This window comes from Typopeltis vanoorti, chromosome 6 (assembly GCF_054136105.1).
Source record: "Typopeltis vanoorti isolate ZY-2024b chromosome 6, IOZ_Tvanoo_1.0, whole genome shotgun sequence".
Classification (NCBI taxonomy): Eukaryota; Metazoa; Arthropoda; class Arachnida; order Uropygi; family Thelyphonidae; genus Typopeltis; species Typopeltis vanoorti.
In genome coordinates, this window is record NC_143554.1 from 45,390,491 (window position 1) to 45,507,793 (window position 117,303).

Sequence of the window (117,303 nt, forward strand, 5' to 3'; positions counted from 1 at the left end):
GAGATTCGGCCTCAAACTGTACTGATGCGTAGCAGTACCGTCTTCCCTATTAATTCGTTTTTATGTTGTTTGCACTGAGAATATTTTATGGCTTTATTAGAACTGATTTTTTTTCGTTGACGTTTCTACTGCAGTTACATAAAGTCTGTTGCAATAAATAGCCAACTCACGTTTTTTTATTTAAATTACCATTCCCCTAACTGCATGATCTCATTTAAAATGTCACGTAAAAAGCGTGGAAGTTTACCTGCTGCAATTACGGATTATTTTTTTTCTACTTAGGCGTTATTGCTGCTGTTATGGTAGCGACCGAATTTACATTCTCAATTAAATAAAGCCGATGGTTTCGAAAGACCTAGGTTCCAATCCCGTCTAGAACGCGATGAACATCGAGCGAATAAAATCTTCCACCATCTTGTTGTCTACAGATTCGAATCTCACATTGTTGAAACATTAAATGATTTTAATTATTGTTTCTTACAAATAAGCTAAATTTAAGAAAAAGCGTTTCATTACATATTTTTAATAAAATCGGAATACCGAATAATATTATCTTGTGCTCGGATAATGTAATAAGTTCACATTAAACATCGAAGCAAATTTTTTGTTGTTTTTTCTCATGTAGCATCCAATAAGAATTTTGTACATTTAATAAAATATGTGACTGCTTATTGTCGAGCATATAAAGCCCCGCCTTAGGAAAAGGAGAGGGAAAGAGCATTGAGTTATGTAACAGATTTTGCTGGTTTCGAGCGACAGATTTATTTACAAAAGACTTCATGGTTAGCTTCTTTTGTACACGAAAGAAAACGAAGTATCAACAGAAAATACAGTTTCCGTTTAAAAGCAAAACGAACATTTTAACCAGAATCGGTGGAACCTCTTTCTCAAGCAAAACATAATCCGAATCAAAAATCCAGAAATGCAAGTAATTTCAGGAAGCCATCTCTTACAACCTCGAGGTTTTCCTTTTAAAGTTCGTTACCTTCTTTAAAGGACGACATCCCCACAGAATATCTGCAAAACGACCATCATCATTTGGAGGAAATCGTTTGGTTTCTTCTTCGTAAGTGCTTCGTGATCTGCTGCTGCGGAGGAAAAAGATTTTTGCGGAAGTACAGGCTCCATCCCTGACTAAGATACTGATCTAAATTTGGGAAAACTTCCTCCATATATTATATATTTTTTTTTATTTCAAACGGAATTATAAACACGTTATTATCACTCTTACGAGCCTCAAGGTAAGCTGTTTAACAGCCAAAAATAGAACGCGATTGTTCCGTTTTACTGTGAGCGGCACATTCATTCAAAGAGATCCGATTGCGGAAATGTAGCCGATTATTCTTGTTAACTGAGAAAATCAAGAAACGTTTGTTATTCTGTAGCAGACGATCCTCTCTAAATTTGTTTCGAAATACCGATAATAAAGCTCCGATTTTAGATGACATGGCAGAAAGGAAAATATAATTTATACGCCTGCGGAGAGATGATTACTTAAGGCAGCATGTGAAGGAGGGGATTAGGGGTGGGAGGGTATTGGATCTAGTCATAGGATCGGAAGAGCTTTCCATAACCAAAGTGACAACATTACCAAACTGGTGAAAGTGATCAAGACCACGTGGTCTTGAATTGGGAGATTGTAAAACATGAGGAATATTCTATTAAGAAACGGTGTTTTGTGGAACTACAAGGCAGGTGATTATCACAAGCTCCGGAAGAAGCTTCAATCTCTGCCATGAAAAAAAAAAAAAGTAGTGCATGGGATATACAGTAGTTAAGGGTCATCTAGAGCAGTGCTTCCCAAACCTATGGCTGTAAAGGCCACATTGGAAAAATTAAAATATTTCACGGCCCCCATCGAAAAATAAAATCTTAATACAGACATATTAATATAATATTTATTGTATCTATATTCAATACAAAACATACACAGCGCATATTGTAAAAATAAAATGCAAATATTACATTTTTAGCATCTTGCATATATATTTGACATGGCACACACTTCATCTTAAAATATTTAAAATTTTTTTTCATTATTCCACTGCTCCCCAGGGGGGGACGCGGCCCACAGTTTGGGAAGCGCTGATCTAGAGGAAGTGGGTAGGAGTAGATGGATGAGTAATATCGTTAAGCACAAGCTACAGAAGAAGAAAATGCTGTTAAGGGTATATAAGGAGAAAGGTGACCAGCAAACTCAGGAACAGTACAAGGCTCAGGCAAGAAAGGCAAAATCAGATTATGAGAAGAATTTAGCCAAGCAGGCTAAAGGAAATCCCAAAGAGCTCTTTCATTATGTGGCAAGTAAGAGGAAGAATGACTATGGAAGATTAACCTTAATGAGTGATGATGGTCACGAGGAGACAGAAGCAGACAAAATAGTTGAGTCACTGAATGACCACTTTGCAAGGGTATATCATCCTAGTGAGGTTACTGCTTTAACTTATGTGACAGACACTAATGAGGGAACAGATGGATGTTAGGATAATACAGAATCTCAAAGTAAATACAGCTGAGAGATTAGACAGGATATCAGCTAGGGCTTTGCGAGAATGTGCAAGGGAACTGGCAATGGCTTTGACTAGGCTCTTTAATTTAAGTTTCAGCTCTGGTAGAGAGTGGTGAATGAGAGTTCCAAGGGAGTGGAAAGAGGACAAAATAATTCCCTTGCATAAGGGAGGTTCTAAGACTGCAGTAGTAAATTATAAACCAATTACTATCTCAGGCGTGGTGGTAAAAGCACTAGAAAATTGGTAAAAAAGAGAATTCGGTCATGCCTTAGTAATTTACTCAATTTTTTTATACTAGAGTAACAGCAGAGTTAGATAAAGGAAATGGCTACATGATGAGTTTGCTGGATTTTGCAAAGCCATTTGAGAATACAACATGGAACTCTGTTATGCAAATTAGAACAAATGGGAATTGTTCTAATTTGCATTAGAACAAATTAGAATTTGTGGATGCTGGCCAGAGATCAAAAAGTGGTGTATGGAGGAGCAGAATGGAGGCGAAAACAGGTGACTAGTGTTGTGCCGCAAGGTGCAGTGCCGGGACCATTTCTGTTTAATTCGTACATGAATGATAAAGGAATTATTCAGTTGTTTGCTGATGATGCAAAATTAGGTAGAGTGTAATAGTTAATATTTCAGAACTGCTGTCTGCACAGTTGCAAAATGAAAATGAACCCTCTCAGTGGAATAGACTACAAACTGCTATCATAACATCTGCTAAAAACCACATAAATAAACAAGAAGAAAGAAAGGAAAAAACCATGGATAACTCAAGAGGTAATCAACCTTATCGACGAAAGAAGAACATGGAAAAGAGGAGCAAATGAAGAAGAAAGGTTAAGATAAAAGAATCAAATAGTTATGTAAAAGATCGAAAGAAAACTGGATTAATAGGGCAGTGCACTGAGATAGAATTACAAAATAAGAACAAAACCAGAGAAGCATTCCTGAAAATGAAAGAACTTAATGGAAAAACAAAAAGGACACGGTCTAATAACATCAAGAACAAAGATGGAAACATACTCATTGATAAGGAAAAGATAAATGGAAGATGGGTGGAGTACTTATCAGATCTCTATGATGATGATAATGGTAACATGTTAGATGATTCACGACACCTTAAGTTAAACGTAACAACAGATACCACTCTACCCCACAAGAAAGGAGGTAGAACACACAATCAAGAATCTTCCTAATAATAAATCCCATTGGTGTGATAATATTCCGGCTGAGCTGTTGAAAGCTTTGACTGGCAATAACTATTTAGTGGAATCCATTCAGACATCTATAAAACAATACAATTACCTGAAGTTTTTACAGCATCTACCTGCATACCAATTCCAAAGAAAAATAATGCGCAGAACTGTGAGCCTAATACCCCATGCATCTAAAATTATTTTAACCATCGTTAACAAACAAATTGAAAGAGCCATAAGCGGTGAATTGAGTGAACAACAGAAAGGCTTCAGAAGAGGAATGGGAACCATTAATGCTATCCTGGAACTAAAGATACCAATAGAAAGATCACTTGAAAGAAATAGGAACATTTACATATGCTTCATAGACTTTCAGAAGACTTTTGACCGGGTAAAACATAATAAAATGTTCAATAAATTAGACATAGAAGATCATGTACGTAAGGTTATAAAAATGATTTACACCAAACAGAAAATGCAGTTGTTTAACTGTAAGACTTCTGTAGTGAAAATAAAAAGAGGAGTTAGACAAGGTTGTATCCTTTCACCAAATCTGTTTAATATCTATAGTGAGACAGTGATGGAAAAGATTGAAAAACAAAAAACAAGAATTAGTATCAATGGTATAAAATACAACAATCTTAGATATGCTGATGATACCATTCTAATAGCATAAAACAGAAACAAATTAATCAAATTACTGCAGCTACTAATTGAAGACGGTAAAGAATTTGGATTAGACATTAATGCAAAGAAAACCAAATTTATGAAAATCTCAAAAGAAAGCAGATCCGAGCAGGTGCGAATGCTGGTCTTGAAATTCAGGGAGTGAGAGGAATGAGTGAAGTCTGATTATCGGAATAATGAATTACAGTACTGACCATTTAAAACTATATATTTAGAAATTTATGTACATTTAATCATACAAATACAACATTTATTTTACAAATGATATTCTATATTTTTCAATTTAGCTACTTGAATACAAATTCTACCCTACGGTTCTTCTTTATGAACTAATCAATAACATCGTCATAAAAAGTTGGTTGTAACTTAATTTTCCCAAGCAACACGCACACTTGTAAAGGCTGGCTGAAACTCACTGGCTAGAGCTGCGTATGGCCTGTGGTTTAAGCAACAGAGTGAGACGACGTGAAATGGCTATGCGCGCGCATGAAATCACAGTGCTGCAGCGAGGACTTGGAAGCTCCTACAACCGAGCAAGCCAAGGTAGCTTTGACTAGACGAGCAAGCATCGGCCTTCGATACACAACGCAAAGCTCAATTATTGCCGCGCAAGCTTAAGACGTCTTCTGTCTACAAAAATAAAAGCCTAAATGGAATGCTTATAAATGCAGGTATTTATTAACAAATAAATAGTACTTCTTTCTCAATTAATGAGCTTCCGTAGCAAGCATGGAGAATTCGCCACTGGATCCGAGCCAGAAATATTCATAAACAATATGAAAATTGAACATACAACAGAATACAAATATTTAGGCACCTACTTTACTGCAGATGGAAAGCAAGATAAAGAAATAAAAATAAGAACAGCCAAGCTAAAGATGCATTCTGGAAAAATAAAGATCTGCTCAGAAGTTCTGTGAGTATCGAGACAAAGAAAAGAATGATAAGAACATTCGTGCGGCCAATTTTCACATATGGAAGTGAGATCTGGATATTCAAGAAGAGAGTAAGGCAAAAGATAATGGCCTTTGAAATGTGGTGCTATAGGAGAGCTCTGAAAATCCCATGGACAGAACCTGTGACAAATACAGATGTCCTACAGAGAATGAGAACACAGAGATCTTTATTACAGGAAATGATCCAGAGAAAGATGAGATTGGCAGGACATGTACTGAGAGGTTCAGCAGGACAGAGGATACTAACAGTTTTAGAAGGAAAAATTATGGGAAAAGAATCACGAGGCAAAAAACGAAGGCCATAGCTTGAAGATATAAGATCATGGACAGGATTACGTGGCTATGCAGAAACAAAAAGGAAAGCCACCAACAGAGAGAACTGGAAGGACATGGTGCTGCACCCTCTCACTGAGGAAGCTACACGAAGAATAGTTAATCAAAGCGATTTGGAGAGCTTGCAGGGCGATTTAAATAGGCTGTCAATATGGGCAAAAGTTAATGGGTATCAGTTTAATGTCGAGAAATGCAAAGTTATGCATTTTGGGATAAAAAGATTACAAAGATTACAATCACACTGATTGACACTGTACTCTAAAAAAATAGATGAAGCTAGAGATTTAGGGGTGGTGGTGGTAGACAGAGAGTTTAGAAGACATATTGCTAAGGTTGCCCATAAGATTACTTGGCTATTGAAGAATACATTAACAAGAAAAGGTAAAGAAGTTGTTATTCTTCTTTATAAGGCCTTGATACTCCTACATCTGGATTACTTTGCTAAAGTATGTTTCTTGGGGATGAGGAAGCAATGGAAAGGATTCAGAGGCGAGTGACCAAGATGGTGAGTGGCCTGTGGAATCTTCCCCATGAGGATAGATTGAATGTGTGTGGATTGTAGAAGTTGGTTTACAGGAGAAAAAGTGAAGGTATGATAGAAACATTTGAGTTGCTGAAAGGGATTTATAGGATTGATGCAGGGGAAATGTTTTAGCACTTGGCTGGAAGGGGGGGGAGAACAAGGGGTCATCGGTGGAAGTTGATAAAAGGTGTGTTCAGTAGGGATTTGAGGACTAAATTTTTTGTTTGGAGAGTGATGAACGAGTGGAATGGTTTGCCAGAATTCAGCTGTGAGTGATTTATCTGTTAGTGGATTCAAGGAGAGGTATGATAGATTATGTGGATCGATCGAGTCTCCCGCGATGAGGCTTCGTACTGCATGGAGGTGCCCGTATAATAATAAATAATGACTCCCGACCACGCAAGTATAGGTCATCAGTATGGTGGGTGGGCCTGGTTTTTTTTTTTTTTTTTTCTGTTTCATACGATGTTTGTTTTTAACTCTTAACCCTTCCAAGTTTCATCAAGCGACTTCTACAAATAATATTAATTACTTTCTATAACTAATTATATGCGTATTTAAACTACTCTTCTAACAAATTTAGTGCATACAAATAATGGTGGCCTGTGCCTTTTCTTTGCCGAAATGTAATGCTACAGCGTTGCGGTTATATTATCCATGATATTAATAAAACTTAAGAGTTAAGATTACAATTTCGTTTTTCACAGCAATTTTAATATGCGTTTTTCAAGCTACTTGAGGCCTCCAACAGGCGAACTAGTATCACACCGTTCGATGAAATTCATGCACTTGAAGACGATCACAAACATCCATGCACACTGCGGGATTCCAACCCACAGCACCTTGGTTGGAAAGCTGCCAGCAAAATACAATGCATTAAATTTTTTTTTTTTTTTTTTTTTAATATATTAATTGCTATTTATTTAATACTGCTGTTTTTCTGTTATATAATCTACCTTTATATAAAATTAAATTGAACACTAACAGAAAGACATCGGAAATACTATAAAATTGATATCAATAACACAAAATTTGCATTTCTAAAGCTTATGACTCAGAATTTTATAAATTAAATTGTTTAATTGTTAAAATAAACTTTTTAAGGCGAATTCTATTCACAATCCTAAATTGAGAATTAGCGCACTTCATGCGAGATGTAAACGTCTTTTATTTATTCAGTAGTTTACTATTAAAGATATAGTAATAAATAAAAGGTGAGTATATTTGAAAATCTGCTTAGCTCTTTGACAGCTATTATTTCATAAGTATTTTTGAAGCACTTATTTATTATTTTAATATCTATATGATATATAATGTCCTCTAACCATTTCATAGGAATTACACTGCTAGTAAGCCTATTTTGCTAATAATAAATCGTGTCTTACAAGTTCCTGCTTTAAATGAGTTCATCTTTGGTGGTTCTTTAATATAACAAAATACCGAGTGAAGCACTAATTAATAGCCTTCCCGTACGTGCCAATGATTCATCAACACAGCCTTACACACCGAAGAAGACGGGCGAAACTCGGTAATACTAAAAGTTCCACACCTTAATCAAGACGTGAGAACAACACTGTAGGGAAGGTGCGCGTTACAGAAGAGCGTCCTATTAACTCGCACGTAATATAAAAAGAGGAAGTAAGAAGACGGAATTCAATTTAAAATAATACCACGTCCAGAGCGAATCCCAGCGGGCTGTGATAGGCGACATCTGACCGAGCGCTTCAAGTCGAGAAGTGCTGAGTGATGTTGAACATTGGCGCTCGGTGGCAGCCGATGATGAATTGGTTTTAATGGCAGTCGGGTGAGAGCGGACCTTTATTTCGCTTTGTTTGTGTGGCGTCCTTTTCATATTTGTGTTCAGTATTACGCGGATGTTTCGTTTGACAGGTGTCATTATTCACCGAGTATGCGAACATTTATTTCTTAATTTGTAAATAAATTCACTACTGACCTGTTCCGTCGGTCTACCGGACAACTTGAAATATTTGGAGAAAAAAAAAAAGACATTAAGAAAGACAGAAAGTAATGAAAAGGCTTCAAATATAGTAGTACTTATACTACAGTAGTGGGTGAGCAAGGGTTACGTACGAGGTTATTGACTGTTTGTGGTTTCTTCGAAATGCTGTTGACTGCTCCACAGGATAAAGGTAGAAAGAACGAAAGAAAAAGATCAGTAATTCATAAGTAATCACAAGAAGATTACTGAAGTAGAGCAGAGAGAGAGATAGTAAAAGAGGAGCATCGAGATACTCCAGCATCTGCGGAGACGTGAGGATTAAAAGTCATCCACTTTGACGACAATGGTCAACAACGGAAACTCGACATGTACTCAATTGCGGAAGATCCATTAGCTCTGTATTTAAAGCCCGGGTATTCCCATGAAGTCACCCAGGAGTGCGACTTTACTGTTAGGATATACGGAAATCAAGATCTGAGGAAAGACTTCAAAAACATGCAACGAATGAATAATACAGTAATGGAATGCCCTGAAGACCAAACAGGAACTAATGGTATAAAAATATCAGCATTACTGGCTCTGTTTACTTTATCCCATCCAAGACGACCACATTACCATCGTCTCCAACGTGCAACGTTTCATTATTTATTTACTGTTCCTGATAAAGTTGCATTCAGTATACTGTTAGAGGAATGTTATTCTTAGAAATAAATATATGGTATTAAAAAAAAAATTTTTTTTCTCTAAAAAGTAAAGACACAAAGCAACAGACTCCTTAAAATGAGTCTGTTGTTTTGTATAATTAATTGTACATTGGCGCACGCAGTTCTCATTTTTTTTTAAACAATAGTGACGCAGTGGCAAGCTCCGCCCTACTGTAAAGGTAACTTTTTTTTTACACACACAGTTTGTGGAAGAAGAGTGCAGAGAGAGTCCTAGTTTTTTTAATCCTGTAATTCAAAGATACGAAAAACAAGTTTATCGCAAACATTTGCAAGATAACGAATCCTGGGGAAATAGGCTAGAAAGAATCGTAACACTAGTCACCATTGTAAGGGACCTCGTTATGTCATTGTATTATGCTAATAAGTGAACTTATTTAGCAGTACTGAGACGCTACTTCATAACGTGCATTTGTAAGAGCCTCGTCCAAGCAAATTAGATCCCTATTAAATTTTTCCATATGTTCGAGTTGATAGAGAGAACCCCGCTCACAAATTCACATCTTTAACTTAAGATCCCACTCTATGGGGGTAAGGGATTCTTCTCTTCATTCCTAAAAACATTCTTCTTATAAATCATTGAGTTAACGACTACCCATTAATCTTATTTTTTGTCTCCTATTTTATAATCTTGGTTCATTAGAACCTTAATATGGGATAATTTTTTTTTTTTTTTTTGCTGGAATAGTCAGCGCACGTGTTGAACACGCATGCATCCTGTCCTCCTTCCTTGTGATATATTAGTACCGCATTTCGTAACGGTCAACTTGGAAGCGTATCCTTAGTAGTTCGTATCTGAACTAATCCGACGAGCTTATGCGAGAACCGTATATTAATCACAGTAAAGTCACTACGGCTTGTTCTTATCACCACGTGCAAAACAAAATTTTCGCTTTATTCTTCGTTCCTTGAATTTGTAGAAAGAAACCCTTCCGCATTCCATGATAGTAGAGACTCTGTCTGTCTGCCCATATGAAGGATTAAGTCCAATCAATTTTTCATAATTGTTGATTTTATTTCTCTTGAAGTTGAATCATGTGACCAACCGAAGGTCATATTGTTGCTGCAAATATAATCTCCTAATTTATAACAGACGTTACCTGTGATTAATGTAATTGTCACGGCGTAAAAATTTTGTTTATAATGGATGACCGTGGAATTAAAAAAACTGGCATCCACACAATGGAACGACACTTATATTGTTTGACACGTTACGTCACAATACTCAGTATTCATTATTGTCCAGGAAAACTATACATACCACAGATTCCCATACAAAGAAATCAAATATCCTTGACCGGTTGAAAGCGAGCGTTTCAATCGTTTGCACTACCCTTTGACCTGTGCGGTCTTGACAGAAACTTCACCATATCTTTAATTGACCCTCAGGTATCTCACAGGTCACTTAGCATCGGCATAAGGGTCTGTAATATTTAGCTAAAGAATCATTTCCTGTCGCCTGACAATGACAATGGAAGTGCATGGCGCCTACATTCAAACCTTAATTGTCCGAGTGTCTGGCTCTCACACTAAAGTTTTGAGGGAGGTGGGGAGGAGTAGCGTGGGGTTCTCAGGTTCGTTAAAGCCAGAGAGGCAATACGGCAGGTGATCGTTATAGCTTTGCCAGACTCAAATTTTTCAAACAGTTGCAAAGTTTAAATCTTTCGTTTTTTTGCTTCTTCTCACGGTCTAGCACACCACACAGCGTGGGCGACATCTGCCGGGCTAAATTACAGGCCAGATGGTTCGCGGTAGCTCTTTCTTTTGGGGTGTAGGCGGAGGAGGTCGGGGAGACAGTCCTACCTGTCCTAGCCGGATGAAAGCTTAAAAGAAGTCTGCAATTTAAAAAAGCTTACAGTTCTCCGTTATTACCTGCTATGACCTTGAAAGAATGGCTGAGAAATGGCGTGCACAGTCGAGGAAAGACAAAGGTTTTAGGGGAATGACACTATAAATAACTGTAAAGGAACATTCGCGTTCTTAATGTTCACTTCCTTTAAAGCATTAAGAATACAATCAGCGCTTCTAAAGAACAATAAAAGAGTCATAAAATAACTAAGTACGCAAAGAGAACGAAATACTAACATAATTTTGCTTACTTAAAAAAAAAAAAAAAAAATCTGCCCGTCTGCTGTTCTATTAACAATGTGTCGCATCAGGTTTGCTACTATCAGTTTCACGTGAGCCAGCACGTTTAAGAGTATCGGTGTCCACGTCTCCATTGTTATCATGCGCTGAATACTTATGAGCATCTACGCAAGTTATGTTTCCGCTCTGCCGTGGGAAATTTTTCATTTGGACATTGTTTTTTTTTCTCCTGTTTTACCCCGAAATATTATTTTTTCTTTCTTCATGAACAACAATAGATGGCAGTAGTACGTCGTAATTTCTCTCTCTTATCTGTTCATGACACTCAAGTAGAAAGGAGTACAAGTGAATGGGATTTGTTGAAAATAACAAGGAAATGATGCTTCCGGTCATATTTTATAGCAAATAGAAGAACAAACCTTTTCTCTCGAAAACTCTCTATACATAAACATCATTCTTTCATTGCAATACATACGCCATGTCCCTTTTATGGCCTGTTGCCCACAAGAGAAATATCTTTCGGCGTATCGTTATAAACATCTACAGAAGCCATCGGGACGTGACATCTTAGATTCGGTGTGGCTACTTTAAATTACACTACTCAGGTGTTCACTTGACGCAAACTAACCAGCAAGAAACCGGTTGTAAATTACAAGTTTTTTCGGCAATATCATAGCAAGTGTAGCGAAAAGGGAAAGATAATTGTCTATTTTTTGTCGCTGTTGACTTAATAAATTATTTACCTCTTACCCAACCGCAACCATTTTGCAAAAGTGTGACTTACATTTTCCTAGAGGCTAATGGATGAACGAAAGTGACTCCTCTTATAGCACGAATCTCTTAGCAACATCCAACTGTCCTCTTCATAAAAAACTTTAATTAAGTAAAAGCAGAAAATAAAACTGCAGTGTTGATGGACTCTGACCTTGTAGCGCATGGATGAACACCGATGGCCGTCAGCGAAGCAATGAAGACAATGAGAGCACATCTGGGGGTAATGTGAGACGCACGAAGAAGGACATGGCAGACATCTAAGAAACGACAATAATTAACGCCGTATAATTATAATTGGAGTCACGTGAGTGAACACGGTACAAACTTTAACCTCCGTTGTGCACTTCGTTACGAGGCCATGTGAGATGCACGAGCGGTCTTGAATCAGAGCACGTGATTCCCCCCCCCCTCTCTTTCTTAGTCCATTAAACGACCACGTATTTTAAGTGATGCCGTTGCGCGCGCGCTTGTTATCCTTCCCCCTTTGCTAGTCACTTAAAGGTACACTTTAATGTAGAAAGATATTCCCAAGCTCAGAGAAAGCGATGGAGGGAAATGAAATTAAAAGGAGAGAAAGTTATTATCATCATTACCTGGCTCCTCCATGGAGTTGCGGTACTCATCTTGGGAGGTCAGATCACAATTCTTCCTAAGAAATATATTTCTGTCTGTTCATTGCGTGTGATCTTGAGGCCTGTTTGTCTATTTTGCGAAGTTTTTTTTTTTGTGAGTGAACGGAACTTATTTTGGCGTGACTCCAAACCCAAGGATGATATCCATCGGTCCTTCTGCCTGCGCTATTAAAAGCAATCAGTTAACAATTAAATAAAATATATTTTACAGTAAATACACCTACAGACATAAAATGTAAACCCCCCCCCCCACTCCAGATTCGGCGACAGGCCGGTTGAGATTGCTTAAAGTCGCAGCAGACCCTCCACCTGGAGGATAAAAGCGCTAGGAAGAAGATATCTCACAGAAAATGTAGAAATTGGGTTAAAGCATATGCTATTATAATATTTAAGAATACGCTGCGACTCCGGTCTTTTGAGTTATTATAAATGGTCATCCTTCTCCTCTAGAAACAGTCTTGTTATTCGATCCATTCTTAACAACAATTATAATAATCTATTGTTGATATCTGAGATTGAAGAGTTACAGGAAATTAAATTTAAAAAAAAAAAATCTAAATATCCTTACGATAAGGAATGAAAATTGTTTTAAGAAACTCTGCTACATGCACTTTCATACAGTTATTACTTTAGTTACTCTGCATGGGAAAGAGAGAGAGAGATTAAGAGACGATATTATAATATTTAAGTTAAAAAAGAAATCAATCGCTAAAGTATTTAAGAAAATTATCGTATGTCTAAAAGCTAACTCATTTAAATAATGAAATAAACAGATCACCAAATCTGCCTGCCTGCCTGGTTGGCCGAGTGATTAATATATGAGTTCTCCAACCAACATGCTGCGGGTTCGAATCCCGTTTTGGGCATGAATGGAAGTTTGTGTTTGTCTTTACTGTCTGACCACAGATACTAGAACCCTGGCTGGCAGATTGCCAAGAAGAGTCAACTCATGTTGAAGAGAAGAAAGGAATAAGGCGATGTACAAATTCGTTACCAACACGCGAAATCACGTGCATAAACGTGAAATTTTCCAACTATTGTACAAGCAAAATAGTTACCACTTTAAAAACTCGAATTTTCTTAAAAGAAATGATAATTTTCCGGCGTATAATAATAAATACTCATCACACGAAACGCATTGACTACCCTATTATCGGAATGGATTCGCGGCCGTCTGCCATGCTTAGAAGTGTCGAAGGTTTTCGCATCTGTGGTCGGACAGTAGTTGGCAGATGAATTTCATCACCCGGTGTGAGACCATCGCGTCGCTTATTGGGGGCCTAAAGGGGGTTTGAGGAAATACCATGTTTGGTCTCTAGAGCTGGGTTTCTGAACTATGTAAAAAGGGATAAAAAAAAAAATAGAAAGACAAAAAATCATTAAAAATAAGAAATAAAAACCTTAGCTCATCCACAGTACTAATGTACTATGTTTTCACCATTTTGTGGATGGAGTCATAAACACATGGTATACGCATAACGTACCAACCCCAATTCAGCTAAAAAAATTAGAAGAGTTTTTTTTTAACCTTTCGATTTTTGTTTTTGAAACGTTTATGCTTCGCATCACTTATTGGATTCCAATTCATTTCTAGGATGATTTTTTGATCCAAATAAGTTAGCGTCAGAATTACTTTACACAGTTACTTTTTCCTTAAAAAGAGACAACCCTCCTGTAGGAATACACGAATACTTGATCTAATGCACTTTTCGTTTAAAACAAAGCGACGGAACTGAGCTCTGCCCTGACATACATGTTCATATCATCTGAGCAGACTTTCAGGTTTGTCAACATTCGCGCGAGTTATTAGTTCGCGATCCTTGAGATTCTGAATGTTGATGACGTGTTACAGTCGAGGTGAAAGACAATGAGCTTCATTTGCAGTTTTTCTGAACTATATTTGAACGCATTAATCCAAGACCCGTTTGCTGCTGCACGATCGCATTTGTTCACTTCGTAATGCTAAAGTCATTTCATCTAATGTCGACCTAGATTGGATTTCATTTCCATTTTTCATCGAAACTATTCGACTCTGATCTGCGTGCCTGTCACTACTGAGATGGAGGCCACCTCGTGACAAACGCCATAACACGGAAACCCTGGCACACACGCACGCACACACACATTCCAATAATAAGAGCTTTCTCGTGTTGCAAAACTGTGCCATTTGAAGCCTCGGGCATTCAAGTGTAGCCACACAAATCGACATGAACTTGGGAGGGATTCTGAACGAACGACAAGAGAATTGGGGGGGGGGGAGAGATGAAATTGTCCCTGCGCGACACTTCAATACAATTTACACTTCCCAGCATAGCTACCATCTCAGACTACTTGAATTGCTAATATGAATCACTTAACAGAATCTCAGCCACCCTCATCGTCTTCGGGGGTTATAAGATGGGGATAGTTAATTGTTTTTGTGGTGAGGAGGAGAGGGGGAAGTTGACTTAAGGAGAATGACCTAGCGGAAGGCAACGAAACTGACGTTTTAATAAACAACCAGCACTCTGGACCGTTTTCTTTGATCCGATATTTGACTGTCTTATTTCATCCTTTCCTTCAATGTCCGCGAATATGTTTCATCACGTTCTTATTAGCAGATAAGAAAAACCATAAAAAAGCACGCGGTACTAATAACTCCCTTCAAGTGTCATTTATCATGATTTAAGATGACCGATGTGTTTTGTGTTTGTCAGCACCTAGTTCATGACCTCACAAAAACTAAACGGCTTACGATCGATGCCATTGGAAAAGATCTGGTCTCCAGTGTCGGATATGTGGCCCATGAAGTAATAAAACCGTCTTCATCCGCTACTGTTTTGCTAGAAGTGTCAAAGTTTTTCGGAATAGATGGAGACAAGTGTAGATTTATTTACTTAAAAAAAAAGAAAGAAATATGACCTGTTCTTGAAAACTCAATGCACAATAATAACTGGTGGTTACAAATTCTGAAGGCCCACAACCTACCAAGTATCTCTGATTTTCGTAACCATAATTAGATGGTTACGAAATAGAATAAGTTTGAGAATAAATTCTGCATAATTTCCTATTTTACACTGGGAAGACGTGTTTCGATCCCGCGTGTGTATTGAGAGATGATTGTAATATTTTATTCAATTCAAAAATTGTAAAATGCTAAAAAAACATTATATATCGTCTAAAAGTTGCCTATTGTAATATTATGATAATGAGATCTCTCGTGGCATTATTCAATAGTAAATAAATATAATTATGTCAAAGAAACGAGATCACACTTTGATCAAAATCGTCAATGATGGTCCTACTGCAAAATAATTCCGGTAATCGAAAAGTAAATATTCGCAAAAATTGGAGTAACAAATAGTGAAGAAATAGAGCCAAGATACTATCTTGTAGACAAACCAGTTTTTCTAGCATTTTCCCTTGTAAAGGATAACAAACGCAACGGAAACATGCACTTAGAATACCAGGTGTACTAATAGGGTTAGGAAAAAAGAGGTGAATTATAAGGTCCGCAACGATTTGGAACATGGAAGAGGTCATACGATGCAAAAACCAAAAGCCGATAAGGACAGAGACAATTAACTAGGAATTAATAAACCAGCCTGCATAACAGTCCCTAGCAGCGCGTGACTAGCGAATAGGTTTTAACAGATTGCATGGGTAGGACCATACTTTCCTGTCTGGACCACCCGGATTTCGACACGTCAAGTCTTTTGCTCCCCTACCCCCTATTAATAAACAAGTCTGTCTTAAGTTTAGAGCTTCATCGCAACCACGAATATTCCAGTATTTGATAGAATTTATGAGGTCATTACAAGGTTGCACAGGCAGCGCCCCCCCCTTCCCCCTATGCGCTGATATTTTGGAAATGAATGCTTGTGCTGATCCTGAATGCATTGATTTCGTTTGCATTCACGATCAGGTTCAAGCGCCAAATTTCATCAGCATTTTTGCTATTGGAAACAAGGGAGTGCTAATCACGTGATCTAATGTAAAATATAACAGGAAGAAAAATCCAATAAGTATGGGAAGACTCTGAAGTATGGTGAAAAAGCTTAGAAAGAATACTGTAAAAGGAATCAAAGATGACAAAGGTGACATGAAAAGTGAAGGTAAAGATATCCTCAATGTTCGGAGTAATTACTATGAAAGACTGTTAAAACGAAACAAGAAGTGGAAACACAAAGAATGGTGGTAGAAAGTACTCAACTGGAATTCAATCAGAAATATACTGAAGTAAAAAATGCCATCAAAACCCTGAAATGTGAAAAAGCAGGCTGGAGTGGATGATTCGAACAGGAATGCTTAAGTATGGAGGTCTAAACGTTTTAGAGTGGATGCATTGCATGATTCAGAGGGTCTGGACAGAAGGTCGAATTCGCAATGATTGGAGTAGAGCTCTCATAGTACCCATCCATAAAAAAAAAATAAAACTAAATGCGAGAATTACAGAGGAATTTCTCTATTAAGTGTCCCAGGTAAGATTTATGCACGCATGCTTGAAAAGAGTTTGAGAAAGATGGTTGAAGAACTTGGAGAGGAACAAGCTGGGTACAAACGCAATAGAAGTTGTCTAGGTCAGATTTTCATTTTAAGACAAATAGCTGAGAAATCGTGGGAATATGGCAAGGATCTGTATTTAAGTTTTGTTAAGTTCAGATCTGAAAATGGCATATGACAAGGTGCCAAGAAAAACGCTACAGTTACATGGTGTAAATGGGAAATTAGATCGAACAGTCAGTCAATATTTAAATTGTCAGACAGCAGTTAGAACTGGAGGAAGTACAGGAAGATGTTTTGATGTAAAATTAGGGGTAGGACAAGAATGCACATCTCCACTCTTATTCATCATCTATATGGATCACATTATGAAAGAAAGGGGACATCAGGCCTGATATTATAATTGGAGATGTCAAACTTAGCATGTTTGCTTTATGCAGATGATGGCATCTTCCTAAACACATCTAGTGCAAGTCTTCAGGATTCACTAACTAAAATGAATAACAGCTGTAACGAATTTAACATGAAAATCAGCCATAAAAAGATCAAAACTATGAAAATAGGAAGGAGCATAGAAAACTTCAGCTGCATTCTGAATGGAGATCCTGTAGAACAAGTAAAATATTTCAGCTATTTCAGCACAGTTTTTAGTGAAGATAGTAGGTTAAATCGGGAAATACACAACAGAATAAGCAAAGATGGTATGGTGGGTAGCCAGCTGAATAAATGTATATGGAATAAGAGAGAAATTAGCCAAATTACCAAACTAATAGTATACAAGACAGTGTTGAAACCAGCTTTAAGTTATGGATCTGAGAGTTAGGTTAGAAATAAAGCACCTGATCAAAGACTAGAGACCACAGATCTGAGAATTCTGAGAAAAATTAGGGAAGTGAACCGATGGAAGAATATTAATATTAGTGGAAACATTAAAAACGAAATATCAGGAAGGAACTTGTTCTTGCATGCTAACAATGTCATGAAGTATACAAGACAATATATATACTTTCTGCAATATCCATAAATTATATAAGACAATATATTACATATCAATTCAGGCGTGTCCAGTCGAATCATTTTCTAGCAAACCGGTCCTAGTGGAAGTCCTGATTGTCAATCAAATATCGTAATGAATATTATCTACAAGAACTTCATAACCTTTTTTTTGGGTGAGATTCACAAATAATTGGATATATTAATACATAAATTATTAGAATCTTCGGAATAAGTTAATATCCCAGGATTCAATATACAATTGTCTATATATAGGACGTTACTAATATCATATACAGGAATAATTTCTCTACAGTTATGTCGCCTCATCTGAATTGTAATCAGACACGCTCTTTAGTTGTTACTGTAAAATAAATACAACTGTTTCACAAATTATACCAACATCCGCCCTCAATTTCCTCGCATTTTGCACACCGGAGAGCATAGCTGATACAACAAAGTAACTAAGGCATTCTAAATGCCTGGCCATGCTCAGTGTCACAATGTAGACAGAGGGTTGAGTTTACCCGACTATCAGACAGGTGTTATTGCACACACCTCGATCTTTGGAAGTTTATAATACCACCTAATCTGGAATTAAGACTAACAGCAAATGCAAAAAAATTCTACGTAGTAGAATTTCCAAGTGGACGTTGATACTGTAAGAAGTTGCCATAATTTGGTTTCAGAAATTGGGTGGGCAAAGGTTAAGTACGGAGTTCTCAAAAGTTGGAATGTTATTTAAGGGACAGAAGAGTTTGGATGTTATTTGAGGGTCAAACCAACTTGTTCCACTTCACTACAGAAACAACGGCATATCGATAGAGGACAAGTACTTGTGTGTCCATTTATCCATTTCTGGCCCGTGGAACAAACACAACTCCGTGCCTTTGCTTTATTCACCTGCTAAAGTATTAAATTCCTTTATTAGCGTACTTCAAGCATTCAGAAAAAAATCTAGAAATTATATCAGTTATTTCTTACCGGATGTTACTGATTTTTTTTAATTTTTTTATCAGTGCAAATTTAACTATTTTTAAAGACAACAGACGTGAGTAAATAGGACATTTACTCAAAACGCGCCGAATTAAAAGAATAAATTGATTCATAAGAAATAAATCAAAAGCGTAATTCAGTTTTGTCCGCTGGCGAAATCTTAGCATCCCCGAGTGATATAAATATCACATCTTGTATGGCTATTTCCTTTTTTGAGAAGGCACTTGCCAAAACGACAAATATTTTCTCAATATAAATTAAAACTTTGATTAACAATCGAAAAATTAATTTATTCTCAAAGAAATAATATGATTGCGAAGTATCTTAAAAAAACATATTTCAACTGACGATCACGACCTTTTTTTTTCAGATCACATCGATTGATTTTTCTGTTCTGCGTAAATGCACACTAACGAACGCACAGTTTTGAACAATGCCAAAAGGTTGAATTTATTTTTTGTCTAAAATATGTATTAACATTAGAAAGTGCCAGGTTATTCTATACCACAAGCTTTACTTCTGTCGAAATGGAGGCATAATAAATGACACCAAATCATGCCTGAATATCATCGAGTTAGAATTGGTTAAAAGTACAGCGAGTATGTGACTAACCGATTATACTGGTATTTGAAAGAATCCTACCGGACTTGCCGGTGATTTAGCCAACAGTGCAGTCTTGTATCCTTAACAAGAGAACGCGAGGGTTCAACTAACTGCCCTATATTTGACCGAAGTGTATTGACCGCATAATGACCAATCGAGTCCTGTCCATTTGTCTACTGACACCAACTTTACACTCGCAGACAATCCACTGAACTAATTTCCAAAGCCTGATTTTGGAATTACTTTAAATCGCATTTTATGAATATAAAATGCGATTTAAAGTAATTCTACCTTCGCTTTCGTGCGTTTCAGTTTGCGTTTGCTGTTGGTTTCAATGCTTCGCATTTGCCCTCATCTTGAAGGCTTATTCTAGTGTAGAGTTTTGATTCTTTGTATTATTTCTAATGTCATTCGTTTCTCCTTTACTAATGCTTCAGAACTGTGTCCATTCGATTTCAAGGTTTTAAGTTCTCCCGGGTTGGCCTCCTAGAAAAATAATAACAATAATAAAATGTCATTTCCCTTTTCTCCCTCCGTGTTGTTTGCCTACCGTCACCACACGGATAGGGAAGCTGTATGTTCGGCACCAGCTTTCCTTCGCGATCAGAGGGGTCTCTCAGCACCGTCCACGCTTAATGAGAGTTTTATGATTCCAAAATACACCCCGCACTTGCCTAATTGTAAGCTGCGTGGTTATGCTGATCTCCGTCAGGCAGACGGAGCGATCTTAACCGAGGTTGACGCAAAACGGAAGTATTATCACCTGGCCTGTGCAAGTCAGACAGCAAGCTGCCTCCGTATTTCTCTCTTTCTTTAGAGTTCAAAGCAAGAATGTGGTTCTTGTCATTCGACAAATGGCAGTCTTCGAAATATTTTTTTTTTTTTGACAGATTTCGCCTGCTTTCATTAAAGTTAACCCAGAACTGTTACATTAAAATTACTTTGATCAGATTTAGTTTGCATTATATGTTATATTACATAAAAAAAAAAGAAAGAAACGGACTTTATTTAATGAAAGTAAGACAGTACACCAACACTTTTTATCGGACCACAGTAAGATTCAAATCCTGCTGCAGCGAATGATATTCAATAGTCTTCAGATGAATTTCCAGCACAATTTCTCAGTTTTGGAGGCGCGAATTATCTGGTTTAGCTGTCAGTTTAATAATTCAAAATAACTGAACAGGAAAATGAAAAACGTGATAGCATATTCTCGACCAAAAAAAAAAAAAAAAGGCGTAATCTCGCCTTAACGAGCAATAAAAGCGACAGGTGGCGTGCGAGTATCAGAAGACAGGTAGGACGACACCATCGACTACAGGGTTTAAATAAGGATGACTGAAGCAGTGCAACCAAACCGGATAATATCTATAAACGTTCACCTTATCTTGCGGTTTCCGAAGAAATACTCTCAATATATATTTTTTTTTATTGTAATCTTAACGTACTGTTTATATGCCCCGTAAAAAACCAGAACTCAAAATATTATACCGCTCATAACTTTCACTATTTACTTGCATGCAACACAAAATTCATTCTAAGTGTTTTGTCCAGTGATGGACTTGCAAAATTTAATACACGAATTCCACACCTAACGTTAATCAATCCTCAATAATAGTTTCAATGCATGCTTGAGCTATTGTCATATCCTACCATTCAAATGGACAGCAATACAACGGAGTTTTTGCAAAATTCTGAACTTACACAAACTGTTTTGTTTGCAATTTAAGTATACTTGTCCAGTTTCAGCCAAAATATTAATCCGTTGAAATATATTAGAAAAAATCCTCAGTGGTAAATTTCATCAAAATCTGTCCATCCACGATAGCAATTCTAGTAAATGCTTAAACATTGTTATGAACTGTCAACCAAATAAAGCAGTCGACAACTCGAAATATGTTGATGCAACACACGAAAAGTATCGTGGCAAATACGATTACACCAGTGGCGTAGCTAGAGCTTTTGCCGCCCCTCTCAATACACACCAAAAATACTACAAAAAGTCAAAACGACGTAGGGAAAGAAATTAAAACACTGTTTGTTTATTTTAGTTGTAAGTATAGTTGTCGAAAACTAACTATTAATTAAGTAATAAAATTACTAAGTTAACATAAATAGAATAATCGTCAAAACATAAAATTGTCCGTGAAAAGTGCCGTCCGGGTAGGACCGCTACGCTGCTGGATTACACATTTTAGATGTGGATCTCAAGTGATGTCAGCTCTTCACTTGTTTTGTCAGTGCAAATTGTCGGTTAAAGGAAATCCCATAGCAGTGGTCTGCTATGGACAAAACCAATACGTTTTGTTTCTTGAAGAATTATACTCTACGAAACAAAACTTATTTGGTATACATTTAACGTAATATTTGTAAAAATTTGTAACGTAAAATTTGTAGAAAGAACGTTTTTGTTGCCGAAATGAAGCTTTTTAGCTCTTTATATTTAAACAACTTAATGGGTGCACCAGTTTGGAAACTCGTATAGCAGAGTATAAAGTTCTTTTCGCTATACACTTTGGTATTAACTTGGTCTAGCTACTCACTGATGAAGCCTCAAAAAAGGCTGAAACCGGTCTGGGTAGTGACCTCACCACCATAATGTAATAACAGCATACATTTCCTAGGAAATGTGTTTTTACATTATGGTAAATACCTAAGAATAGTGATCAGAACTACCGACTTTGCTGCGAGTTTTCCGGTATTGCACTACGTGCCTGGGCCACTTGCATTTAGCGGACGCTTAGTGATCGCCGATACTTTATAGTTTACTATACTATATTCGGCAAGAAACTCTCTGATTCCAATCTTTGAGTTTCTTATTCGGTTTTAAAACAATGTGGGATTTAATATCCCCTTAATTTAAATAAACTAATCAAACATTTATTGTTCAAGAAACCAATTTTTATAAATTTCTTGGTATTTACATACGTCAGGCTAACAGTATATAATCGACAACCGTACTAAACGGATTCCAGTTATTTGCCGAACTGTTTCTTTCAAGACTCAATCGAATTTGCATTTCCAAGAACTCAGTTGTAGGGATGAAAGCGATCTTTAAATATTCCCGCTCATCTAAATTACATTTTCTTCTTTTTAGTTAAAAGTTTCGAGGCGATCTAAAGTAACACCTGCGACATCCAATTTAAGAAGATCCACTGCACGAGCCTAAAGACCCCCTCTGAGCAGCTGTTTGTTCAGATTTCCACGGAATTAAAATAATGCTCGACACTGTACTGCTTACTGGCGGAATACGATCATACATTCATTCCAGTTCTATTGTTTTTTTCTTTTTAAACACTGTCGACGGTCTGCCATGTAAGTAATTCGTTATTAAAGTTAATTTTGGGGGCCGAAAAAAGGGCCTTCGTACTAAAAACATTTCACTCTGAAACCATCCCATTTTAGTTTCGTCTAATTTCATTTCTGTTAAATCCCATAGGAATTGGCACTTAGGGCTGGTCTGCAAATTACATGAAGTGGGGTAAGTGCATTTTTTCTGAAAACACAGTGGGGTCGCGCGGATATTACTTTAAAAAAAATTCAAAAATTAAAATCAAGGGTACAACACCAAGGCAACTCGAAGCAAAGGTGGAGCAAGCTCCCTCACTATCCTTGATATTTTCTCATAATGTAAAACACAGCCCCTAGGAGATGTAATACTGTAATTACATTATGAGGAGAGGTCACTACCCAGACCGGTTTCAACCTTTTTTGAGGTCTCACCAGTGAGTAGCTAGACCTGAATGATATCAAAGTTTGGCATTTCATCTTAGTTATAATATATAGGCACACCTTTATGGCATTCGTATAGTGAAGGTATGCATGTTCTTTTCATTTAAACTTTGATATCATCCAGGTCTACCTACTCACTGATGAGACCTCAAAAAAGGTTGAAACCGGTCTGGGTAGTGACCTCTCCTCATAATGTAATTACAGTATTACATCTCCTAGGGGCTGTGTTTTACATTATGAGAAAATATCAAGGATAGTGAGGGATCTTGCTCCACCTTTGCTTCGAGTTGCCTTTGGTGTTGTACTACCAGGTGGTCACTTACGCTTGGATTCGCCGATAGTTCTTCGGCATGAAACTCATAGATCGTAGTTTTCGATCACTGGCTGTAAAACAACAAGGGATTTTTATCGCCTTAATTTTAATTAAGGTCGCCAGAAAAATAGCCGTTTGGCTTTTCAAATTCAAAAATTATTTCTTATAATCATATTGTAATACAGTGAATGACACTTAAACAATCGCCAAAGCAATGTTATGGCTGTAAGAAAAAAATATATATTGTAAAATTGCATTTTTAAAGTTTGAAGGCAAAAAAAATGCTTCTGGAATTTTTATTAGCCGGTGTGAGACTACCAACCTGATTGTTGCAGGATTAAATTCAATGTTTGCTTCCGAGAACAGGGCGAGTTCAGATCAAAAATCAAGTTAAATAGCAATGACTATTTGTTTGTTTCATCAAATGAGGCTTTCTTAAAATTATCCTGCAACTATTTAAAAAGAGGATAATTGTCCTTCCAAAAGAAACATTTGCGGAAACTTACATTCACCGCATAATTGGCTGTCATTCAACTGGTTGAGATATGCGAATTACGCCGGTCGGGATTGTGCAATAAAAACATCCATCATCTGCATCTAATTATGTTGTTTAACGGCAGACAACCCAAACCCGACAACACTGGAATCAAAGCCTTAGTAGACCCCACCCCCAGTGTCCAAATTTATCTTGACAAGCCGGTACGACACCGCATACTTCACAGGTGTAGCGGAAGTGACGGCAGCAGTTAAGATGTATCCGAAGTCATCCAAATGGATGTAATCATCAATTATTTCCCCTTTGTTGCTTATTAATGTAACTCTTCGCCTAAAAGAACACACACACTTAACAAAATAATTACTACGTTAGGACGAGATGGCTCAATGCAGGAGGGACAAGAACAGGGGGGGAAAAGATCGCAACAATAAAACGACAATTAAATAAATGGCTTTAGGCTCAGTTGGCGACACATTATTACCCTGTCGCTAATGAACATCGCCAGCGTTTATCAGCCGACTGTGACGTCTACGACGATATGACAATTGCATTCGCTATTGTCATTTCTCTGGTCTCATCGTTCTAATTGGTTGACCAAATGTTTCCCAATTAAACCCTTTCCGACCTCTGATCGGCAGAGCAAACGGGATTCATGCAAGAATTCACAAGATTTAGTTCTTAAATCTAAGTGAGTTTGTGTTTCTTAGGCTTACGCACTTTATAATGAAGTTTATTATCACACAATAATAAACGAAGCAAATACTCAGAATATATTTAAGAATATCTTTGGTGTCGATTCGTGAAACTAGAAATAAGTATTATTCAGGCTTAAAAACAGTTATATGATGGAAATATTAAATGTTTTCAGTAATGAAACTATTTTAGAGATCAACATCGTATTTAGATCATATTATAGGTCAAGGTTTTACGTGAAAAAAAAATTGTAAACTTCATCAGAAAAGATAACAAAAAAGGCTGAATTTTATTGTTGGAAAGAACTTTTCACGAGATTTTTCTGCGCGGCAAAAAGGAAGCTGTCACGCGCGCCCATTGTTACAAGGAGAACCAATCCCTGTAACTCTTGCTATAGCGTTTGCTTGTCATTGTGAACAGACCGTGTTCATTTCCCGGTTCTTAAACCAACAAATTACCTTTCGTTCTGCATGAATCTGTCCAATTATATCCGCTACAAACTGAAGCTGGCCACTTTGCAATCGCGTGGCCGCCTCCGTGTCTGCAGTCCGAGCTACCTAACAATAAACGGTTATCGTTGTATGTCATCTATGGAGACATGGTGTCTGTAATAAATTAACTAAACAAAGGATTCTTCATCTGAGGCCGACGTGGTCGCTGTGTGTCCTTCTTGAAAATCCGCTAAAAACTACTGTTCTATTCACGTGCTTCTGTAAACGTCATTAAAAACACGAGACAACCTTGTTAGTTGCACTTCATGCACCGAAACCATACACAACCAACCACGATGCTGCTTTTTTTTTTCCTTTTGAAACAATGCGAGACACAATTATACCGACTTATAATCGCTAGCAAAGTCGAACTGTTTCATTAACGCAAAATGGACTCACGGTCACTTTAATCCGCGTTGGAAGCGGCAGCCTATTCAAGTATTGTCATAAATAGCCTATCCGATTGAAACTTCTTTTTTCTTCTTCTTTCCCTTTGTGCCAGTTTATCTGATAAAGCCCCTGGGGTATACTAATGATGATTAGAATTCTAAGTTTACGGCCGGATATCCTTCATCGCCCATCTAATCAGCGCGTTTCTGCCACTAACTTATCCTATCTTGCTTATTATTATTATTATTTTAAATCAGTATTCCTTATACTTTAGGTGTCTCAAGTAGTAGCTTCGATGATGCTAATACTTGAGACACCTAAAGTATAAGGAATACTGATTTATAGGTGCAGTCCTGTCCTACCCCTTTCTCGAACTTAATACTATTAATGTTGGCCTTCGAGGGCGCAGTATTGCCTTTCAAATACTTAAATGCGCAATGAATTTAATTTCGTAGCCATACTAGAAGGGACGTTTGCATTTGACGACAAACAGATTACATATTCAATATTTATATTCGCATTCAAAACCACAGTTGCCTTTTTTGCATGCTTTAAATAAACTTTTCGGCCAACTCCAAAAATGTTTATGTTTCTGGGCATTTTCTTGCCAGTTTTCTTCTCCACTACACTTTCAGATGAGGGTGGTAAGTCTCATGAACTGAAATTCGCCACATCCATTCCTGAATAAACTGGTTTCGTGATGTAGACGTCGGAACAGGATTTTTGCTCTGAAAAAAAGAGCTAAAATTTCATTCCTTCAAGCTCCTGTTTGCTCTGAGAGCTAACCAACTCCAACAATATGATGACGCTGAGTCATTGTTGAGAATAATCATGACAGTACATTTTGCATCCTTCATTTCCTCCCAATGTCGGATTCTTCTCTTGCAAAATAACCGAAGACAGAAATGGGCACGTGCGGATGTTTGCCTAGAAAATTGCAACGTTATTTATTCCTTTCCAAACTAGGAGACGAAAAAACTTTTAAACGCTTTGGTGACTAAATAGACAAGAAATACACGCAGTTACAACTTCACACAAATCTCTGAATTCCCGATTTTGAAATTTAAAAAAAAAAAAAAAATATCCCGCTATTCTGTGTATCAATATTTGTACCAGCAGTCAACTAAGTGAAATCTAAATGACAATCCCGGAGGGAAAAGGGTAGTCAGGTTACATGTTTACCGAAATCTTCACGGTAAAATTCCCCACGATAAAAGCATAAAATATGTTACGCCACGGCCATAAATAACATCTAATCTCCGTGCAGTGGCCTCCAAAAACTATCATACAAAAAATTGCGAAAAAAAAAAATTATTTATTTTTGATTTTCGCCATTCTGTGTAGGCATTTATGTTGCACGTGGTATCGAACCAACCCGTTTTTTTCTTCTCGTTCTTACTTGCCCAGTTTGGGAGGTAAACTTCCCATCAGTCGTTTCCTGACAAAGATGTACCCGGCCGTTCACTAGCCCGTCAGTTCCGTGAGAAAGAGACCGAAAACCACGTACGGCAGCTCCCAGCACATAAACCAGTCGGTGATTTATGGGGAGTCGCTTTCCACTGGCCTGAACAAAGCTGCGTGATACTTGGCAATGACAGTGAGCGGAGAAGTTGGACGGACGTCGGGTAACTTACATGAAAAGGGAGAACAGGTAGTGCCGTCACAGGTGGGTGGTTACGGATGTTTACCGCAGTAATTATCTAAGATTTCCAATATGGAAGGTTATTGTACAGCGCCTTTTGAGAGTACAATTGAAGGAAGACGCACTTCCACCTGTTCGGAAGGACTTGAGGGAGAGCAGATCGCTCTGGGGTCGTTTTGAATAATTTCTTTAGGGTTGAAAAATGTTCCTCTCTCTCTTAATAAAAAGAACTTGTGCTACTGAACGGTTCCTTGCTTTAAAAAAAGTTCCCCCGAAAGAAGAGGAATGTTTGTGCATTCCTCTTACTTTCAGAGGAACTTCCAGAGGTTGTAAAATTTAGCTCTTCAGAAAGATTGCATTTCCGGTTTGTCGTTCATATTTCGCATTTTTCTTCACAAACTTGGGCAGCACAGGATTTTCACTTTCGTGAATTAAAAGGTAAACAAACTAAAATCCTCGGGCGTATACAAACTGTTTTAAGCTGGTGCAATTCGTCTAACCAGTTTATTAACAGCTGCGTGCTGTGACCAGTGTGTGTCAATCGGAATGGAAATGTCCCTTTAGCAATCTACCCAATTCTGTATCTGCGGTAAATCTCTATTGCTGAAATGGGCACATGTGAGGAAACATCCAGGTGGGTAGACGAAACTACCAATTACGACGACATTCGAAGAATCTTCGGACAACTTCTCTTCACCTGTATTCGTCAAGGATATAAACAGCCTACGGCGCCTCTCGGAAGGACCAACCGAGAAAGCACAATTCGATCAAATTGCGTTGTCAATGTTCATGTTTATAAGGAATGCAATGTACTTCCCCTCTGCAGTTGCTCTGTACTAACCCGGATGTTTTTTTTTTTTTTTTTTCCAGACCAGTTAGGCTTATCGTATGCGCTGCATTCCTTCTTGCAACAGCTGATTAAACAACCGAACCTTCCCATCGGAGAAAAATTGCCTCGTCATCTTTCCACTCTGTGGCTTCACATCTCTGTTACACTCCGTGACAGCCTTTCTTTCTACGGCACGCGCCTGGCCGGACGGAAGGGGGAAGCTGTTTACTTTTACCCACCGCTGACCACACTGAGGTCTGGTCGTCCCGGCGCCGTGTACGATAGGAACAGACGCCACTTTCCACAAAGCCACTTCACTAGAGAAACGGATGGTGCACGTGGTGAGGGGGGGAGGGAGAATAAAGTCAGTAAAACAATGTGTGCAACTGCGTAGTATTGGCAATATTGATTCTCTCGTGACCTGTTTCGGCGAAGGGAGCCGTGCGGAAGTGGCAAGACGGGGGTGCGTTAAAAGCGTCGCCAACAAAACGCACCGCTTGTACAACATCGGCGGGGGGCTGACCGCAAAACTGTGGCGACCCCGTTTCTTTTTACACTCGCTATCTCCGTTGCGGCTGCTATCTCGCCAGTGGGAGGTCGAACCAAAGTGGGTTTCGGTTTAATCAGGGTACGTAAAAGCTTCGTGGAGTCGTGGCAGCGACTTCCATTAACGTGAAATGACCTTATCCGAATGTATTATCGCGAGTGTATCCTTCGTAAACAGCCGATCCCAACAGAAATCTTAAGGGTTATATTCAACTCTTGCAGTTTGGTATGCGCGTGAATATGCCAATCCCGACATTGAAAAGTTGCGCATGTGCAGTGCTCTCGAATCGTAATTTAATCAAATGAGATTATTTTCCGAATAAACGGAAGTTTATATGCACTGATTTTTGTTTATAAAAACAATTATGAAATGGGCATAACCCATGCAGGGAGTCGCACGCAAGTCTCCACCCTACAACTTAAAGTCAAGTTCGCTAACGGCAAAGATCGCTTCTATGCACACAATTACATCGACGACTAACCTTTTAAACCAAGGACACACACTTGATCTGCAAGGTTCTGCACCATGACGCAAGAATATAATTCATAATTACTCATCTAGCTCAGCACCGGAAGTTATCAATTAGCTCTGCGATAATACACCCATCACAATCTGACTGCTTCCAGACACGTGAAATGGCCTGCCCATCGCGGTAATAGTCTGCACTAACGTTAAAAATGCGAGCTAGAAAGAATTAAAATATGACCGTAGACGGATATGTTTTGAGGAGTCGATAAGTAATGTAAATTGGCAACAGTAAAGAATCTGTTGTCAAATACAACAGAATATTCACCTAGAGTAGCTCCTAACCAGGGCCGGCCTTCTCTATAAGGGACCCAAGTGCAAGAAATCTTTTGGGGTCCTAAAATATTTTTCAAAGGTAAAAATTAAAGGATTCGAAATGAACGTATTGTAAAACCTCTTACTTGCAAATGATTTGGGCATAGGAAAGCAAAAAAAAAAAAAAAAAAACATTCGAAATATAACAGGTTAGCATAACGTTTACTGAACACAAAACAAAAGTATTAAATAATTAAAATAAATAAATATTTAACAAACAAAAGTAACCTGGCTCACCAACTGGAGCACAAAAAGTATTTACAATTAATTATTGTTTAAAGTAATAAAAAAATAAATAGGTTTACTATTTAGGAGCCTAGTTTTACTAACACGTATATTGTTTAATATGTATTTATTTAAATATGCGATTTTTTTTTGCTATGTCACTAATCATTTCCGAAAAATTACAATTTTTGGCAATTTCCTTTTCGATGCTTAATATAGCAAGTGCAGTGAAGCGTTCTTCGCACATACTTGACCGAAGATAATTCTTTATCAATTTTAATTTGCTAAAAGAACGCTCTGCACTTGCTATAGTAACGTAAAGAAAATTTTCAATACAGTTAGCACATTTGGAAATAGTTCGTTATAACTATTATTTAATATATATCGCAAATGTCTTGCGCGTTATTTACATTTTTTTGGTCCAAGATCAATTTCCTGGATTAAGTCTTCATTTACATCCTTACTATAATATTTTACAAAATCCCTTGAGCGGTTTTCTAGTTCATTTTTTTCTAATGTTTTTATATCAGTGATTAATTCAAAATAAGAAATAACATTGGGTATATTTTTAAATCTCTCATCTATTTGTACAATAACAGCATCAGTCACAATGTTGAAAAAGTGACATCTAAATTCCTCTACCGGGTTTAGTAAAACTTCATCTTCTGCTAGTTCAGAAAATAATCTTTTTCCTTTTTCGAATTATTTTTTCAAGGAAGTCTTAGGAAATATTCAAGTTTCGTGCTATCATTTTTGCGTCGTCTAAAAATGTGTTAAATTTTGATCTTAAATTTTGGATTTCATTTTTAATTTTATCCATTAAATTAAAAGCAGAGTCAAGAACAATTGTTTTTGCTTGAAATAGTTTGTCGATACTATTAATTTTTGACAATATTGTAAACCACACCAATAAGCTTAAAATAAATGGCATTTCTTGTAATGAATCTAGTAGACTTTTAGCTTCGGATTCTGCTGTGTTATCGTTAATCGCACCAATAAATTCTTCTAAGGCATTATAAGTTTGTTCAAGCTGTGTATACACTGCTCTGATTGCGTCTATTTTGGCTTCCCATCGACGAGTATCACATAATGGTTTAAGCGTAATATTTAAATACTTTTGTATAATTTCCCACCTTTTTGTAGATGCAGGAAATACGTAGTATAAACGCTGCAATATTCCGAATTTTTTTTTTTTTTTAGTTTTTGTGATACTGCTTCCAGTATATACCACTGGAAGCAGTATCACAAATTAAAAGAATGTGATAAGCAAGGTACATAAATTGCATGAGGGTTTAAACTAATTATTCTAGATTGTACGCCTTCATATTGCTACTGTTATCGTATGCTTGCCCTCTGCAATTCGTAATATCTAAATCAAGCTCACCTATTCTTTTTCGAATTTGCTAGTCCTTCACCAGTCACATCAGTTACTTCAATAAATCTTATGACTCATTTATAATTACTTTTTTGTCTACAAAATTTCCATATCTAATAATTATTGAAGCTTGTTTCTTGTGAGAAATATCAGGAGTACAATCCATTTGGATACTCTAATATATGGCTGCTTTTATATTCTTTAATTTTATTAAGGACTTCATTACCTAATGCAGCAATAATTTCCTCTTGAAATCTATGCGCCAAATGATGCACAATTCTTCTTTCGTATTTTTAATTCTGTTTACATGATCCATTAGCACAGGCTAATGGCACTAGCTAATGAATCGCATGTCCCTTCCCCCCAAAACTACGCTATTTAGCCGCAAACAAAATCATATGCTGCACTGGCAAACACTAAAAACTAGATGTGCGGGAGTCTGTCCCACCAGCTCAACAATAAAAATCAACAGAAAGTGTTAAAATTCGTAAACGTGTTAAAGCTAGGAAATATATAGTGAATATTGTTATGGCACTTTCAGATATCGAATTTGGTTGAAGAGAATTCGCATTTCAATTCAAAAATTGTCTGCTGACTTTTATCTTCGACTCGCGCGATCTTTTGTTAATACCACACCAATCATATGCACATATCTTTACTGGCCTAGTACCATGGCTGTCTGTTCATTAGTCATTCGTGAAGGAGTGTTCATTAAGTATCTCAAGTCTTGCAAATTACTGCTAATTTTTGCTTGAAATAATGGGAAAGCAGATGGTGCTATTTGGGTAGAATGCACACAAGGAAACTGCTCTCTAAGCAGGAAATAGGAATTGCAATATATGCGGGGATTTTACGAAAAAAACTGAAAACTTTAGTTTCCGAAAATAAATGTAAAGGAAATTCGCTTTTATATCTAATAAGTTAAACATATTAATTGACAATAAATACTTCCAATCCATATTTTAATGACTTAATTTAATAAAATCCAAATACACTTTAGAAAACGGACGCGTTCTTTACGAAACATGAAAAGATATATCAAATGATGGTCAAGGAGTCACGCTACGTCTGGATGCCTGACGAATCATGCAACAACTGAACTGGACAAAACTTGTACATCAGTATATCGCAGAGTTATATCGATGGCTTGGAAATAGGATGTTTGCTTCTAATTTTTTTGTTACTTATTATTATGAAACAGTTGGTAGAGTTGTACTTAATAAAATTGTATTATATTAAGTTAAAATATACAAGTCAGCCAAGATGTTTGAAATGTATTTATTTATTTAATTATTTTTTAAGATGCGCCCTGGGTTGCGTGCCGGAAAAAAGTCATTGGCGTGCCACGTCTGGCAGGTATGTTAAGGGTTGTCCACCCCCTACTCTAGACTAACCATATATAAAGAATATAATAAATATTTTTTTCAACGGTTTCGATAACGAGCTAAATGATATAAATATGTAACAGATTAGGAAAAAAAAATGTTGAATCAGGCATTTTAACATTTTAGGGTAAAAACGAAATCATATTTGTTAATTTTTATACACTGCATAAACGCATCAAAAGGGGTAAGCAAAAACCCTAATATAATAGAGAAACAAAGAGATATTATTATTATTATTATTATTATTACCGGGGGCCCTAAAATCCTGTCGATGAAATCCATTTAGTTATAAGCAAAATTAGAAGAAGAAAAAAAAATAAAAATAAAAAATACGTTTCCGCAAATGTGTACCGACTGTGCCCACTCGATCGTGGGGCCCGGGTGCATCGCATCCACGAGATGGCCGGTCCTGCTCCTAACAATAACTGGTTGCTAATATCGACAATTTAGCAAACGATCACTATTATATCTCTGTATAACATAATGAAACAATTGACTGAGATATGACGTTGTGCTTCCATGGCAACAGTAGGTTTACTTACGCACACCAGGTGGCAGAGTAGATAATATTCAATAAATAATATCACGGAATATTTTATTATTTGTGGCTAATTTAAAAAAAAAAAAGTTAAAAAAAGACACGTGAGTTAGGGGACATGCAAATCTACTGTTTTGTCTTTCGTGCTCACCTTGACTACCGGACCATGACAGCTGCTGGCGATATAAAGCAGTTTTTGATAAACACTAAAAGATGAAATCTCAATATTTATATTCGCCAACTGTTTTTCATTTAATCAGCGCGATCTTATCAGTGATGGCGTCTTCATTATACTGCGAAGATCGTGCAATTAGGACGAGATATCTTTTGCTGAATTTGCACGTCTTTATTCCAATTTGCATTGGAAAGAAAAGACGTCAGTGCTCATGATTTTTTTTTTAATATGTGAACCACAAGACTTACAGAACATCAGGTGCCGGGTGTGGGTAAGGAGAGGGGAGTAGAAATTTGATGATTTTTTTTTTTTTTTTTTTTTTTAATAGTGAAGGTCTTTGCGGGAAACACTGAGGGACGCTAAAGGAATGAAAGAGAAGGAGTTGTAATTATTGCACTTTCTTCTTAAGCATACTTTCCTTGCTCACAAATCCAATTCTATTTTAATCTTCAACTCGTATCAGTAAATTGTAAAACCGCTCATTATTAACCACAGATTAGCCAACGTTTCATTTTCAAATATTAAAAAGGCTATTTCTGAATACAATCAATCACTTTACGCAAATATTGATAGTAAAGGGACGCAGAAAAACTATTATAATATTGACCGATTCCATCAACCCAGACTCGCAGCCCATTCGAGCCAATAGTAAATAAGGTAATTTGATATTAAATTAAAAAAAAAGTTTAATGTGATGACATTATTTACGCAAGCAAAAATAAGTAATCTTTAGTGTAGTTTTTATTTATTTATTTAGTCTTATGGTCTTTTAATTACTATATTTCTAATATTTAATACTAAATACTTTTTTTTTTTTTGTAGGATTTTGCAAATGATGGAAATGTAGCAATTTTTGATTGTAGCAAACGAGAGAAGAACATCCAGAAGGTCTCTTCACCTAAAGATGAGGTGTAGGGCTGTCACTTTTCTCGCGAACGGAAAAATGACGTGAAAACATACGCTGATGATAATTGGAAATCCGGATATGAAATATACACTTTCGAGGTGAGACCCTGCCCCCATCTTTTTCTTTCTTTCTTTATTTATTTATTTTCGTTTATTATTTTGCTCAAAGCCAGAAATTTAAAACCTTTATATGAAACAACTTTGTTTTATTATCCCAACAGCCGATGTTTTTTTTTAAATATCAAATGACTTATTTGCTGTTTCTTCATTACTGCCAAGTTTAATTATGGCATTCTCAACTGTTGAATACGTATTAGAAAGAGCGAACAGAGTCCAGTCGTGAAACCGACCCATTTAATGTAGTTTGTCGACGTACTGAAGCATCATTCTACCGAAAATAATCATGGACAATAAAAGTGGTAATTAAAAAATCAAATAAATATTTAGAAATATATACCCTCTGTCCAAAAAGAAACCAAACTTTTCTAAAATAGAAGAACCTAGTGGCGCCACCTGTTGTATCTTTTTGTTGTCGAAAGAGGCAACCTTCATTAGTGTTGTGTCAACTGTTTATGACATTTGTTTCATTAAAAGCCGAGTTGTAGTGCCAAGAGTGACAGTGTGTTTTGACGAACGGTCGGAAAACGAGTTTCAAACAGAGAGCTGCGATTGACTTTTGTGTTAAACTTGGTTCAAAGTTTTTTAAAAGTTGTTAAAAGTTTTACCGAAACGCATCAAATGCTTCAAAAAGTAGGGTGACGAATGCTTATCCCGTACTCAAGTTTATGAGTGGTTTAAGCGATTTTAAAGTAGTCGTGAGACGCTTGAGGACAAGGAAAAGCCGGGCCGTCCAAAAATTGGACTGAGCAAAGTTAACATCCAAAAATTGCGTGATTTCATCAAAAAAAAACCTGAAAATTTCAGTGAGATGAATTGGGAATTTCAAAATCAACTGTGCACAACATTTTGACCCAGAGTTTGGGCCTTCATAAATTGAATTCGCGATTTGTTCCACACAAGTTAACCGACCACCAAAAAATGTATTGAATTGAACACTGCAAGGACCTCATTAAAACCGCTCGTAAGGACTCAAACGTCCTTGAAACGATCGTTAATGGTGACGAAACTTGTTTTGAGTATGAGCCTGAAACAACGCGCCAGAGTGCTGAGTGGAGACCACCAGAAGAGGAGCATCCGGAAAAAAGTCGCTTGGAGAAGTCAAAAGTAAAGACAATGCTGGTTTGTTTCTACGATTCCAAGGGAATTATCCACAAAGAATTCGTTCCGCCAGGCAAAACCGTCAATGGCGAGTTTTATCTCGAAGTTTTGAAGCGATTGATAGCGAGAATTCGTCGCGTACGGCATTAATATCGTGACGACCGACCGTTCGTCAAAACACTCTTGGCACTTAACGCTTCTAATGAAACAAATGTCATAAACAGTTGACACAACACTAATGAAGGTTACCGCTTTCGACAACAATTAGATACAACAGGTGGCGCCACTGGTGCCTTTTATTTTAGAAAAGTTCGGTTTCTTTTTGGACAGAGGGTGTATTTTCCTGGATATATAATAATAACAACAATAATCGTTTCAGTCTATTGACTGATTCAGTTAAATATTTCTATAGCGAACGAACCAAATTAGTATGTTTCAAAACCGGCGAGGTTGTTAGTGGTTAGATGTATGGTATTCATTATTTCCAAAACAGAAGGGGAAAAAAAAGAATTAAACAAGCAATATTTTGGATTCCTTGATTGCACAAAAACTATTTTAATAATTTCATTTATTTCGTGTGGGGGTTCCCCCTTACTTCCTAATGGGAGATTAATGTCTTTTATGACTGTAGATCCGTGTATGTTCACGGGGTCGGTTTGTCTGTTCTGGGGAACCAAAAACCCGAGTTTTCGGGTGAAAAACCGCCACCTCCATGCCATATACAGGGTGTTCGGGATAAATTTGACATATTTATAATTAATTATATTTTTCCGTAAGTTACATGTATTAACACACACTTCTCTTCATTTAAAAGTTTGGACCCTTCTTCATTCATATACAAGATGTCAGAAAGGATGGATAGCTGGAACCCACCTGAATCATGGAAGAGAATAACTTGTATCATGATGATTCGTGCCCGCCATCAAAATAAGGATATTACGACTGCTGCCCAATGCTCCCTGAATACAGTAAAAACAATCAGGCATGAACTAGAGACTTGCAATGGTGACTACGAGGATGTAGCAAGAAGAAAGATCCCTAGCAGACGATCTGATTGCGTTCGTACAGCAGAATTCCTCGCAAATCTGCAGGAACAGGTGTTGAAGAACCCTGGCATTGGAATTCGGGCTTTGTTCGTGGAGTTGCTAACTGTAGTCAAGCCCTGGATAACAAGGGTAGCCAATGGTAGGCCGTATGTATGGCAGCAGGATTCGGCCCCTTGCCACACCTCTGGGAAAAGTCAAAAATGGTTGTCTGAAAATTTCTACGACTTCACTAGTCCAAATGTTTGGCCTCCAAACTCCCCAGACCTTAACCCCATGGATTATTTTGTATGGGGCGCAGTTGAAAAAGACACCAATCGCACTTCCAGTAATACAAGAGCCCAGTTAATGGATAAAATTAAAACAGTTTTTGCGGCCCTTCCCAGGGAGACTGTAGCATCAGCTTGTTCGAGGTTCCGAAGCAGAATTGAAGCTGTGATCGATGCTAATGGTGGTTATTTTGAGTAAATCTTGTTGATAGTATTGTAATTAACTCTGCCTGTAATGTTTTTTTGTCAATTCATTAAATTTAATAGATACAAAGAAGATTTTCTTTTTCCTTACGAAACTGTCAAATTTATCCCGAACACCCTGTATATATATATATATATATATACAGAAACCCATAATACTGTATATATTATTAACCCAAATACGTAACATTTCCAGAAATCCGATCCTTCTTTTTTTTTTCGATTTTTGAAGTCGGCTTCTTTCGATTTCAGCTCAGCAATGATGAACTGAATATTTCCTTCGATGTCAATCAAAACGCAGGACCAGGATGCACGTGTTACACTCCATTAAGCCGAAACTCAGTTGATATCCTGAATTTGCGACAATTACTGCATTTTCACAATTTGGTAATTCTTAATCGCACTGAAAATTTCTGAAAAGACCACGTGCATTCAAAAGAGACAGCTGAAGCAATTGGATTCACGCTAATTTAAAGTGGAATGTAACGTGTTAACTGCATTGAACGATGGTGCTGCAGGTGTGTTTACGAACTACAATCACGAGTGAAGTCCCCAAGATATTATACGATAAGATAGTGCATAATCGAATGTCTGCGTTTCTGAACCTTTTCCGAAGAGAATGTAAGAATGATTAAGTCTTTGTTTCGGTTTAAATTCATGTGCGATTATTTCAGCAGAGTAGTATACCAGGCACTCTGAACCAGATCAAGATAAGGAATCGTGACGTGATTGGTTGTTCATTTGATGACGTCATGAGTTTGGAATGTTAGAAATTTCCCTGGGACATGAGTTCTTGTGTTTTGGTTCGCGTATGGAATTATGGGTGATGGTAGAGATAAGGATTCGTGTTGTGATTGGTGGGGCACTCTGATCAAGATAAGATAAGGAATCGTGTCGTGGGTGTGTGTTGTTTTCAGATTTAGAAAAGTAACGTTATTTGTAAATAAGTGACGTTGTTGTTTTGAATGGAAAGGAAGATATATTAGTGGATAAGGAATCGTGTCGTGATTGGTGGGACACTTCTGACCAGATCAAGATACCATAAGGAATCGTGACATGAATGTTTTAATTTAATTATATGCTATGTCACTCAAACATAGTTTTTTTTTTTTTATTCTATAGATGGCTGTACTAATTTTCCAATACATTTTGGGGTATTTCTTTGCTGTTAAAGGGTGGGAATTCTTAGAGAAATTCGTGATCTCGGCAGTGTTTCGAGCTTTTCTGAATATAATTATATACTGGTGTCCCTCATACACACACTTTTTTTCCCCATAGCTCATCCGTATTTTCTTCAATATTCATATTCTAATTCAAGTTCATCCGAATATTTTGATTTGTCTAAATTAAGATCTTAAAGTTCAATAAATAAATAAACAAACAAATCTTGTGTGAATTCACGGTGATTTCAAAAGTGATCTTACTTAAACATACATAACACATAAACGACACTGTTTGTTCTTTTAAGTTTACACGGCGACAGTATTTCGAGCTTTTCTGAATAATTTAATTATATGCTGGTGTCTCTACGGCATTTTAAAATAAATAAATTAAAACAAACGGACAGTTAAATGGATTACAAAACCTTTTGTATGTATTCTAGAAATTCTAATGATAATTAAGAATTACTTACAGCTTTCCAGAATGGCTCTTCTAAATGCGAATATTCCAAAAAAAAAAATATTCCAAAATAGTTGAATTTTATATCCACACCACAACACAAACACACAAAGAACGAAATTTCTGTAAACACTGTAATCTGAAATAGTTGAGTACTTCTTCCTTTAGATTTCTATGTTATCGTCATGAGCAATATTCCCCCCCCCCCACCGAGCGGTTACTACAAATCGCGGTTTTCTTCGAAAGGGTCTTTCATGAAGATGACAAGTCACATCCGTAAATTGCGGTATTGTTCAAAAGGTATCATTTTCCAAAGTTTGGATGTTTCACAATACTTACATATGACAAAGTGATTATCATTCACATGATTGTGACGACACATATCAAAAAATTCTTCGTTCCCGTGGGAAATTATTGCTGTAGTAAATTAATGCTTACATTTATTTTTTTAAAACCAATATTGACTATTAATTTTACCTGCGATTCCTTGTGCTCTTAACCGATTTCTGTAACTGAAATTTATTTATTTTTTTCTTTAGCATTAGTAATTTTAAGTAACAGATATCCGACAAACAAGGTTTTGAACTAGCCCTTGCGCTTTCTTTTAGAAAGTTCTTTTGCCAGCACAACAAATAAATAGTTATTTCTTATTATTTCAAATGAATATTAGCTCTGTAATATATATACTTTGTTAATTTCTACGTTACCTTTTATTTGACTGTAATATTATTAACAAATGGCTCTGTAAAATAAAATAGCCAAATTCTTACAGTATTTTAACTTTTCAGGTGAAATCTTCTCCACTAAAATTCTGGCTATTAATTTAATACCCGATTATTCCTTTTGCTTTCAAGATTTGACAGTTTCTTGAAATATTTGAGGGCTTGCATGAACAAATAAGACTTTTAATTCAGTGAGTCAAAAAAAAAAGTCTCTAGTTAGTTTGTGGCATGAAATTTCACAAGGAAAAAAAATGTTATCGTCTTACATAAATTTGTATAACGCATCAACGACACCCAATTTTTTCAGAAAGTTAACATAAAATATATGATCAGAGCCTAATAATCAGTGAAATAATAATAAATAACTATTTATTTGTGGTGCTATATGAAAAAGTAATAAGAAGAATGAAGGAAAACGATTATGAAAAATCGACAGTGGGTGAAAAATATGAATTTTCAGTTATCATTGGGATAATTGATTGCCAATTTCTTTTGAATAAGACTTCAAATTTATTTCCTAAAGAAATTTGTATTTCTGATGGAATTATTGTAAGATTATGCATTGACAAAATCACCTTGTAGTTGGAAAGAATTACCTGAAAGAGTTAAAAAACAGAATTCTTGGTTAATAAAATATAACCATCAGCTGAAATGGGAAATTGGTTCACTACCTCTGGACAAACTAAGAAATTGGATGATAGAATCAACATGCAAATATCAAATATTACTCGCCAAAGGAAGAGAAAAATCAAAATCATTAACGAGGTTAATAGGGAGGTCTGTTCTTAATTTATTTGAAATTGGAGGTCCAAAACGTGAAAACATAACGTGTACTTTTAAATGCTTTTGAAACATAACGAAAGATTCTGTGCTTTTAATAATTTCAGAAGTATATGTATTGGTTTAAAAAAAAATAAATATGCAACCCTTAATTTTACTAGAGTAATAAATTCCAAACGATCACCAAATGAAAAATTAACTTTCAGATGAGAGTCACATTGTCAAAAACCACATCATCGCAATTCCACAAGCATGAGAAGAACCTTAGATGTATTTTTCAATTTATTTATTTTCTGTATTGTTAGATTCAGTAAATACAATTTGTAAATAATATTTCATTCAAATAAAATGTGTAAATTTAAATGAACAAATTGGGTGTCGTTGATGCGTTATACAAATTTAAGTAAGACGATAACATTTTTTTTCCTTGTGAAATTTCATGCCACAAACTAACTAGAGACTTTTTTTTTTTGACTCACTGAATTAAAAGTCTTATTTGTTCATGCAAGCCCTCAAATATTTCAAGAAACTGTCAGATCTTGAAAGCAAAAGGAATAATCTGGTATTAAATTAATAGCCAGAATTTTAGTGGAGAAGATTTCACCTGAAAAGTTAAAATACTGTAAGAATTTGGCTATTTTATTTTACAGAGCCATTTGTTAATAATATTACAGTCAAATAAAAGGTAACGTAGAAATTAACAAAGTATATATATTACAGAGCTAATATTCATTTGAAATAATAAGAAATAACTATTTATTTGTTGTGCTGGCAAAAGAACTTTCTAAAAGAAAGCGCAAGGGCTAGTTCAAAACCTTGTTTGTCGGATATCTGTTACTTAAAATTACTAATGCTAAAGAAAAAAATAAATAAATTTCAGTTACAGAAATCGGTTAAGAGCACAAGGAATCGCAGGTAAAATTAATAGTCAATATTGGTTTTAAAAAAATAAATGTAAGCATTAATTTACTACAGCAATAATTTCCCACGGGAACGAAGAATTTTTTGATATGTGTCGTCACAATCATGTGAATGATAATCACTTTGTCATATGTAAGTATTGTGAAACATCCAAACTTTGGAAAATGATACCTTTTGAACAATACCGCAATTTACAGATGTGACTTGTCATCTTCATGAAAGACCCTTTCGAAGAAAACCGCGATTTGTAGTAACCGCTCGGTGGGGGGGGGGGGGGAATATTGCTCATGACGATAACATAGAAATCTAAAGGAAGAAGTACTCAACTATTTCAGATTACAGTGTTTACAGAAATTTCGTTCTTTGTGTGTTTGTGTTGTGGTGTGGATATAAAATTCAACTATTTTGGAATATTTTTTTTTTTGGAATATTCGCATTTAGAAGAGCCATTCTGGAAAGCTGTAAGTAATTCTTAATTATCATTAGAATTTCTAGAATACATACAAAAGGTTTTGTAATCCATTTAACTGTCCGTTTGTTTTAATTTATTTATTTTAAAATGCCGTAGAGACACCAGCATATAATTAAATTATTCAGAAAAGCTCGAAATACTGTCGCCGTGTAAACTTAAAAGAACAAACAGTGTCGTTTATGTGTTATGTATGTTTAAGTAAGATCACTTTTGAAATCACCGTGAATTCACACAAGATTTGTTTGTTTATTTATTTATTGAACTTTAAGATCTTAATTTAGACAAATCAAAATATTCGGATGAACTTGAATTAGAATATGAATATAGAAGAAAATACGGATGAGCTATGGGGAAAAAAAGTGTGTGTATGAGGGACACCAGTATATAATTATATTCAGAAAAGCTCGAAACACTGCCGAGATCACGAATTTCTCTAAGAATTCCCACCCTTTAACAGCAAAGAAATACCCCAAAATGTATTGGAAAATTAGTACAGCCATCTATAGAATAAAAAAAAAAAACTATGTTTGAGTGACATAGCATATAATTAAATTAAAACATTCATGTCACGATTCCTTATGGTATCTTGATCTTGATCTGGTCAGAAGTGTCCCACCAATCACGACACGATTCCTTATCCACTAACATATCTTCCTTTCCATTCAAAACAACAACGTCACTTATTTACAAATAACGTTACTTTTCTAAATCTGAAAACAACACACACCCACGACACGATTCCTTATCTTATCTTGATCAGAGTGCCCCACCAATCACAACACGAATCCTTATCTCTACTATCACCCATAATTCCATACGCGAACCAAAACACAAGAACTCATGTCCCAGGGAAATTTCTAACATTCCAAACTCATGACGTCATCAAATGAACAACCAATCACGTCACGATTCCTTATCTTGATCTGGTTCAGAGTGCCTGGTATACTACTCAGCAGCCTTCTTGAATTGTAGATTGAGGCCAGCATACTGGGCGCCAAGCAATAGCACGGCTTAATTCCCTCGATAAGTCTTTGGACTCCATGGAGGTGTTGCATAAAATAATTTAGACGAAAGATGTGTTCCGGTGAGGTGGTTAGTTAGAATGACTTTTATAGTTGACCACTGGCTTCCTCAAACAAAAGGGAAAACTTTCATCCTTGTGAGTGGCGCCATCTTCTGGAAATTTGAACGAACATTCCATATCATGAAATACTTAAAATAGTTTATTTTAAGTATTTCATGATATGGAATGTTCGGAGACACAACGTTATGTTTGCACCGTGTTAAGTAACTTTAATTTAAAATATGCACATAATAAATTTCACTATGTATCACAGCAATTATATTTTATCTGAGGATAAAGAGTAAACAAATTTAATATATGATTGCTGTATCCTGTACTTCAATAGTTGTTATCGAATCTTTCTTAAAACCTAGGTTTGTATTCAAAAATTAAAATAATGAATTCGAAATTTTAGACTTAACTTATAACTAACTGCTTCCCAATGTTTCTCAAGTACCTCAAAGAAAATTTGTGAACTACTAAACAGCTTCCCAAAGTTTTCACTAAAATATCTCACAAATGATTAACATCGTTCATGACGCAGACTGAAGAGTCACACGAAACAGCTTTACGTCCCTAATTTACGTATTTTGTATCGGTTGTATACGGGAGAAAAGGCTATGGAAGCTTCATCTCTGGATGTTAAGTGTGAACATCTCTGTTGAAAGTATGGGCATACCGCAGAGGGGGGGGGGGCAAACTGTCCCTTGGAATCTACTTGTGGGAAAAAAACCCAAAAAATTAATTAAATGAAAATGTATTGATGTAATTATTTGTCTCCAAGCTCTCCTTCCCCTCCGGAAATTTTCTGCGGACGTCCATGGTTGAAAGAACTTTTTTTTTTGTTTTGTTAGCGAATGTTGCATTTTTCTTTCTAATTCTAATACTTAATGAGAACACTTGAGTGTGTGTGTGGGGGGGGAGAGCATACATAACGTTGTCTCCCTAGCAAAATCGGACCCGCCCCCCCCAAAAAAGTTATTCTGATATCAAAAATACCCTAGGTCACCGCAGATCTATAGGACAATAATAGATTTAAAAATAGGTCGAATTATCGGAAGCCAAAGTTCACTGAACATAATAAATCTGAAAACATTCTAGAGGGGGGGATAAAAAAAAGTATTACGAAATACATACTGACTTATCTATTTGATCAGCAGCAGGTCAGTCCAAGCAGTGATTTTTACTAGAGACAATTCGAAATATAAGGCGAGCAGTTTTCAGCTATGAAATGAATTAAAATTTAGTTCATGTTTGGATATAGCCTCAGGTTTATATGCCCTTCAGATTGTCCTTTGCGGCAATAATAAGTATTAATTTCGTTTTCGTGATTACTGAAATCGTCAAATAAATGTGTTGAAGTATTTAACTCTAAAAAAAAAAAAAAAAGCGGGAACTTTGCCGAATGGTAGCGCTCTACATCAGTGTTTCTCAAAGTGTGGTACGCGTACCCTCGGTGGTACGTGGCAATTTTTGGCTATGCATCATTAACGCATGGAATCATATTTCTCAAAAATAGGTCGAATTAGAGACAACTGGGATAAAAACGGCACCAACTAATGAATCACATCTCCCCTCCAACAGAAACTGCTGTATAGACTCAAGCAAAACCATATGTTGCCGGTGCAACATATGATTTTCTTGACACTACCCCGTCGTTAACGTGTTAAAACTAAGAAATATATAGTGAATGTGTTTCAGATATTATGGAATTCGGTTGAAGAGAATTCGCATTTCGACTCAACTGTTGAAATGCTAATTTGTCTTTGGTTCGCGCGATCTTTTGTTAATACCGCACCAATCATATGCACCTCTTCATAGCTGCTCTACGTATCTCAAGTCTTGTAAATTATTTGTAATTTTGCCTGAAATAATGGGAAAGAAGAATGAAGCTATTTGGGTAGATGACTTTGACGATGCACACAAAAAAAAACTGTTCTCGATACCAAAAGTAGTGATAGCGAGTAGGAGCTTCTTGGTAAGTCACACCATTTGCAATTTTTTCCCTGAAAACTTTAGTTTACGAAAATCCCCGCATATATTTCGCACCACAATTTTTTAGCGTCAATTTTGGGATAAAAGTGCGAATTATATTCGAGTAAATACGGCAATTTTTTTTTAGCTTTCAAATTCTTAAGTATGGATCACTGGTTAAAGATTGGATCTATAAAACCCACAAAAGACAGCAATATGGCTAATACAAGTAGCTGTAAGCAACAAGATAAAAGTTGATATTGCATGTGGATCAAATGAAATTGATGAGTGTGTATCGTCTGACATTTCTAGAGAACCAACTAGGAAGAAGATGAAAAATCTTCGTAAGTGTGATATGAATTACTTGAAATGTGGATTTTCATGGACGGGAAATGAAGAGGAACCTGTTTAAAATTTTGTTCTATTAACAATAAATCATTTTTTGTTTACATGAACATATAAATTCAAATAAAATAGACATTTACAATGAAATATACTTTATTTATTATTATTTTGATAAGAGGGTACTTGGTAATAATGAAAATTTAAAAAGGGGTACGCGGATATCTGAAGTTTGAGAAACACTGCTCTACATCATCTCGTTGAATTAATATTTCGGATTATAAGAAAGAGAAATTTGAAGAAAATTATTTAGTGGCGCCATCTACGAACAAGCAGTATTAAAATCAAATGTAGTTTGCAAAATACCAGTGTGGTAGTGTTTTATGGATAGATGGCGCCACTATACTATCAGATTCTAAAGTTAATAAACTTACCAGATGGTTTTGTTGCTGTCTTGTCTATGAGCACACTTTTCACAGTTGGGATTGAGATTATTTATCCCCCTAAGATCGTTACAAAAGAAAAAACAGTAATATATATAATACATTTAAACTTTTTACAGATAATTTATATACATTACTGGTTAGTAAAGGCATCTATCGAACTCAATTCATTTGTATTCAAGTGTTTGAAATGCTGGCTATAATCTCTTAACTCAAGCGCGATTAAGCAGTTCGGCTTTAATGCATCTGCAAACATTAATATAATCAAATTCAGTTAAACCTTTTGCATAAAAACCCATCAACCTCATAAGATCGTGGATATGTTTGTCGAAGATTCTTCCCCCCCCCCTGGTACAAAACAGGACTGAAGAAATGATAAGCTGGTCAAAATTATTTGGGCCCGTAGTCCACAAGGGACACCGATCCTCTCTTGCTATCAGCGGGGGGGGGGGGGTGCGGGAGTTGAAAAATTTTAACCGAGATTCTGAGTACAAACTCCCTGGAATGTATTATTAGATGTGGTTGCGATCATCCTTAGGAGGAATGAAGAATTTGACTTTATTAATTAATACAATGTGACTAGCAGATTTTTATTTCTTGTATAAAATAAGAATGCAAGCTGTAGGGCTTACTTATTCTAGAAATATCCAACATTTCTCAAATATAGGAGTGAAGAAATCGGGATAGTTCGTATTAGTTAGCTATAATTCATAAACTCCTTCCCGTTAATTATTTGTGCATAGTTTATTTTCTTATCCCTTTACAGTATCCCCACTCCCCGGGCTTTTCTATGTTCGCCAGCATTGGATCTGATAGGTAAGCCTTTGGCTTATGTTTCTCCTAATTTTTAAATCCATTAAGTGATCTTCGTAAAATTATCAGATTACAAATATTACAATAATGCAGCAGTATAATAATAAATAACATTTAAAATTCGTTTTGTCATTTAATATTAGCAGTTCTGTTACTCATCGATGGAAGGAAGATCAGAGTTCAAACTCCTAAAACGAACAAGCAATCAAATTTTTCGGGACAAATTTTGATTAGTAGAAACGGAATGGACGATGTAAGAGGAGAGTAATTCAATCACTGAAAATGTTGTGTTTGTCCTATTGGATTTACATCCTCTTCAGCTTCAAACATCCCCGATGTGTTGAGCACGAAGTGGGCAACATGAAAGGGAAGTCGTGCTGCTACAGGTGGCCCCTTCTGTAAGGAGAACCATCAATAGCATTAAGGCAGAAAGCGTGTGCAGGCCAGGCACGTGAAATAGTCTCATATTATAAGGCGACCTCCATCAATCTTTCCTCTGAACACAAGGCATTCTCACCGGTAATGTTGTGCGCGCATGACATCCATGTGCTCCACCAGATGGGCAACACCGTGCAGCAACGACCCGTCGCTCTACATCCTCCTCTGCTAGGGACATTCACGTGATGCTGCAGCGATCATTAGAAGGAGATAGAGAATGGGAAACAGTCCGGAGAGTAAGCAGATGTGAAGCCGTGATATCCCATTGGGAAATGAACGCAGTTCGTAATTCTTTTTAAACAAATTATTGAACTTGGAAATGGCCAACAGATATAACGGTTTGCAAAACTGATTAGTAATTATTCATGTTTTTACCGTGCAACAATAATACCATTATTGTTGCACGGTATTGTTGCTCATAAGATTCATGAAAATCACCCAGATGGCGGGTCAGTGCAGCCCATAAAGAGCATGGAAGGCATCAAATACATTCAGGTAAATAGAAAGAGTGATGGAAAAGATGCTGTCAAACAAGAAGCATCATTTGACTTTACAGAAATCTTGAAAATTTGAACGTAGGCTTCAAATTATGGGAATGAATCAATCGATATCAAGAGAAAGACGTGACCGACCGGGAGTGGAAAAGTGTCGCAATTCATAAAAACTCTACGATTATCTTGCTAAAGCACATTGTAGCGATTTCCACACACTATGACCTTTTATGTCTCGTAAACACAGTATAGCTTACGAAATATTAAGGATTGCTTTTCTGTGGTGTTTCCGTAATCAACTGGACTCACAAATATGGACCTCGCTTTCCCCTGCAGGAGAAAATTCAGAGTACTAAAACCGATAAAACTATCGGTTTTAGTACTCTGCAAAGCTGATTTCGATCTCGCTTAGCATTTCCAGAAACAAACAAAAAAGACAGGAAATATTTAAGTTAACGCCAGGTATTGCTAGGACCATAACGATCCCAAATCACTGCATACCTTTCATGCCTATTTTAGGATGTTTCAATGCGTGGAAATGTAACCGCAAATCGAATCGGATCCTCTGAGCATAGGACAAAGTGCTCTTTTTCAGAATGAGTTCAACCGATTTTACACAATTTTTTTTTTCTTGGGAATGAAGAACCGTCTGCCATTATTTTCTAGTGAGGACTCATTTTTTCGGTTGCAACTTCTTGTACTTTTTGAAAACTTTCTTCTGAAAGTTCGTTAAATTGTCAGTTGCTCCATTATTAATACCGGAGTCGATACGAGTTTTCGTACTTAAAATTTAATCCTGAAAGTGTCAAATTTACTTTTAATGTCCGTAAGTTCATTCTTACTTGATATTCGGCCAACGCTCTCTCTCTCTGCGAAATGAATACACACGTTGCAAATGAAGGCGTGCTTATTCAAAATTTTAAGAGATCCTGGTGATTTTTTGAATTTTTGGGTAACAGATTTATCTCGGTGTGGTCCAAGGGTGGAGAACTTTTAATTTAACATCATACACTACTACTTACACAGTGTAGGTAAAGGATAGTTATCTTTCGCATGGGATTCTTCAAATTCCAACACCAGTCTGATTGGAGAGCGGGTGTGTGCTAACCACTCCGCCAACCAATAGGCTGCGGGTTTCGAATCACATGGATTCAAAACTAGGTCTTCTAGGTGGGAGATGAATTGCATCGCCAGGCGCGAGACCAACAACCTAATTATTGGAGGTCTCCAGAGCAGAGTTCCCGCTAACCGATCACCGTACTGATGCATTATTGGTTTGGTGGGAAGCACATAAGATTCAATGAATTTTAGTGCCATTGACTAAAAAAAGTTTCAGAATTGACAGACTTGCCAGGGAAGTCGTTCCGCATCTTCAATGCACGAAATACTTCTGTAAAACAAAACACTTTCATGTACTCCAGGAGAACTTAATGTTCCCTTAGCAAGTTCCACCTCTAGCCGCTTAGTGATAATATACGCACTGCTAGTTCGCAACGTTTTCCTTTGGATCCCAACTTATGCCACAAATTAAATTTTTTTTTTTTTTAATGTGGATGTTTTTATTTGTTAAATGCTAGCGTTATACAGCCCAAACTTCCCCTTATCGCGGTGTTATAAATATGTCAGAATCGCTATATGGCAATTTTTTTCCTATATAAATTCAGCCAAAAATTCCTCGAGCATTTAATATAAATGTATGTTTTATATTAACTTCTATACGCGGAAGTGTAGCGTCTGTCGACAGATCTGGAGACTCCTAAAGTTGCTGGTTTCCTTCTCAATGTGAGCACAGTTACGAAATTCGTATCTATTTGGTGCCGCACTTCTTTGAAGAAGTGCGACACCAAACAGGGATTTCTTTATCGATGGTAATGATGGTATTTCTCGTCCTCAGGTCCCATCTCTATTGTAGAATTCACTTTATCCCCTTCCTCCACCGTATGAGATTGGGTTACTGACCCTCACATTTCCAAATATGCTGCACTTGTTTTAGTTGAGAAACTAAACCTCAGTCCACACCACAATTCCTTGCAGGTGTTTTAGACGTGTTCAATAGCATAACGAGGATTCTTGGGAACCTCAAAATCTCTCCCATGACGCTTCCCCTTTTCAGAGTTGAAATGCTTCATCTGTGGACAAAATCTTCTGCAGGTGTCTGTCACATTGTCCAGCCGCATAAACATTGCAATCACCCCCTTTAAAAGAACAGAATATTCCCCTTGTAAGATTCCCTTTTGTAGAGAATTCGCCACAATTGTACGAAGACTTTGTAATGCTTTAAAAGTTCAAATATTCACTTTTATGCAGTGGGTCACTAACTGGGGGGGGGTTAACGCCCCTAGTTTGTAAAAAATTGTGATATGCTCAGAAATTGTTTGCCCGTTGGAGGCTTTAAAAAAAATTGACAATTTCATCGTATTCTTTGGTGAATGATGGCTTTACTTTCACCACTTTATTCCAACTGCGCATCGTAAATAAATTTTGGGTTTATGTTAAACTGCAGCTTTACGGTCAATCCACTTTCGCAACTTATCTGAAGATGATGCATTCCTGGATCTCAGTACTTTGTTCACCCATTATCTGCAAGACCCCATTTTTATTACTAATCACTGTTGCTCTACAATGTAGCCCGAACTTAAGCAAACACTGAACTTTGACACTAACTTCAGAAACGGTAACCTTGACAACGGTGTCTAGCAATGATCTCTCGTTATCAGTAGAGAACTCGGCGAACAGTACAAAAGGCCGTTCCTCTGATCTGGAAGTCACAGTTTTGTTTGCGTCTTCAGGCATGGTTTGTATTGACGACAACACAACGCAAGAAGATTTCAACTTCTGCTTTTAAGTGCTACTCTGGTGAATTCTTTCGTTCCCAGAAGTGGACGAGTCGTAGTTAAGAATAAAGAAGATTATGTGTGTCATGTGCGATGTGCTGAAAAGTGTTTTTGTGGTGAAAAGTGGTGTTTATAAACCAATTACTATAACTATATTGTGTCCTTTAGCAACGAAACTTCAATGACAAAGGAGGAAAGAAACAAGTGAGTAATGAGATTGAAAAACTTTCGGATTAAATACTGTTTACATTCCTCTATCCCTATATTAGTTGTTTAAACTGTGCTTTACGCGTTATTGTAATTATATAAAAGATAACGTCTTTCGTATGCACCTTGCACAATGCATTACTTTTGGAAGATGCGCAGAAGGCTATTTTGCGCATTTTTCAAGCAACAGGAAGCGGAAGTAGATTCAATAGATGAAAAAGTTTCATAAGATGCAACTTGAGTGATGAAGGTACAGAGAAAGTAGGACGAGATGGTTGGGGGGGGGAGGGAGGTGTCGTTGGCCTTTGTATCTCATATTACGAGTTAGTTCCATTTCACTACATTCGTTCCTGTTTCTGTCGTTCAGGTACCTAACAGGTCAACGACGATGACGTTTGCACGAGAGTGCTACATACACGAACACACACACACACACACACACCTACACCTTTATGCAAATATGAAATGCTTCCTCGGTATGCCCTTGATAACCGGGTTCGATGTTAGTAATATGAGCTCTCTCTCAATGCAAGTTTTATCATAATATATTAACGTAGCTTGATCACGTGATTCTCCAAGTTACCTGGACAACATAGCATGCTAGCTGGTGTCACAATGGCCGCCTTTCTTGTCTATTGTTATTAGGTAAGGAGAATGCTGCCTTGGGGGTAAGTTAAAAGGCTTTTACGAATGGTAAACTTTAAGTGGATGGAGTATTTAAGAAGTACAAGGGATAAATTGCTGATTTTAATATTTTAGGGGGAAGGTGGTAGAGAGAATACGAGGTATTTTACTTTAGTGTTTAAGCAATTTATCTTCATATGCTGTTAAAGTATTGCAATCCCTTTTATATTGTTTAAAAAGAGAAATTAATACAGCAAATAGTTCATTAAGTATAAAATAAAATGCATTTGTATATGAGATTAGTTCAAACACCTTATACTGGGAGACTTGGGTTTGATTCCGTATCTTAATATAATATCTTAATATATTATATTAAGATATTTTAATTTGTTGACCTTGAATTACTTTTCCTGGATTCAAGATGTCCGTTTTCCATTTCTGAATTACATTAATAAACAAAACTTATTTTTTTTTTATCTTCTGCAATGCCAGATGCATAAGCTAGACTGATAAGATAATTATCGAACATCCCCCCCCCCCCCAATGGTTGAATGCATTCGGAAGTAGTGAGAGTTATAAATGCGGTAAGTCTACAAACTCCATCCACTTAAACTAACTAGAAGGTTTTTCGAAAGTAATCTGTAAATGACAAATTTATCATTAAATTTAAAAGATTAAAACATTTACCTTTCAGTACGAGCTTGCACGTGGGAATAATCACACGCTGACAACAAACAGATGGTTTTTTCCTCCTATGATAAACTTTTTGTGTTTAATATAAAAGCGGAAGTCTGACTTTAATTATCTTTCGAATGGAACAGAAGAGGTAATTAATATGCCATCAAACATTAGTATGTTCAAGTGTTTTTCATGTAACAGTCTCATTATTATTTTTTAAGGATAAACTACTCCATAAATATGCATTTATATCCCTAAGTACGATTAACGGTTCTAAGGTAAGAAGTGCATTCTTTGTGAATTCCATCCATCAAAGGATGCAAGTCTATCGTAATTTTAGTACTGTGGGCATAGTAAGGATTAGACAATCCTTACTCTGCCCACAGTAGAGACCAACATTGTGTTTTTTCAAGCGACTTGAGGCTTCAAAATAATCCAAGTGGAAGCCTTCTACCCGCTGAAAAATATCTGTGTCAGCTGAAGGCTTTCGCAATCATCTCTGCTTACGGTGGGATTTGAACACACAGCCTACTATTTGAGAGAGGACGCACTTCCGCTCGACCATGTCAGTCTAGTTAGTTGAGCGAAAAACTTGACCGCTATAATAAAAGGTTTCAAATTCTGTGCCAGAAATTTTAAGGCTTCTTTTGCATAGTACTGAGTTAGTCGGTGTAAGAATGGACTAAGTTTTTCCTCCACACATTCCGATTTTTTTTAACAAACAAGAAAATCTGATCACAGGACTTATTCAATTAGCAAGCCACTTTTCTTTCCTTATTATATTAAGTGGTCCATGTAATCTTACTGTCTCTCCTTAGATTTATGGAAACGAAAGAACCTTCTAAGACTTATGAACTTTTCACTACTCGTACACCAGCTAAAGAGAGGGATATATGTATGTGGAATATCAAAATTAGATTATTTGGAGAATAATGTAAGATGATCGCAAACGAGAGTTTCAATCTGTCCTGTTTAAAACTGAATAAGGATGGCCACAGTTAAAATCATTCATTGCCGGGGAGGGAATGAATTTATGCCAACCCTGTTAACAATGACTAATGTTGCTTCTCCCAGGAATAAAACAAGATCCAATAATCCCCCCCCCCCTCCCCTAGGGAAGAGGTATTATTCGATCTTGCTTCGTACCTGGAAGCAGCTGAATGTAGACAAGATGGCACATCTACAGATTCATGGTTAGTATCAGATGTTAGTGCAACCTTATGTAGCAGCTCGAACTAATGAAATCCCCCTAGTGAAGAGAGCGTCAAAGATGCCTCGTCTAGAAAACGACTTCAAGTTTTTGCTTATCAGAACCTGTACAGTCGTAAACATGTCAAGTTAGGTCACAGAAGTCGTAACCAGACATGACGGTGTTCTCTGCAGCATTGAGATATTTGAATTAACCTCTGCTGTACCAGTTTTGGGGGAAACAGAAGTATCTACTCGCATTCATTTACATTCAGCACCAACTAGTAACATTTGCAAGCATCTTTTTTAGCACTACGTCTACCAATTTTCCGGATTTTTTAAAAATTAAATTTTCATTGTGAATTGTTGTTTCTGTGAGTTTTTTTTTTTTTTTTTTTTGTTCATTTTTAGCTTAGTGATGGTGGATGAAAGAGGCAAATTACCATGGAAGGAACGCCTCAGTTATGGTGTTGGGCACGTGCTCAACGATCTCACTGCTGCCATGTGGTTCAGTTATCTGATCGTTTACCTGCAGTTCGTCCTCAACTTCGACACCAAGCTAGCTGGACTGATGGTTCTCATTGGTCAAATTGCAGATGCTATCAGCACTCCTCTGTTGGGATATGAGTCCGATAACATGACTCCAGGACGCATGTGCAGGAAATATGGAAAAAGGAAATCACTTCACCTGATCGGTAAGTAATGATAAGTTTATTAATGCATATTTTTCTATTTTTTTTATTATTATAGAAAATTACCTACCATTATAGTACTAACCTTTATCGATAGATGGAGTAAGTTGTCAGCGTGCTTATTTTTCTCGTATTTTCTCTAACATTAAGAATGACTAAATAAATTTCAATATGAAAATTATATTATAAACTAGAGTAATGCATTTTTCCGGAGAGAATTTTGTGTATTCAATTCAGAGACCATGACTAATATATATCTATTTGATACATTTCAGGTACACTGTGCGTCATCTGTAGTTTTCCATTCATTTTTATCAGATGTCCCGGATGTGAATACGCCAGTCAATGGAGCCTATTTGCATTCCTGGTGCCTCTCATCGTAATATTCCAATTCGGATGGGCCGCAACACAAGTGGCCCATTTATCGTTGATCCCAGTCTTGACAACACTAGAATGTGAACGCGATCTTCTAAACATCATTCGGTAAGAATGGCTCACACGCACGTGCCATCTTTCAACTTCCTCAGCTTGTTGTATACGTTCTCATAGGAAAAGACCACATAGGTTATATGCGAAATGATAATGCGCTTCGAGGACTATCGCATAATATTCTCGCTATCAAAATTTTAGACACATTTCATGTTATCTTTTAGATAAGTTCAAATCCGTATTCCGATGTATAAAACCCGGTCGGCAGTTTTTAATTCCCTCTCATTGCTAGAAACACTTTCAAGGTCATTTGCAAACCAACTGTTATTCAATATCACCTGTTATGGATCATTTAGATCATCCAACTCCGTCGGTATTTAAGCACCCATTTTGTATATCCTGATTTCGGTTTCAGAAGCCCACAGTGATCCCGTATGAATAATAAATTTTACTATTAAACTGCTTAATTCAGTTCTAAAAGCATCTTTAAATTGCCTTCTAAAAGATAACCATTATAGTGCACGCTATACATTGTAGGTGTTTGGCCTATTTGATCAAGAAGTCCTGAACAAAAGAGACAGATGAGATCAGAATCACTTAGTATACAGCTTTCTTTATAACAACCAAAAGTAGTATAAGGTTCTGGTGAGGAGTATTACTGGTTAGACGATTATGTAAGAATATTTGAAGGTTAAGAGACAGGATCACTAAATTCTAAACCTTTTTTTCTGGATGCCTAACATTGCAAAACGGCACTGATATTAACGGTATCCGTTTGAGTTAAAGAGCACACAATTCCCAATTTTGCAATAACAAAAAAAACTAAGTCCGTTTTTAAAAGATTCAGGAGTGGACTCGAAAATAGATCGCTTTGTATTTCGGCAACTATACTTGTTACCGAAATGCAAAGAGTGGAGGCTGACTTAACAACATTGCTTAAAAAAACATGACATTTCAATACCACTTTTACTATATAAGAAACTTATATTGTTTATTAGGTAATGAAGTTAACTATATTTGGAACAGAGTGATTTGCTTCATATCAAGTTAAGTTGTTTGTGAACTTTTTTTGAATGCAGTACAAGGTTTGTTTATAGCAGTTGAGCAAGGCCTTGATCCATACGATGATGATTATGAAACAGCCTCTTTTATCGGCATGTTTGGGAAACCACAAGTTGTGCAGAAGAGCTGTTCTGTGTATGTATCACAACAATCTCTCACGTGGATGCATGGTGTGTTTGGGGGGGACGGTATTAGCTGGCGTAAACCGGTTGTTCGTAAATATTTATAATCAGTTTCCCAATGCGATTGATGGCGGGATGAATCGCAAACTTTGACCGAACGTCTATAGCAATGGGGAAAAAAAAAAAATGTCGGAACGGTGATGGAAGGCGAATACCGAAAGTGAACAAATGCTCGGAAACTCGACACAATCTTTTTATTGGGTTACAATAAAATAAAATATATTACAAAGCAATTTATTATTAAATATAATTGAATTTCGATTTCCATTAGGTACACTTCTGACGTCATCACCGATATGCTGCTGTATGTGGTGGCGTGGATCGTTTTTGACGTGTCGCTATCGTCTACAAGTGGGACAAAAGTTGTTACGCCGAAGGATGCTAAAGAATTCATGGTGAGTGTGATGGATTGCCTGCTGAAATGAGAAACGTTTCTTTCAATGTTCTAAGAAGCATATTTCGATGTTAAATTCCTACCGAAAGGCCAGCCCCATCCGCCCAAATTAGAAAATTAACAGAAATTCACCAATTTAAACATCTCAAATGGGTCTCTTTCATACCCCGTAACGCAACAAGAGAGCCGTAAAACTTTTATCCGTAGCTGTTAGTGAAACCTTTTAACTATGAAAACCCGACTTCATAGAATAGGCGAGATCGGTTAACTTTCCATAGGATTGACAAACTGTATCGAAAAACACCCAGTTGATCGACATACAGGAGTGTACTGAATAAAATGCTTATTTGAATCCTTACGTTATTACTATTTATTAATATTTAATTACTATTAGTTATTACTAAGGAATTAAGAAATTTATTACTGAGGTACGAATCGTGGTTTCCACGATTCGTACCTCAGTAATAAATTCTCTTTCTTGACAATTTCCTTTGAATTTTAAGCGACTACCCCTTGTTCCAGGTGATCGCTCTTGCAGTGACGGCATTTGGAGGAGTGTTTTCAATCGTATTCCACATCGGTGTGAAGGAGGTGCTGCCCGGTAGAGAAACATCCGCAGATAAAAGTGAATGCAGCACAAATGCGAGCACCCCGAGGGAACAAGTGCGGGTCCACTGGTCACGATGGCTACAAAACCTTCAGTTCTATCAGGTATGACATTAAAAGTCATTCAGTGTTAAAAATGTAAAGAACCATTTTATTTTTATTTTATAAACTATCGAAAATCTTTTACAAAGCAAACAGGAAACTTTTTTTAGCTCTCCAGTAAGCGAGGCGATGGTCTTCATCTACTGCGTAAAGACCTTTTGGGATATGCTCTCAGTCCTGCACTTAGCAAGAAGTTTAAAGAGCCATTTATATCTTGTCTGGCTAGAACTCAATTGCTGTGGTTCTTTTGTCTTGGTGGAGTCGTGACAACAAGCTACTAATGCGTAAATTTCAAGTATTAGATTGAAGAGTCATGGAAAGGATGAAACAAACTGTCAACAAATAATTCAAATAAATATCGCCGAAACTCTGACGAACTAAACATGCCTTATGTTAACTACTTCGATATCTTTTTTTTTTTCCAGAATTCAGTTTCGATATGTTTGTAACAGTTATTTTATAACTTCATTTAGCAGTTTTTAAGGCTAATTAAAATATTTTTATAATTTAAATTTATCTATCTTCTACATTTAAAATAGAAAAAAAATTGATGAATCTCCACAGGTGGCGTTACTGTATTCTGCAGCTCGTCTCTTTCAAAATTTCACATCTGTCTTTATTCCCTTATATCTGCAAGAGTTTCTACAAGCCAGACAGGTAAGCGTTTACATATTATTTTTAAAACACCCACTGTAAATTAAAACACTGCTATTATCACAATTCAGTTCTATCCCAAGATGCATTGCACTGACAGGGAAGATTTCGTTAGCCTGCTTGACGTGAAAAGCAGCGAATTCTAATAATTATATTTTAATGATTAATGAGACACCTTTAGCATAAAATGTTAAAGAAAACCCAGTTATGGGTTTTTCGTAGTGAGCATGCGTCCATTTATTCCGTCGTAGGTTTATCAATCGAGCAATGTCCTGAAAGGAGATCAGCGTCTTGTATCTGTTAATGGGCGTTCTTGGGCTACCTGTTGAGCGGGAAAAGAATGCCTTATCTCTGGACTCTAAGACTGAATAACAAAAGAGAAACTTTTAAGCGTATGCTGACAGACTATGACAAACGTTCCCGAGTAGTGCTTGTCAAATCGGAAACAGAAGAAATGTCAATATTTTCCTCTACCTTTTTAGCTCATAACAGTGCAGGAAGCCCTCGTGTAACGCGGATGTTCTGTTCCATAGAAATACCGCGTTATGCGAGACTAAGATCACATAGAAAAAGTAGGGTTAGGTTCCGAAATCGTTTTTTTTTTAATTATATAAACAATGACATATCCAACAAAAAAAAAATATTTCATTCAGATAATTCATGTAAGTTAAGAAAACATATAAACTACGAAACAAAATACATACTATAAACTTATAAAAATGACAAATTGTACGTAGACTTCATTGCACATAATACGTAAATGTTTTATGCACTTTATTTTGCCTATTTTAATCGTCATCACTGTCTTCAAAACGAACATTTTGTCGATGTTCTTTATTTTCGGGAGGGCGGACGTCGTCATCTCTTGGACATCATTTGTATAATTCTCATTGCATCCTTCGGCTGGTTTAGTTATCAAGAAGTCAGTAATAAGATCTTGCTTACTACTATGCTGCAATTTAAGTTCATAATATGGAGCTAAACAAATGTTCAGTTGTCTCGTGAATTTTCCCGAGCGCTCCATTGAGGGATCATTATCCGTAAAATAACTTTCCAACTTTCTTGCCAAGTCCAATCCTTCTGCTAATTTCTTTAAACTGAATTCTTTAACGGATTCATCACAATCAGAATCTTTGGCAGAACTTTCTCCGCCATTTGGTTCGACGTCATCTATTAACTGTACCAGTTCTTCCTCATTGAAATATATTTCCTCATCAATTGATTCACTAATTTCGTTTTCAATCATATCGCAAAAGTCCTCTAAGTGGCCATTACTATAAAAATAATTTTTCTACATAAAAAAAAAGCATTACATATTGTATGTAACTCAACAGAAAATAAAGTGCTCAGCTTGAGATTAACACATTTACGATTTTTAATACGCATTCCTGCAAAAAACGAAGAAAATTTTCAACAATAAACACTTTGTGCGGTAAACAATTGAGGTACATGCGTGCTAAAGGGTATTTCCACTAATGTAAATTCGCTACTTATAACTACATGCGGGATACGGGCAGACACAAATTTAACGAAGATAAAATTTGATTTTTAAATCGCGCGATGAAAAATATATGAAAAGATAAAGGGTTACTACAATTTGTAGACCGTGTTATATCGAAACCGCGTTATACGAGGGTTACCTGTAATTATTAATATCACAATGCAACACTATGGATTCCAGAGGTCGTTCTATAAATCCATCGAACTTGACTCCACCTCTTTAAACGGTTTGTATGTTTTTAGAGAGAGAGAAAATTCCGTTTCTGGATAGAAAGTTTCTACTACTTCCGTATGAGGGAAATTAACTGACCTTCAATTGAAAAAAAAAAACCCTCCCAATTCTCAATTCTTCGGTGAGTTAGGAGAATGCGAAGTCCAGCTAGAATAATGCAGAGTTCGTTTCGGATAACACGACAAATCCTCCGAACTTTCTTATTTTCCATCTTCCAGCAATGTTCAGGAGATTAAACTCGGAAAAAGCAAGTTTTTTTTTCTTCTTTCCATCCTGGATGTACGCGAAGACAGCTCTTCCGAACTTATCTTGTTCGGCTTATTTTTTTTTTTTTTTTATAGTTCATCTTTCACAATAAATTTGATTTAGACAGGGTGTTTTTATATTCTGATGTGTATCTGTACTAAGCATGATTCAATATTGTATTTTCTTTAACAAAATTGGATATTAAAATGGCTATAATTTAATCCTCATATGACATCGCAGGTATTTTAAAATAGTTGAAGATATTTTTGTTCGAATACTTTATTAGCTATTATTATTCTGCTTCTTGCAAGGTTATTAGTGATAAATACCGCCCTTATTTATTTTGTCATTAATAAAAAGAAAAACTGAATTGATGCAAGATGGATTTTTTTCAGAATCTATTTTGTTCGTCTGGTAGTCAGTCCTGTATAGGTCTGGCTTGTTTAGCTGTTCTTTTAATATCCCTGCATATATCCTGTCAAGTGAATTCAGGAGCGCTATTTCCTGTTGAGGTCATCGTTATTTATATTCCTTCAACGACTTAGAAGTTTTACCGGTAATCTAAACCTCGAAGAATTTCGCCTTTCTTTATATTTTTCTGTTATGTTGTTGTATAGTTTCACTCTTATATTTCTTCTTCTCCTTCGATTTATCGTATTTTTAGTTCTAAAATTGCCACGTCATTCTTTTTAATTTTTTTTTTCATCATCAGTGCAGAGATTCAGAAAAACTCTTACCCCATTTTTCTAAGGTTATTGTACGTACACGTGCACATTTTTTTTTTTATTTCTTTATTCATGTATTTCACTCTTTTGTTTTCTGTTGCGGCTCTGATATATCATTTTCTAGTTCTCTTGCAGGATGATTCCATCGTTCTATATGTTTCTTCTTGCTTCAATAACCCTATCAGTTTTATACTCTATTTCCATTTTTGTTGTCCTGGAATTTACTATTTCTGGTAAGTGTGTTTGCCGTCCGTTATCATTTTGATTACTCCACGTTCCATTGTTTTTTATTCAACCTTTTTTGACACAGATGATTAATACTGGGAACTTTCAATGAACCACTTTGTAGTTTTGATGGCAGACATTTTCAATTTAATCTGTTGTTTTTCAGTTCGTCTTTTGATTCGTTTGATTTTTTTTCATCCATATAACGATAAAAATTGAAATCTCGGTATACTCTTACATCTAAGATTAAATTCAGATACCTTAAGTTTGCAGTTGTGTAAGCAGTAAATGATATGTATACAAATACTTCTACAAATTTACCGATGTTTGATCTGAAAAAGATATTTTAACTGATAACAACTCTTGGATCTGAAAAATGTCATAACATTAGGATATTCATCTGTTGAAATCCAATTTGTGATTTTCATTAGCCAAATTCCTTTTAATTATTTCAGTTTTATTTTTTGAAGAGCTATAAAAACAAACTATTAGCACTTGAAATGATTTTGCAAAACTAATCAACGAACCAGTTTCAGAACAAGAAATAAGAACCACTGTCTGCTATAATCCAAGGCATTACACTTATTTAATTCTTTCGTATTCCGAACAGTGTAAGCAGGGATCATTGTATTTTGTTTAAGATTGTGTAAGCAGGTATTAGATGCATTCAAGTTACTTTATTTTTTTAGGATTTCCTGGCAAAGTTACCGTTGATTATAAATTTAAGTGGGTTTGGTGCCTCCTGTGTCCTTCCCCAGTTGTACAAAGTTCCAGGAAAAAAGGTAAGAGATTGTTTTCTATGAAGAATTATCTCGTGGATAATTTAACTATTAACATTATGGACTATGAGGAAAAAAATACGAAAATAGAGTTGAATAAGGCTTTTAACAGCAATCTAAAATTCAAGGAATCTCTTAAGTCATCTTTAAGGTTCTCTGAGCACAAGACGATTGTATATAAGGTACGCATCCGTTTTACTATAATGTAAATTAGTGGATACGATTGGTATCCATGGCAACGTAGTATACTCTACTTAAAAGCCTGCTAACAATATGACACTGCGTGCATAGAACCAAAGTGTTCGTGTCACGCAAGATGCAATATCATCTATGCTACTGAAGTATCAATTGACATACTTCAACAGCAGTTAATATAATTCGGTCCTGTTAATGACTATTATTATTCGAAACCTTTTCTCGCATAAGTTTTACTTCCCATCTTTTTCTTAATTTTCATCAGGTAACCACCATCGTTGGAGCCGTAATTGGTATAGGAGCTTGTGCTTGGATATATGTCGGTACCGGACCAACTTATTGTTCTCGTGATATCTACGGCATGGCTGCATTGATAGGAGTATCAGTGTCTGTCCTTCTCGTCGGTTCGATGTCCTTCATTTCAGATCTGATTGGAAAGAGTAGTGTAAGAATCTAATTTTTCAAATCTACTTTTCTATTAGCGTTTTATGTTGTTGTTGAATATATTCTCCTGATGGTAAACACATTTATTGTAGCCTAAGACCATTAAATACACGAGGATTTCATGGTCACTAGAATCGAGAACAAAAGAAAGGAAAAAAAATACAGTGAAGATCAATACAATTTTTAAAAACAATCTCGTGATTCGTAAAACACATCTTGACACGATTTGTGTGCACTCATGTTTTAGACCAACGCAAAGGAAACGGAGGCGGGCGAGAAGTCAGTGATGTGTTGGGTCTAGCGATCTATAATTGCATGCGTTTCCACCCAGACTGTTTATGCACAGTGACAAACAATTATATTTGAATGTAAGGAGACTCGATATACAGGGTGTATCAAAATTCCACGTACAAATTTTAAGGGGAGGTAGAGAACATCAAAATCAACCATATTCGCGTAGGAAAGCATGACCGGAAAACTCCATCCGAAAGTGATAGGTAGCGCTGTTCGCCAACGCTCCAGGTGAGCTATAGGGGCTTCCTCATTCATGCTTTCGCGTCGTACGAAGAACATGCGTCGTTTTACGAACGCTGAGATTACAGACATGCACCTCGTTTACCCTATAATGCATCCAACTACTATTGAACTGTTCAATTGCGCCTAATAAAGTTTTTTACACTACTTACTGCCTTGTGTTATTTCTGTATACAGGGTGGTTCAAAATTCCACATACAAACTTTGAGGGGAAAGCAGAGAACATCAAAATCAAAGTTTGTATGTGGAATTTTGAACCACCCTGTATATTTGAGATATATCTTGCCAGTAAGTTGTCTCCCTGGTTGACTAAGTGGATTCGAATCCCATTATAGATATAGTGTTATAAATGTGCGATTATTTTAAGTAGTAGATGATTTTAACCACCCGATGTGAGACTACCACACTACTTATTGGAGGTGATCGAGCTCCGCACTGCTGGAGATGCTCGATGGAAGTTCCAGCCTCTCTGAAAAATGTGTATGGATACTTTGTTGGCGTCAGCACAGTTACCACTGGGGCAGACACTGTAAAAATTGGTTAAAAAAAAAAAATAGACATCACGTTACTTAATCCGCCCATAGTACATAAGAGGGAAAGTGCATTGTTCTCGTCAACTGAACTATCGCAGCTCACTCTGACTTTTGTATTAATGAGAAACAAAAGTGAGATAATGATAAAATATATTGTAGTAACTAAAGAACAACTACCGTAGCATGCGTTTAAGTGATTTCGACGTGTTCATTTTACGCTGTCAAAGCAATTATTACACACACTGATCGACAAACTTGTCAGACGTATGTGGCATATTAAACAGAGTCGGAATTTTTGCTGACCTAAGTGCCTTCACTACGTGCACTGTGGGTTATATTACTCTCAATTTACCAGAAAAAAGGGAGGAAGAACTAAATTAGAAATTTGTAGATGCAAAATTTATATTAAACAAAATGAAATCATTTCTATAAAAACAATTACGACAATGAATTTTTTTTTTTTTTGCAGGAAAGCGGAGCGTTTGTGTATGGATCTATGAGCTTCTTTGATAAACTGTCTAATGGCCTGGGCATCTTGCTCGTGCAACACCTTCATTCGTATGTATATACCTTTTGACTCTACATAGAACGTATTAATCTGAAATGCATATGAATATATCAATAGAACATTTTGCCTTAAGCGTCCGTTTCTCTGTCAACACGACACCCGTTTCGTCAGAGCGGATGGTTATCGATTGAGATTAAGAAATAAAATGGTTTCAAATAAAAAAGAAAAGTTAAAACAACACACAGAGAAAGGCATTGTAAACGTGCGTATTTATCGATTTAGTTTCTCTGCCGACTTCTTTTTTAAATAAAGATTTTAGCGTAGAAAATGTTTGTCCTTGTAAAGTGTCTTGCACACGCACTCTAGTGTTGAAAAATGCAACTAGAGAAGTCCGTTAGGAAAGAAATAAAAACTCAGTAATTTATCCTTTGACACAAGGACGTATGTAGATGATGTGTTTCTAAATCAGCCTTGTTTGGCTTTTCTTAGAAATTCGTTTAAAAAAAAAAAAAAAGGATTTTCCGTTACATGAGCCTCAGGAAGGAAACAAAGCACAGTATCGCCTTTCCGAATGGCATAATGTCGACATCTTCACGAAACTGTATTGAATAGTTGATATTTACAGAACTTTTCGCGATGACTGTTTGCATAATTACCCCGCAGCTTTTCTTTGTGCTGCAATGCACTTTCCGATCAACTTCACCTTCTCAAGCTTTGTTTACGCATGCGCAAACGGTTTTCAGCGAATTTTATCTCTTTAGAAAATTGGCGCAAACGGTTTTCGGTCTCCTCGAGGATTTGTTCAATCATTGAAATGAATCCTTTCTTATTTCTATTTTTAGCATTAAAGCTTGGGAAAATTGACTTTGTGTTTTACTTTTCTTCAGAGGAAGTTGCGGAGAGTGTAACTGGTACTATCGTGACGTCATGGCCTTCGGCGCAGGAGGAATCGCAACTTTTTGTGGGATTTGGCTGCTAACGTTTTTCCCCAAGTCGCTCTGCAGTCAACAGGAACCTTCCACATGTAAGAATAAAGTGTCGAACTAAATTATTTCTGCATGTAAAATAGATGTAGTAATATTAATGTAAATAAAATAATGACACGACATTACAGAATAAAAATATTTTCGGCAAAACCTGATTTGATGTTGGATCCAGTTATTTTCGTAGTCTCATTTCTCTTAAATAAACCCGACATGTTTCATGCTACTTTTCTGAAAATAATCTGAGGGGTTTAAAATGTATTTAAAAGGATAAATGCCGTACACGTTTTGAAGGATAACTTCAAAGTTTCGATTAAATTGGGGTCTCGATGAATTTACTTTTCCTGGACAATCAGTAAAAGTCATCCGGTGATTTGATGGGTAAGTAAGATGAGATAAAAAAAAAAAATTCCTTTTTCTTTATGTTCAGCAGTCTTTTCAGCGAAGTACAGGTAACCCTCGTATAACGCGGATGTTAGGTTCCGCAGAAATGTCGCGTTATGCGAGTCTCAGATCACATAGAAAAAGTAGGGTTATGTTCCAAAATCGTTTTTTTTTAAATTATATAAACAACAATGACATACCCAACAAAAATATATTTTTATTTAATTCAGGTAAGTTAAGAAAACATGTAAACTATGAAACAAATACATGTATAAAATTATAAAAATTACAAATGGTACTTAAACTTCATTGCACGTAATGCATAAATGTTTTAGGTAAAATAAAATAAGCTGCATATTTGAATCTTTCATAGCACGAGGATTTCAGGATTGGTTAATAAACACTGGTTTTGTCATGTAATCACCTGATGCATTGCTACAAAACAGTGGAGTAATTCTGTCTTTGGAAACTTTGAATCCAGGAGCTGATCTTTCATTTTTCGAAATATAGGTGCGGTTTGCACTTTTTCCAATATAACCCGGATTCATCCGCATCGAACAGCTGGTCTGCATCATAAATGTTTATAAACTTTGAGAGTTTTTTTGTTTAATAAGATTTCGATCCATAGGAATTTTCTTTTAGGTGCAATCTTCTATCAAAATCATTAGAGAATTTCTCCATTTTTCCATTAGAATATCGCGTGCACGAGCTTTGCACTTATCGTTCACCCAGCAATAAACACTTTCTCGGATTTTATGTTCATTTGGTTTGATTGTTCGAATTGTTGATTCATTTAAATTCAAAGTCTCTGCAAAAGCTGCTGATTTTTCTCCATTTTTCAACCGATCCAAGATTTTGGATATTTTTCTTCGAGAGAAATTAATTTTGTGTTCAATGTTGGTTTTTCCCTTTCGTTGCAGTTTGTGGCCATTACTATAAAAATTTTTTTTTACACAAAAAAGCAAGCATTACATATTAATTATGTATGTAACTCGCCAGAAAATAAAGTGCTTAACACACTTATGATTTTTAATGCACTTTCCTGGCAGAAATGAGGACAATTTTCAACAATAAACGTTTTATACGGTAAACAATTGAGGTACATGCGTGCTAAAGGGTATTTCCCCTAATATAAATTCGCTACTTATAATTACATGCGGGATACGGGCAGACACAAATTTAACGAAGATAAAATTTGATTTTTAAATCGCGCGGTGAAAAACATATGAAAAGATAAAGGGTTACTACAATTTCTAGACCGTGTTTTTGTCGAAACCGTGTTGTATAAGTACCGTGTTCAACAAGGGTTAACATTTTAGACCGCGTTATACGAGAGTTACCTGTATTTGCTTTTTTAGTTCATCGTATTGCACTTCGTGGAATATTGTGCTTTACAGTAGCTGCATTTTTTTTTAATTAACAGCTCATTTATCGTTTTAGATTCGATTCAGCAGAAGTTTATTTCACTGTGACCGCAGTCACAACCTGTTAATACAATAGTTTGGTGTATATACACAAAGTCGCTTCCTCCAATGCCGCCAAAGACCACCAAAGCAGGTAAAAAGGTCATTGTTCAACAAGATAGTGGTGGCAGTACATGTATACAACGAATGTGCAAAAAATATTTTAATTCTTCCAACAAAAATTCGAGTGAATTGTGCTGTAATCCTTGCACTGCTTCTACTGCCCTCTAGACTGACCCACCGTACAATGTCTGCGATGTTTCCTTTTAGTCGCGGGTCTTCTGATGACGGTGTTGACTTCATACTATTCGAATGTGCTAGATTTTTCACTGAATAAATAGTAAATGTTATTAAATTTATTTAATAACATTTGAGAAACATTAAATAAGCCATATGATTTTATACTATTCAATTTATAGAACCAAAATGCATCCAATAGATTTCAATTTATTGAAATCTATTGGATGCATTTAGCGCTTTCGCAATCTTCATACAATATTCATAAAGGTCCCGGATCATCCTTAAATATTATTTAGGTTTGGGATTTATGATCCCAAAAGCATGCCACAAATGTATCAATTTCCAGAAACAGTAAAACCTTTATAAACAGACGAGTATTATTATAAAAAGATATTATATATCTATTCATTTATTGTTATTTACACTATTATTATTTTTACAATTTTATATGAATCTGTATTTTATTTTTCGGAAATTCAATAGCTGCAAATAATATTCATACTTCCAAATCGTAACTTCTTCAAGTGTCATCCCCTAGGAGGAGGTTGACAACCATGTCACAGAACATTTTTTTCTTTCTTTTGCTTCTCTGGAACATTTATGGTAATTCAAGCCAGTCCAGTTCAGTCCTTCAAACTGCATTCTCCTGGGTCTACCTCTCCCCTCTTCTATCCAGTTTCCCTTCTAATATTAATTTCTGAATTGCTTCTTGTCTAGTTAGATGGCCAAAATATTTAAGTTCATCATCAAATTCCTGCCATGTACCCTCAAGGGGTGTACAGGATATGATAGTACTACATGAAAAAAATTAAATCATTATTAATTTCCTATCTACAATTTTCCTCCAACTCAGTCTGTTACTTGTCAAGACTCCAACATTATCAGATCTTATATTTCTATCATCTAAGGCACTTTGTACCATATCAATCCACCTATATCTTGGGCTTCTTCTGGGTCGTTTTGCTGCCAACCTGGCAGAGAACACTTGTTTTGCTAATCTTTCCTCTCTCATTCTTCTTAAGTGACCATACCACCTGAGATTAGCTCCGCTAACGCATTCCTGGATGCTGACAATGTTCTTTCCTAATATCCTCGTTTTTAATATGATATTGCCATTGATGGCATCTGTTCATGTCTCTAATCTTTCTCAGGACTCTCATATCTGCGGTCTCTAGTCTTTGGTCAAGTGTTTTACTTCTGACCCAGCTCTCAGATCAATAAGTTAAAGTAGGTTTGAACACTGTCTTGTATACAACTAATTTAGTGGTCCGACTAATTTCTCTCTTATTCCATATGAATTTATTCAATTGACTTCTTAACATACCAGCTTTGCTGATTCTGTTGTCTATTTTTATATTTAATTTACCATCTTCAGTAAAAATCGCGCCTAAGTAGCTGAAATGTTTTACTTGTTCCACAGGTTCTCTATTCACAACACAGTTGACATTTTCAACAATTCTACCTAGTTTCATTCTCTTCTTATTACTGACCTTCATACCATATCTATAACAACAGCTATTCAATTTAGTCAGAGAATCTTGCCCACTTGTAGCGGATTTATTTAGAAGTATAACATCATCCACATAAAGCAAAGAGCTGACATCAACATCTCCAATTTTGATATCAAGTTTAATACCACATTCCTTCATAATGTGATCCATATAGATAATGAATAACAGAGGGGATAATGCACATCCTTGTCTCACACCAGATTTAACATTAAACCATCTTCCTGTACTTTCTTCAATTCTAACTGCTGACTTACAACTCAAATAAAGAATAAGTATTGCTTGACATAATGCCCCATTGACACCATATAACTGAAGCGTATTGAATAGCTTCTCTCTTGGCACCTTATCATATGCCTTTTTCCAGATCAACAAAACTTAAATACAGATCTTTGTTATATTCCCATGCTTTCTCGACTATTTGTCGTAAAGTGAAGATCTGATCCTGACAGCATCTATTTGGCCTGAATCCAACTTGTTCTTCACCAAGCTTTTCCACAATTCTTCTCAACCGTTTCTCAAGTATACTTGCATAAATCTTGCCAGGAACACTTAGTATTGAAATACCTCTGTAATTCTCACATTCAGTTTTATTTCCCTTTTTATATATGGGTACTATGAGAGCTCTACTCCAAACATCGGGAATTCGTCCCTCTGTCCAGGCTTTCTGAACTATGCAGTGCAGCAACTGTAAGACTCTTATACCTCTATACTAAAGCATTTCTGGTCAAATATCATCTACTCCTGCTGTCTTTCCACATTTCAAGCCTTTGATGGCTTTTTCTACTTCAAGTATGGATATGTATTCCTGACTGCATGCCTGGTCAGTGTTTTTTACCACTGTGCTGTCATCACTGCTTGTTTCATTTAGCAGTTTTTCAAAGTAATTACTCCATACTTCATGGATATATTTTTCTCCCGTTTTCATGTCACCTTTATCATCTCTAACTCCTTTTACAGCACTCTTTGCTCCATTCCTAAGCTTCTTCAACAACCTCCAGAATATTTTGCCACCTTCTTGATATTTATTTTCTATATTTTTGCCAAAGTCCTCCCATGACTTTTGTTTAGCTAGTTTTACAGTGTTTCGCTTTCTTGCATTTGTCTCTGTATTCTCTAAGAGCACAAGCTGACTTATTTGACAGGAACTTTTGATATGCTTGCCTCTTTAACTTCCTATGTCCACCAGGGAATTCTGATTTTTTTATCCTTGCAGACAACCTCACCACATGCCTCTCTGGCAGAATCAATGTTTTCTTCAGAGTTTGCCACTGAATCTCCAAGGTTTGGTTGCTGTTCTCAAACTCTTTCATTTTTTTTTCCCGATAATCTTTGTGTATTTTAGTCTACACTTCCCATCTGAGAGCTGCTCAACTTTTATTCGCTTTAAAACTTTCTTACATGTCATTCTTTTCAATATGAAATTCAATTTTATCCTGCTCAAGACTAAATGGTGATGGCTTCCAATTTTAAATCCTCTGTACGCTCTGGTGTCCTGCACCAGGGAGAAAACATCACTATCTACAATAACATAGTGAAATGAGACTTTTCTTATGCCGCTCCATGTGAATTTCTGCACATTTTTATGTTGGAACATGATGTTAGTAATAACCAGTCCATGTCCTTAAGTTTTCTTTAAGTTTTCATTCTTTAATTATTTTCATTAATGTTCTTTTCATTTTTCCGTCCACGGTATTTTCAACATGCTTCTGATGGTCCATTTCGAAAGCTTCTAATCGTAACTTCAAATCAGATTTTGTAGTACTTTTGAAAATAATTTTTGAGTTGACATCATTCAGCAGAATGGTTTCGTTACCAAATTTATTTTTTGGACTTTCCCCCACTCCAATAATCCCTAATAAATGAAATTATTGGTTATCTAAATGCAAAAACAGACCCCCCCCCCCAAACCAGACGGAAATCTGCTGTTCAAACACCTCGGCAATTCTATTTTTCCGTACTTATTTGAAATTTAAATACCAGAATTATAAAAACTTACCGCGTTCAATACAGTATGATAATCGTCTTTTTTTTTTCTATTTGCAGCATCTTCTGACTCCTCCTTGCTTTCATCTTCCGAGAAAATGGACACGGTCCTCTTCCTAGATGACCACACACCACTTTTCAATTTAGAGGACAAACAGGTTAAATGAAGTCTCCCCTCAAGAAGAATGCAGGAGGGAAATAAGCTCTTCTTTCCATCCGAGGAAGAGAAAGAATTTATTTTCAGCTCAAGATCGTGAGTTGGAATTTCAGACGAAGAATTTCTTTTTCTGTATGAATGTCTAACTTCATATGCTGTCGTATAAATCATAAGAAACAGTAGAGATTAAAATAGAGAGAGAGAAAATGTATTATATTTATAACTGGCAATCCATTTTATATATGTAGTAATTTTTTATTATTAAATATGCAAATGACCTTTGTCTTTCGATTTTTTCATCGCTGCATGCACATCCCTAGAAAAGTTGAATACAATCTGAGATATGAGAAATATTTTAAGGGCTTTTTAACAGAATGTTACTTATCCGGTTCTCTTAGGAGGTGGTAAGAAAATCAACACTGAGAAAATCACTTCTAGACAATTATATGTCGCTCATATCCGTTTCTCAACACAATTTGCTATTCAGATTTCTAAATCTGTCGTTGCTAAGCAGTATAAGGTAGAAGGAACATGACACCATTAATTTCTCTTCGTCTCCCACTTACAAACAGCTTCCATTCATCATTATTATGGTAGTAATCAACTTCACTGAACTTTGCGAAACAGCCCGTACTCAAATATAGCAATGGAAACAACTGCTTGCGTTTTCTCAGCACAATAACAAGCCAATCAATGATACCGTAAATGCCACGATGGAACAGTTTCATACATGATCGAAAAACAAAATACTTTTTCTTTAAGGTTCTTGCTATAGATGATTGTAATGGAGAAGGAAGTGTGAAAAACTTCTGTTTAAAGAAATCATCAAAACCGAAGTACTTTAATTTAATTCGGTTATTTTAATTTAAAAAAAAGAAGAGTATTGTCAGATATCTTCCGATCATTAACTAGAAGAATCCCGTCACGTATTTCGCTTTCATACAAACATATAAAAACCTGAACATCGGTGAAAGTGCTTGCATTCTGTTTTTAAAATGTAAAGCAGTTTTCCGAATCCTTTGTCATGAAGATTCGCTGACGTAGAAAGTTCTTTTATTGCACAATCGACAAGATGAGCGGCGAGCATTGTTTTTCGACGAGTGTCGCGTCGCATTGATTACAGAGATGGCAGCAACAAAAGCAGCAACTACCACATTCGGGTGCACTCGATTTAAGTAACTAAGAAATTATGGGTATTATTTCTAAATAGAAATAATTAAATAGTCCAATAATTGTTAATTTTAATATTCTATAAGCAGAGGCTTAAAATATTAACAGCTGGAATATGACAAAAATTTAGGCAATTCAATAATCAACATTCTTTTATAATTCGATAAACACAAATCTTTATAAAATCACAGGTTCGAAAAATCGGCACTTTTCAAAAAGGAATATTTTTCCATAAGTGTTGATGAAATGTAATTCGGCTGATTTTCATTATTCTTAGTAAAATGGCAAAAAATGTGATTGTACAACAATGCTAGAGCTCGATCATTGTCATACTTTCATTAAAGTTTTGCGCCTGCTCACATCGAATGTATTTTCTTTTGGCAGAATGTCAAAAATGACGAACGTGTAACAATGGGAAAACTTGTATTAAATTACCAGCTTTTGACAATAGACCATACTGAGCTAAAACTGAATTTAAGGAACATGCGTGCAACTTGAACGATTTAAGAGACGAGAAGGGAAACAAATTCAGTAAGCAATAACGAATATTCCTGGCTGAAAAATTAACTCATATTGAAAATATGATCTTCATGAGATATATCTTTTCAGTCTTATCATAAAAAGATAGTTTATGTACGTTTTTAGCATGAATAATGTAGTACTGTGCACACGAACTGTTTCAATGCATACAACAGACGAAGATTCAGTTTATGAATGGATTCCTGTGCTTGGAGTGAGCAATTCGGAGTGCATTCCTCAACACAGAGATGTTCCATGCATTCGTCTGGCCTGAGTTGCTAGAAGTAGTGCTAGTGTCCGCGTGGTTAGCCGAGTGGCTATGCGCTTCGCAACCATATACCTTGGAAATGAGTGTCCTGGGGTTGATTCTTATCGCTGACGTGAGGAGCATAAGGATCTTTCTCAGTCATAGCCAAGTTAGCAGGTCTTGGGCGTGGACTGCAGCGTGTTTCTCTCGAGTTTATCTGGGGTTATTTCTCCCGCGAAGCAGGCAAACCGGTCCCGTGAACACACACGGATTACAGTAAAGAATACTTAAGACACAGCCATAGGCCTGATTCGTAAGCTAGGCCGGTTCCGAGCCCGGATAAAATGGGGGGGGGGGAGTTGAGATGGTGCTCTACTTCCCCGTAAAAGGGGCCTCACGGCCCATTATATCATTAGTAGATATATCATTATATATATATATACTTTCGATATATATCATTATACGCTATATATATATCTGGTCTATTATAATCTGCTTGTTAAAGCATAAAGATGTGTCGGTCGCTGTAGCTAACACAATGCCCTTAGATCACTCACACTCCTAACATCTTCAAAGAGGTTTTCAACCTTTCGCGGATGAGATTCTCAGAACAATATTTTAGAATAAACATACCCGGTATTTTTTTTTCATGCTATTCTGTCTATAATATAGTGGAGGAGAAGAAAGAAGACACTTGTCAACGTCAGATTAAAAAAAATGTTTCGTGACGATGGAGTTGAACTGCGAAGGGGTGTCGAATAGCTGCTGGGTGCGTTTTAACAGAGTTAGAAAAGAGTGGGGAATTATTAACAGTAGCCATAAAACAGCATACAGCAAATTAGGGAAAGATGGGCCGTCATTAAACTAATTGCGCTATTTTATACTCGGCGTAGTTTTAAGGGGACACGAACTCAAATGTAGGGAAAAAATTCAATTGTAACAATATTCAAGTAACGTCTTGAGTAAAAGAGAAGAAATCATTTCTGGACGTTGAGTACTGTGTAAGACGTTTGTGGTTGAAGTAATCAATGAAAATCATCTTGTCTAGAGATGTGTTCAAAAATAAGACGAAGAATAAAAAAAAGAGCTCTTTCTTGTGAGAAATAAAACAGGAACGAGTTTTACTTGCGGTTAAACTAAGTAGGTTATGAGAACCTCATTGAAGATCAGAATTTAAGATTGTAGAAGTGGGTCTTCTGCCGGTTTTGTTGATTTGTGCAGTGTGACACTTGTCAGATGATACAGAAGCGCGATGTACTGTCATAAAAACTGTATTGGATTTTCAACCAGATGGAGAAAGTTGCGGGATAAGAAGGAAAGAGAAGGAACAGAACTTTGTGGAACACCAACAGTAGTTGCATAGCTTGAGAATAAAAGTCCATCAGGTGTGTATCGAGAGAGCTCGCCAACCCAATCACTGAAATCGGACTGCACAACGGGAGAGCTTATAATGTCTTTATGCCAAACTGATTAAATGCCTTACATTTATCCAGAAAAACTCCGCTTAAAATTCCTCCAATTTTTTTCATTCCATTTGTCCAAATGGGTAAAAATAACATCCCCTTTGAAATCAATACTGACGATAGTTTATTAATCAACAGGATTCCAACCAAGGAATCCTGTTGAAAAAACCAGGGACGGAGAAGTCATGAAGATAATGTACAAGCAATACACGTGGATTACAGCGAATGCATTTTACGACAAAAACTGCATTAATTTGAGAGCTTTGTTGGAAATATTTACGATTAAGTTACAGGTAGACGTATTAAGCAGAAAATATTTAAAAAAAGAGATCTATGTGACTATTAAGGTAGGTCATGAGTTTGTCCATCTCCATATGAATACTAATTCATATTAATATTCATTTTGCATCTCCATACGAATTAGTATTCATATGGAGAGAATGCGACCTCAAAAGCGACAATACATTTTTTTTCCTCATTGGTTATTCTGACTTATTACAGTCATTTTTAGTCCGATTGTTGTATAGAAACAATTGCTAAATGCAATAGTTGTTACTGTAGTAACGTAAACAACAGTATGACGCTTTTCTGAATACAAAATGATTAATAATGAAAATAGCTTTTGCATTGTGATCAAGTCGATTGTTGTCGCAATAATGGTGCTGTGTTGCAACAGAATTACTTTTGTCCTGCCTGTTACCGCGAAAATTAGAGTCAATATTCGTTGTTGAACGAGTTCGCAATTCGTGTGTGCCTATTAACTGTCCATTACTTTCTGCGCATGAATATTCCTGATGTCTTTTCTCACTAACTGTACCGAACTGGGAGGAAAATGACACTTCAGGCGTGGACACCGAACTGACAGAAAAATTTTTTCTTCATTATAATATACTTTTTAGTATTCCGCCCCCCCTTCATTATAACCGTCACACCTGCGATTGTAATTCTAATAAGATTTAACGACCGTTATTGACTAATTTCCCAAACTTGTTGCTTCGTCTCGATGCGACATCTTTTGCAAGAACGACATGCTTCTCAAGACTGATTATTCACCCACGTAATTGAAATCATTACTGGGATGTATGAACAGCGTGTTTTTCTAAAATACGAGCTTCATCAGACAAAGACTTTCACGAAATGAACACGTGAATGGAAAAGTCAGACTGGACGAAGTCTGGTGAAGATAGCAGATAATCAATCGCTTTTCAGCTCAATCCAAATGATTCGCTCCTCTCCCTATTACAGGGAAACAAAAGATTAACGTGTATTAGACCAACAGATAGTAAAGGTGCTGCTTTAACATATAAGTGAACACAACGAAAACAGTTGAAATATCTTTCATATACGCCATCTTTAAATCAATTTTCAAAATCTGTTTGCCGTATACTTTGTTATAAGACCTATTTAAATTCAAAGTTTTTTTTTAAATGTTACCCGATTTATGCACTTCTTCAAGAATAATAAATAATCCCTTTATTAGATGCAATCAGTTATTGAATTAAGGTGCATATTTATGGTAAAGTTGTCTTGGATGGAGATTTGGTGATGAAGTCGTCTTTTATTTTCGATAACGCTTTTAAGATGCGTAGAGAAACTGGAGAAAAAAAAAAGAAAGAAAGCTAAAGCCATGGATGTTGCAACTAACTGAAGTACGACAAAAATTTGTCGTACTTCTGTTTCCCGGATCAAGTTAGAGGCGTACGAGTTAATTGGTGATAATATAAATGAAGAAACAGAAGAGTTCAAGAAGCAGTTACGTTAAGAAAATCTATCTTTTCGGAAGTTCAAAAGGATCGGATCAAATGATGATCGAATTGTTTATATAAAAAAAAAAAAAACATTAATGACGAAAAGATAAAAGCTTGGGTTAAATTCACATATTTGCAGAAATATATTGATGGGAACAAAATTGTTTTATGATTAATGAAGAGAGAGAGAGAGATAAATGATTTGCCTGTTGAACTGATGAGAGCTTCTGGTAGTTCAAAACCGAGATGGTTTTATACACTTTTTAGATTGGTCTGAAGATGCCTGATGATTGAATGAAGGAGATTATTTTTCTAATATATAAATGAGGCTCAAGAAGGAACGATGGAGGAATAATATTTTTAATGAAAGGAAAGTGGGGAAAAGAATTAAATAGAAAAAAGTCTAAGAGTTCGGTTTTAGTAAATGGAGATTAACTGCTGATTTGATTTTTTGCTGTAAGGAAAATGAGGGGGTAGTGAGAGAGAGACCAGGAATTTGGGGGGGGGGGCAAGGTTTCTTACCAGTGTATGTAGTTTAATGTGTTTTACCCGTTTTGTCTCACAAGAACCAAGATTTCGAAGAAAAAAAAAAAAGAAAACCTTCGTTGGAAACAGTGCTCATTACGAAATAAAATGCGAGGGTAGAAAGAAATTGTGAGCTCTATCCGCATCACAAGACTCGGATGATTTCTGGTCAAGTTTCTTTAAATGTACGCACTTTTGTTTATGAAACTGTTAAAATATCTTTATTTGAATATCACATCGCATGTAGGTCAGGAACAGAAAAATGTCAGTTACTAATAAATTACTTGTTTACGGTATGGGGGAAAAATCCTCCTCGGGCAGATATACTGTTTGATATTCTTCGGATATCAAACAGTATATCTTTTACTTGTAAAAAGTAAAAAGACATACTGTTTGATCTATTACAAAGAATAAATATACCTAATATTTTACTAAATGCAATATTGAATATATACAAAGATAATGAAACAAAAATAAATGGAAAAAATGTCTGAAAAACAATCTATGAACCAAGGAGTAAGACAGGGATGCCCTCTGTCTCCAACACTTTTCAATATTTACATTAATGAAATATTAATACAGTGAAACACCTTTAAATAATCAAGGTATAGAAATTTCCTGGAATAATAAATTAAATCGGTATTATTTGCAGATGATCAGATAAGGAAGACAATTTACAAAGAACAATATATAATTTAAACATTATAGTAGAACAGTTCGGAATGAACTTTTCTGTTGATGGAACTAAAACAATGGCATTCTGCGGACAAACTCCAGTTAGAAGTAAAATAGTTATTAATAATAAAATAATAGAACAGATAAATACTTTCAGCTACCTTGGATGTGAAATATCATATAAAGGAGAAAAAAACATAAAATTAAAAACTTTAAAATTTTTACAGATATAGGCCTGAAAAATAGAACACTCAACCCAAATATAGTACAAAAAGAAACACGCTTGAAAATATACAATACTTTAGCAGTGCCCACATTATTATATGGCAATGAAATTTGGACAATAAACAAAGAATAAAAACAAGTGAAATGAGATTTATGATAAGAACCGCGAAATACACGTTATTAGATAAAAAAAAGGACGAAGACATTTTAAAAGAACTAAAAACAAAATTAATAGAAGAAAAACTAAATTATAAACAAAAATGGATTGAACATGTCAACCGAATGGCCAACACTCGATATCCTAAACAAATACTAAAATATAAGCCAACTGGAAAGAGAAGGCAGGGGAGACATCAAAAAAGGATATTGGATGAATAATGAGACCGGAACAGACCAATATGGTCTATTCCGGTAATTATAATTAGTGTTATGATGATATATATATATATATATATATATATATATATATATATTATTAACAATCGCCTATTAGGTGGTTCTGACAGGTTCCCAGTGGAGGCATGGAAGGCACTGGGGGAAGAGGGAATTGACCTGCTGTGGGACCTGTTAATAAAAGTTTGTCAACAGGAAAATATACCCGATGAATGGAGGGAAAGTGCTCTTGTCCCCATCTACAAGAGTAAAGGGGATGCACAAGACTGGAAGAATTAGAGGAATAAAGTTTATGTCCCACACAATGAAAATCCTAGAGAGGATTCTTGATGGAAGAATGAGGAAGGAGGTGGAGATTGCAAAGGAGCAATTTGGCTTCACGCCTGGTCGATCGACGACAGTCAATCTTTGGGTTACGGCGGATGATGGAAAAGTTTCGAGAGAAACAACGGGAGCTACATCTGGCATTTACTGATCGGGAGAAAGCGTACGATAGAGAGCCAAGGCAAGAAGTCTGGAGGTGTACAAGGGAGAAGAAGGTGAAATATGTCAGGTTGGTGCAGGAGATGTACAGAAATATGAGGACGAATTCGGGGCTGCCTGGGATGGACAGAAAGTTTAAGTCACGGTTGGCTTGCATCAAAGGTCGGCATTAAGCCCGTTCCTGTTTAATATTGTGATGGAGGTGGTGACGGAGAAGGTGAGAGAAGACGCTCCTTTGACTATGTCTTATGCTGATGACATCCTGCTGTGTGCAGAATCAAGAGAAGAAGTGGCAGCCAAACTGGAAAGATGGAGGAAAGTACTGGAAGAGAGGTATGAGACTGAGCAGAAGTAAGACAGAATATGTGTTGCAAAGTGGATGGCAGATCTGGAGTTGGAAGGAAATGTAATCAGGAAGGTTAAGGACTTTAGATACTTAGGTTCAACAGTGGAAGAGGATGGAGAGGCTGAGAAGGAAGTGGGATGCAGGAACTGGAGAGAGACGGCTGGAGTGCTATGCGATAAGAGGGTGCCGATGAATCTAAAAGGCAAAATCTATAGGACAGTAGTGAGACCAGCTATGACGTATGCTATGGAAACTGTGGCCCTGAGGAAAAATAACATCAGCAGGATGGAGGTAGCGGAGATGAGAATGCTTAGGTGGATGTGCGGTGTGACCAGAAAGGATCGTCTGAAAAATGAATATGTGAGGGGAACGGTGAAAGTTACGAACTTAGGAGCGAAGATACAGAAGGCAATGGTTGAGATGGTTTGATCATGTGATGAGGATGAATATGCGGGAAGAAAGGTCATGCAGATGGATGTGCAGGGGAGAAAGAAGTGCCGGAGGAGAAGGACTTGAGGATGAAGAATTTGGATGTGGTTACAGCCCAAGACAGGAGGATATGTGGAGGAGACTCACTACAAACAGCGACCCTACTAAAGTGGGACAAGCTGCAGAAGAAGAAAAAGAAGAACAATCGCACATTAGACTATGCATTTGTCATCTTTATCTCCCATTTCGTCTCCTACACATTTATTCCACGCTATTATTTTATAGGATAGTGGTTTCTTTTGTGATCCCCTTTGAATTACGGAAGGTATTTCATTATTAGGAAGTTCTCATTCAGAGAAAGTTTCGTGAAACACAAATCATCTCAATCGAATGGACCGAGTTTGTTGGAACGACGGCTAAATCTGGTGTATCATTGGTTCATTATGATTGGGATGATTCTGCATTATGGGGTCAGATATAATCGATACATCTGTATTCCATAATTTCATACAAGTAAAGGTTGGTTATTGTTATGCTTACATTACAATTTTGCGCCTGCCCACATCGAATGTATTTATTTACTCTTGGCAGATTGCCAAAAATGGTAAAGGTGTAACAATGGTAGAACTTCATTTGTATTAAACAATCAGCTTTTAATAATAGACTACCCTTAGCTAAAAACTGAATTTAGGGAACACGTATGCAACTTTGAACGATCCATTTTATTTTTTTTCCTCAGTTATGAGAAAAAGTTGGATTTTCGGAAAGAAAATTCTCCTACACTCGTATGAGATTGGCCAACTCAATTAAATTGAAAAACCTCTTTTTAAAGTTCCACTCTCTCACCGAGAGGATGATACTATCTTTGCAGCTGAACGGTTTTGTTGCAATGCCAAACTAAAACCACACACAATAACCCGAAACACGACAACAATACTCGTCAGATATTTGTTAAACGAAATTCAATGCTAATTAACTGCTTTATTGAATATAATCAAAGATAAAACTTTTAAAGTTCGGTTTTCTTAAGGCATGAATATCAAATTCCCTTTTAAAATATTTTTCTATTATAATCTAAGCATGAGATGATGATGATGTCCGATTTGAAGAGAATGAAGAAACGTGCTGCTATAGAAGCACCTTTACACAGGGAAAGGGGGTTCAGAAATAGCAGTCGTCAAAGGAATGAATGAAATTAAGGAAAAAAAATCTTCTGTGGGTTTAAGAGTTGAAGGCATGCGAGATCACTGGTGATGACACCAAGATGCCTCATCCTCTACCTGCTAGTTTAGAGAAGCTGGAAACGTAAGTGTCCAAGGAAAACAATTTCAGTACAAGGAAGTTCGACTAACGAAAATCAATATTATCTTGGATTTTTTTACGCGAAATATTTTTTCTTCGGAGGTAGAAGAAGGATAATAGTATCAAAAAAGCGCGTAATTATTGATAGCACAATTCTACGATTTTTAGCAGCTCTTCCCGTGATGACATTTTACCAATTAGTTTCAACTCTTCAAAGGGCAGCAGTTTCCTCGAAACCATGTTGCGTTTATTTCTTTAAAGTGTATACTTTAAAACTAAACAGAAATATTCCCAAATTGCCTTTGCTTCGGATGGGGTATGTTGGCGTTACTAAAATTTTAAAACGGATAGCGTGAGCATTAAACAATAATTTGCAATTAATATTAATCATTATGTTTTGCTATTCGTCATTTAAATATTTTGCATTCCATCTATTCCCCGAAAGGAACCATTTATTATTATAAATACGCTGCAAGCAAGCAATAAATTACTTGTTTACGGTATGCAAGAAAAAAAAACCTCATCAGACTCCTCCTCTGGCTACTAATGATCAACATCGACATACCGTTTCAGCTCAAAACTAACAGGACCAAGATCTCATTCTCTTCCTTCTTTCTATATGCTTCTCTCTCTCTCCTCTAAAAGTCTGCTCCAACGCATAGAACCTCCAACACTTCCAGAAATACATCAGATGCCTTTCTTCTTTATGATCATTTGCCCACATATGATATAGAATTATAAGTCCTGAACCTCGTGTATGTAAAGGTGATTATGTAAATTGCTATTATCAATAATCGCCTATTAGAGTAGCAGTTGTAATCTCACTTCATAACGAAAAAGGAAAAGTTAGTCCTTGTTGGAGATCCAAACAGCAGACTAGAAAATGATTACGAGACAAGAATGTTTGGGGAAAATTTGGAGAAAAGAGCAAAGCTAATAATAATGGCAAATATCTGTTGGATTTCTGCTCAGGACATGGACTGGTTATTACTAACACCATGTTCCAACATAAAAATGTGCACAAATTTACATGGAGAGAAGAGGCAAGGAATAAGAAAAGTCTCATTGACTACGTTATTGTTGATAATGATGTTTTCTCCCTGGTGCAGGACACCAGAGTGTACAGAGGATTTGAAATTGGAAGCGATCACTATTTAGTCTTGAGCAGGTTAAATTAAATTTCATATTGAAAAGAATGACATGTAAGAAAGTTTTAAAGCGAATAAAAGTTGAGCAGCTCACAGATGTGAACTGTAGACTAAAATACACAAACAGTATTCAAGAAAAACAGAGTTTGGAAACAAGAACCGAACCAGACCTTCAACATTCAGTGGCAAACCCTGAAGCAAACCCTTATTGATTCAGCCAGAGAGGTATGTGGTGAGGTTGTCTGCAAGGATAGAAAAATCAGAACTCCAAGGTGGGCACAGGAAGTTAAAGGAGGCAGTTAAGGAAAAGAAGAAAGCATATGGAAAGTTTTTGGCCAGTAAGTCAGCTGGTGCTCTTAGAGAATACAGAGACAAATGTAAGAAAGCTAAACAGTATGTAAAACTAGCTAAACAAAAGTGACGGGATGACTTTGGCAAGAACATAGAAAATAAATATCAAGAAGGTGGCAAAATATTCTGGAGGTTGTTGAAGAAGCTTAGGAATGGAGTTAAGAGTGCTGTAAAAGGAGTTAGAGATGATAAAGGTGACATGAAAACGGAAGAAAAAGATATCCTTCAAGTATGGAGTAATTACTTCGAAATATTGCTAAATGAAACAAGCAGCGACAGCATGGTGGTAGAAAACACTGAACAGGAATGCCATCTGGAATATATGTCTGTATTGAAGTAGAAAAAGCCGTAAAAAACTTGAAATGTGGAAAGGCAGCTGGATCGACCAGAAATACCTAAATCTGGAGGGTATAAAAGTTTTACTATGGATACACTACATTATTCAAAAGGGGCGAATTCCAGGAGTAGAACTCTCATACTATCCATCTATAAAAAGAGAAATAAAACTGAATGTGAGAATTACAGAGGTATTTCCCTACTGAGTATTCCTAGTAAGATTTATGCACGTATACTTGAGAAACGGTTGAGAAGAATTGTGGAAGAAAAGCTTGGTGAAGAACAAGCTGGATTCAGGCCAAATAGAGGCTGTCTGGATCAGATCTTCACTTTACAACAAATAGTCGAGAAAGCATGGGAATATAACAAAGATCTGTATTCAAGTTTTGTAGATCTGGAAAAGGCATATGACAAGGTGCCAAGAGAGAAGCTATTCAATACGCTACAGTTACATGGTGTCAATGGGGCATTATGTCAAGCAATACTTAGTCTTTATTTGAGTTGTAAGTCAGCAGTTAGAATTGAAGGAAGCACAGGAAGATGGTTTAATGTTAAATCTGGTGTGAGACAAGGATGTACATTATCCCCTCTGTTATTCATTATCTATATGGATCACATTATGAAGGAATGTGGTATTAAACTTGATATCAAAATTGGAGATGTTAATGTCAGCTCTTTGCTTTATGTGGATGATGTTATACTTCTAAATAAATGTCTGACTAAATTGAATAGCTGTTGTAATAGATATGGTATGAAGGTCAGCTAACAAGACAATGACAATGAAAATAGGCAGAAGCATTGAAAATATCAACTGCATTTTGAATGGAGAACCTATAGAACAAGTCAAACATTTCAGCTACTTAGGAACGATTTTTAATGAAGATGGTAAATTAAATATGGAAATAGATAACAGAATCAACAAATCTAGTATGGTAGGAAGTCAACTGAATAAATGTATATGCAATAAGAGTGAAATTAGTCAAAACACCAAACTATACTAGTCATGCAAGTACTTAAACCAGTTTTAAGTCATCAATCTGAGAGTTGGGTTAGAAATAAAACACTTGACCAAACACTAGACACAGCAGATATGAGTCCTGATCACTTGGCATCAGTGGCAGTATCGTATTAAAAACGAGGATATTAGGAAAGTACTTGACATTGTCAGCATCCAGGAATGCATTAGCAGAGCTAATCTCAGGTGGTATGGTCACTTAAATAGAATGGGGGAGGAAAGATTAGCAAAGCAATTGTTCTCTGTCAGGTTGGCAGGAAAACGACCCAGAGGAAGACCAAGATATAGGTGGATTGATATGATAAAAAGTGCCTTAGATGATAGAAATATAAGATCTGATAATGTTGGAGACTAGACAGGTAACCGATGGATTGGGAGGAAAGCTGTTGATCAGAAGTTAGTAATGATGTAAATTTTTCATGTAGTACTATCGTACCCTATACACCCCTTGAGGCTACAGGCAGGAATTTGATTTCTCATTTCACCCCCTACGCATTCACCCCACGCTTTTATTGAAATAGTTTGTTTCTCAGTTCATCAACGACTTTTTTCATTCAGTTACTGCATCTATTCATGCAGCTTTCCATACGCTTCTGATTTTCTACTCACCTCTACTTAAAAACTCATTAATCAAACGCCAAGTTGATACTTTTATATCGAACCAACTGAGTTCCATTCAAAACTGAGCTACATGCAATGAAAAATACTTTCAATTAAAAAAAAAAATTAGATTCTGTCCGGATATGAGAGGAAAGGAAAAAAAATGAGGGTGAGATGGGGGGGAGAAAGCGAGAAAAGAAGTCAACATATATTGTTATAGTAATGGAAATTTTACTTTGCGCGATCGTGCGGACAGAAACGCTTTTAACTATTTAAAAGCAAATAAGGGAATCTCCGTACATAAACTATCTTGAAAATATGCAATTCTCCTTCAGTGTTCATATCTTGCCACACTTATGTGGTCCTCAAGGACAGAAGTTAACCTTTTTAGAGGCAGAAAAGTGTAGGCTCTGCTTGGCACCTCTTGTGGCAGCACTTCTCACGCGGAACATTGTATGGAGGGCGGAGACATCGTTGCCACGGAGACGAACAGTGTTTTCGAGAGTGACCGGTTACCTAAGTGACGACGAACGCGTCCGCCAGTGGCTGAAGGTTGCCCACTTGGATCCATTGTAAAGATAAAACGAAAGCCTACTATGTTTCTCTCTCTCTATTATTTTTCTTTTTTTTTTTTTCTTTCGTGTTCGATCAATAGGCGGGATGTCAGATGGCTCGTGGAAATGCTTAAAAAATCAATGAAGCGTTCCGGAGTTAGTAAGTAGGGACCCGTCACTGATGGAATAAAGGCAGGGCTCTCGTTACGATACGTCACCGAAACTGCGATGTTGCCGGAGGGTATATAACACCTCGGTGGGTCTGTGTGTAATAGAATGATGGTGATCATCTTAATATGAAACGAATACCTTAGACACAGACCATGCGTCATTTGACACCTGTGTGGGATAACATGCACTCGCCTTTTTTAGCTGACGGAAGTGATGGTTGAACACGGAGCTCCAACAGTTCCTATGAAGGTAAGCCTTAATTTCGTTGCTACGATTTCTGTCCATATCGGGACAAAAGTACTGCATTGACACTCACTAACTCGAACTGATTTTCAAAATATGTGCTGGTAGGGCACGAGTAACATATGTTTCCCAGACATTTTACGTTATTAATATACAAATGCCATTTACGAGAGTTTGAAGAAAAAGTTCTCACAACAGTCTTTCCTTTTTGACTTCTCAGTCTTCTCATATGCCACGTGCATATTAAGTAGCTTTATTTCCCCGTACAACTGCAATCGTTCCATGAGTGCTTTTGTAGTTTACTACAGAAAATCAGCTTGGCATGAGAAACTCCAGTTTCTCGCACACTCACTGGGAGAAACATGCGGAAATCGTGTACTGCATTTGCTAATAAGCAGTGGTACAAAGACTCACCCATCTAACAATGAACGGCGTAATATTAAAGTGGATCTATGCTATGGATATATTACCTTACTGTTTCTTTAGTTTGTGGCATTGCGTGTGTGTGTGTGGGGGGGGGGAGATTACATCTGAAGGGATCTCATATTTGAAGATCTAGATTTCAGGGATCTTCTGAGAGACGCCTTTTATGGACTTCATAATGTATCCAATGAACAGATATGGAGATAATTTAAAAATAGCGTAATAGAGTTGGAGGTACTATTAAAAATAATAAGAATAAAGAGATGAAGTAGTTTGGATAGCTTATTAAATGAGAAGGCATGAAGAGAGGTACAAGAAGGCTTAACCTTCGGAACAAGACTCAGGAACATACCACAAACCAATTTTGTCAACCTTCACGAGAGGGTATTTCTCTTTTACGGCAGACGCAATATTTGAATGTGGGTGGATGCTTGAATATGAGAAAGAAAAGAATCCGGATTCCTTCCTGGAATCAGCGCAGCAGTTCCCAAACGGTGTCGTTTCTATCCCCATCTCATGAACGTTTTCCCGACGCTCAACTTCAAATACTTTCTACAAATAATTATTTGTAATAAGTTGATCCAATTCTCAAAATAAATTAATAACTTAACATATTTTAGATACTGGTTGGAATTACGTTTTGAGCAACTATGGTCTTGAATCTGGTATGTCCTGTTCCATGAACTGTGTTTACTGGCTGGTTTGTCTTCTGAGGGGCGAAAAACCTGACATTCATAGAGGGGACAAACTATTCCATTTTTCGTGTGAGACCAGCTAAGTCTAAGTTTTAAAATAACTTCTTTCTCCTATCCTAGACTGGAATCGAATCTATTCTTTCTGATCAAGGTGTCACAGTTACCAATTTCCCTACAGAGACACTTATCTTTATGGATTCAGAAGATTAATGCATTTCGTATCATTTAAATGATTGTAACGTTAATCACACTACCACTTACAATGTTTAAAAATATATTAATATTTGGGAATGTTTTGAAACAGAACATTGACTGAAGTGTAGTTTGATTTCTAAATTCCCACATCTAATGGGTAGAATGGAAATTGTACTTTTAAACAGCAAATGCAACCTCTTTTTTTTGCATGAACTGTGTTCTAAGTAATGTTCAATGTATCATCCACTGTCCTACAACGTGATATACTAGCTTACTAACTTTACAATTTCCCATTAATCCTCAGGGGGATGCGCACGATAATTATGATAGTAATACATGGAAAAGCTGCACCATTACTCAACTTCCCCTCAACAATTTTCCTCAAAATCAGTGTTACTTGTCAAGACTCCAACATCATCAGATCTTATATTTTTATCTTCTAAGGCACTTTTTACTGTATCACTCCACTTATATCTTGGTCTTCCTCTGGGTCTTTTTTTTTTTTTTTTTTTTTGAAGCAGAGAACACTTGCTTTGCTAATCTTTCCTCGCCCATTCTGTTTAAGTGACCATACCACCTGAGATTAGCTCTGCTAACGCATTCCTGGATGCTGACAATGTCAAGTTCTTTCCTAATATCCTCATTTTTAATACGATATTGACATTAACGCCATCTGTTCACGCCTCTAATATTTTTCAGGACTCTCATATCTGCGGTCTCTAGTCTTTGGTCAAGTGCTTTATTTGCTAACCCAACTCTCAGATCCATAAGTTAAAACTGGTTTGAACACTGTCTTGTATACAGCTAATTTAGTGTTCCGACTAATTTCTCTCTTATTCCATATGAATTTATTCAATTGACTTCCCACCATACCAGCTTTTCTGATTCTGTTGTCTATTTCTATATTTAATTTACCATCTTCACTAAAAATCGTGCCTAAGTAGCTGAAATGTTTCACTTGTTCCACAGGTTCTCCATTCACAACACAGTTGATATTTTCAATGATTCTGCCTATTTTCATTGTCTTTGTCTTTTTATTGCTGACCTTCATACCATATCTATTACAACAGCTATTCAATTTAGTCAGTGAATCTTGCAGACTTGTAGCAAATTTATTTAGAAGTGTAACATCGTCCGCATAAAGCAAAGAGCTGATATTAACATCTCCATTGATAGCAGGTTTAATAATAATCCGATCCATAATGCGATCCATATTGATAATGAATAACAGAGGGGCTAATGTACATCCTTGTCTCACACCAGATTTAGCATTAAACCATCTTCCTGTACTTCAATTCTAACTGCTGACTTACAACTCAAATAAAGACAAAGTATTGCTTCATATAATGCCCCATTGACACCATATAACTGAATAGCTTCTCTTGACACCTTGTCATATGCTTTTTCCAAATCGACAAAACTTAAATACAGATCTTTGTTATATTCCCATAATTTCTCAACTATTTGTCTTAAAGTAAAACTCCGACCCCGACAGCCTCTATTTGGCCTGAATCCAGCTTCGTCTTCACCATGCTTCCCTTGCACAATTTTTCGTGCCCCTTTATCAAGTATACTTGCACAAATCTTACCATCAGTAGGGAAATACCTCTGTAATTCTCGCATTCAGTTTTATTTGCATGTTTTGTAGATGGTACTATGAGCACTCTACTCCAATCATTTGGAATTTGATCCGCTCACCAGGATTTCTGAACTATGCAGTGCAGCCACAGTAAGACTTTTATATCTCCATACTTGGGCATCTTTAACCAAATATCGTGTACTCCAGCTGCCTGCCACATTTCAGGCTTTTGATGGCTTTTTGTACTTTATGTATTATGCCTGTTGAGTGTTTTCACAACCATGCTGTCACTGCTTCTTTCATTTAGCAAATTTTCAAAGTAATTACTTTATACTTCATGGATATCTTTTTCTCCTGTTTTCATGTCACCTTTATCATCTCTAATTCCTTTTATAGCACTCTTTCCTCCATTCCTAAGCTTCTTGAACAGCCTCCAGAATATCTTACCCCCCTTTTTGATATTTATTTTCTATATTTTTGCCAAAGTCCTCCCATGACTTTTGTTTAGCTAGTTTTACACAGTGTTTAGCATTCTTGCATTTGTCTGCATTCTCTAAGAGCACAAGCTGACTTATTTGCCAGGAACTTTTGATATGCTTTCTTCTTTTCTTTCAGTCTCTTTAACTTCCTCTGTTCACCATGGAGTTCTGATTTTTCTATCCTTTCACGTCAACATTAATAATAAACGTAATATCTTATCATCCAAGCCCTCCTTTGGATTTACATATGCATTTATGATCTCATGCAATCAATGGTTACTAATATTTTTATTGGTGAGATACGAATGAATTTTGTTTAACCTTCTAACGGCATTTTATTTCCAAAGCGAGTATGCGGCGCGCACCATCAGCTCTAAGCAATTTCTGGATGTGCGTCAGATTCCCTCTCCACTCCTGAGCCTTTATTGATAGTCGAACTGAAGACTATCGATTATTTTAGAGGCATCGCAGAAGCCAGTATACAGTCAATAACTGTCAGCATCTCGTTGTCCTAAATCCTAACAGCTATATATTATTTGTTTTTTTTCCGGGGTTAGTAATACGAGTTTCAAAAAAAAAAAAGAGGTAATTTAGTCAGTGACTAGAACTGAACTTAAAGCAGTCTTTCTTCTGGTGGCCTGCCGCTATGGAAGAAGTCTCTCCATTTTCACAGGGTTATGCAGTTTCTCCAACACACCCTCATTAAACTAGTTATAGGAATGAAATCGAATATACTATTCATTGTGAAACATGTTCCAATGAGCTGCCTTTCGCGAAGAACGAATTTTGGGGATAATCGCAGATCCTCACAATGGCCTTCCGCGCAGCATCGCCTTTTTCCATACTGTTTGCAAGTGGCTGCAGTGGAGGTGTAGGGAATAGTTCTCGGGGATGACCATCTCCGAGAACAATTTTTAGGCAGATGGACATGGTGATAATTAGTCATTGTGCGTGCTAAAATGGAAGGTGTGGCCAAAAATTCGGGTGATTTATTTATAAGAACTCTTCTTCGTGCAGTTAACTATAATCAGCGTGATCTCCGTATTTAATCTCCACTAGTCTCCCAATTTGTCAAAGAATTTATTTCATGTTCCTGTTAAACTCACGGTATAACGAATAATTTTCATCAGTTTACAATTATTATTGTAGAGTTAAGTCTAATTATCATCTGGAGCAAAACTGCTACTGAAAATGCACACTCTGAGAAATAAAGTCTGAAATATAAGGTTAATTAAAAAATAAGTTATTCTTATAGTAAACAATGAGATATAAATACCTGTAAGGGTCTTTGAAATTCAGTAAAGATAAGAAATATGGACAATTTCACTTCATCTTGATACATAATCCGCTAATACATATGTATAAGGGTGGTCTGAAAAATTCTTGGCCTCGACCATAGATAACAACTGTATCGGCAAGATTTCTTTTCATCTAAGTCGGTACATCTGTCACAAGCATCCATGTAAAATCGCAAGTCATTTCATCACGTAGTTTGTTTTATACAGCTGTCTGAAGCAAAAGTGTTGTCTGTATCATTTGAAATGGATAAAATCGAGTATCGTGCGGTTATAAAATTCTTTGTAAAGGAAGGTTTAACGTGAAAAGAAATTCATTCGAAGTTCTTAAAAGTTTATGGGCACTCTTCTCCTTCGTTTTCGACAATTAAGGAATGAGCTACCGAGTTTAAACGTGGCCGTACCATCCTTGAAGATGATCCACTTGAAGGACGTACAACAAGTGTAACAACACCAGAAATCATTGATCAAGGGTACGACATGGTATTGGATGACCGGCGAGTCAAAGTGCGTGAAATTGCTGAGACTGTAGGCATTTCAAAAGAACGTGTAGGATAAAATTTGCATGAAGAATTGCAAATGAAAAAGCTTTGCGCAAGATGGGTGCCGCGCTTGCTCACAGCAGATCAAAATCGCACTCGCATGAAAATCTCTGAACAGTGCTTGGAGCGTTTTAACAAGAATAAAACTGATTTTGTGCGTTAATTTATTACTATGGATGAGACTTGGATTCACCATTACACACCAGAATTCAAACAGCAGTCAAAACAGTGGACAGAAGCCGGTTGTTCAGCGCCAAAGAAGACAAATTCGGTTCCATTAGCACGAAAGGAGGCATCGGTGTTTTGGGATGCATTTTGTTTATTAATTATCTTGAAAAGGGTAAAACAATAACCGGGGAATATTATTCCGATATTTTAACCAGACTAGACGAAGAAAATCGTGAGAAAAGACCTGGTTTGCAGAAGGAAAAAATCATCCTTCATCAGGACAATGCACTTGCCCACAAAGATGCTTTGGCAATGGGAAAATTAAGGGATCTGCGTTATGAAATGTTGGAACATCCATCGTATTCCCCAGATTTGGCTCCCTCTGACTTCTATCTCTTCCCAAAACTAAAACTCTTTCTCGCTAGTCAGCGTTTTTCTTCGAATCCAGAGGTGATTGTAGCTGTAGAGGGGTGTTTTGCAGATCTTACTGAGAACCACTACAGGGACGGGATAATGGCACTGGAGCATAGCTGGAATAAATGTATTAGTCTTAAGGGAGATTATTATTATTACATGACACCTACGGAGAGTCCAAAGACTCATCGAGGGAGGGCACCTACTCCACAACTTCCCGTCTCCACAACACTCAAATCCATCAACCACAACTACTTTCATCATCTACACCAACGCCATCTACCGCCGACCACCAGCACTAGTATTTTCACAGATAATGTCATGGACTTGTATATATAAAATAGAGCAAAAAGAGAGAAATTATGATAATTATTTCATGGAAGAATTGCAGAAGTTAAAAGGGAATATTATGTAAAGGGAATTTGGCAGCTGCATAGAACGGAAGCATTGGGTTGGACTATTTGGAATGACTGCAGAAGCAAATAAAGTTATAAGCCCCTTTAAAAAGGGGGCTTATAACTCGTGTGTTTTTCAGACTGGTTTTCCTGTCTCGTGAGAAGAAAACCCTGTCATCTTCGCATGAGACCAACTCGTTTTCCGTTTAGAAGTCCTTTTAATGGTTCTTCGAGTTTCAGATGAGATTCGAACCTGGGTCTTTCCATTAGAAGGACATCGTGATTACCGACTGGCTGAGAAAGTTTCAAATGGAAGTGCGAGTACACGCCCACAAGCACACCAATTCGAAAAAGTTGATGTGAAGTTTACTCGCAAGCTAGAAAAATTACTCACACAAAATTAGAAATTCAATTCAAAATTATGACTACACTCAGCATAATCTCACTGTATAGTGCATAATAGCTTTTGTTTTGTTTGCTGTATGTGACCTAATGTTTCCATGGCAACAAGTTACGTCGTCAAGAACGAAATGGACGAGTTTTCCATTGCTCAATAGCAAAATTCACTACTTCCAGACGTTTTGCATTCGAGTATACATAGTGTGTGTGTGTGTGTGTGTGTGTGTGTGTGGTCTCCTTTTGTTATCGCCACACTCGACTGGTGAGTGCGTTGAAAACACGGCAATGGAAGCCCACAGATTCCCACTACAATTTCAGTTATTTCGACATAAAAAGAGGAAACTGATCACAATTTAGCTCTTCTAGGACTGTTCCTTTTCTTTCTCCATTAGCAAACACCCAGTAATCGCAAATATTATCTTTAAAGTAAAAAATAATATTTATTTTATTATGATAATCCTCTTCCAGCGTATGTGACCTGTATCATTACGTCATCGCCATAAAGTAGTCGCGAGAGAGAATAATATTGTAATCATTTTACTACAAATGGGAAAAACATCTCCCAGTGTTCACATCCCAAAGGATCATGATAACAGATCTAAATATATTTATTAGTCATTGAATAGCAAATAAACAAAAAAATTACCAAAAAGGAAGATATGGCGTTTGAAAGTGAAGCTATAGAAAGAAGAATAAAAATAGAACTGAAAATAATTCGGAAATAAATGCGAGAAAACAAAACAAAAATCTTTAACACAGAAAAAATGATTGAAAATAGTTCAGAAATATCGCTACAGATCAACATTCTGCGCGCCTATCTATCACGTGACTAATCCATTCTTTATAGTGTTACGGGAAGTGAAAAAACCCGCTGGTCAAGTAACAGATCTCGGATAATTGGAATATTTTCGCAGTTTTATGAATTTAAATCAAACAAAAGGAAAGTCATGGGGATGCAATAAGTCAGCTTTTCAGGATAAATGAAAACATCAAAAAAAAAAAAAACACGCCGGTGATCATAGACCGCACCTATAACGATATAACAAGAGATCCTTAGCATAATGTAGTGAATAAATAGACTTGGGCATACGTTTCTGGTGTATTCCTCCAATTAATCGAATGAAAGATAGGAAGCGTCTTAAATCCATCACTTTTATAAAGTTGCTCAATAATTATGCATGTATTAACCTGATAGCTATAATAGTTGCTTCCAGATGAAAGCCACAGACAATCCTGCTACGCTGCATGTTCCAGGTGGGATGCCTTGAAGAAGCAACTTCTTTCTGAGAGGAAAGAAGTACGCGCCCTTCGTTTGATGATTCGTATTCCATCACTTGCAAGAAACATTTCTTAAATCTTTGCACTTGAAGTAATTAAAAAAATGTTTCTCCAACACATATTAATCTCGTAATGTTATAAACTGTAGTTTCATATCAGTAATATGGAAATACCAGCTACCCATATATGCACACAGTGGGTTCGAGTCCCTCTGTGGCATGGATGGATGTAACGACTGATAAACAATTATTTTCCATGTTGAAGGCCTGAAACGGCTAAAAAAATACTGTCTTTAAAGCAGGGAAGGAACCGGTTTATCTTACTTCATCCACGTAGATATTTGATTGATTTACAAACTTTAGTGTGTGGGATTCCCATTAAAAAAAAATCAATCAATCTTAGAACCTCATGCAGGCATTCAACTCAAAAGCATAACTTTTGATAGATGGTAAAGCTTGATAAAGTTGTCAGACTTGATCGTCTCTTTTTTCTCTTTATAAAATTTTTTAAACTTAAAATTCAACAAATGCAAAAGCGGGGGGGAGGAAGAACTCCCAACACAAACAGTATGCAACTGCTCGATTTTAATTCTATTCCATCAAGCATTGCGTGTTAAAAGGACTAACAGAATATTTTAATAGTTCTACTCTCAGCGCTGTTGATAATCAGAAGCCATTCGAACAATTTATGAAGACCATTCGAGGTCCGATAAACACAAGAACTCAATCCCACCATCTTTGAAGGGAAAATAGCTCAAATACAGCGGGTTATTCCTAAATGCGGTTTACTACTCAGTCACGCATTTTACCTATCGGATTTTAATCGAAAAATTTAAGTACTGCGACAAAACCAGACAGATGGCTATTTGAAAACAGGGAACAATAACTTTCTCTTTTATGTTGGCCAAGTCCACTTGCCATAAAGCAAAACGTTGCTTCTACTTCGCTATTTATAGACCATTTCTTTTCGACTTTATTCATGGTACATTTCAAAAGAAACACTCAATGAACACAGAAGCGGCGTGCTCAGCAGCTTTATTCTCTATAATGTATGCTGTTTTGATGTGCCCCATGAAACAGCCATTCGGTTGAAAAGAACTCCGCTACCATAAAGTATAAGATAATTTGCCACATCTCATATTCTGCTTTCAGGATGATGATGAATCTCCTGCTTTTAGTTTAGAGAATAAAACTCGTTATTCTCTATTGAAGTTCGTGTAATTGTAGCTACCCACACACGTGTGGGAGGATGTTATTTCATACTAATTTGTCTTCCAAAAGGTAAAAAGACCCTGTGATAATTCTTTACAAACTTTTTTGTGCTTTTTGGTCCAAGACAATGTTCGAATTCATCAATAAATATAAATAGGAAAGAGCTTTTCATGATAAAATAATTATTTTGACACATCTGGTGTGAGAGAACATATTAATAACAAAGAGCTTTGAAAAATGGTTTGTATACAAAGATGAGGCGACACACCTACTTTAGGAAAGCTATAAAATACTATTCAACTAAATAATCGGGATATTGAGGACTAGTTGACTAATGGGCTCTTTATTAGTACGTTCTTTTTATGAAACGCTACCTACTTCTAACCCTATACTTATTAACAAAAAGTATTAAATATTCCATGGGAAAAATTGCAGGAATACAAAGCCAACATGCATGTTTGGGGATGCTAAAGGCATTTTGTTTATCAATTATCTTGAAAAGGGTAAAACAATAACCAGGGAATGTTATTCCGATCTTTTAACCAGACTACACGAAGAAAATCATGAGAAAAGACTTGATTTGCAGAAGAAAAAAATCATCTTTCATCAGGGCAATGCGCCTGCCCACAAAGGTGTTTTGGCAATTGGACAATTAAGGGATGTGCACTATGAATTGTTGGAACATCCACCCTATTCCCTAGATTTGGCTCCCTCTGACTTCTATCTCTTCCAAAATCTAAAAATATTCTTCACTGGTCAGCGGTTCTTTTCGAATCAAGAGGTGATTGCAGCTGCAGAGGGGTATTTTGCAGATCTCACTGAGAACCACTACAGGGACGGGATAATGTGGCTGGAGCATCGCTGGAATACATGTATTAGTCTTAGGGGAGATTATGTTGAAAAATAAAAATAATTCTGAAATTATAAATTCGTTTTTTCATTGTTAGGCCGAGCACTTTTCAGACCACCCTCGTACATTGTACAAAATGCGGTATCAAAATGGGTATTCAACTGAATATCCTAAGGATGGGCAATGAAAGAGACTGAAATCTAAGCAAGTGCATTGCGAAAGATGTGGTAACAGACACTAACAGGTTTTATGTAACATCAGTGATGCAGATTCCAGATGCATGTGTCTTGACTGTTGTCATGACAACGGTCATTACATGAACAGAATGATCCGGTTCTTCTTTAAGACCGGAGAAAGGTCAGCAGTGTCACTTCGATCGCAAGCCATAAAAATCTGCGTCATCGGTCACACTTCATCTTGCGTATCTACAGGGTGATTTTTTTTTAAATCTTTCGTAAAGGTTACTTATTTTAACAGACTTTGGCTAATGGACCGATTACAAGTCGATATAATAAGTGATTGCTACTGCAGCTGACTGGTGAAGGCTCAAATGAATAGAAATAGATTGGAAACCCAGTTTTAGACAGACATTCAAGCAACACTGTTTGTGAGCATGCGTGCAGTAGGGCTGGAGAAACAGTTTTGGGCTTAGCGTTTATACCATGTGGACATTGAAACGTCACTTGCAGCGATGGAGCACTGTAAACAAGCCCACTATACTTGTTGGAATGAATTGGTTGCTAGAGAAACGTCAATAAATACTTCGAATATCTCTTTACATGAAGTTGCACAATAATATCGAATATCCACTTAACACATAACCTAAAGACAACACGACGATACTAATTACACGAAGTGTATTGTGCTGATAAGGATTTAAATAATAAAAACGCAACAATGGGTATCCAAACATTGTTGCGTTTTTATTATTTAAATAAAACAAGTCAAAACAAGAGAATTTATACAGAATGATAATTAATTAAACAAAGAATAATATTTTTGTCCAGTCAATTTTGAAATGAGTTTGGGTTAAGATTATTTAAACTTAATGTTGAGGCAATTAAGGTCATGTTTCTGTTGATGTATTCGCAGAAGTGTATATTTTTAAAAGGCAAACGTGCAAAATATACACTTAAAATATTTTAAAACATTCCTGGTAAGGACTTGAACCCATGTCTTTTCCAAGGAAGAAATTTCTGCGAAAATAATCTGTAGAAAGTCGAAACTATGCGTGACTGACGTCAGGTAGATAAATAAACTTTTATGTCAAGTAACAGAAAACCTAATGATTTTTTTTCTTGGTAATGTGGACCTTCAATTATACGATGGAAAGGAGTTTCAACTCTCCGAAATGTGTACCGACTTTTCAGTTTCACATCGTGAATGTTTTGAGTTATCACGACGCACGCCAACATCTTTGACAGACAACAGAATGGCGTGGAAATAGATCACGATTCGTGGTATGCACGATCGGTTTAGCTGCATACACAAGCGAAGCGATTTTACTTCACTGACGCTGTTGAAATACCAAATTTCCTATAAAGAAGTCGATAAAACACACCAGTATTTTAATAGGCTTCAATTCGGAGAGAAATAAAGGATATTATAAATACATTATTAGTTTATGCATTTTAATTTTGTAAACAAAATTTATATCGCATTTCATGGGGAAATGGGATCCTGCTCTGAAACTCTGAGTTCCAAACATGGAACTTTTAAGCCTCCAGTAAGCGGGGTTGTGCTATCGCATCGGGCCAGCTAATTCATCCATCGTCTCAAGGCAATCACGTGCGTCCATGTCCACGGAAATCGAACCTGCAGCCTAGTAGTTGGAGAATGGAGATGCTAACCACTAGGTCTACCATGCAGGCAGATTATCCTTTCTTCTTGATGTTTCTGTTTAGAGAAATCATTTGAACATATGTCTGTCTTATTATAAAAAAAAACACTGGATGTAATTAAAAACCACGTGTTCTGATGAATGTCATAAAAAGAAGAAGAAAGGGTTCGTAAATGAAGTGTTTTTAAGAAAATATAACCATAATAGTGCAAGAAGGTTTAATCGCCATGCCTGTGGGTATTTTAGGGAGTGACATACTTCCATCATTTATACAGTACTCCCATCGGCGTTAACCGATGGGAGTACTGTATAAATACGATCCGTGTTCAAAATGTTGCCATCCTCATGTACAATTGAGTATATGAAAGACTATAGCAACAGCAATCGTATAGCCAGAATAACACCTTAAGACCAAATAACTGTGACTTAGTTTCTGAATATTGTTCAGTGTTCTTTTGAGATTAGAGTATCCATAATGGTTCTTCATACATTGCTCTTGAAAGCTTTGTAAGTTTTTGGATATTCATACACGATTGTTTTCGTGTTGCTCAAAATATGAGCGGCTTACAAGCTACTTCTGTGAATTAGCAGTATGAATCTAAATGAAGGGTGAGAATCTATTTTGGTGACGAACCCAAGAGCTTTTCTGCATGGAAATTTGCGCAAAGCAAAAAAAAAAAAAGTTTGAGCAACCAATGCAGTAAGTTCCATATCTCACAGTTTGGGCCAGGACTGATCTATGGGCAAAGGATCGAATGAAAGACAAAATTGTTGGATTGTCACTTGGCTCGCTGCCATATTCACAACGAAGCTCGCTATTTAAACACGACAGTTTTGGAATATCTGGGTTGATAACATAAAGGATGTTGCTGAGGGACTGTCTTCTGATCGGCTCTTTGAAATTAAGGATGATAGTTGTGTTTATGGCACAGGAAAACGTACTTTCGTATTTAGACAAGGATCGAAATAATTTATCTTTTTGTTGATAACTTAAACAAATTACAGTTTCATCTACTGATGAGATGCAACAATTAAAAAAAATACGACTGCGTTAATCATTGTAATCCACCAATTGAAAATCTTGACTCGTAGATAGTTGAGTAATTTCTGGCAGAATAGGCTATCCAACCAACAAGTTGCGAGTTCGAATCCCGCCATATTTTTTATTGTCTTTATGTAGGAGATGAATTTTATCTCACGGTGTGTAACCACCATCCTGCTTGTTGGTGGCTTCAAAAAGTTCCACGTTTGGTCTCTACTCGTACACCAGGGTTTCTGGATTATATAAAAACAAAAAATATTTTTAAAAACCTTAGTCCACCCACGGTGGGTATGTACTATAAGTTTACGACCTTTCGTGAGCTGTCACATAAAAAATGACATGAAGAGCTAGATTTCAAAATTAACAACAGAAAAAAATCCTTCCTTACAGGGAATGGTGGTGGAAGTATTTTAAAAAACAAAAACAATATAATTATTGGCTAATTGAAGCGGAATAAGTATGCCATTGTTACGTAACAATGACGCAAAACCTCAACGGTTTGTCAATGAAGTAAAATACCATATTCCATTATTACTTGTGTTTTAACGTTAAGAGAAAAGGATTATGGTTAAACTGTATCAATATTAGAGGTTTTAAAGCATTAGGATCATCAATAATCGCTATATTCGATTTGAAATGGTGCAAATTACCTTAAAACCAAACATTGACGTTAAAGTTACTGCATCATTCTGCACTTATTTGTATTTCATATTTCCACAATGTTTCATCTGTTGACAGTTTACAATCGATTTTTGAAAAGAAAGTTATCCGCGCGAGTTTATTATTGTCCGAATACGCTTCGAGCACATTATGAACAGGACCAAATGCGCTTCCTACACTGGGTGGGAAAATGTGATAAAACATATTTGGTATATCACGCACAAATTCCTCTTTCATTTCAAAGTTGTTCTTTATCTGACATTTCTCAAGTCATTTATACTAAGAATAAAATATTTTATGATTACTTCAGAAAAAAATGGAAAAATCGAACCACCGCGAAAAATAACTATCGAATTAATTAATTTGGTAGCACAGGATGAACAAACGGAAAGAATAAATCTGAAGAGAAAAACACAGTAGTTGTTTATTAAATGCGATTAAGATGATGCTCGGGAAGGGGACATTCTAACATTATCGTTTTAAAAGTGCATAGAAAAACGCTTGTCAAAATGGACTTCTTCATAGTAGACAGTCCTCTTAACATCGAACTTTGATCGTATGAAACATGCCCTGTGCAGGGAGTATTTCTGAAATGCTAACGTGCGCAGTTTTTTTTCCCATTGCGTAACTAAAGAAGTTGTAATGAATCGACTCTGAAGGACATAGTTAAGCGTTTGGGTCATCAGTCAGTGTGTGTGTATGTCGACGTTGATTTTCAAGGAATCAAGAGATATAAATTCCGTCATTTACATTAGGATTTGGTGAGGATTACCCTTAGTTATCATTAATATAATTTTATTAGTCATAACTATTAGCCTGAATACTGTCTCCTGCATGAAGCGAATTATACTTCAGTACGCCCCCCCCCTTCCCCGGTGATACTTTTCTTTGACTGTTGCTCCTATGCAATCAACCAATTTTAAGTGCTTCTCAGAGGATTCCATAACCAAACAGTACTTCTCAAGGTTCAGCTTTTCATGTCCTTAACCTGGAAGGCAATCGGTAATTAAATGTCGTATCAAATAACTCTTCTGTTTCAATCGTCACTTTCACAGTCGCCGTTATTGGCGACTGTGAAATAATTTAAATATCGATGATAATATTCGAAATTTTAACTTTGTTCTGAATTATACGTGCCGCAGATAACGGATAAAATCATAATAAACAAAATAATGACGGCAGAGAGTCACTGACTTACTCTGCAGTTGCAGGTTGAATATTATCGCTCTGCCCCACTTCATTCTACGAAAGGTATTCAAAACAGAAGCGTAGCTAGCGGGGGCAGTTCGCTCCGGGCGGCACTTTGAACCTTTTTAAACTTTTGCAGTTAATTCTAAAATACAGTCTCGAGAACTCAGTTCCAAATAGTGTCAGTTTTCTACTGCGAATTTTCCTCGCAATTGCTGTAAGTGTTGCTAGTTGAGAGGAGTTTTTCTAAATAAAATAGATTAAGAATTACCTGCATTACTATGAAATAGACTTCGCCAATGTCATCGACGATTTTGCTAACAGAAAAGCTAGAAAAATAACATTTTAGAATGTTGAAATTAAAGTTTTACTTCAAAAATAAACATAGTGTTTTAATTTATTTCCCTATGCGTCGTTTTGGCTTTTTGTAGTATTTTTGGTGTATTGAGAGGGCGGCAAAAGTTCTAGTTACACCACCGATTCAAAAGGACACAGCATGCCAAATTTGAAGCATCAAATTCAATTGATAAACTAAATCACACTGAAAATAGAAAACAAATATTCTCAGAAAGCATCTGTTTACTTCATCTCCTCCAGAAACTGTATAATTAATCGATTTCGACTAAATTTTGCAACACAAATTTTTTTACCGCTTAAGATCTCTTGAAATTACAGCACGAGCGGTTAAAATGAAAGGGTGTTGGCGGTTACTTCCTCACCGAAAAAAATTATTTCCATAATTTAATTTTCCATCTTCACTAAAACTTTGCTTAAATAGATGAAATATTTTAACTTGTTCTACAGATTCTTCATTGAGGGTGCAAGGGACGTTTTCCATGTTCCAATTTCTTAGTTCTTTTGATTGCTGATTTTCATGCCAAATTTATTACAGCAATTATTCAATTTAGAATCTTGAAGACATCTACTGGATTTGCTTAGGAGAATATTATTCATAAATATAGTTTAGCCGAGTATCGATGCTACTCTCCTGCATAATATCGTTAATCTCTTGTTCATCACCTACGAATAAGAGATGACTTTGTCTTGATTTCACATTACACGTCTGTGTATCCTTCAATTCCGTTATCTTACGACTTAAGAAAAGATTATGTATTGCTGTACATAACGTCCATTTACATTATTTAAGTGTAGGATGCTCAACACCTTTTCTCTTGACACCTCGTCATATGCCTTTTCCAGATGTACAAAACTCAGATGCTTATTACAAGTCATTATGAAAGGGAAAATCTGACGACCATCTGCATTTCGCATGAATCCAGCTTGTTCTTCCCAAAGTTTCCTTTGCACAACTTTTCTTAGTCTCAGTATGCTTGCATAAATCTCATTTGGAACACTCAATAAGAAAATGCCTCTGTAATTCTCACATTCAGTTTTATTTCTCTTTTTATATAGATCGGTACCATGAGAGCTCGGCTCCAATCATTGGGAATTCGACCCTCTGATCAGGCCCTCTGAATTATGCAGTGTAACCACTGCAAAACTTTTCCACCTCCATACTTTTCTGGTTGAATATCATCTACTCCAGTCTGCCATTCCAAGTTTTTGACGGCTTTATCTACCTCAAGTATTGATATATACTCCTCTTTGCATTCCTCTTGGATATTTTCTACCATTACTCTTTCGATACTCATATTATTTCTAACTAGACATGCAGAATATTTATCTTCATTTTTAATAGCGTTTCTTTCACCGCACTCTTTCCTCCACTTCTAAACGTACTCTTCGTATCTATCAACTCAATGAACAAGACATTTGCGTCCATTTTATTTCCATATGAATTTGTGCACATCTTTATGTTTAGAAAAAGTTCTGGATTTTTGTTCAACTTCTATATGTATCGTGTTCATTTCTTAATACTCTACTGTTCAGATCTGCAATAAGGACCAGTTTTTCCTATGAAAGCTGTCCTCTCTAAACTGAAAAAAAATCTTCCTCCTGACACTATTCCCACAGGCACAAATAAATCTTGTAAAATTTCCTATTTTGCAAATTGTCCCTATCGCTGTTTTTGAAAATGACTACCACTCAATAAATCCCGAATGGAAGTCAGTTTAACTACGGTGGCTCAACTATAATAGGAGTACCCTCCGTAGCTTAGTTGGTAAAGACGAGTCCTTTGGTTGGAAAGACCAGGGTTTGAATCCCCTCAGTCACGTGGGGAAGTTTATCACATCTTGGCAATTAAATGCGAATTAGTCTCTCACACGAAGGCGGGATTTTTTCCAGAAATTCGAGTTTTTCTTCCCTCAAAAACCAGCCATGTGAATACACAGATCTCTTACATAAATACTTGCCATTAAGATGTGAGTCAACTGTAATCCTTAACTATAGGACTTGACCTGTCCTAAGGGATGACGAAGAATATTCCAGTTAATTTCACATAGCAATGGGAATTAAACTAGCTGGATCGCCTTTCACCATATATCACGAGAGTACATTAAATGGATTTATTCTTGTGTTCTCAATTCGAGGATGCAGATCAACTCACATCATAGAACTAACAGAATAATGAAGTCGGTTTTATCGCATGCTCTTTAACACGTTCATTGCCAATCACGCGATATCGCGCGATGCGAGTTATCACCAAACGGCCGATCACGCGTTATCGCGTGGACGTCGCTAACTAAATGAAAACATTTAAAAAAATTGGCCACCATACGAAATTCCAATTTTCAGCTTGGCAATGAAAGTGTTAAACACACCTATTTATCTGATGTTGCCCTAGTGTGGTAAGACCAATCAATGGTTGGATGGATATTCAAAAATGCACCGGGACTCGTCAAATACGTGTTGGTGATGAAAAAGCAGGTTTGGGAAAGATTTTACAAAACGTGTGAGTCACTGAGTTGACAATCGAAGAAGTCAACGTGTGTAATACTTCTTGGTTCTTTTCAAAGAGGGGGATGTCTGTTTTCTCCCTAAAACAAATTAACAAAAGAAAATCTGCAATTTAGAGAAACACACACCGTCTAGTTATAGTCACCAGGCGCTAATCCAAATCGAAGGGCACATGTATCTACGCACTGTTGTCAATCATCGTCCATGTGAGCAAAACTTGTCACGTTCAACAAAACAGCACACTGTAGTGACTTATAGTCGGAAAGCCAGCGTTTGTTTCTGCATGACATCTGAGTTGGTTGTCTAGGATACATTCGATGGCGTACTCTTCATAATTCAAGGCCAATAACGATGGTTGGCCTATTTCGTGAAATTACAACCTAGAGGGAATAACAACACCAAGCACACCGCCAAAAAGTCATGAATAATACAACGAAGTAGGTCAAAACTTCTATCGACAAGTTCGATTTTTCAGATCAGCAACAACATCGAATGCGAAATACTAAACGTAAAACTATGTAATCAACATATTTGAACGCCAGAAAATATCAAACATCTGTCACAATGCTACACTATGTGGAAACCTAAACTGCGACACATGAGTAGATAATTCTATTTATACGGCAGAATATGAGTACGGATCTGTTTCAAGCCACTTAAGACCTCTGAAAAGCACCGATGATGTCACACCGGCATGAAATTCATATCACCCAAAGACAGAGCAGTCCAATGTGGTCTGCGCTGTTGATCGCTTGTCGAATGTGATGCATGCGGCTCTATCTAGTGTTACCTACTACTAACCCAAACCCCCACGATCATTTATACACCAGCCTACAGAGTTTTCTACATCTAAGCAATAGCCTTTGGTTCTTCGATGGGCATTGCTTTGGCTGAGGTAGAATTCTCTCATTGTTCCCACTGGTTGCATGCTGCAGTTTATTTAGGATGACTACTCATCTTCAGAATAAGCATGGCATACTATAATACTTTTCCCTTTCTTCGAAGTCTTAAGATTTTCTGCATAGAGCACTCACATACCATATTTATTATTACGAAGTGTGTACGCATGCGCACACATGACTATGCTTCAAACTTAAGCACGCAAGACGTTGCTGACTATAAGGGCGAAGCAAAATGCTTTTTTATTCCCTGCTATCTGATAAGGATTACTGTGTGAGGAAAAGTTTATGAGCTAAGAGCTCTGCCTGAGTGGGTGCGATTCAGAGATCTTCATTTGGAAGTAGGATGGCCTTCGGTCTCCTATATTTTGAGAAGTCTGTTTCATCATAATTTGCTGCTTGTTGCACTAATTCATTTGGATGTGAAGAGGACACTGAGAAGAACTTCACTGCTGAAGACTGCAGGAAAGAATAGATGTAGGGGATATTTGTATCCCGGTGAAGTTGGACATTTCTGACGTACCATGGTGCGTTTAATATCATGCGGAGACATTTGTTTTGCACTTTCTGTAGTTTGAGGATATTTGTACTTGAGATGTGACTCCAGGCTGGGGATGCGTAAGTGATAATGGGTCGAATCAACAGTTGATAAAGGAGCAGTTTTATTTTGGTATCCAGCTTGCTATTCCTATTGATAAGAGGGTAAAGCTGTGCAATGACTCTTGATGCTTTTGAACATGAGGCTTTTATATGTGAACTGAAAGTTAATTTTCTGTCCAGCAGTACACCCAGATATTTGGCTTCTGCTTTCCAGGGAATCTTGGTATTAAATAGGAAGATATCATCTTTGGGGAGTATTGAGTTTTTAGTGAAGAGCATGGCAATACTCTTCTGAGGGTTTACTTGCAGTCTCCATTCCGAGAACCAGTGCTCTAATCTCTGCAGATTTTCTTGCAGTTTCTTGGTGACAAGGTGAGGTTTAATAGATCTGGCTAGTATAGCTGTGTCGTCTGCGTATAGGGCAATGATGGATGACATTGGATTGTGCGGAATGTCCGCCATGTAAATCGTGAAAAGTATCGGTGCCAGAAGGGACCCTTGAGGAACTCCTGCCAAGATGCGTCGTTGGGTAGATAATATATCATTTAGTTTGACTTGCATTCGTCTGTCACTAAGAAATGACTTTATAATTTGAACTAGATCTGATGGAATGCCAGCTAAAATCAACTTGTATAGTAGTCCAAAGTGCCATAACTTGTCAAACGCCTCCTCTAAATCAAGAAAAACTGCCCCCGTGTATTGATGCCAATTATAACTTGTGATAATGAATTCTATTAGTCTGTGAATTTGTTGGGTGGTACTGTGAAATTGGCGAAAACCAAACTGTTCTGAAGGAAGGATGTTTAATTTTTTTACTGAAAGTTGAATTCTGGAAAGATAGCTTTTTCTGCTATTTTGCCCAGATTAGATATCAGACTTATGGGACGATAACTTTGAGGCTGCTGAGGATCCTTGCCTGGTTTGTATATAGGAACTATGTCTGCCAACTTCCATGCAGAGGGGAAGTACTTAAACCTGAACATGGCATTTATTATTCTTGTGAGATATACGGTGGCCTTTCGGGGTAGCAGTTTAATAACTTTGTTGGAGATGCCGTCAGGCCCTGGAGCTTTTTTATTCTTTAAATTCTTTATAATGTCATAAATTTCAGCTGGGGAAATAGGTGTGAGTTGGCTAGTACAAGTATCAGGCCGTTTTAACACGTGTCTGACGTGGCGGTGGACTTTGTAAATATGATTGAAATTTAGATTATTGTATGAAGGGCTACACTGTTTTTCTAAATTTTTAGCTATAGTTTCGGCTTTTTCTGCATCTGTGTAAACAATGTTCAGGTCAGATTTGAGAGGAGGAAGAGATTTGTTTTTGTTTTTGATGTTTCTCAGGAACTTCCAAACGGATTGATCACCAGGTGATATGGAGGCTAATTTATCTTCCCATAGTTTGTTTCTATGGACTTTAAGTGCATCTCTCACTGCACTGTTCATTTTGTTGAGATATTTCTTGTCTTGGGGTGCTCTGGTGTTGTGGTATCTTTTTCTTGCTTTATTTTTCTCCCTGATTAAGTTCATTATGTCATCTGGTAGTCGTTTAGGCTTGAAGGTCAAACTTAAGCAACCATCTCAATGATTGATTTCTATTTTACTTATGTATAAAATTGAAAGGTGTGTTGTAAAACATTATATAATGTAAAGTATATTAGAATTAAAAAAAACTGTAACAATAATATTATTTAGCATATATATTTCGTCTCTATTTATATGAAAGCAATAATTTTTCTTATGAAATAAATACTACCAGCCTTTGTTTTTCACAAGCAATCAGTCTCTTATAAAGATGGATTATTTATAGATAACACAAAATGGACTCGGAGGTGGCAGGAATAAATTATACTAAGTCGATATTCTAAGATCCCCCCCCCCTCCCTAAACATTATCAAAATAAGTATTGATTACAAATTTCTTCGCTATAGTGTTAGCGGAAGAACTGTTTAAAATCGGAAGGATGCAATCAGTTATTATGCACGAAATGGGAACTGGTAATACGAGGAACATGTAAAAGATTTAACGAACCAAGGAAAATAAAAACGGAATTATTACGGTAGTGTACGGACAATAAATGAATGAAGAATAAATGCCATATGCCTCCGACATAAAGAAAATCATAAAAATAACGTGGAGAAACATCTAAGAAACTTATTAGTAATAGGCTATTTAATAATTAATAGAAGCGTCGCTCCTGTAGAAATGATTTCTATCCGAATTCTAGCTTCAGCTGATATTGGAACTGATCATGCATGACTTATTGCAAAATTGCAATTCCTGCCAGGAATCTGGGAAATAAAATGAAAATTCTGGGATACTATTCACAACAGCTAAGTTCAGGGCACACCTTAGTAATTATGCGAGTATATAAACATATCTCATGTACATATCTCATCTGGTTTCAAAGGGCCCTTTCGTTGGAAAGACCCGGGTTCGAATCCAGTCTGTGACGAACTGATAAAAGTTCGTCACAGACTGGATTTGGAACAGCGAAGAGCTTGTATTATTTTATGTTCTTTTCAATCAAAGGCGAATTATCTGGTCTCATACTAGGGTTGAGGGGTTTCTCCCGGAAAGTCGGACCTTTTTCGTCCCCATGAACAACTCACGTCTGCAGGCATAGAATGCTGTTGAACAAGGAAGGCAACGGGAATCCACCTTGTTCGATAATAATTCCTTATTAATATAGAATTACTAACTATTGGCTTGAGGGGAACCCACACATGTAAACATACCCTTAATTGAACAAAAGTGCTGGGAAGAAAACTTTACTGATGCTGTACGAGGAAGAACGAAAAAAAAAAAAAAAACCGTTATCTGAAAATTTGAAAGGAGAATTCAGAACAATCTCGAAAATCAAAACACGCCTTACTCGTCACAATACAACGCCTGTAGGGTGAGTTCTGGAGGTACTGCTGGATACTGACGAATGATGTTAATTATATTACCTCAACGCGGAGCAAAATGTCGTACATTTGATGTTTTTTCCGAGATCCCGCAGCGAACAACTTCCTGAGCTGGGATTTGGCTGCCGCTGACCTATCATCCTGACATGAGAAAAATGCTCAATCGGCCAAATAAACTACTGTCGACAAGCACATGAAATGAGAGAGTGTCACCTCAGCCAAGTAACCCATCCGAACTCAAGAAGTTGACACACAGAACCAAAGGCTGCTACTTAGAAGTAGACTAAGAAACCCGGATGGCAAAAAAAAAAAAAAAAAAAACATGGAAACGAAAAAAAAAAAAAACATCGACTTTTTTTTGGACGGGATGGAAAGGCCGGAAATTTTCGTCAAAGAAATGTGGTCTTCTGGAAAAATTTCACATCAGGAGGAAAGAACATAAAATAAATACAAGCTCTTCGCAGTTTTCCCAAGCAACTATTTTTGTCGCAATTGCATATTAAAGTGGATTCCACGAAAAACTTTGTTAACACAGTTTAACAAAATGCACCATCATTTCTTCCAGTACTTCACTGTGAGATTCCGTCCCCCGTAAAAAAAAAGGACAGAAGCCTAACTAGGACGGCCATCATTTGTCAAAATTCAGATTGAAGGAAGTGTTAAAAGATGAATTTCAACACGATATCTCATTAAACTAGAACTGGACGCACCTTCAGAGGCATTGTTGGAATCATTTGGACAACAGTAAAGCTGAACATGATAAACATTTTAGGGACACTAGACACTCCCCTCCCCCATATACAACTCTGTTCCTATCACTCAACCGTATTCTCTTACGAAATAGTTTTTATTTATTTTACGAACTATATTCCACTGAAATAAAGCGACAGCATTTTACATTTCCTAAATTGTTGTTATAATGGATCGGAATTACGATCGAATCAACGAATGTTATATAAGACTAATGTATTACGTGTGTAATCACTTTTGTTTTTCGGATGTTGAAGTTTGCGGTTCGAAGTACCGCAAACTGGCGAAACAGAACTCAAATGAACAAAGCAATCGCTGCATTCGCACGCTGGATAACTCTTCAGTCGAAAGCTCTTATGAAGGCTCTTAATATTCTACAAAGAAGAACGAGTTCTTAGGAAATTGAGGGGACCCTTCTACTTCCTGGTGGTAAGAAAAACTAAGTAATAATATTGTGCATGTTTAGAGGTTCGTTTTGTTCAGAATATTTTTCATTTTTAAAGATTTTTAATATAAAGTTCAATAAAGTACTTTTAAGTGGTGAGTTTCTAAGTCCGTGGATTAGCCTCAAAAATACACTTTAGTTTTTTTTCCCTTTAAATGGTGAAAAAAGCTTAGAAAGTTGTTCTCTTATTTAGGTGTCCACACCTGCAGCTTCTGTGTTCGACCACACTGGCTCATCTGTTGTCTGCTTGGTATTTCTGGTGAGTAATATTTAAATCGCTAACATTTATTGAGAGATTTAGTTTTTTTTGCATTGATTTAGAACATTCTGCAGGCTAAAATGGACAAGAACTTTCGGAAATTATTTCTTACAATTATCACAGTTTCACTCATGAAATGTCGTACAAAGTTATCGAAGATGAGTTAAAGGGTGGTAAGTAAGACGAAACTTGATTGTTTTTGTTTGAAGCGTGGACTTTGTTATAGAGAAAAATAGAATGCATGGATAAAAAGAAAGAACAAGATGCGTGTCTATTAAAGGAACTTTTAGAAAAGTGCAAGACAAATGGAAATCTTCAATGCGAAGTCAGCCCACAAGCAGAGTCAGTAATTTCGATCTTGGACATTTCTGCCTTCCTTTAGATTTTAAGTTTTTTCTTTCCTATTTGATCTCAAATAGCCTTTAGTTTATAGTCCGATTATCTTCATTTAAGTTTTATTATTTGTATATTTTCACTAATAGTTCTTTCAGGGTTGCTGTTATCTTTCCATAAGACACTTCTCTCTCGCTGACTGCACTTCTCATTGTCGAATCCAACTTCACTTCCAAGCAAGATCTCAATTGTGACTGTTTTTCTGTTGTTTCAGGATTGCGTTGCTGGTGGTGGTGTGTCTAATCGTAGTTCTGATCATCGTCTGTGTCATGTGCTGTCGAAAACCTCGCAAGGGAATGATGGCTCGTTTGGTTCATCCTCTGCCAAAAACAGTTTTGCGAACAGGTAAGTCATAAGCACGTGACTGTTCTTTTGCTTACACATTTCCAAGTACAAAAATGATTTTTTTTTACAGCGGAAATGTCTGTTTAAAAACTTCGTAAATTCACACTAAGCCCCAAATTTTATTTATATTTCTATTTTTTAAAGCTCAAGATCCTCAAGGAATCATCCAACCAGACGTAATGTTTTACAAGCGTTGTCCCATGGAAGCTGCTGTTATAGCAACCTTTCCACCTCCTGGAACAATGTTGCGAGTTTCCACCCCAATCAAACCACTGACACCAGCCTATGAACCAACCCAACCGGTATCCATAACAACCACTCATGTAGCACCCACCACCAGCAGCAATGAACTGACTCTTCCTCCAGGTTACGTTGTTCCTCGTGACCCCAAGTATCGCTGACAACGGCCTTCTCTTAATATCTGATTCAGTGATTAAAACTATTTAATCTGTACTGGGCCACTGAGGTGATTAAGTACCACCATCTAAATGCAATTTCCTGGATTGAAAAATCAACGTTTACTTCGACTCTACATTGTGCTGCCATCTAGTGAATTAGGACGTAACTAGTCATTTTAGATGTTGGTTGAGAATGTAAATACGTACGTTAGTCAACGAGGTAGTCATTGGAATGCTATTTATGAAAACATCTCTAAGCTATTTTCATTAAGTGAAAATTATATTTGAACACTTATGTGCCTTAAGTGTATTATACTTATTTAATGAGAAGAATCCCATATAATAAACGCGCAACCTAAAGTAGTCACTTTTATGCGATAGAAATAATTCATAAAAATATAATAAAGCACCCGGATTAACAGTTATTCACTTTTAAAAACTTAAAACAGTGGGGTTAATCTAGTCATGAGCTGATATTAAGAACAAAAAAATTTATTACCGGAGTGTAATTATAATAGTTCTACGATTTAAAAAAAAAAAATGCAAGCACAGTCTCTACGAAGATCTGACAGGGCCTAACAGGATCAAAAGATAGCTAAGTATTTGCTTTAAGACTCAGTCCGAGACACTTAGGCCATTAGCATGCATTATTCTATGAAAGTGAGTTTAATCGATGTTAAATCACATGACAATATACAGTGAATATTGACACAGTATCTTTAAATTCCTATCTTAAAAAAATAAATACATCTACTGCAACACCGATTGTTATTCCGTTTCTAGGATCAACATTTATTTACAGTTCTCCGATACAATTAAATACTTAGAATTATTTTTGATTATATGCACCATATAGGCTACATGCTTTGAAATGTAGCCTATATGGTGCATATAATCTCTACTAGCATGTTTCAAGGGAGAAAAAAAGGAAATGAGAAGGATCGCCTCCTTCCAAGCCTAAAATTCAGTTTCACGAGTGCACTGCTTTCACATCCACAAGGTGTGAAGAATCTATAAATCCTCGATGTAATTTTATGTGAATTTTAAACAGATATCACAAAAGAATGTTCTACAATAGATAGAGAAATGCAAAACTATTTTTAAACGTAGTATTAAAATTCTTCATTGTTGGGATCAACAATACATCTTGATCATATGATGACTCATTGTTGCAAATGCATGTTGAATGTATTGTTATACTACTGTTTTAAAGCACTTCTTGATGACGAAAACTTGGGGAAAAAAGAAAAATGTAATGACAGACTTAATATAACCATTCTATACGTAACAGTGGATCAGTCAGTTTGTAATCAACGCTCACTGTTATGATTATATTATGAAAAATAAAATGTGTTTTGTTGCTGTTTTTTTATAGAATTTCCATATAATATTACATCAAAAGTTGTAAAAATTACTCAAAAATCGATTAAGTCTTAGTATTAACTGCAATTGTATTCTACTCATTCAAGTACTACTTTTAACTCATCTCCTTTACACAACATAATTCATTTACACGAGATCTGAATTAGTGTATAATTCCCACGTGACTATAAACACCTGCCGCTAGATGGCGTTGACTACGGCCTTGAAACTAAATCAACATCGCGGTGTTATACGAGTAGTTAAAAAAAGGTTCTGATGATTGATTTTCCAAAGATTGGTTAATTGTAGGTGCTGCCATCTTTCGGGAAATTAATGTCTCTTGGGATAGTTCATCGAATTTAATATTTGACTCATGATGATAACTGATTATTGGCGCGTAATAATGATCAATATTACAGAATGAAGGTTGATGGATCCTGAAATAAATTGAGAGACAGCGAGAGAGAGAGTATTGACGTAACCTTTTCTTCTGAGATTTAAGATTTGGCGGCTGCTATGTTAAAGACTGCGACATTCCTCAAGTCAGCCGACACACCACCCATCAGCATCGATCACTATGATAAATGATGCGTCACCTGACGAACGGTAAAATACCACGGGGGAATAGCGTAAAGGTCACCTGGGAGGCTAAAAAAGGAAGTTAACTATGTTACATTTCACAGAACAAATTGGTCTTATTAAGGGGGGGGGGGTGTATTTTATTTCGATTCTGTTTTTGCTTGACTGAAATACTCTCATGTATAATTTCCCGATATAGAGACTCATTCTGGTCAACTGTACAATATTACGAAAGCGGTTTAACTTAACAGTGGCCTAAATGCATATATTTCACTGACCAGCATGATTACAGATTTTTTTTTTTTTAATTTTAACAACTTCCAATGGGAATATTTGCCTGCCCGTGCCGAGCACAGCACTATTTCACGGCAACAGAAATATTTGATGCACCGACAAAACTGGTTTACTGAGAGACTACAGGATGGACGATGTCTGTCCATCTACCCACTAGTTTCTCATTTATGACAAGAAATAGTTCACCGAATTTACTTATCACGAAGACCTGACTTTTGAAGTAGCGAAAGTAATTCATTTCGTTGCCGGGAGAAACAACAGATAACTTAAACATCTTAAGGAATTCAAAGTTCAAGGTACTACTACTTACTAGAAGAATCCGCCTACAAATATGTGCCAAATACGTCCTACCTTACATAAATAATTTCATTTATACTCATTACCACCGTTAGGAACATTTGAGTCTTCTAATTGTTGTTAAGAAATTAAAACTTGATAGGCAATTGCAGCATATAACGGTAATAACAGAAATGTAACTATTCGCATTTTTTAATATGCAGTGTTTCCACTCCGTAGATTTTACATGCTAAAGATCGTCACTACAACCTCACTTAACATCCTATCTGTTTAAGTCGCGTGATTATCATATTCAAATTTCTAGCAGAAATGGCAGATCATAATGCTGTACAATGCAATGCATGATTCTGAAAGATATTAACAAGGTAATTTTTTTTTGTGTGTGCGTGTTAACAGTTCTACGTCATCATTAGCATTCAACTTCATTAACTCAAGACTAGTGAGGGATTTGTCGCGCCCGTTTGGTAATTACTTTTCAATCCCTTTAACGTGGTCTCCATTTTTTTTTTTTTTTTTTTAACTCCGAAACTGAGTCATGACGTCATCTATGCTCTAAAGAGAATATTCGAGGCTCTTATATGTGTAAAATAACAGCGCTCAAAAGTCCTTTTGTACCGACTTGAGTATTTGTTACTTTTGCTAAATTTCCACGGTAATCATTTGAGAAAAATCGCCCACGAGAAGGATTACAATGCAAGTTGCGATACTTGAAAATTGTTACTGTGAAGCGAAGTAATGTCGACAAAATGTAAAAGGGATTACGGTAAATCCTCCACAGACAGACGCTAATGAGGACATGAGTTCATTAATGAATGTGACCCGGAGGACCGAGAAAACCAAAAGATTTAATTCACTGCCTTAGTTAGTACGACACGACTTAGTGAAATCAATGAGTACACACGCGGGGATTTGCACTGCTTTACATCGCATTAACACAGAAAGGAACGATTAGCAAAGGAATATGCAAAAGTTCTCTTTCGTCTCGCAGCTGAATAGGCAACTGCCTATTTTGTTTGGCTTCTAGCTCTACAGACGGTTTGAAGAAGTACAAACGATTTAAAATTCTTCCGATAACACGAAATCGTCATGACAACCACCAACTGGTTTGGATCGTTAACGATTGTTGGTTCGAATGACTTTTCTACGACTCCCTGCAGTTTCCACAGGGCTAACAAATATTATTCTTAAAAAAGGTTCTTATATTACCCGTTTAATCTCCAGATACTCATAAATTTCTTCCTACGAAAAGGCAATATGATTTTATGAGTTAAAGGGTCATGTGAAGAACCGCTTATAGCGGAGAGAGCTATTTGTCAAGTCGGTTATGAAATGAGTAGTTGTCGGCAAATTTCTTCACTCCTATTGGTTATTCAGCCTCTTCAAGTAGTGAGTGTACAAGCGCTGTAAAAAGTAATCTGTGATTAGGGGGTGGTTCTGCCTTTTCTTAGAGCAAAATAGTAGCTTCGCTGAATTTACAGTTACCATCCCCCCCCCCCAGCAATATGTGCAGTTTATATTATTATTTTTTTTTATTATTGGAATAAGAGTTCAAAGTTAGATTGCCGAGAAGTTACTATAATTGGAAAAACTAATCAAGCGATGGCAACGATTGCCGATGCTTGATGTGATCGTGTTGCGGCAAAATGTTGAATTGTATTCCGCATTGTTAAGTAAATGTGTTCGTACTCGTCTGCAGTTGGCACTGAGCTCACTTTAGCACCGAGAGGAATCTCATGTACTGTATTACAATCGGCTGGGGGGGGGGGGGGAGGAGTACGTCCCTAGCATATACGTCTAGCTTACCTACTTAACCTTCTCAGTGAGCAATTTTTCATTATGAATATTAAGTCAATGTATAGTAACGATTGTGAAGTAGTCAACTACGAATGAATGAATGAATATATATATATATATATATATATATATATATATATATATATATATATATATATATATATATATATTTTTTTTTTTTTTTTTTTTTTTTTCCACATTGGAGATCTATGGAATTCTTTGTATTATGTTTGGTGCCTACTGGCACGGAGTTATTACAGAAGTACAACGTACGAGCGCCTCTGGTTAACAATAAATGTAATAAAAAATAAACGAATATTATAATAACTGCAAAACTATAATGCAGGAAAAAAAATTCAAGAAATAACTGCGTATTTAAATTATATTTGTTGTTTAAGTCAATAATAAAATTGTCTCCTGTGGATTGCCATTTCGTCCATTGAGTCTTCGTAAATTTTGAACAAGAAAACGTTTTGCATTGCGTACATCTCTTTAAACATATCTTCGAACCGATAGAATCCAATGAGTGTGTGTGGGGGAGGGAGGTGACTTGGAATCATTTCACCAAACAAATACAAAAGATAGAGTTACAATAGCAGATCAAAATAGCTCGTATAATACAGTACACGTTATATTGTTACATTACATAAACTATCCCATACAGAGACAACATAACGTACCTCCATTAGGCTTCACTGCTGATCAATAATCAAATACGTCCCAAAAAGAGAAGGCAAACATATAATAAATATTATGCACTACTTATTCATTCCAAATACACCGAAAATGTTGGCTAATACCCAATACAACACGTTGCCAACTCGTCTGGAAACATCAGGAAAATAGATGTCGCTAAAGTATACCCACGTGATATGAAAATGGAACAGGAATTTGGCTTGGCAAAATTCTGCTGTAAAAATGTCAATCATTTGTAATTTAATTATTCCGAGTAAAGGAAGTAATTTTCATCTATTCTTTTGTGATTATTGAAAGCAGAAGATGAAGAAGATGCTTACTTTACTAAGAGACACGGAATAAGGAACTGTAAGCGATCACAAAAGTAGAAATGTGTAAACAAACATTAAATGTTCAGAAATGACCTTTGTCCGGCGCTACAAACGATTGGGAAACCATGCCAAGAATGAACTAAAAATAAAAGTTCGGATGGTAATAATTTTAGTATAACGCGGTGCGCATGTCTACTCTATTAAGTTTTTTACATAACTGGTACGAATGTCACGATTTATTTTAAATTATAGCACGGGCACCATTGCTCGTGCATTCCATTCTCAGCATTACGAAAAAGTCATATGGATGGGGAAAATCTGAATTATAAAAAAACTACGGTTTATACAGGGGGATTCCTCCCCACTAACAAAAACTTTCAAATCGTTTTCTACGTTCAAAATTAACGAAAAGGTCCTAATAAATATGGGTCCCGAAACCTTAACATACAGTTTCCTTTTATGACTAAACGTACACACGTGACCACAGTAATAAAATTTTTAATAAGTAAATATTTCGTCCTAAGTATCCTAGGACATCTTCAATACAGTTAATTCAAACAATACTACGAATTACGTACAGTTAGGGCGCATGCTTACAATGGAATCCCAATATGCGTGCAGTAGCTTGTTGTAGAATTACATTAAAATATATCTGAAAAAAAAAAAGATTACATTAAAAATTACATTGATTACATTGGAAAACTGGAAGAAAACCAAACTTAGAAGTTTGGTTTTCTTCCAATGGGTCCTATGGTTCAGGTTTTCAATTCCGTGTTGTGCGAGGCCAGATTTCTGCGGTTTGACGATCGCATATAGTCTTGATGTTCCGAAATGCGTTTGTTGATGGATCTACCTGTCTGTCCATAGTAGGACAATTTACAGGAGCAAGGGACCTCGTACACACCAGGTAGCATAAGAGGTGAGAGTTCGTCTTTAGGAGAAGGTAACCAACTGTAGTTGGTTGATTGGTTTGTAGGTAGCAGCCAATTTATATTTCTTCATAATTTTTGAAAGATGTTCGGAAATGCCTTTCACATACGTATAGGACTCCTATGGGTTTGCTCTTGTCTAGGTTGATGTGCGGAGAAGTGGCTGACGTTTTTTGCGTTGTTTTTGGATTGTATCCATTTTGTATGGCCGTATTTTTGATTATTTCCAATTCTTGGTTTAAAGAACCTTCGGAGGAGCAGAATCTGTGTGCTCTGGTTACTAATGATTTAATGATGCCTAATTTCTGAGATGGATGGTGAGCAGAAGAATTGTGAATGTACCATCCTGAAAAAGTCGACTTACGATAGACAGAAGTGGAGATGGAACCATCTGCTTTTCTTTGGATTTGTACATCCAGCAAGGATGTACCCTGTGGAGCTTCTTTTTCTAGAATGAAAAATCCAAATCCAAAGAAAAGTAGATGGTTCCATCTCCACTTGTGTCTATCGTAAGTCGACTTTTTCAGGACGGTACATTCACAATTCTTCTGCTCACCATCCATCTCAGAAATTAGGCATCATTAAATCATTAGTAATGATGATTTAATGCACACAGATTTGTGAATTTAACTAGAGCACACAGATTCTGCTCCTCCGAAGGTTCTTTAAACCAAGAATTGGAAATAATCAAAAATACCGCCATACAAATGGATACAATCCAAAAACAACGCAAAAAAACATCAGCCACTTCTCCGCACATCAACCTAGACAAGAGCAAACCCGTAGGAGTCCCATACGTATGTGAACGGCATCTCCGAACATCTTTCAAAAATTATGAAGAAATATAAATTGGCTGCTACCTACAAACCAATCAACCAACTCTACAGTTGGTTACCTTCTCCTAAAGACAAACTCTCACCTCGTATGCTACCTGGTGTGTACGAGGTCCCTTGCTCCTGTAAATTGTCCTACTATGGACAGACAGGTAGATCCATCAACAAACGCATTCGGAACATCAAGACCATATGCGATCGTCAAACCGCAGAAATCTGACCTCGCACAACACGGAATTGAAAACCTGAACCATAGGATCCATTGGAAGAAAACCAAACTTCTAAGTTTGGTTTTCTTCTATCTCTGTAGATCTTCATATAAACATGAACGTTTATATAAAGAAAGTGCTGAAGCCCTATGTCACAGACCTAATTTGAACCATAATGACGTTCTTACTGTCCCTAAAGTCTGGGAAATTGTCATCCTAAATTGTGTAAAATAATTTTATATGTTATCTCTTTTTAATGTCATCATCATCATGCATATCAAGGATTTAGGCCTAGCATGGCCTGTTCCAGCCTTAGAAGTCATCGTTGAATCGTTTAAGAGGACGTCCTGGTTTTCTTTTTCCTAATAGCTTGTACTTTAAAGCTTGTTTTGGTAGTCTTTCTGTTTTCATTCTCTGAACAGTGTTCCATCCATTTTATGTTTATATTTTTTAATTTTTCTATTACTGGATCTTGGTTTAATTCTTTCATAATTTCTTCATTTCTTTTGTGATCAAATAGGGTATACTTTGCAGTTTTTCTCATAAACTTCATTTCTGCTGTTGTTAATCTTTGTTTGTCTTTTTGTTTTATTGTCCAGATTTCGCTTCCATACATTAAGACTGGTAGGCTAATGTATTGTATACTTTTAGCCTGGTTTGTTTTTGAACTAGGTTTGGTTTCAATATAGAGTTAATTACACCTGTTATTTTTAAATATTTTGCAATTTTTATCTTTTTCATTTTCATATGTGATCGTACATCCTAGGTAGTTAAATGAATTCACCTGTTCTAAGATCTTGTTATCTATTACTATTTTAGTTCTTGCTGGATCTTGTCCTTTAAAGGCTATAGTTTTTGATTTTTCTGTTGATATTATCATACCATAATCTTTGGATATCTCATTTAGATCTAAAATTGCTTTCTGTAGTTTATCTTCAGAATTTGTAATTATTATTTGGTCGTCGGCAAAGAGAAGAGTGTTTAAGTTAGGAGAAAGGTTAATTCCTTGATGTAAATTTTTATTCCATTTTATTATTATTTCATTTAAGTAGATATTAAAAAGAGTTGCTGAGAGGGGACATCCCTGTCGGACCCCTTGGTTTATCTCTCTCGTATATGATAGCTCGTGGTTTAATCTTATTTGTATTTGATTATTTTCATATATACTTTTGATAGCTTTTAGGATATTATTTGGTATTTGTCTTTCTTTTAATATGTTAAATAATGTTTCTTTTAACTTTGTCAAATGCTTTTTCAAAGTCAATAAATGCAATATGTGTTTCTAAATTGTATTCTCTTCTTTTCTCTATTATTAATTTTAGGCAAAAGGCAGGGTCTATACATGATCGTCCTTTTCTAAATCCATTCTGTACTTCTAAAATAAAGTTTTCGGAATATTTCATTAGTCTGCTATTTAAGATTCTGCTATATATTTTGTAACAGGAATTTAGTATACTGATACCTCTATAGTTTTTAGGGTAATCTCTATTATCTTTTTTAAAGATAGGAATCACAATTGCTTTTTTCCATTCTATTGGGGGGATACCAGTTGAATAAATTTTATTTAAAAATAATAAGAGTCTTTCTTTGAATCTAGTTCCTGCATATTTATATAGTTCTGAACCTAGATTATCTTCTCCAGGTGATTTTCCGTTTCTTGTTTCTTTCAGGCTGATTTCTAATTCTTCTTCAGTTATTTCCTTTTCATTTTCGTTAATTGTTTGCCAGTTGTCTTTTTTAAAATATTTGTCTGTCCACAGTTCTGTGTAGTAATTTAGAAATTCTTCTAATTTCAATTCAGTGTTTAATTTTATGTTTTCTTTGGTATCTGCATTTAGGTGTTTCAAAATCTTATATACATTGGGTCTTATTTTATATAAATCATGTTCTAAATTAGAAACAAATTTATTCCATGATTCTCTATGTCTTTTTCTGACTTCTCTTTTAGCTATGGCTCTTATTCTTTTATATTCTATTTCATCTTCCAATCTTTTACTGCTTGACCATTTGTGATAGCTTCTTTTTTCTTTTTGATCATTTCTTTCACTGTATCGTCCCAGATCTTCAGTTTTTCCTTTTATTGAATTTTTTGGTCTTTCCTAAGCTTTCATTTGCTGCTGCATTTAGTATCGTTTTTATATTAAGCCATTCTATTTCTATTTCTTCATTTTGTTTTATTTTGTCTAGATATTGGTTAATTCTTTGTTTATATAGCCATTGTACATTGTGTCATTCAATAGTCTAGTTTTATAAGCAAATATTTCAATTTTTCTTTCTGTTCTTGTTACTTGTAGCCATTTAGGTGGTAATCTTAATTTTATTTTAACAAGGAAGTGGTCACTGCTTATTTCATATCCTCTGTGAACTCTAACATCTAGTGAAAATTTTGATGTCTTTTCATTTAGTAT

At 36.3% G+C, this 117,303-nt stretch overlaps 2 protein-coding genes across 4 annotated transcripts; both read left to right on the top strand.

Moving 5' to 3' along the window:
• The first annotated feature begins 49,630 nt into the window (after window positions 1-49,630).
• Window positions 49,631-69,389, top strand: LOC150105421 (major facilitator superfamily domain-containing protein 12-like). Of its 3 annotated transcripts, none has more exons than XM_090394797.1 (11): window positions 49,631-49,883; window positions 52,788-53,071; window positions 53,344-53,551; window positions 55,013-55,136; window positions 55,658-55,846; window positions 56,408-56,500; window positions 60,115-60,207; window positions 60,665-60,844; window positions 62,380-62,468; window positions 63,306-63,442; window positions 69,043-69,389. In XM_090394797.1, the coding sequence occupies exons 1-11, from the start codon at window positions 49,861-49,863 to the stop codon at window positions 69,147-69,149; spliced, it is 1,527 nt and encodes a 508-aa protein (XP_090250923.1). In that variant the 5' UTR covers window positions 49,631-49,860; the 3' UTR covers window positions 69,150-69,389. The 3 variants fall into 3 exon arrangements, with proteins under 3 accessions (XP_090250923.1, XP_090250925.1, XP_090250924.1); XM_090394798.1 differs by lacking the exon at window positions 49,631-49,883 and adding an exon at window positions 51,110-51,336; XM_090394799.1 differs by lacking the exon at window positions 63,306-63,442.
• Window positions 69,390-83,023: 13,634 nt separating this feature from the next.
• LOC150105422 (uncharacterized) lies at window positions 83,024-109,028 on the top strand. Its single transcript, XM_090393954.1, has 5 exons — window positions 83,024-83,088; window positions 106,390-106,455; window positions 107,063-107,193; window positions 107,338-107,369; window positions 108,967-109,028. The coding sequence occupies exons 1-5, from the start codon at window positions 83,053-83,055 to the stop codon at window positions 109,026-109,028; spliced, it is 327 nt and encodes a 108-aa protein (XP_090250080.1). The 5' UTR covers window positions 83,024-83,052.
• The last annotated feature ends 8,275 nt before the right edge of the window (window positions 109,029-117,303 follow it).

Bases quoted from the DNA above. Each gene is read 5' to 3' on its own strand.
- LOC150105421 (XM_090394797.1), top strand. From the start codon at position 49,861: ATGACAAAGGAGGAAAGAAACAA. The intron at 55,847-56,407 runs GTATGACATTAA...GAATCTCCACAG, and splicing joins AAAACCTTCAGTTCTATCAG to GTGGCGTTACTGTATTCTGC. The intron at 60,208-60,664 runs GTAAGAGATTGT...AATTTTCATCAG, and splicing joins ACAAAGTTCCAGGAAAAAAG to GTAACCACCATCGTTGGAGC.
- LOC150105422 (XM_090393954.1), top strand. From the start codon at position 83,053: ATGGTTGAACACGGAGCTCCAACAGTTCCTATGAAG. The intron at 106,456-107,062 runs GTGAGTAATATT...CTGTTGTTTCAG, and splicing joins TTGTCTGCTTGGTATTTCTG to GATTGCGTTGCTGGTGGTGG. The intron at 107,370-108,966 runs GTAATGTTTTAC...GTTTTTTTATAG, and splicing joins AAGGAATCATCCAACCAGAC to AATTTCCATATAATATTACA.